Genomic DNA, 144179 nt, shown 5'->3' with positions numbered 1-144179 from the left:
GAAAGTTACCGTGATCAGCTCTCGGGGACCACATTACAACTACGACACCTGACGATGGGCTTATAACAGTCTGAAAGCGGTCGTGTGAAAATAAAGTAATTTACAAGTGAAGCGGTATATTTCAACCTCTGGATTAATGAGAAACCTTTCTTGGTAGGCGTGTGCTATTGTGCCATGTGGTTTACCACGGGCCAACAGGTGAGGATTTGCATTTTCAACATACCCGACCGTGTAAAGGTAGCCTCATCAGTAAGTAAAAGATTTGCAAGGTAGGTTTCATTGGCTGCAGTCTACTGTAGGTACCAACGAACATACTTGAGACGTTGAAGATAATCGTGAGGGGTCATTGTCTGCACTGTCTGTAAGTGATATGGATGCATTCCGTCTTCATGTAAAGTCCTCAAAAAAACTGATGGTTCACACCCAACCACGTCCTATAGCTCTCGAGCTTATCGAGGGATAAGCCTCTACTCTGTTTTGTGTTCTTTCTTCCACTGCAGGAGTTCTGAGGTATCTCCCAAAGCCAGTTTCACGCTCAGAAGCCTAAAACGACCCGTACGTGCGTAATTCCCGATAAAGACGCTCGAACGTTCGGAGATCCGGCTGATTGCTATCCGGGGATCTCTCCCTGCACATCGTTTGAGCAGCTGATCCATTTCCTTGTGCAGTCCCGTACATGAAATGCACGTCGGCCAGCTCCGCATTGAACGATGTATGCTGCTCGAGAACCATGCGGGAAAAGATGAATCCTCCTAGTGAAGAGCTTTTATACGCCGCAGTCATCGACGCTCTCTACCGGCTCAAAGCAACACGCACACATTCCTATGCATCTGCTTATTTCGGTTCCCCTCTACCTGCCGTTACATTTTTGACGTATAGTTAGGACCATTTTTTGTACATCTCATTTAGCCAAGAGAACCAACTCTTTATTTACATTCATTATAGAATAAAACAGTCTCCAACTTGTTTTTACGCCCATCTGCAAGAGTCCTGTGGTGCAGGGAAATTAGCACCATCAGACTTTCGTTTTTCTTGAACACACAACGTATAACTGTCAAATTCAAACCAAATATGATAATCTAACTTCTCTGAACTCTGAAGGCATCGTTTCTACTGGAATTTCCTTTTCGTTTTGTTACGCTGCTTCTTAATGGAGCAGGAGCAATTTCCATCGTACTGTGTACCGGTGTTTTGCTCATTGGGGAGAGCGAGTTTTATCATGACAAGTAAGGAAATCACCAGCTACAAGTATGCCGCTTCTATGATCTAATTCTTCACTGCTTACTGAGACGCTAGACGACGCTATCTCCCTGATCAAAGAGCTTCGTCTTCAAGCTATCCAGTAGCAATTGATTAAAGTTTTCGATTATTTGTGCTGACTTCAGATGATCATTTGTGTCTTACAAGTAGTATTCTATCCCTGTTCCATGTAAAGAATGACAATTTGTTACGTAATTATTCTGTTTATGAAACTAAACTTATAATCATCTGAAAGTATTTTGGCAATGAGCAACGCACTTAACTTTAAATAACTATTCAGTTGCAACTTTAAAGTATTTCTGAACTTTCAAGAGTGTGTATAACTGTGCAGAATTGATAACGTATAGGTTAACTTGCTACTTGAACACGCCACTCAAATCAGTGACGAACTATTAGAAGGACGACTTGTTTGTTAAGGGGTCTGAACGACCTCTGTCATGCATTGCACGTGTAGAAATACAAAATTCGTAAAATAAAATAAGGAATGTCTTACAACAAATAACATTTTCCAAAAAATGCAGTTGTTTTCCAGCTATTACACGGAACATCAACAAAAAAGGAAATGATTTAAGACAATTTAATGAGAAAATTAAAGGCTGCAGGGTCACATGATGTACATCGTTAAGTATCTGAGAGTGTTCGTGTAGAGCTATTTAAAGTGGAACCACCACATAAAACGAATCACAGGAAATGCAGATGGCAGACATTCATTGGAAGCAGCCTCAGAAGTGTAGAAGCAGAACTGTAGTTCACCTATTAAGGACGTAGCTTACAAAACCCTCGTTCGTCCAAAAATTTTGTTATTTCTTCTCAGTTCGTGATCCGCACCAAAGAGAACTGATGGAGGAAATAGAGAAAGTCCAAAGAAAAGCAGCACGTTTGTTTGCAGGTTCATTTAACAAGCATGAAATCGTCACCAAGATGATCAGCCGAAACTTACCCGTAACCTATAAAAATCGAAATGTTTTATTCGGATTACTCTGTTCCACCACACCGAAAGTAATTACTATTCCAGGTAGCCTTTATTTTAGATGGTTACGACCTAGTAGGTTACGACCTAGTAGGTTGCTTGATGTTTGTACACGACGCTCCGCAGCTTCTTATTTCTTATTGGTTTCTCAGTTCTCCCTCGGCGTTTCACTTAACGGCGTAAGTTAGCAGAAAAAGGAACATACGCGTTCGTAGTACAACTGAGTTGTTATATATTACGAGATGCAGCAGCTGAAGTATGGTGACGCGCCTTACATCGCAAGGCTAGCGGCCCTACGTTGGGAACGCTGTCATAGCGGTGACGTCACTATGTCCGCTTGACCGCCTATCGCTTCTGGGACTACCTCACCCTCGAAGTGTCGTGGTGCCCGACTGTGTCGGCAGCCTGTCACATTCGGGCGACACTGCATTCCACTGAGATCAGGTTTTTCTAAACTGCCGAAGAATTCTGGCGTAGTGTGGGACATTGGTTTCGCAAACTGTCTCAGTCCTTGCAGCTATGTTTCAAAACCCGAGGGCCATTTAGAAAGTAACGTTAAGCCTTTGTCAAGAACAAGTAAAATTTCAGCTGGATAAGGGAATCGACCTTCTTGTAGGAATTATCTAGGTATTTAGCAGCAACGAAGTTGGGGGAAAGTTGATTCGATGGGCACCATACCTGAAAGTCGCGAACCTTTAGTGATGCCTAGTTTAGGTATCTGAATTGTCACAAGAAAACCATTGGGTTTCTTCCTAATGCTCTAACCCTAATGATCAGCATTTTCGGAACTTATTTTCTGTCTTTAGTAACTTGACCTGGCGGACGCTTAAAGGCAAGAAGAAAATTAAACTTAATGTCGCATATGGAGAGATACTTCAGCCACCTACGTATCGCTCACGTAGGTACCGTGAAGACCAAATTAGGCGCATTCCAGAACGTACGGAGGCATTCAAGCAATAGAATGCCAGGTAAGCGGCAAGGTGTCTCTAGACAACGGTTCGGCCGTTAAGTCTCGTTTCATTCTGACGCCATCTTCGAGTTGGCCAATTTCTCTGCTGTTTCTGTAAATAAACTTCTCACGGTAGCAGCGACTCCTATGTCTGTGCGCGCCTGCCAGTAAATTTTACTGTGTGATCGACATTTATCTGGGACGAGCTCGACCACGTCCGAAGCTCCCTCTCCCGACCAGTAAGAAAAACCTCGAAGACGGAACAGTATCCGCTACAGTGACAGGGATGCACATTTTCTGGTCACATGTGTATACAATTGTCTAATGGACAAATTCTGAAAGAGGGAATAATAAAAGCTTTTCAAGTCAAACGTGAGAAGTTAAAATGGTGTTTTCGAATTTGAACTGCTACCCGAATCTTTAACCCATCGAGACGTGTCCGCCTTTAACTTTGCTATCCGTGCACACCTCAGTTTGTGTTTCTCTCCACACCTATCGAATCTCAGATACGATGGCGGCAACGTATGACATACTGAAACTACGTAGGTCCGTGAACCAAACAGGGTAGCGTAATTGGCTGCAGGCTTCCTGCGCAAACCATGGGACCCCTATTTCAGTCTCGGTCCGGTGCACAGTTGTAAACTTACACAATTGGTTTATACCATCCCATTCGAGCCAACAGCAGGAGGTCCCATAACAGCTATGAAAATTTTACTAAAAAAAAAAAAAAGAAAAAGCGATCTAAGTTCATTACACTTTGAACGGTCGGCAAATCGCGTTGACGCAGTAAAAAGAAATATCTTGCGAAAGTAAGAAGTGGATTTTTTCTTCTCATACAGGCCTTTCAAAGCGTTAGGGTCAAATCTGTATGGATTTCGGAGGACACCGAGTTTATTCCTTTGAGATAAACTAACCGTCAACAATAAATATTTAGTTCTTTTTTGTTGGCGAACGACTTACACCTTACAACAACAACAACAACAACAACAACGTATGTTCACTGAATTTGTGCAAAGCGATGACCGACATTCTCAATAAATGCGTTGTAAAAGCTCATAAAATTTTGACACGCTCAATTTACACTATTGCCCGGGGCACAATGAGAAGCAATCAGGGCACTACCAGCGAGCGTGTCTTCAGTTCTGCAAGTCACCTGTTGCGAACATTCTCTCTGTGCATTAGTTGAGATTTCCAGGGCACTACATTCTGACCACCCAACTTTAAATGGATGCCTGTCGCTGTAACGGATACTGCTCCGTCTTCGACAAGCAGTCGTGTACTGTAAACAGTGATAAAACTGCACCACCAACACGTCACAGACAAGTGAATTTTTTCGATGTAGTGGCACGAACATCTGTGAGGAAGGCCGTTGTTTGTTGAGAAACACAAAGAACTTTGACGATGCGTCTGAGGCACGTGTTTCCATTACACACAACCTAAAATAATTTCCACTCACTGGTTCCTTCCATCAAAATACTTTGTAATCACTTATCGCGTATATATCCCTAGACTGCACGGTGAACGCCATTTGGCAATAAACCATAGATTGACGTATGTAAAACTATGGTTAATGATAGCACTGATTTGGTGTGTCTGTAAGTGAACGATTACCTATTGACATTTTCCGTTTGTTGGAGTATGGCAACCCTACCCTCGTATTTTCTCACTGCACTGGTTTCCTTAAAAAGTCATGGAATGGAGCAATCAATAACTTGGGTCCTAAAGATTTGGAACACATTGTTAAAAAGGATGGATATACCAAATGTCGTGCATACTGCTTTAACTTTTACTGTAAGTAACATACCTCAAGCACAGGTACGTACGGGTTTGATTCATTAACAGGATGCTGGATGTAGTTAGCGTTTCGAATCGTTCAGTCATCTTGATTTACGTTCCCAATGTGATCTACACATAAATGATGCCACAGCTGTTACCTCAGTAAATATTAATCACTTGAAATAAATACTATGCAATAGAGTAACACCAAGTCTGTATCAGCCTCTACTTTTCTAAACTCGTAATTACTTGTCAACGTGTAACATGCTGAGACACGCAGGATTGCGGATGATCGCAGAGCTCTTCGTTCCATTTGTAATATATGAGAGTAAAGGTTCTAAAATGGTTCAAATGGCTCTGAGCACTATGGGACTGAACTGCTGTGGTCATCAGTCCCCTAGAATTTAGAACTACTTAAACCTAACTAACCTAAGGACATCACACACACCCTGCCCGAGGCAGGATTCGAACCTGCGACCGTAGCAGCAGCGCGGCTCCGGACTTGAGCGCCAAGAACCGCACGCCCACCGCGGCTTGAGAGTAAAGGAAAAGCAGTTGAGGACAGATACTGTGTATCGAGACGAAAATCGTGTCTAGTGCGTGTTTGGTTCCCCATATGGTATCTGTTCTGTTGTCTGAGGCGTTGCCACAAAGACATTGAGTCAGGCCGTCGGGGGAGGGGAGGTCGGTTGCGTTACTGTTTACAATAAAATGACCCGCGTGCGCCAGAAAGGCCCGGAATGACCAGTGCTCGCTGTAAACAGACTGGAGCTATTTCGGGGCCGACTTCGGCGTCGCTCTCACGTCGCCTCCTGACAACGGAAATAACACGCGCCACGTTTACCGCGAGTTCCGAACTGGAATACGCTTCCCGTCTGAAAGTAGCTTCTGTGCCGAGTGTTCCGTGCTGCCGAGAGGCTTGCGTAGGAGCAATGAAATCATGGGTCCCGTTATCCTACTTCACGCGGACTTTTTTTTAGGATTTGCTACTTTTAACTGAACGGTACTGTCTTCTCCTGCGCCGTGCTGCGTGCCACAACTTTCTACTCTACTATTTAAAGTTGAACGCTAGACCACCCCCATGCTTCCCTGTTGAAACATACAACCAGTGCCTCATGTCATTGAATGAGCTTCGCAGGGGATGCTTCTCTTTGGTATTCTCTTCGAGTGCCCGTTGTACTGATAGGTATTAACAAATTAAAATCGCATATATTCAACTTGGAAAAAACATGTTTCCTCCAGTCAACGCGACAATTTTGCTGCGTGTTTTGCCACCTCTTCGTGTAAACGAAGAGAGCTTTCCTTAAGCTTGCTTTGGGAGTGGTGGTTTGTTGTAACATTCACTTTTGGGACGGGTTTTCATCGAACCCTCCACGATAGCCTCACATGTACAAGCCTCTTCATCTTTGCGTAACTATTGGAAACTTCATCCGTTTGAACCTGTTTACTCTTTAACGTAAGCCCTGGTCTTTGTCTACAGTTTTGACCCCCTTCACCACACTTGCCTGACGATTCGTTGATGCCTTCGTTTACTCAAGTTATGCTCGAAATTTATTTTATCCTAAAGCTTTAGTATCTCTTCATCAGTTACTCTTTTTACCTTTCTAATTAACAACATTCTTCGGTAGCATCACACTACAAAAGCCCTAACGGTCTAACCTTTTCTTCTCAAATACTTTGAGTGCATGCTTCGCTTCCGTACAATGCGACAATCCATGTTGACATATTCCTCTTTTCCAAACATGCTTGCTTGCTTGCTATTGTATTTTATACCCTGTACGTCGACCATCTTCACTTATTTTGCACTCCAAATTGCAAAACTTAATATTTTAATAACTCATTTCCTAATATAATTCCCGCAGCTCCGTCTGATATAGACATTCCATTCCGTCGTTTTACTTTTGTTGACGGTAATATTCTATCCGCTACTTAATACGTGTATTCCGATCAATTACTCTTCGAAGTCCTTTGCCGTCGGACAACTGCAATGCCAGCGGAAAATTTCGAAAACCTCATTTACTTCTCCTGAATTTTAATTCCGTTACCCAATTTGTTTCCTATACTGCTTACTCAGAGTACGAATTGCAAAACATTCGTGATATGCTACAAATCTCTGCACACCATTCTCAACCACTGCTTCCCTTTCGTGTCATGAATCACACAATAACTGTAGTCTGGTTTGTGAATAAGTTGTAAATACCATTCACCGGAATTTTAAATAGGGCGAGACATCTTTGTAATTATGAACATATGTCATTTTATTATGTTTCTGGGATACTGTCCGATTACAAAACGTATTTAACCGAGTCACCGCTTGCTAATTCCGACGAGTGTTCGCTTTTAGACAAATTAACTTAATCTAACTGCTTTGCATAGGTCAGTTTTATGAGGAAACCAACCCCTATGAAGATGCAAAGTAGTATTTCTTTCTGTCTACAAGCAACTCGCCTAGTTGAAGTCCGTAAGTGGAAACTTCGGTGCAGAGAGCAAAGAGAAATTCCTCGCAACAATTTCAGTATCAACACATCCAACTGGAGAATTAAACTCACCATGAAGTTCTCACATCCGGCACAAGCAACCCGCATACGGGCCAAATTACTCCACAGTGTGTGTTGACTCAAAATTTCAGTTCGTTTCATAGATTCGCATGGAGAAAAACTTCACGAAATGTTTACAGAGTGATTAAAGACACAGTCACTGGAAATTTTTCGTTCTCTAGGTAAAATGGTGGGTTCACAATCAGCCCATTTTTTTCTCTATGTCACGACCTTCAGAATGATCGTTGCAAGCGACAATAAAAGAAAAATATAAATTCAAACTGTAAGAAAGGTGTCACATAATGAGATTTTCACTCTGCAGCGGAGTGTACGCCGATATGAAACTTCCTGGCAGATTAAAACTGTGTGCCGGACCGACACTCGAACTCGGGACCTTGGCCTTTCGCAGGCAAGTGCTCTACCGCCTGAGCTACTCAAGCACGATTCACAACCCCACCTCACAGCTTCAGTTCTGCCTGTACCTCTTCTCTTACCTTCCAAACCTCACAGAAGCTCTCATTCTGAAAACATCCCCCAGGCTGTGGTTAAGTCATGTCTCCGCAATATCCTTCCTTTCAGGAGTGCTAGTTCTGCAATGTTCGCAGGAGAGCTTCTGTAAAGTTGTCTGTGTTGATTGTGACTTCAACCGTTTCACTACTGCTGTAAGTAAATGGCCATACTTTAACTACCAGCCTCAATTTCCGAATTACAATATCAATAGCGAAGCCTTTCCAGTAAGTAAGGCCAAGAATTTACTCTTCTGTCAGCAGGGATTACAGCGAAACTGGATGTTAATGCGTCAAATGGAGGATTTTGAACGAGTTCATAACGGACGCATATAATAATTCACAATCAGAAAGAAGTGAGCAAGCATTGGTGAATTAGCAAATTGAAGAAATTGCAGAGGGGCAAAGATGGAAGAGACGATCAAAAACTTTCCGTTTGGGCGGTGCTTCAACGTAGCGGGACTCCGATGGGGTGTATGAGCTCCGACATGTAGTCAATCTACAGGGTTATTACAAATGATTGAAGCGATTTCACAGCTCTACAATAACTTTATTATTTGAGATATTTTCACAATGCTTTGCACACACATACAAAAACTCAAAGTTTTTTTAGACATTCACGAATGTTCGATATGTGCCCCTTTAGTGATTCGGCAGACATCAAGCGATAATCAAGTTCCTCCCACACTCGGCGCAGCATGTCCCCATCAATGAGTTCGAAAGCATCGTTGATGCGAGCTCGCAGTTCTGGCACGTTTCTTGGTAGAGGAGGTTTAAACACTGAATCTTTCACATAACCCCACAGAAAGAAATCGCATGGGGTTAAGTCGGGAGAGCGTGGAGGCCATGACGTGAATTGCTGATCATGATCTCCACCACGACCGATCCATCGGTTTTCCAATCTCCTGTTTAAGAAATGCTGAACATCATGATGGAAGTGCGGTGGAGCACCATCCTGTTGAAAGATGAAGTCGGCGCTGTCGGTCTCCAGTTGTGGCATGAGCCAATTTTCCAGCATGTCCAGATACACGTGTGCTGTAACGTTTTTTTCGCAGAAGAAAAAGGGGCTGTAAACTTTAAACCGTGAGATTGCACAAAACACGTTAACTTTTGGTGAACTGCGAATTTGCTGCACAAATGCGTGAAGATTCTCTACCGCCCAGATTCGCACATTGTGTCTGTTCACTTCACCATTAAGAAAAAATGTTGCTTCATCACTGAAAACAAGTTTCGCACTGAACGCATCCTCTTCCATGAGCTGTTGCAACCGCGCCGAAAATTCAAAGCGTTTGACTTTATCATCGGGTGTCAGGGCTTGTAGCAATTGTAAACGGTAAGGCTTCTACTTTAGCCTTTTCCGTAAGGTTTTCCAAACCGTCGGCTGTGGTACGTTTAGCTCCCTGCTTGCTTTATTCGTCGACTTCCGCGGGCTACGCGTTCAACCGTTTCTTCCCTCACTGCAGGCCGACCCGTTGATTTCCCCTTACAGAGGCATCCAGAAGCTTCAAACTGCGCATAAAATCGCCGAATGGAGTTAGCAGTTGGTGGATCTTTGTTGGACTTCGTCCTGAAGTGTCGTTGCACTGTTATGACTGACTGATGTGAGTGCATTTCAAGCACGACATACGCTTTCTCGGCTCCTGTCGCCATTTTGCCTCACTGCGCTCTCGAGCGCTCTGGCGGCAGAAACCTGAAGTGCGGCTTCAGCCGAACAAAACTTTATGAGTTTTTTTACGTATCTGTAGTGTGTCGTGTCCGTCAATGAATGGAGCTACAGTGAATTTATGAAATCGCTTCTGTCATTTGTAATAGCCCTGTATTAGTGGAGCAGTCTTGTCTGCCCTAAGTGCGTGCGATGAATGTGGAAATAAACTGTGGTGACGTTATTACCAAATGCGTTCTACAGGACCAACGTGGTGTTATTCTTTTCTTGTCTACCGAAGGACAAGTACCGGTAGACATGTACTGGATAATGAAGGATGTACGAGGCAGCAGGTCTATCGAAATATGTAAATCCAACTACGGCCAGGTGTGCTGCTGTGTCGTAACTCGCGTCTCCATATCGCAAATGTCGTAACGCCAAAGGCAAGCCCACTCAAGTGGGAGAGACGCTAGAATCCACCCTGCAGCCCTGGTCTCTCACCATGCGATCACCACGACTCTTGTCCCTTAAAAAATATCTTGAATGGTCGACGATCCTTGTGCAGCAGGCAGTTACGGACTACTACATGCAGCAGGACACTGTGTTCCCCAAGCAGCAGTTTTCAACCTGGTGAGTCGGTTAGTGTGATCGCCTCAGTGCTCAGGGCGATTTTGCCTGATCAGCATACCAATTCTGGACTTACGGCCTTTGAACGGAAAAACTTTGATCGCCCCTAACATAACAGAGAAGGATAAGTTACACGACCTACACTTCGATAAGTAATTGGGAAAGTGGATGAAGCCTTTCATGTGGCACATCGGATAGCCGAAGACTGATACCAAAGATACCGACGCTCTACAGTTACGTATGGGCCTGATTCATTACCAGCAAGCTGTAAGTTACTGTTTGGAATTACGTTCAACCATCTGTGTGTGTTGCCAATGGGATCATTCCGCAAATGAGGCCTCAGCTAATTCCTCTACGTATATTAATCCATTGGAACAAGTTCTCTACAAAGCAGTAACACCACGTGCATATCGAACGGTTAAAGAAGATAGTAAAGGATACAACTTCCAGTGGATGACACAGTGATTGTAAACGGCACGAAGTCGGTTTCAGAAAATCACAAGGAATGGTTTAATCTGGATAGTGAGACCTGTGCTCCAACAACTGAACATCGTCGCTCGTTTTTATCTAAGCTACTGCAGTGGAATGGAGGGAGGTATTTGCCATGTAGTTTTGGAGGAACCAAATCGGAATTTATGTGGGAACTGATTTTGGGGAAGGAATAAAAAAAAAAAAAAAAAAAAAAAAAAAAAAAAAAAAAAAAAAAAAAAAGCTGTACCGGGCCAAGCTTTACTATGTGACAGTCTGCTTAAATGGAAAAGTAAGAAACTACACTTTCTAATATGTGTGGGAATTGGACATGCATCCTCTAATCTCCTGCACTCCCGTATGTCTGTCCATCCCCCCCCCCCCCCCCCTCTCTCTCTCTCTCTCTCTCTCTCTCTCTCTCTCTCTCTCTCTCTCTCTCTCTCTCTCTCGTCGATCTCCTTCCCCAGTTTTCTGTGTCCATTTCCATTTGCGATGTATATAAAACTGTTCAAAGATGTCGAGATGTCGCTAAACGCGCCCAAAGATGTAAACAACCATGCATCAGCAGCGTCTATTACACGGAGGAGGTCGACAGCCGATCAGTTCCAGTCACTCCTCCGGTAAGGAGATACTCGGGGTAGTTCAGCCACGCCTAGACGGTGAATACCGCGGTTCGATCGCGTCCGCATTGTTACTTGTGCCAGGAAGGGCTCTCAACAAGGGAAGTGTCCAGGCGTCTCGAAGTGAACCAAAGCGATGTTGTTCGGACATGGAGGAGATACAGAGACAGGAAATGTCTACGACATGCCTCGCTTAGGCCGCCGAAGGGCTACTTCTGCAGTGGATGACCGCTTCCTACGGATTATGGCTAGGAGAAACCTTGACAGCAACACCACCATGTTGAATAATGCTTTTCGTGCAGCCACACGCCGACGTGTTACGACTCAAACTGTGCGCAATAGGCTGCATGATGTGCAACTTCAATCCCATGGCCAGGTCCATTTTTGCAACCACGACACCATGCAGCGCGGTACAGATGGTCCCAATAAAATGCCGAATGGACCGCTCAGGATTGGCATCACGTTCTCTTCACTAGTAAGTGTCGTATATGCGTTCAACCAGACAACCGTCGGAGACGTGTTTGGAGGTAACCCGGTCAGGCTGAACGCCTTAGACACAAAGTCCACTGAGTGGAGCAAGGAGGAAGTTCCCTGCTGTTTTGGGGAGCCATTATGTGGGGCCGACGTACGGGGCTGCTGGTGGTCGTAGAAGGTTCCATAACGGCTGTACGATACGTGAACGCCATCCTCCGACCGCTAGTGCAACCATATCGGCAGCACATTGGCGAGGCATTCCTCTTCATGTGCGACAATTCGCGCCCCATCGTGCACATCTTGTGAATGACTTCCTTCAGGATAACGACATCGCTCGAGTAGAGTGGCCATCGTGTTCTGCAGACATGAACCCTATCGAACATGCCTGAAAAGGGCTGTTTATGGACGACATGACCTACCAACCACTCTGAGGGATCTACGCCGAATCGCCGTTGAGGAGTCGGACAATCTGGACCGACAGTGCCTTGCTGAACTTGCGCATAGTATGCCATGATGAATACAGGCATACATCGATGCAAGAGGACATGCTACTGGGTATTAAAGGTACCGGTGTGTACAGCAATCTGGACCACCACCTCTGAAGGTCTCACTGCATGGTGGTACAACATGCAATGTGTGGTTTTCATGGGCAGTAAAAAGGGCGGAAATGATGTTTATGTTGATGCCTATTCCAGTTATCTCTACAGCTTCCGGGGCTGTCGGAACCGAGGTGATGCAAAACTTGTGTGTATATATATATGATAGATTTTTTAAAGAATTAGGTACCTAAAAACACGCCCGTATTAGAATTCAACGTTGTGTCACAATTTTCAAAGTAGTCATTTAGGAACTTCCTGAGACGCACGATTTTGTACAAACGAACTTTTTATTTATTTAGATGAAATGTGAGCCTTCAGAGTAGCATAGTTGGGCTTACAAGAGTTGCGCTTCGTTTGGGGGAAATGAATGGAGATATGGCTGGCCGCTGACTAAGCGGCTCGGGCGGAAAACAGGCGTCGCAGGACGCGATGCTATTTGAGACGTCACAGCTGGCCACGTCCGGCCTGTTCGCGCCTTGTAGCACACGGACCACGTGCCGGTCTCATTTCTACCGAGGCACCTGATCACGCTTTGCCGTGCCTGACGCCGTGTAAATGATTCATTACGTCCAGCTGCTCCTTTTCTTACTTACAACCGCAGTACTGAAGGAAGTTGTGATTGCCTTTTATGACATATCGATTAAATCCGTTATGTTACAGGATGTAATAGAAATACGTTTATAAATTTTACAGGTTAATTTCACACCTAAAAAAACGAAACAGTACTTGTAAATATGTGATCGAGATGTCATTTTTTCAGATATTAATGTAACGTGTTTGAAGCTATCAAGCTCATTCAAATTCTTTAACAGCAATTCTCTAAAATTACCAAAAATTCACTTGCTTCTGTATACGGATGCACTCGTGACATCAGCAGCTGTCGTACCCTTTCCTTTACCACCAGACAAATGCCGAGTAGGTTTCGCAGGCTGCCATGAGGTTTTGATGTATCATCAATGCCGCTTTAGGAATTTGTGCTGCGTATCCCAGTTTTCTATGTAACCCCGCAGCCCACAAATGTTAACTATTACAAGTCGGAGGAACGTGCCAAACAGTCATCTTTTTAGACAACACCTGACTCTGCGCGCAGTATCATGATGTAAGTACAGTATCCGCGAGGAAACTACCAGGAAAACTAACCTTGACAGATTGCATTCGATACTGTCATACAGGGCTGGTCAAAAACGTGGAAACACTACAAACAACACATTACCATGCGTAATACGGTTCAGGAAACCCGCTGGCATTCTAGGCAACTGCCAGCCGTCTCTGATTGGATAAATACAGGTCCTGTATGCTTTTCAAGGTAATCTTATACCATTCTTCCTGCAAAACAGTGGCAACTTCAGATAATTATGATGGTGGTGAATAATGATCACAGACCATTCTCTCCAAAGTAGACCACAAAGGTTCAGTAATAGTGACAGCTGAAGACTGTCGTATCCAGGGGAGATGCGATAACTCGCCCTCGTGATCGCAAAAAAAAAAAAAAAAGCGCGAATTGTGTGAACAGGGACCCCTGTCGTACTGGAGCACTGCGCGCCATTTGGGAACAAACAGCGAGCCACGGGATGGACCTGATCAGCCAAAATTATTACATTATCTTGGCAGTAGTGCGACCGTGAAGAGTAACCGTAGAGCCCGGGGAATACCACGATACGGTTGCTCCAACCATAACCTAAAGCCGCCATGTTTCTCTCTTGAACGCGAACTCTGGCAGAAGTTGGGAACAACAGCGTGAAACAAGACTCATACGGCCACACGACAGCCTTCCATTGTTCCACAGTCCAGGTTTTATGGCTTCGGCACCACTATTCCCTGTTACGGGCATTCCCACGGCTGGTGAGTGGTTTTGGAATTACAGCTTGCTTGCCGCGCGATTCCGTGCTTGTGGAATTCCTCTCGCGATGTTTTCGTGCTGACAAAGTTCGCGGCTGCCATATTCAGTTCTGTAGTAACTTTTGCAGCTGTCGTTATTTTCGTCATAATCGTCATTAATGACCGTCCTTCACGATCGGTCAACAGAGTTTCGTCCCCGTTGTGACTTAGCGGACGATGTTTTTCCGCTTTTCCTGTATGCTGTGTAGATTATCGGTAACTGCCTCTTTAAACACCAGGCGCTTCTACCTTGGTTACGAAATGTTACAGTTTACCCCGTTCAAATGAACTCAAGCTCAGACATAATGCACAACTACACCGAATGCCTTTCTAACCATGATTGATGCTTGCAACTTATTGACGACATTGCGCTTGTACCGTTTGTGGTCGAATACAACAACGCAACCTGCAAGCTTCACTACCTGCGTTTATGTTCAAAAATTCATTTCTCTCGTTGTTTCTATATTGTTTCCGACCGCTGCACCTCGATACAACGGGTATTCGGCTCTCGTCCTAGTCAGCACGTTCTCCAGAGCTCACAGTAACTGCAAACATCTGGCCATGCATTGCGCAGAGATTTGTTTGTCACAACTCGCCAGTCAGTAAACTGGTTAAGTCTGGAAGACAGTTGAAGCAGCAGAGGAATGACCTACCAATGTATATCAACCAATGTCAGTTCGAACTCTACGCCTATCGGTGTACTCAATTCCTTACCCTGTACGCCTCGAAATCACCTAGAAATTTAATAGTGTTCCTCATACTAAACCGTATACTCACAGTAAACGAGGTTTCATTACTTGCCATCCTCCTTAATGCGACACCCTCGTAGCACACACTCGTTTCAACGAGGGACAGAAGGTGAAGGTATATATCGTAAACCGTGAACACTTAGACCGATTTTCAGTTTCAAAAGTGATGACAACTTGGACTTCTGTGATATTTGTGGTAATGAACACAGGGACTTGTATCAAAGGATTATATACCAATTAGTATATACATTTTGTAATACGTAATGGAAAAAAATTGTAGATGATCAAAGTTATGATGGACTTGGGGATACACACATACTTACACTTCCATCACAGCTCTCAATCACCATTCCACTTGTGATCATTATCCCAAAGCCACAATGAAATCTTGACAATCCAGGAATAAATACAGTGATCTAAAGTTCTCGTAAATGCTTCATTCAGCCTCATAAAAGAAAAAAAAAAACTCAGTACGGTTCGTTAGTCACAGTGTGATCCATCATCAAGATTATAAATAAAATAACAGATACAAGGATGGATTGCCACACGTGTCCGTATTTGAGCATAGTATCCTTAATTTCAACCTATATGATTGTTTCCATTACATCCAGTGCAGTTAGAACTAAGGCCACCTGTTCTTTATCGAGCCAATAACTGCTGTGTGTGGCCAGACAACCTTCACTCCTTGTTTCCAGATGTATTTGACATTGTGTGTCATACCGAAATAATCAGCTCTTAGTTTGAGCAATATGTGATTGGCATTTGTTTTTTATAGTTTTAAGAACATTGACTATTGCACACAAACGTTTGTCTGTATAGCGAAGGTTAATGTTTGTATTCTTTAGTCCCACGCTGTCATTGGAGTCAAAACTGTTTAATGAAATGTGGTTCTGTGAAAGTTGAGCTGACACTGACCCGTGGCCATAGTAACCGCGAAACAGAGGAATCAAGCACATTATCTTAGAAATCGTAATACAGTGGCACATACATAGATGTGAGCAAAAAATTTATTAGTAATCTGTTTCGAGAATTAATCGAGCAACGTACATGATATACTCGAAAATACCGAGGGCTTTCCGGGTAAATGATACGGGTGGATTTTGCACATCAAGATTTTAACAACTTTTTCGTATACAATTAAGTCTTAACAGATTCGCCAACTGTTGCGCAAGAAAGTCTGCACTACACGGCACCATCTAGCGTACACTGCTGGAACTTTACCACCAAACAGTATATACTAAACATCCAGCAGAGAGCTGTGAAACTTTTGGGGTAAGAGTGGTCAAAGTAACCACGGCTGTCAAAGTATACCCGGGTTACGGTACAATCAAGAATGCCAATAAGGTTACTCAGTGACTTAATAGCTGAATTTCGTAACAGATGAAATAAAAATACGTGTAACAAAGTCGTACAAGATACCGCTGTTATGAACCACATTTATTGTGCTAATAACAGACAGCTCTAAATTCTACCGACCACGGATTGTACTGCTTTACCTCATGACATGTGATCCGTCACTGCCACATGGATGTGACATAATAGCTTACACTTTCTTTATTGTTATAGTTTCGATGCAAATGATCGGAAATCAGGGCGCATTTCGATGTCGAGACAAAGAAGCATTTGATAGGCAAAGTGCGTCACATAATAACCAATACGAACTTCTGTTCGTGCAGAAGGAGATCAGTCACGTTTTAGTGCAACCCCAACACACTGAGTACACAAAAAGTGTGCCACCACGTGCTTAACATGAGACTACTGTAGACTGTCTCAAAACACATTTCCCCCCATTAAGACATCATCTAGAGAAGTCACTGAACTGGAACATTCGGTAAGGCATTTGGTAGACATCTTTCTTCTGAACGGAAATAGACAACCTGCGATCGAATGCCATTAGCTCTTTCCACCTCCTGCTACGGGGAATGCGGCTAACCACACTCGGAATGAGGTGTGGGCGTAAAATATTGTATAGCGAGCGACCTCATGAAGTTAAATACAAGTGCTTGCGATGGTTGTGCATTTATCGTTAGACTGGTACAAAAAGCATCGTTTATGTAGCAGGGCTAAATTGTTAGTCACAGAGATGATATTCACTAGTGTTCTTGCATCCCAATAAGGCAGGTATGAACGAAATAAATTAGAAACACTTTCGTAGGAAATGACACTGTAGACATGCATGAACGAAACATATATGGCATCATTGCAAACAGTAAACTGGCTATTAAAATCGTCGAACTATATGTTTTTAAGTACGTAGGTAGGAATATTACAGCTATATAACACCGTTTACGACAACTTGAGAACACTATTTCCATCACGTTGCGTCACATATTTGGTACGAAGTGAACCATTCATATTTCTGTTGAGTGCAATGAAATATGTTAAAACTTTTGTATTAAAGCTGTATCAGACAGCTTACACCTACTTTGATTGAAGTAGTAGACCATCTGATGAACAATTGTTCCTTATTCGACAGCAGACTGAGGAAGACTGACTGAAGTTGCTGAAAGTGGCTGCTGCTCATTATCTAGCTTGACCGGATCTTGCAACACTATCTAGTATTTCTACTGTACGAACAAACTATGATACGCGTAGCTTCCGCGTATGAAAGTTACGGGAAGTTTCGATGATTCTCAACAAAATTTGGCATCTTCCTGATCTAGGTTCATTTCCACCTCCTGATTACTCTTGTCTTGAGAGACTGCGGAGGAAAGTTTAAATAGTCGAAGGCCACATATAGCCTTACGTACAGTCAGAACCATATGCTGCGAAGGACTAATATAAATATATGATGAAACAATTCTGACGCGAACTGTAAGAACTACTGGGCAAAAAGTGTGTGTGTTAATGCTTTGGTACTCTGATATTCCCGATTTGTTAGCAACTGCTTCGTGACGTTTCGTTAGATGATGCCTGATATATCGATCTAAGTTACACTAAGGCGATTCCTCACATGATACTGAAATGAATCGAGTTCAAGGTAGTGGTACAACATATTGAACACTTTGTAACTTCCTAATTACTGCCCAGTTAACGATATGCGGCATATTCGACATCAAGTAAGAAAACCTAGGACTGACGATTAAGTAAAATACGTTTAAAGAAGTGGAACTATGGTGTGCACAAGAGCAAAGGAGACACACACTTCCGAGCACAGCCGTCACCCGAGAGCTAACTTTGTAACGATCCGTTACCTCGTCGCCTCTCTCCAGTAACGGAACCGGCGAAAATATTCCCGAGGCTTGGCAGCTCCCCGCACTGGAAATACCCACCCTTTTGTACTGGGCTGCTTTTGTGAAATGACAGCTTGCCTCAGAACACGGCGAGACTTAAGTGCCCATACACGGCTAACAGGCAGAGGGGGAACAAAGGATGAATATGTGCACCCTTTTATCCGTCTCTGTTGATGTGGTTTATAACACGGTTTTCACTTAATCGTTTCCTGAAAGATATGATTAATAGCAAGAATCAGCCTCTCCAGGATCGAACTAGCACTGGTTTTCTATCTGAATAAAGTGAAGGTGGTGATGATCGAGAGAAATTTTTATTATTTCGGGACCAATCGGGACAAAAATAACGGTGAAACCCGAGATGCGAAACAAGTTCGCGCAGGGCAACATCGTGATTCATTTATTACTAGCTTTTACTTACCGGTACTTCTTTCTCGATAAGAAAATTTCCTTCTTACTGATTTCCCTTGGCCTCCGTTTACATGAGTGGCTGTATGTCTAGGGCCAGTAATTTCCTTCTTTCGTTACTTTGTATGCTCGATAATGTCCGCGGCTCTCGACATATACTTTATAAACACGAAGTGACGTAATTACGAAATGTTTAGTTGTGTGAGAAAGCATTGCTCTTTTTCAGTTGTTATTGACTAACGAGAAGAAGCAATTCCACTTTTTATTAGGTCGAGGTTTATTATTCCTAACGCTCTAGTCCTTTCATGTTCTCTTTGATGAAGTGCTAATGTAAATTACACTGCTAGAAGTAGTGGAACCCCACACAAGTTGTTCATAGAAACGATTTTATTGCAGCATTAGTAGTTTCTGGCCTGAGCCTATCGTCAGACTGTAGAGCTGACTTCTTGTTAAGTTTTATACTTGCGTCTTCATGAGAAACTCTCCTTTACATGTAGGAGAGGTTTGATTTTCTTTTCCGATCCATACTGGGAGTTGAGCTAAAGTAATTCCTTCAAGTGTAAAATTTGTCAAGAAATCGACGCTGCCCCTTGACGATGGGCTCAGGCCCGAAACTAGCAACGGTACAATAAAATCATTTCTAAAACAGACTGTGGCTGGTTGCATTATTTCGTACAGTGTAATTCACGAAAACTGCGATATTTTCTCAAACCAGAATGAATAAAGTGCTAATGCCTGGGAGCGTCATCTGTCAAACCAAAGTTCCGTTGCGTACCAGGAAATTTCATATCAGTCCTGAGAATAAAATACTTTGGCCATCTGAATGACTTCTACAAGGCACACAGCAGGTCTAAGTGTTTTAAGGGTTCGAGCTCTCAATTAGTGGGAGCAGAAGTGTGCTTGCTGACCCCTCTGTAGCGCACCTTTTGAACTGCGCCACCGTGCTCTCGAGTGTCGCGGCTGGGACACGGAGAACAATTACCAGTTACTCTTCATTTCCCCAGGAGTGCTGGAGCTCTTTGTAGCGATATATTAGGGCCGTGCCGCCGGGCCCGCACCTGCTGCACCCTGCCGCCAAAGCACCACTTTGCGGGGTTTCCCAGTGGCAACGAAATGAGGGGAAGAGGGCGCCGTGAGGCTCTGGGGACATCGCCGGAGCTGTGTGTGTGTGTGTCGTCTGAACAGAGAAAGCCAGTGACAGCTGAACAGGAGGGTATTCGCGTCACATACTCAGGCTAATTGTGTTGCAATACACATTAATGAGAAACCGCTGGGATCTTGCGAAACTTTCGCACTTTTCTAGTTTTACCTAATGGCAGCATGTAAGTGTGGTCATCGAGGTAAGGATAGTTGGGGGAATGAAGAGAAAACATCTTTAAAAATGAACCGAATGGCGTGAGATGATAATCATGAATTTATGAGGCGTCCTTGTATTTGTATTTCCATGCGTTACTGCTTGAAATTTTAACTTTCGACCCTAGCTGTTACTGAAGAGAAGCGTAATGGCAAATACGAATATAAAATACAAGTAAGTAAATAAATGCGAAACGTTTAGAACATACTGGTATATTACTAAGACCACTGTAACCTTTAACTGTATATTGAAATTTTAATTGCACTTACTCCTTTATGTAAGAACGTTAGGCCGTACTAGCAACAAGTAAATAACAATTCAAGGCGACAATGACAAATATATTTGGCGTTTCGGAAAGCACATTCGTTTACAAAAGTCAACTTTTCCGGTGTGCAGAGAGATCCGAGTACCGTACTGATCAGCGATTTCTAAGATATTGCTGTATACAAGCTATCCAGTTAATAAATACTTCAAAACAAAACTATATGAAAAATGAATCTTATTCACAGTCAATTAGTTACCTTCGCAAAACAGGTATGAAGCTGAGCATCCATGATGCCTTTTTGGCCATGATAGTTAACAGTATTACGTTACAATTTTCCACAAACTTAAAGTTTTCTCGCAAAATCTGTATGCAGTGTCAGAAGCCGGTTGAAAAAGCTTTCTAATGATACCTTATTTATCCCTGTACAGCTAGCATGTGCTTCAGAGAAAGGTCTGTTGACTTGGGAAATAATATCTATGATTGAAACAGAAGCTACTGCTGTGTTGAAATGAGGGCGTCACTATCACTTCCAGTAATCACGTGATGCATGTTATTGAAAGTCTTAATTTTGATTAAAACTTTGCGCTAGACACCCACCCCCCACCCACGCGCCACCTTGGTCCGAGAGACTGGTTTATAGTGGAGCTCTGGGTCTAGGTTACGCCGGAAGGTGGCAATTTGGTCGGCGACTTATCTTGTTAAGGGAGCCCCAGCATCCTGTAATGTAGTAAATATTCTTTTCGTCGTCGTCCACCTTCATTTTGACGAACGGTTGTCTGCAGCTATCCACGACTGTCTATCCTCTGCAAACCTCATGATTACTGAAACCCATCTTCATTTGAAACCGAGTGGTGTATTCATTCCTCTCTTCCTCCTCTTTTCCCCTCCCCCCCCCCCCCCCCCACACACACACACCTTACACCCTAAATATTGTCGATTCCTTGATGCCTCAGATTGTGTCCTATCAACAGACACCTTTTACTCAATTTGTACCATAGACTTGAGACTGGAAACCATAAGCGCCCAAATAACAGAAACGAAGATTTGAAGAGCATACGTGTTCGTGAAACGGTTTTATAGATAAACTACAGCTCTCATAGTTCGGGATTACTTTTCAATCGAATCAGCATCCTACACTTCCTATAAAAAAAGTAATTTACCTACTATGTTATAAAATATTGATATGATTGTATTTATTTTTAATGTTAATACACAAAATTCTCATACACCGTGGGATGGTTAAAATTGTTTCTAGAAATATCTGGAACACTACAACTCGCATGAAAAAATGTTGCAATGAAGTTGTTCGTCTCGAAGCCAATAACTCTGAACTTCATCCCGCTGCTCCATTCCCAGGAGGTGGCAGAGGGGTCAACTTTCAGATCTTTAGTAGGAACCACAGATTTTTATTGCGGATTCAGAATCTCCGGAAAAAATACGTAATTTTTGTATGGAACAATTTTATCGTTGCGTGATGGATGCCCGAGGGCGTATGTATCGCGAACGACGGACAAGGAAACGGCGGTGCGAAGCGCTCCCGTTTCACTTCGGTGCGAACGATCCAACCCGAAACCTCGTCCTATGCACGCAACGATGTTGAAGAGTGCAGAGATGGTTGATATGGTTTCGTACTTTGTGTGAAATAAGCATGTAGGATAAGCTCGTCGACGATATGCTCACCTGTTCCCTGAGAGGAATGTTCCTTCAGCAATGGCATTTCGCAGTACTACCCAACTACGTACTGCAACTAGGAGTGTTCAACCCACACGAAGAATCCGATCGCGGCCTGCGACGAACGAAAATGCCTCACTGTACGTTTTAGCTGTAACTGGTGCATATCGTTACATTCGTTTCCGGGAAACTGCAAGACATGCAGGAATTTCGCGACGAAATGTTCAAAGCATACTGTACGAACACACATACCACGCATATCATCTGTCTTTGCTTTAAGCCGTACATGGAGGCAACTTTCAAAGCCGCTTGAACTTTTACAATTGGATGCATCGAGAACGTGTAGCCAAGGAAGCTTTTCATTCACAGGTACTTTTCTCTGATTAAGCAATGTTTACGAATCGTGGCCAAGCGAATCGGCATAATAAGCGTTACTGGGCAGTGGACAATCCCCGCTGCTGGTTCCACCGGAGTGTCAATGTTTGGCGCGGTGTTTCAGGCACCTGGATAATTGGCCCATACTTCTTAAACGGTGTATTGGATTGTAAATGGTGAAACTTTAATCAGGTGCGGCGAATTATCAATGCCGAGAGTAGTATAAACTGCCTGCTAGATTTGGACGTTCCGTGCTACGAACGCATCTCTCTGGATTAAGTAACCAAAGATGTATATTTGAGGACTACGTGAAGTGATTACAAAGACAGAACGTGTTTTATGTTGGAGAGATTTTGCTATTATTGTGCGACGCTACCTAGCTCCATTGTGAATGTTTAGGTAGTCGATGGCACAATAAACAAATTCAAGAAAATAATGCGCATTCAAGGTGTGTATTTAGCAATTTATAAAAGATCTGACAAACATTCTTCAGGTATCACGTGACGTAGATCGATCGCAGGTGCATTGTGGAATGATAGTGCGAGCATGCATCTCTTCACGGTCAGTATTCTTCGAGAGAAACTCTCAGAAGCAATAAACCTTTCGTTGATAAAGTTAGACCCATCAATCCATACGCATCATACAACATAGCACCTACTTGTGCCGAACGATCTTCGTAGCGAAATATACATTTTAGAGATTTCAGCCATCTGCAGGAACGTACGATGTTTATGCAGGATGGCGCTCCACCCCATATTGCTAGACGCGTGAAAGATTTCTTGCGCGCGTCGTTTGGTGGTGATCGTGTGCTCAGCCGCCACTTTCGTCATGCTTGGCCTCCCAGGTCCCCAGACCTCAGTCCGTGCGATTATTGGCTTTGGGGTTACCTGAAGTCGCAAGTGTATCGTGATCGACCGACATCTCCGGGGATGCTGAAAGACAACATCCGACGCCACTGCCTCACCATAACTCCAGACATGCTTTACAGTGCTGTTCACAACATTATTCCTCGACTACAGCTATTGTTGACGAATGATGGTGGACATATTGAGAATTTCCTGTAAAGAAAATCATCTTTGTCTTCGTTGTGCTAATTATTGCTATTCTGATCAGATGCACCGCTATCTGCCGGACATTTTTTGAACTTTTGTATTTTTTTGGTTCTAATAAAACCCCATGTCATTCCAAGCATGTGTGTCAATTTGTACCTCTCTATTATTTCGTGATTTATTCAGTTTTCAAATTTATACTGACTTTTTGATCACCCGGTATATCTAGCTCTCCTGTGGTATTTAAAACCAGAGACTTATATTCTTTAGCTTTTAAAAGACTGAAGCTAAAACCTAAATAAAACCACTGGAAATCTTAATTAAAAATACCAAAAATAGCTAAGAAGCAGAGAGTTTTCTTAAACTAAATTTCTTAAATAAATTAATTAAAACATAATTAAACGATAATGTGAACGCTCAACTGATTTGCGACTTTATAGATGATAAATTGCCAGTACTACAGTCCCACTTCAAAGAATGGGTACATGGTTTCAACACAACGGCTGTACAGCGCGTTATCCATGGGTATCTCGTGAAGTTCTTAATTGATACTACCCCGGTCGGTGGAATGGACGATAAGGTCGTCAGGAGTGGGCCGCGCATTCGTCCGATTTGACGCCTCCCAATTTTTTCTGTGGCGAACGCAAAAGAGAAATACTCGTACATGGAGGTAGAAACAACCCGTGCAAATATGTGACAGCGAATTATTACTGAATGTGGAAACATGAGCGAAGTGAGACGTAGGACTGTCTTTCAGAAACAGGGTTGCAACATGTACGGCAGCAAACAGGCACATTTCAAACATTTGCTTCAGTGAAACCTGGAGATTTGTGAGAAGCAATGGGATTCACCTAAAACAAACACCCTGATGGTGAGAGGCGAGAGGACTCAATAAGAAAGCATCCCGAAGGGAACAAAATACCACGTCTCATTCCTGGGTAACGATAAATGTAATTGTTAATGCCTTGATAAACAAACCAATGACGTGTTTCAGCCGCTTACCACTTCAGTGCCATCTGTGTGAGTTATTACACCAATAATGTGACACCACGATCACGTTGGTTTGCTATAAAATACCGGCGTCGCATTGCAGAATGTACTCTTAAGAATACCGCCCTTTTACCTCCTGACATCCTAATCTGTTTTATAGTTTCCCGAGATATTATCATGTTTCATCGGATTGTAACCCATTTTGATTTGTATTTATGACAGCGCCATTTGTCACGCAACGATAAAATTGTTCCATAAGCTGCGTATTTTTCCCCCAGAGAATCCGAATCCGCAATGAAAATAGGGGTTCCTATTGAGGATTTCAAAGTTGACCCCCTCCCACCCCCTGTGGGTGAGACAGGGGTCAGGTGTAGTGTCCTACGGTTTCCCCTTCGAGACAGTCAAGCGTTATTACAACCCTTTTGTAATCCTGTGTGTAGTTTCGCATGTATTTCCCAAAAACATTTTAACCGCCCTACTCTGTAGAGACTTGTGACAAGTGTCTTGACCGTTGTTACGTTCGTAATTAATGAGGAACGAGAATCAGAATATAAGGGATACTAAATTTACCACATACAAATTAATGACGTATTGTAACACCTCACGGTCCTCGTTATATTCGTTAAGTACATTCTGAGGTTTGAGGTTCGGATTAAACTACAGATACGCCTCCGAATGTGAAGTATTTCTACCACCTACAAGAGGTATACACTAGACTATGTTGCCAACCCTAGATAACAGTTCGACACCGCAGAGCCATAAAATTATGTTTTTTGTTGGTTTAGACCATTTGGAAATAAGTATCCGACAGATCGGTGGGACACCTCTTCGTCGATGTTCATATGTTTAGTGTGGGGTTACAGATACAGATAAAGCTGTTTCACCATGAGATCGGCAGATGTGAAGAGTACACATACATGCTGCATGCAGTCTCTTGCCTTAGGCCCTTATTGTCCTCCGCACCTCATTTCTTGCTGCTTAATTCAGTTACCTACCATTGCACTGATTATTCGATCTCTGCATCTAAGCTTCGCAGTATTCTTCTGAAGTACTACATTTCAAAAGCTTCTATTCTATTCTATTCTTGTCTGAATTGACTAACACTTAAGTTTCACTACCGTATAAAAATCTCCAGAATACATTTTCTAACAGTTAAATTTATATTAGATGTTATCGAACTACTATTCTTCAGAAATACTTTCTTGTTATTGTCAGTATGGACTATATATCTCCGTAATGAATTCTTTTCAGTCTAAACAACAAAGCTTATCTATTTTTAGTGTGATTTTCTAATCTTAGTCCCTTGGCTTCGCCCGAGCCCCTTGACGTTTGATGTAACTACTCGTACAATGTTGTCAGTAGACCTCTAAGTTTATGTTTCTTCTTAGTTTTCTTTACTGATAGCTGTTCGGACAAACTACCATTTGCGATAGGCTGTAACCCTCGCCGACTCTTCTCCACCACTGCCACCTGTTCGGTCGGCGTTTATTAGTTTCCCTATTATTCTATACGTAATTCAATGTCAGTGTTTTGCAACCATGACATTAAACTGATACTTCGGCTCTATTCTCAGCGATCAGCGCCTGGTTTCTTTGGAACAAACTGTTTCTTTCTTTTCTAAGCCTTGTGGTATTCCCCCCCCCCCCCCCCCCCCTCTTACATATTTCACGTCAGGTGCACTAGTTTTGTCATGGCTGGCTCTCTTGAGGATGTCTGTACTTCTGCGTGAATGACGTGTATTCCAAGGGCTCTCTTTCGACTTATGGCATTTCTGTGCTCCGTCAAACTCTTCGCGTAATATCGTATCTCCCACGTCAAGTTGTTTTACTCCGTGTTCTCTTTCTATACCACTGACTTAAGTTCATTTCCCTGTAGAACCATATATTCCTTCCACCTTCTAGCTTTCCTTTCTTTGTTTGGTACATATGAGCTGCTGCTATTCATACACCTGTTCAACTAACTTGTGGGAATGCAATCTAGTGTCGTCGACAACGGCAGACATTTCGACGGAGGCTTCCCAGTCATTTTCAAGGCGAAACTGCAGCAGGGAAGCGCTGTGCAAGGAAATCTTTTAAGTAGGCTGTTTCTGTTTTCTTATTGGTAACGCCACGTAGCGCTCTGTATGAAAATCACTGGCTGTGCTGTGTGCAGTCTGTGGCTAGTCTGCATTGTTGTCTGCCATTGTAGTGTTGGGCAGCTGGATGTTAACAGCGCGTAGCGTTGCGCAGTTGGAGGTGAGCCGCCAGCAGTGGTGGATGTGGGGAGTGAGATGGCGGAGTTTTGAAATTTGTAAGACTGGATGTGATGAACTGCTATATATATTATGACTATTAAGGTAAATACAGCATTTGTTCTCTATCAAAATCTTTCATTTGCTAACTATGCCTATCAGTAGTTAGTGCCTTCAGTAGTTAGAATCTTATTTAGCTGGCAGTAGTGGCGCTCGCTATATTGCAGTAGTTCGAGTAACGAAGATTTTTGTGAGGTAAGTGATTTGTGAAAGGTATAGGTTAATGTTAGTCAGGGCCATTCTTTTGTAGGGATTATTGAAAGTCAGATTGCGCTGCGCTAAAAATATTGTGTGACAGTTTAAGCACAGTCACGTATAATTTTTAAAAAACGACGTTTCAGTCTACAAAATTCCGGAAAGATATGTCTTATTTATCCACGCACGCGCAGTAAACACTAGCTCCAGGACACCAACCATATATGACCGACGCCTTATGTTAACGCTACCTCCCCTGTTGTTTAGGAATTTTCACTATCGCTAACTCTGTCGCTCTGTTTTTCTTTTCTTTTCTTTTATTTTTAACAAGAAACTGTAGAATTCCACACAGAATTTAAGCAAAAACCTATTTACAAGGATACTTGCTAATTTAAGGGGAGTTACAACGGAATTGGTAGCTCTACACTACTCCGCACCAGGTTGAGGAAGTTGAAACAAAGTTTAGACGCAAACTTTCTGATGGTAAAACCATAAGAGGCAGGCTCACAGACAAAGTGATTGATGAACTACAGCAGTATTATGGAATGGGCATTAGAAATAATACTGAGGATTTGTTGAAAATGAAGCAGGCAGTATGGGCTACCCTCTTCCACAGAGACTCAACTGATGAAAAACCAGTACACCACCTTTGCCCTCCTGGACCTGATTCATGGTGCAATTACCGCAATGCCCAGTACTCAAACAGATCATACAGCCATAAACAATCATCATAGCAGCAGCCATGGGTATCATAAAACCTATTTAGAGGGACCTGGCAAATCCTGAATTACTGAAGTTTCTGCATGGCAGACTCAAAATCCCAATGAGTCGTTCAATAATTATCTGGACTCACGAAAAAACGTTTTTGTTGGAACCAAGACACTGAAGTGGTTGTGGTGGCGATGGGGGGGGGGGGGGGGCGGGGGGGGGAGGGAGGGAGGGAGGGAGATCCGTGATGCTGTTATTGCCTTTACTGATGGCAACATTGGTAGAGTGAAAGTGCTACCGCATATGGGAATTAATCCTGGAACAAACTCCATCAGAGAACTTTAACAGATGAACAAGGGTCACATTGATAAAGCAGAGTATGCGGGACAGTTGGCTACTAAGAAGACCAGAAAGAAGAAAAGAAAAAAGTTGGAAAAAAGATCAAGAGGAGATATAAAGTGTGGTGCACGGTGCTTCTGAGTGACTAAAAATAAAAATGAAGCATATATTAAGTGAATTACAATCTTTTGAAACTTTAGAAGCCATTCCTGAAAATTTACATTATTTGCTATATTTTTCCCTAAATCTCAGAAACCACTTCGAGTACAGTATTCAAATTTTCAGAGAGTAATAACGTACACATCCTGAGTCTACTGAACTAAAAGAAGAACAATGTTATGTATAATTAAAATTATTTAGGATAACGTACAAAAAGTACGCAAAATTTTAACCGTGTAATTAAAAAAGTTTTATTTCCGAAAGCAGTAGCTGAAATGCAATTATTTTAGTTCAGTGTACTCAGAACTTTAATGTCCTGTAAAAGTTTCATGTCAATGGCTACAGTGGCTCCTGAAACACAGGGAAGCCAAGTCACTAAATTTAACATTGCGAGATAGGACGTTCCAGCTCCCGTTAATTTCAACTTCCTTCTCAACAACAGTATCCCAATTGCTGTTAGCACGAGGCTAATCCGAAAAGTAAGGTTATAAGAATTTTCTGACTTACAAAAAATGAATTTTAATAAAATTTACACGCATTGTAGCATAGGTCTATTTTACACATAATCACCATTTACCTCAATACATCGTGTCATCCATGGGACGAGTTTTTTGATTCGTCTGTCAGACTTCTCCCGCTGCTTGTTCAGCTAATGGTTCACTCCGATTTTCAACTCGCCACCGTCGGAAGAGTGTTTTCCATGAAGGTGTCCTTCAATTTAGTGAACAGATGATAGTAACTAGGTGCGATATCGGGACTGTGAGAGGGGTGGCTTAAAACATCCCATCCAAACGAAAACAACTCTCGTGTTGCATGAGCAATGTGCGAACACGCTCTTTCACGAAGGGGAGAGACCCGTTGTCGGCATCCCGCGACGTTTGTTTTGTATGGCTCTGCGAAGTTTCTTCACCGTCTCAATGTCTTGCAGCATTTACTGTTTCACTTCCTAAAAAAAAAAAAAAAACCACCAGAGCCCTTTTCTGTCCCTCAACTCTGACACTATGATTTTCCTCGCTGTTTGCTGCGTTTTGAATTTTTTGGCTGAAGGAGTATGGCGCTACTCCATTGATTGTCTTTTGCTCTCTGGCGTAAGGTGATGAGCGCAAGTTTCATTTCCTGTCACTATAGAGTCGAGGAAAACCTCACCTTCAGTCTCAAAACTGCCAAAAATTCGCGAGCGGCACTTACCGTTGATTTTGTTTGCTTCGGTAAGCATCTTTGGCACCGATCGCGCGCACAGCTGGCGGCAATTTAGTTGATCAGTTACGATTTCATTAACAGTAGTTCATGAAGTGTTTGGACAAACTGATCGCTCTTCGACAATTGACGACCCGTGTGCAGAGACGATATTTTCGCCAATTTTCTGCACCAGATCGTCAGTCAGAACGCACGGGCTTCCGCTTCTGTCTTCATCGTGAATTTCCGTCCTTCCAGAATTGAAATTCCGTACCCATTTCGTCCCGTGCTGCCTTGACATTACATTCTCTCCGTAAACAATTTCACGAAGAATCGCGGCGGCGCTAGCATTTAGGTGTCTAATTACAGCGCGCACTTTGCACTTGGCGGGAGCCGGAATGAGGAAGCTCATTTCTAACAGTCACCACTACACTAATCGACGAACTACTGATTGCTGGGATGCTCGCTCCTTCCGCTGGTTTTCCCGCTACACGGCACTGGTGCCAACTTCTCCCACGGACATTCCATGCTAAAGCTACATGCCTTGTAACCTTAGTTTGCGGATAACCCTTGTCCATCGCACAATTTCTGTTATATTCCATTGTGTGAAAGGTGCCAAGAGGAAGTTCTGCAACAGCCGATTTGCTCGGCTGTTGTAGGCGTGTATGACGCTTACGTTCTGTACACCCGTCCTCCACAGTCCTAATAGTCTGACCAATACATGACATGCCACAACTGCAAGGAATACGATAGACACCCGCCTTACGCAAAGCAAGGCTATCCTTAACGGAACCTAAATGCTACTAGTGTTAGATGGAGGTCTGAAAACACATGTCACTTAACATTTCCGCAAAATATGGCCGATCTTACTAGGGATGCTCTCTGGGCAAGGCAGAAAGGCGGTAGAAATCACTCGGCTGTGTTCCCGTACGTCATCTGAACATTCCATACGCCGGGAGAAAGCCAAGCAGCTGCATCTTTTCTGAAGTCCTCTTTCTTGAAGGCGGTATCCACGTTTCCCCTAATAAAATTTGCTTTTAAGTCCTTACATTTGTCCTCTAGCCATTCCTGCTTAGCCATTTTGTATATGATGTCAATTTCGTTATTTCGGCGTCTGTATTCCGTTTCCTCTGCCTTTTAAGACTTCCATACTTTCTGCATTATAGGATGTTGCACTTCTTCACCAAGATATACTTGCCTTTATATCTCATTTCGATAACAGCTGCTAAGTGCTTGAAGACGAAATCATAAAAGCTTCGACGTCTACCGCAAGTAAATACAAAATGCAGCTGAGTGAAAAATTAGTATCAAAATAACCAGTGTATTCCGAAACAAAATAATATCACGGAGTTCTGACTATTCGTGGGCATGGAGCTTTCTGGAGAGCCACGTACTCGCTGCATTGTAGAAGCAAGCTTGCTGGCGCAGTGGCTTAGACAGCGAGTCGTATTCGACAGGGAAGTGGTTCAGATACATGTCCAATCAAACGGATTTACATATTCCGTTATGACCCTAAATCGAGCAAGGTGGATTGCCGCGGTTAGTATCTCGAACGGTCCTGTAACAGGCGTTCAAAACGAAAGGCTGATGTGTGTGACATTTGTAGCACGTGCTATGCTCGCGTATTATGACATTTCTCGAGACTGAAAATCATCTCTGTGGGAACCAACGTGAATTCCGCAAACAACGATCATGTGAAACTCACCTCGGTGTGTTGGTCTACGAGACAGCGGTAGATACAGGCGCCCAGGCAGATACCGTGTTTCTAGACTCCGGAAAAAGCATTCGATGCAGTTCCTCGTGACCGCCTAACGGATACACTAAGAGCGTATGGAATATGAGATTAACTGTGTGACTGAAGTTTCTAGCATATAGAACGCAGGATGTCGTCCAGGACGGAGAGAGGCCTTCAGGTGTGGAAGTAACTTCCGGAGGGCCCCCGGGGGGAGTGTTGTAGGACCATTACTTTTCACAACGTATGAAAGTGGCGTAGCAGATAACGTCAGAAGCTCCACGAAGCTTTTTTCGGATGATTATTACGTATACAGTGAAGTCGCAACGCAAGAAAATTGCAGCTAAATTCAGGAAAATCTGCAGCGGATAGGCGCTTGGTGCAGGGAGTGGCAATTTACCATCAACAAATACAAATGTAATGTATTGCGTATACATAGACAGTAGCACCCACTAATGTACGATTAGATCATTGGAAGCAGTTACTTTCATAAAATATCCGGAAGTATACATAAGGAGCGGTTTAAAGTGGAACGATCATATGAAACCAATCGCAGGAAAGTGATTCCAGAAAGATTCAAAGAATTCTCAGGAAGTGTAGTCCACCAACAAAGAAAGTAGCTTACAAAAAATTCTTTCGACCAATACTTTGGTATTGTTCATCTGTGTGGGATCCGTGCCAGACAGGATTGGTGAGAAAACACAAAATCCTAAGAAGAGCAGCACGTTTCGTTACAGGTTCATTTAGTAAGTGTGAAAGCATCACGGAGATTCTCAGGTAACTCCGACCCACACATCGCTTCCCCCTCCATGTATCTCGCGAAGATACCATGAAGATGAGAGAGATTCGAGCCTACACGGAGGCTTCCCAGTAATGGTTCTCCACGCGAACGATACACGACTGGAACAGGAAAACGGGGAAGTGACACTGGTAGAACGAAGTACCCTTTGCCATTCACCGTAAGGTGGCTTACGGAGATGTAGCTGTAGAAGGAGTGTGGCCGGTTACACTTCCAGGCAGAGCCTACGCTTTATTTTTAATTAAATCGTCGCTGACGGGTAATTAAATGCTAGCTTGCCTACCTTTTGTTTTGTAGGGACATGCAGATATACAGATCCGGACAAATATGAACGTTATTTTATACACTTGTGCACTCCAGAAAACTTAAACTGTAGTTGCCTTGGCTGGACGACTAGTGATTCGCTGCTGAAAGCGGTCATGTTATACTATGAAATAATGTGATAACATAACACATTTAACTATCATACATGCAGTTTTTCACATATGTACTGTTCAAATAAATGGGATCCCTATCACGAGTAACCTATTACATTTTCGAGTCTAGATCAGCACGAATGGCCGAATTACCACAGTTCTAACGAAAATGTAAAAAATTTGGACTGCCGGGCACTCAAGACGTACTTGGCGAAAACTTGCTATGGAAATTCCGAGAACTGGTTTTCAGTGCAGAGTCGGCGGATATTTTGCAACGCTCTGCTCATCTTTGAGTACGGAAGTGCGGTAGGTGACGAGAGTAACTAGTCGCATAGTTTATCCAACTTAGCGATCCTTCACATGCTCGGCCCGTGGATGAAACGGAAAGTATTCCAAATAAAGCGCCTGATATCGAAGAAGCTGAATGGTAAAACAAACACTTGTCTTGATCGCCAAAATAAAATTCTCACCTCATGATGCGTTTCGGAACACAAAATGAATATAGAATATCTTGTCGCTTCCTACTCCATTCCGTAACAACATCTCGATTGCAGTTGCAAGTGTCGAGATGCTTCGTATTGATTTTAGTACATCCTATGGTATTTTCCCGAAACGCTTCATGAGATGATAAAAATTATTTTGGCTATTGAGACAAGCATGGCACCGTTTAGTGCCAAAATGGTCATAGATTTCCTTAGAGTCTTTTTGTCCAAAGCGGTAAAGGGAAGAAGCGGGACTGCTGTCATTACGAAAGAACTGTTTGTGATACCGTTTTCGTGCGTGTCTTTTCTTTCAATTTCGGTGTCCTAAGGCTTCCTCTCACGGGACGTGAAAACGTTCGTGGACGAGGAGCGGGTGACGTCACAGCGTGAAATTATAGATTTGAGTATAGTAACAAAGCATGAAAGGAAAAACGTTCTACGTCATATTTTTGTTTCGTGGAGAGGAACGTGGCAGGTTTCAAGTCAGAAGTGGAACTTAGGAGACGCCATATTGTATGGAGTTAAACCACGCATTTGGTGGTTTTTCTTTAATCGTGGAGTACGTCGTGTCAGTCAAGCTTTTTCGAAGCATCAGCACACTGCGGATCAGTGGAAAACGTGTCGTTTTAGGTGCGTTCTGTTACAAAATGACAGGAAACTACCTACCGGTAGTTAAAGGCTCTCCATTTTGATGCTTATTGTATTACATAACTACCATGGGATAGCACGATGAGGATCACAAACTTTTGATACAATTTGTTGTAATTAGTCACAGCCTTTAGACATTGCATACCAGATATCTGAGGCGCTGCTGTCACGTTACAGTCGTAGCGTCGTGTTTGGAGTCTAACTGCAATGTGAAATGTACGAGAGCTTTGCGTATAGCTGCTTCCAAATTTTCTTCAGCTTTTGCTTTCTCAAAGATTCTGGGACTCATTAATTTGATAGAAGTATTGTCTACAGTAGTTGGCGTTATTTATAATAACGTATCTGCTGCAATTCTTATCGCGTAGGCCAATGTCTGGACTGTTTCTCTGGTGGTCTGAAACCGTAACGTGACTGCCGGCGTATGTCACAACGAAAACAAATTATACCCTAAGTTCTTGCTATTATGAAACTGCGTGTAGAAACTTGTCTCATTTTTATGAACTGCCTCATGTTCGTATCTTGCTGGTTAATATCTTTTTTCCATGATGAACAGCTTCCGAAAAAAAGAGATCTGGTCTCCACCTGAATGAAATTACGAAATGAATATCCATGTTGAAACCCATATCTTTAAGTACACTGCTTCAGAGTGATGGTACTCAATGTAACATCGAGAATATGTATATTATGCATGATAAAACTGGCGTCAGGCACTATAACTAGGTTCGGTTTAAAACCGAAAGTGTGAGAAGATTCGGTTGAGTTAGGGAATAAGTTTTACTGGTATCTATCGGAGGTCGTGCATCATACGTATTGTTCCTCTACCGCCACTTCGCTGTTTAAGTCATCGACCAATCGGAATCTTCTTCGGTATGTTCTCCACTCTTCTTCGACTATCACTAACAGAGTTGATGTAGCTGTTTTACCAGCGTCCATTTTCGTAAACGAACTGTGTGATTAGCGCGCCAGATGCAGCCAGGAACTGCCGCTGGAGAACACTGTGGTCCCAAACCACGATGAGGAGAACGTCATTTTACGTGAGATGGAGCGGATCGTTTCAGAGCGTGCAGCAACCACGACGGATGCCTCTCACCGCGAAGCACGCTAAACACGTCCCATGTGAGGGTGGCTTTATGCTGTCACGGTTTTCAGTCTTTTCCTACAACACAGTGGAAGCACGCTGCTATCTCACGGTATATGAAACGCAATGCCTTCAGTTTGAAACTGAAGAACTGCACGGGACTCCTACCAGATCGGACTAACCGGAGACATGGAGCGTGTACAGAGAAAGCTGCTGAGAGCGGTCAGACCATTTTTTGACTGGCGAAAGATTATAACGAATGAAAAATCTCTATGAAAAGACCCACTAAGATATTTTTCGTAGGCGTTGCAGTAGCTATTGTCGGCGACGCTGAGACGGTGAGTACTGCATCTATTTTAGAGGGAACCCTAATAACAATCCCTCTACTTTTTTGTACATTTTTACGTTGCCAAAGTCTGGTCTGGTGCGTGGTTGGAAATCTAAACGTTGTGGGATCAAATCACGGCCCGACTACGAATGTTTTCAGTCTGCCTTTAACAAAGTTTCCACCTCTCGATAATGTGGAGATTCTTCATAAAAGACGTTTGGGTCTGATTCCACGTTTACCTGTAGTCAAGGAGGATTACTGGGAGAAGTTAAGGACATCCAAGTCGTCCAAGTGGCTACCAGTCCATTGAGCCACACAACGAAGTTCCCTACTGGTGTATCAGCAAACGCAGGTTTTAAAGACTACATTACTTTTAACGTTTTAATTCTACAACAGTGTAATTCCGTTAGGTTTTATTGAAAGAAATAATAGAACAACAACTACCACCACTTAATTGGGGAGGGGGGTGTAGGCTCTTGGTAATTTGAGAGTAGGGTAGGGTATGTGCAAGGCACAGCGCCGTCCTTTTTATCACCTCACACCAAAGTTTATTATGCCTTTGTCTGATGCTCTTCACTGACTAAACAAACCCGAGCAGAGCCGCATAGAACTTTTTAGAATCTTCTCCACATCTTCCACTGACACCGACTTAGGAGGTGGAATGCTCAAAATATGAAAAATCAGTTTTTTGCCTAAAATATCTGAGGGGTCTGCTTTACTGTAAGATCCTGTCCAAATTCGACACAAACTCCATCATCGACTTACGAAGCGAGTTGTGCAAGGGTCTCAAAAGTCACAGCGGGGAAAAAAAGTAGTCTACACGTAATTTCAACGACTAACAGGCATTACGGAAATTATGAACGTGTTCGAACTCTAGACGTGTTCGAACTCGAGACGGGACCAACCTGCTACAACTTCTGCACAAAAGCGAACGAGAAACTGATCGAGCCAGTAGAGGAGTGGATAACAGAAGCTGCCGAAGAGGCCCGCAGGTCCACCATGGCCACGAAGAAGACAGAAGACCTTTCGGATAGGGAAGGATGGCTGTACAGTACTGGGGTTGATGAACTTAACTGCAAAGCATATAACCCAAAACTTTAAAGGCGTCTTTCTCGGAAACCAAATCATTCAAATTTGCGGGAAACGTGGCTAGATAACGGCACATACGATTTTAATCCCCCCCCATGAACCATGGACCTTGCCGTTGGTGGGGAGGCTTGCGTGCCTCAACGATACAGATAGCCGTACCGTAGGTGCAACCACAACGGAGGGGTATCTGTTGAGAGGCCAGACAAACATGTGGTTCCTGAAGAGGGGCAGCAGCCTTTTCAGTAGTTACAGGGGCAACAGTCTGGATGAATAACTGATCTGGCCTTGCAACACTAACAAAAACGGCCTTGCTGTGCTGGTACTGCGAACGGCTGAAAGCAAGGGGAAACTACAGCCGTAATTTTTCCCGAGGGCATGCAGCTTTACTGTATAGTTAAATGATGATGGCGTCTTCTTGGGTAAAATATTCCGGAGGTAAAATAGTCCCCCATTTGGATCTCTGGGCGGGGACTACTCAAGAGGACGTTGTTATCAGGAGAAAAAACTGGCGTTCTACGGATCGGAGCGTGAAATGTCAGATCCCTTGATCGGGCAGGTAGGTCAGAAAATTTAAAAAGGGAAATGGATAGGTTAAAATTAGATATAGTGGGAATTAGTGAAGTTCGGTGGCAGGAAGAACAAGACTTTTGGTCAGGTGAATACAGGGTTATAAATACAAATTCAAATAGAGGTAATGCAGGAGTAGGTTTAATAATGAATAAAAAAAATTGGAGTGCGGGTAAGCTACTACCAACAGAATAGTGAACGCATTATTGTTGTCAAGATAGACACGAAGCCCACGTCTACTACAGTAGTACAAGTTTATATGCCAACTAGCTCTGCAGATCAAGAAATTGAAGAAATGTATGATGAAATAAAAGAAATTATTCAGATAGTGAAGGGAGACGAAAATTTAATAGTCATGGGTGACGAATTCGGTAGTAGGAAAAGGGAAAGAAGGAACCGTAGTAGGTGAATATGGATTGGGGCTAAGAAATTAAAGAGGAAGTCGCCTGGTAGAATTTTGTGCAAAGCATAATTTAATCACAGCTAACACTTGGTTCAAGAATCATGAAAGAAGGTTGTGTACATGGAAGAACCCTGGAGATACTAAAAGGTATCAGATAGATTACATAATGGTAAGACAGAGATTTAGGAACCACGTTTTAAATTGTAGGACATTTCCAGGGGCAGATGTGGACTCTGACCACAATCTATTGGTTATGAATGGTAGATTAAAACTGAAGAAACTGCAAAAGGTGGGAATTTAAGGAGATGGGACCTGGTTAAACTGAAAGAACCAGAGGTTGTACAGAGTTTCAGGGAGAGCGTAAGGGAACAAATGGCAGGAATGGGGGAAAGAAATACAGTAGAAGAAGAATGGGTAACTTTGAGGGATGAAGTAGTGAAGGCAGCAGAGGATAAAGTAGGTAAAAAGACGAGGGCTAGTAGAAATCCTTGGGTAACAAGAAATACTGAATTTAATTGATGAAAGGAGAAAATATGAAAATGCAGTAAATGAAGCAGGCAAAAAGGAATACAAACGACTCAAAAATGAGATCAACAGCGAATGCAAAATGGCTAAGCAGGGCTCGCTAGAGGACAAATGTAAGGATATAGAAGCATGTATCGCTAGGGGTAAGATAGATACTGCCTACAGGAAAATTAAAGAGACCTTTGGAGAAAAAGAGAACCACTTGTATGAATATCAAGAGCTCAGATGGAAACCCAGTTCTAAGCAAAGAAGGGAAAGCAGAAAGGTGGAAGGAGTATATAGAGGGTCTATACAAGGGCGATGTACTTGAGGACAATATTATGGAGGATGTAGATTAAAATGAAATGGGAGATACGATACTGCGTGAAGAGTTTGACAGAGCACTGAAAGACCTGAGTCGAAACAAGGCCCCCGGAGTAGACAACATTCCATTAGAACTACTGACAGCCTTGGGAGAGCCAGTCCTGACAAAACTCTACCATCTGGTGAGCAAGATGTATGAAACAGGCGAAATACCCTCAAACTTCAAGAAGAATATAATAATTCCAATCCCAAAGAAAGCAGGTGTTGACAGATGTGAAAATTACTGAACTATCAGTTTAATAAGTCACGGCTGGAAAATACTAACGCGAATTCTTTACAGACAAATGGAAAAATCAGTAGAAGCCGACCTCGGGGAAGATCAGTTTGAATTCCGTAGAAATATTGGAACACGTGAGGCAATACTGACCCTACGACTTATCTTAGAAGCTAGATTGAGGAAGGGCAAACCTACGATTCTAGGATTTGTAGGGAAAGCTTTTGACAATGTTGACTGGAATATTCTTTCAAATTCTGAAGGTGGCAGGGGTAAAATATAGGGAGCGAAAGGCTATTAACAATTTGTGTAGAAACCAAATGGCAGTTATAAGAGTCGAGGGGCATGAAAGGGAAGCAGTGGTTGGGAAGGGAGTGAGACAGGGTTGTAGCCTCTCCCCGATGTTATTCAATCAGTATATTGAGCAAGCAATAAAGGAAACAAACCAAAATTCGGAGCAGGTATTAAAATCCATGGAGAAGAAATAAAAACTTTGAGGTTCGCCGATGACATTGTAATTCTGTCAGAGACAGCAAAGGACTTTGAAGAGCAGTTGAATGGAATGGATAGTGTCTTGAAAGGAGGATATAAGATGAACATCAACAAAAGCAAAACGAGGATAATGGAATGTAGTTGAATTAAGTCAGGTGATGCTGAGGGAATTAGATTAGGAAATGAGACACTTAAAGTAGTAAAGGAGTTTTGCTATTTGGGGAGCAAAATAACTGATGATGGCCGAAGTAGAGAGGATATAAAATGTAGACTGGCAATGGGAAGGTAAGCGTTTCTGAAGATGAGAAATTTGTTAACCTCGAGTATTGATTTAAGTGTTAGGAATTCGTTCCTGAAAGTATTTGTACGGAGTGTAGTCATGTATGGAAGTGAAACATGGGCGATAAACAGATTAGACAAGAAGAGAATAGAAGCTTTCGAAATTTGGTGCTACAGAAGGATGCTGATGATTAGATGGGTAGATCAGGTAACTAATGAGGAGGTATTGAATAGAATTGAGGAGGAGTTTGTGGCACAACTTGACAAGAAGAAGGGATCGGTTGGTAGACATGTTCTGAGGGATCAAGGATGACCAATTTAGTATTGGAGCGCAGCGTGGAGGGTAAAAATCGTAGAGGGAGACCAAGAGATGAATACACCAAGCAGATTCAGAAGGATGTAGGTTGCAGTAGGTACTGGATGATGCACAGGATAGAGTAGCATGGAGAGCTGCACCAAACCAGTCTCAGGACTGAAGACCACAACAACAACGATTTTAATCGCAATTTGATGCTGGCGTTCGAAACTGAATTCTCTATCAGTTTAACAGCCGCTTTGCGATATCTTCAGAAGAGTATTTTCGGTGTAAGCTTCTGTCTCGATTTTGTAGATGAAGACGATCATGTTTGTTTCAACACATTTTGTTCGAACCTAACATTTCTCGATTATCCTGTTCATGCCGATAGAAAATACATTTAAAATTACGCATACAAAATTGTTTTGTCGCAGTCCAACTGGTGGTTTTCGGGAACACCCGTCGATGACCAATGTTCCTGCTGCGAGAGTTGTTATTCCACGTTACCTGAAGCGTCCGATGTGGGCACAAAAATTATTTCTGCACGACAGAAGTGCAAGGAATAAAATTCTATCGTATTTAGCATAAGTTTTTATTATACTTAAAAAGACTTCACTACAATCAGTTGTGGTTCATGCGTTCAAATAGGGTTAGCCTTAGGGCACGACACAGGTCATCGTAAGAAGTGGCTTTCAGACCTTCGTCTTAGCAATCAAATTTAGACATTTCCATGCTTTCTGTAAATCGATCAAGGCCAGAAATTGGAATTGTTTTGAAAGAGGGCGTAAGCTTGTTTCCGTAGCCTTGTCCAACCCGAGATTGCTCTGTTATAACCTCTTCGTCGACGGTATGTTAAAACTTTGGCTTCTTTTTCATCATTGAAGTACTAACATTGTTTGAACAAGAGATATCTCTGTACTGTTGACGCTATTTATTGAAACTGTTAAGGAACAATTTTATTTGAACAAAATTGCATGTAGACGGTTTTTGATGTTAATACTGATTGTTGACGTTTTCGGTTCTACATCAGTACTTCGCAAGCCACGTGACGGCGTGTTGCGGAGGGTACTTCTGGTACCAGTCGCTGATCCCCTCTGCTGTTGCATTCGCAAATTGCGAAGGGAAGAACGATTGTTGGTAATCCTCTTTACTAGTTGTGATTTCTCGAATTTTCTTGTTTCCATTTCGCGAGACGTGTGTGGTATGAAGTAATATGCTACGAGATTCTTCCCGGAAAGTGCTCTCTAAAGTTTGGTAGTAAACTTCACGACGCACCACGCCTCTCTCGTAGCGTCTGCCAGTGGAGTTGTTGAGCATATCGCTGACGCTATCGTGCCGACTAAACGATCGCATGGCTCGTTGTTGGATCTTCTCTCTCCTCTATGATTGAGCCCCGTGGTGTCAGGCGTCTTGTCACGATTCGTTGTCTGGACAATCTCTTTTCGATAAATATCATCGGCTAGCAACAGAAATATTGTAGGATCCATATACATAAATTCGCAGTTAGTCCAGGTGGACGGGGAACATTGTATAAGCAGAACATTACTCATCTCACTGTGGATCTATGCGAAACAGATAGAAAATCAACAGTTCTGGCAATAAAATTCTAGCACGCGTCTGAGAAGACTGGGGAAAAGTCTAGCGGTGGGCTTCCGGCTGAAGTAACAATTTACGGTATCTCTGAACACAGATAGTCAACCGATTTGCTGCGAACCGACCTTGTTCACGTGCAGTCTTGTTCTTTAATAATATCTAATCAAAACATAGATGAAAATAATAAAAATTACTGTAACTACGTATCTGGTGCCCAGAGACTGGACAGCAACGGGAAGCCTTCGATGTACTCTAACGAGCTACTAATGTTTTGAAATTTCATTCATTCTAAACTTAATTTTTTTTTCGAAATGGCAGCTCTGTTGGTGAAACAATGAGAGAACGATGCCGTGGTTAATAGCAAATTGTTTTGTAGCTTATATGCGCGGTCTATTTGGAGCCATATACGAGGCGATCATCAGGACCCGGAAAAACGATTATTCAAAGTAGTGGCATCCCTGAGCTGATTGAACGACTCTCATGAATATGGAGTGCGAGGAGGTAAACTATTCCCTATGGCTCATCTTCGAAATCTGCCGAGAGCCAAGAAGAACTACGCTTCACGTGCCTCTGCATTTCAGACGCTGCACCACCTAACCTAACCTAACCTAACCGCAGTGCACGTGACGTATCGGTCATAGCTTGTGTTACAGCAGAAGTGGAGAGGATTGATTGCAGCACATTTCTTTTCGCACGTTCAGAACTGTACATTAAGTTCGATAAATCAAGCCCAACATTAGACGTATCAGACTTCTTTGCAGTGTTATGAGGGAGACGGATGATCGCTTTGGACAGGGCGCTGCTATCTTGAGATGCCTACACGCGCATGTTGCATTCCATCAAGTGGTCAGGGGATACATTCTATTTGTAATCGCGATGTTTCCTAGTAGGTCATGACGATTGTATGGTGATATAGTATCATCTCTGGATGAAAGAAATAACCATATGTGCATATCCAAAACCGATTCTTATTTTGATAATTTATCAAACAACATCGTTTAATTAAACTTATTTCGTCCGTAATACTCCCTCCACAGGGCCTGGTAGGCATTCAGGTTCACCCCGACCGCCGTGCCTTACCCTGGCAATGGCGCCATTGGTTGCAGTAAGGAGAGGCTTAACAAGTTGTGTGACATGAGCCAGCATTACTTGATCAAGTAGCTCCTCGCCTGGCTTCACGAGGCTGAGGGTACCCTGTTTCCAGTCCTCCCACCAAGGAAAAAAATAACTGACAGTACCGAGGATCGAACCCAGCTCCTCTGCATGGCAGTCAGCCCCACTGACCACTCAGGTACAGACGCTGTTACTTCATCCAGGTTGGACAGTTTTGTAGAGATTTGTTTATGGTGCGAAGGACCCTTGAAAGCAATAATCAGTGTCAGTTATTTTCTTGTACGACACTTTTCAAGACATTTTAGAGCCATCTTTAACTGGTTCAATGGCTTACATCAGCGTTTCTCAACCTTTCAGTAGTCGCGACCCAAGTTTCAGTCATAATATTGATCGTTCCCCTCCCCCTTTCCTCCTACGATAACTATAACGTATTTTGTAGCATTTTGCGTCAAAATGCTCAAAGTCACAAATGACCAAAAACAAGTAAATTTATTGCTGTTTCGCAACACTGATCCGCTATATAGGCAAAACCAAAATCGATGGTCCACTATTGCCCTTTGTCTCAAAGGTAGCGCGAGAAAATACTCCTGAAGGTCTCTCAACTGCCGAAGAAGTAGTAATTAGACTTCATGCCAAAACGAAATCTAAAGATAATTTAGTAATAAATCGCTCAATGAATTTTGGGCACGGTGGATTGAGTTTTCTGCATTGGAAATAAGGAAATTTTCTCATACTGTTGCTATTTTGAATACCCTACCGCTGGAAAAGTGGTTGTTCTGCGCTGGATAGAGTGTGTGTTTCTAATATTAAAGACTCCTTCGAAAACCTTTGCTCTGCTCACCAGCATTAAGGGAGACGTTAATAACTATAAAACTTGTTTTTAATTTGATAATCACTAAAGGCATTTTGCAGTACTGTTTCAGTGGAAGGGGTAGAGCACCTGCTCAATCTGGGTAGGCTTTTTATTTTCTGAATTCTCAATCATTTCTAGATACGATTGGCTCTGCTTCTACCAGACAACAAATGTAGTAACCCGTATGCAGTTGGAAACCCTGTGCCTTTAGTAAAGACTACATTGTTCGCTATTTGCTAGTTAACGGGAAATTATACCATTTTTGTGTCGTGGCGGCGGTTTCAAAGTTTTTTTTTTGCCGTCTCGAGGAACGTGAATTATATAGAACATTACCGAAATGGAATACCCGATCACTGCACTATCGCTTCCTTGTTGAGCCATTAGGCCTATAATCACCAGGCGCCGGCAAAAATTGCCTGTACATTTTGCTTTTATTAAAAAAATCATATCTTAAGTTTATGGGCATTTTTCTATATATCTTTCGTATTATAAGTTACTGTACTGCTCATCTATATGGTTAAAATAATAAAAACTGGAAATTAAAACAGTAACTTTTATGCTTAAGTGCATACTTCGCCCTGTGTTGGTACTACTGTTACCGCAATTCAAACTGTCGAAATTTCATATGGCAATCCTGCACGCAGTAACTGCAGTAATTCGTTCAGAAAACTCTTGTTTCCTGGAGTAGATTTATGACTACTTCTTTGTAGCCATCATATACTATGTCTTTATTTACATACGTAAACACTGCCACTGCACTTGATAGCTGGCATGGGAGTCACGAGAATATACGGCCACGTGGCACTACCGACAGGGAAGACCACCTCTTTCGATGTGTGTTTCTGGCGCGGGGTGCCGCATGTACAGCCGCAACTATAACAGCAGTTGGGCACCGCAATGACACACAGAACTGGTGTAAATCAGTTACTTCAAGGACAGGGGCGAGCCAGACCTGTGTCGCGCATTCCTCCGAACCCAGCCACCATTTGCGGCGCCAGTTGTGTGAAGTTAGAGCTCGTTGGAGGGCAGTGTGGAGGTCTGCTGTATTTTCTGATTAAAGCTGATATCAGTTACGGTCGTGTGCTGACAAAGAGGGGGCCAGTTTACGGTCTGCAACCAACGTGTCTGCCTATTCAGCACATTGGATATTGGGGTAATGGGCAGGCGTGCGATTTCGTACGACAGCAGGAGCACCCCCGTCGTTGTCTCACGAACCCTGACTGCAAATTTGCGCGTCAAACTGGTGATTCGACCTGCTGAGCTGCCGTCTATGAATAGTATTCTAGGGTTTTTTTTTGTTTTTTTGTTTGTGGTTTTAGGGCGCAAAACTTCTATGGTCATTAGCGCCCAGCCCGTGACATAGAAAACAGGAAAAAAACGAAATTTAAAATCAGCAGCAATGGGAACAAAATCATAAAATTTGAGTAACTAAAGGCAGAAGGAATGCTTAAAAATCCACTATAGAAAGGGGTTGGTTGTCCCCCAAAAAAAAGCTTCAAATGACTGACGTCATTTCACTGTCACTAATAAACTGTAGAACGCGGTCAGCTGAGCGCGTGTCATCTGCTAAAATCGACGATAGATCAGGCGATAGCTGTAGACGGGAGCGTAACGGATTAAAATAGGGGCATTCAATTAAAAGGTGTCTGACCGTCCACAGCTGAGAGCAGTGGGGACAGAGTGGGGGAGGATCACCGCTTAAAAGATGTCGATGACTAAAAAGACAGTGCCCTATCCGGAGTCGAGCTAAAATTACCTCCTCCCGACGACGCGTTCGGGAGGAAGAGGTCCAAGCGCAAGGAAGGGCTTTCACTTCCCGCAATTTATTGTGGGGAAGTGTTGACCAATGCACATGCCATAAATGAGCAGCTTGGCGGCATAAAACGCTCCGTAGATCGGTAAACGGAAGAGACTGAATAGCTGGCCGAGGAAGAGAGACTGCAGCCTTGGCCGCTATATCGGCCGCCTCATTTCCACAGATACCAGCGTGTCCCGGGAGCCAGAGGAACGCCACTGAGACGCCCCCCAGGTGGAGCAAGCGCAGACAGTCCTGAATCCGGTGGACCAGAGGGTGCACAGGGTAAAGAGCTTGGAGACTTAGGAGAGAGCTGAGAGAATCTGAGCAGATTACGTACTGTGTCCGCTGATGGCGGCGGATGTAGTGGACAGCCTGGAGAACAGCGTAAAGCTCCGCAGTATAAACCGAACACTGGTCGGGAAGCCGAAAGTTATTTGGGGTGTCGCCAACAATATAGGCACTCCCTACACCTAACGATGTTTTCGAGCCATCGGTGTAAATAAATGTGGCATCCGTCATTTGTGCACATAGAGCAGCAAATGCCCGACGGTAAACAAGTGTAGGGGTACCATCCTTGGGAAATTGACATAGGTCTCTGAGCAAGTTGATCCGGGGACGGAGCCAAGGCGGTGCTGTACCCCAAGTTGTCAAGAAGGTTTTAGGAAAGCGGAAGGAAAGAGAATGGAGCAGTTGACGGAAGCGGACTCCCGGGGGTAGTAGGGAGGAGGAGCGGCCTGCATACCCGACATCAAAGGAGGCGTCGAAAAAAAGGTCATGCGCTGGATTAGCAGGCATGGAAGACAGATGGCTAGCATAACGACTCAGAAGGACTGCCCGCCGATTGGACAGCGGAGGTTCAGCAGTCTCAGCATAAAGGCTTTCCACAGGGCTGGTGTAAAAAGCTCCAGATACTAAACGTAATCCACGGTGGTGGATAGAGTCGAGACGCCGAAGAATAGACGGCCGAGCAGAGGAGTAGACTATGCTTCCATAATCCAATTTCGAGCGCACTAAGGCGCGATAGAGGCGGAGAAGGACCACTCGGTCCGCTCCCCAAGAGGTACCATTCAGGACACGGAGGGCGTTAAGCGAACGCAGACAGCGAGCCGAAAGATAGGAAACGTGGGAGGACCAGCACAGTTTTCTGTCAAACATAAGACCCAAGAATTTAGCGACGTCGGAAAACGGAAGGTTGACAGGACCTAGATGTAAGGAGGGCGGAAGAAACTCCTTACGTCGCCAAAAATTTACACAAACGGTCTTACTGGGTGAGAAACGGAAGCCGGTTTCGATGCTCCACGAGTGGAGGCGATCGAGACATCCTTGAAGACGTCTTTCAAGAAGGCTGGTCCGTTGAGAGCTGTAGTAGATCGCAAAATCGTCCACAAAGAGGGAGCCCGAGACATCAGGAAGGAGACAATCCATAATTGGATTAATGGCGATGGCAAACAGTACAACACTCAGCACGGAGCCCTGGGGTACCCCGTTTTCTTGGGAGAAAGTACGGGAGAGAGTAGCGTTCACCCGCACCCTAAATGTGCGCTCTGCCATAAATTCGCGAAGAAAAAGGGGCAGCCGGCCTCGAAAGCCCCATGAGAACAGTGTGCGGAGAATGCCTGTCCTCCAACAGGTATCGTATGCTCTCTCCAGATCAAAAAATATTGCTACCGTTTGGCGTTTCCGGAGAAAATTGTTCATGATATAAGTGGAGAGAGCAACAAGATGGTCAACGGCAGAACGATGCTTTCGGAATCCGCATTGGGCTGGTGTTAAAAGACTGCGGGACTCCAGCCACCAAGCTAAACGGTAATTCACCATACGCTCCAAAACCTTACAGACACTACTCGTGAGAGAAATGGGGCGATAGCTAGAGGGGAGATGTTTGTCCTTTCCAGGTTTCGGAACGGGAACGACAATAGCTTCCCGCCATCGCCTGGGAAAGGTACTGTCGGTCCAAATTCGATTATAAAGGCGAAGGAGGTAACGCAGGCTATGGGTTGATAAATGCAGCAACATTTGGACATGGATACCATCCGGTCCTGGGGCGGAGGAGCGAGAAGAAGAGAGTGCATGTTGGAGTTCGCGCATGGAGAAAACAGTATTGTAGCTTTCGCGATTGTGAGAGGAGAAAGCAAGATGTCGCACTTCCGCTGCACGTTTCTTCGGGAGAAACGCTGGCGGGTAATTTGAAGAGCTCGAAATCTCAGCAAAGTGCTGACCCAATGAGTTAGAAATTGCGACGGGATCCACTAAGGTATCATGCGCGACAGTGAGCCCAGAGACCGGGGAGAAACTAGGCGCGCCTGAGAACCGTCGAAGCCGACTCCAAACTTCCGAGGAGGGAGTGAAGGTGTTAAATGAGCTAATAAAGTATTTCCAGCTTGCCTTCTTGCTATCGCGGATGACGCGACGGCATCGCGCACGGAGCTGCTTATATCGGATACAGTTGGCCAAAGTTGGATGGTGACGGAAAATGCGAAGAGCACGTCGCCGCTCACGTATTGCGTCACGGCATGCCTCGTTCCACCAAGGAACTGGAGGGCGCCGGGGCAATTCGGAGGTGCGTGGTATTGAACGTTCCGCAGCTGTGAGAATAACGTCGGTAAAATGTGTGACCTCATCGTCGACGCTGGGAAAGCGACGGTCATCGAATGTCGCTAGAGACGAAAAAAGTGTCCAATCGGCTTGGGCAAACTTCCAGCGACGCGAGCGCATATATGGCAGTTGAGGCTGCAGTCGAAGAACACATGGAAAGTGGTCACTCGAGTGTGTATCATCAAGGGCGAACCATTCGAAGCGCCGAGCTAGCGGAACAGTACCGACCGCAAGGTCCAAATGAGATAAATTTGCCGTGGAGGCAGACAAAAATGTGGGGACCCCAGTGTTGAGGCAGACTAGATCCGCTTGGTGGAAGACGTCTAGCAATAGTGAGCCACGTGGACAAGGATGTGGAGATCCCCAAAGCGGGTGGTGGGCATTGAAGTCCCCAACCAGCAAATAGGGGGGTGGAAGCTGATCAAGAAGATGAAGGAGATCAGCTCGTGCCATTGGTGTAGACGATGGAATGTATACCGTACAAAGAGAGAACGTGTATCCAGAAAGGGAAAGACGGACGGCGACAGCTTGGAAGGAAGTGTTTAAGGGGATTGGGTGATAATGGAGAGTATCATGGAGCAGAATCATGAGTCCTCCATGGGCTGGAGTGCCTTCAACAGAGGGGAGGTCATATCGGACGGACTGAAAATGAGGGAGAACAAAGCGGTCATGGGGACGCAGCTTTGTTTCCTGAAGACAGAAGATGACCGGCGAGTAGGATCGTAAAAGGATCGACAATTCCTCCCGATTAGCGCGAATGCCGCGGATATTCCAGTGGATAATGGACATAGGGTGAACAGAAAATGGAGGAACGTGACCAAGGGTGCTGTCAACTCAACGACTGCTCAGAGCTTGCGACCGACAGCATGGAATGGCATTCAGTCGAAGGCAGAAGATCCTGATCCATAGGTTGGTCAGGAGCAGCTCCTGCCACCAACGATCGGCCAGTTGACCGGCCACCAGCAGTGCGCCTCGGCGACACAGAAGATGGCCGAGGGCGATTTCCGCCAGGTGGTGCTGTAGATGGGACACGCCTTGGCGGAGAAGGAGAGGAACTGTGTTTCTTCGTAGCCTTCTTAGAAGTATGATGTTTAGATGAAGGAGGAACCGATGGTTGTGAAGTTGCGGTACGTGAAAACTCTTCACGAGAATGCTCTTTTTTCGAAGACTTGGCGTCTGACTTTTGGGCTCGAGATTTAACAGAACCCGATGAAGGGTGAGTCATAGAGTGGGCAGGCGAAAGGGGTGAGGTTGAACGGGCGATCTTTGCGCTGGCCGATCTGACGACCGTGGTACTAAAGGTGAAGTCGCAAGTCTGCGTGGCCGCCTCCTTTGTTGGTCGAGGAGAAGCAAGGACAGCGCTGTATTTACCTTTCTGAGGCACGGTGGGCTGTCGACTGGCGAGTAACTTTCGAGCAGCAAAGGTCGACACCTTTTCCTTCACTCTTATTTCCTAGATGAGCTTTTCATCCTTAAAAACGGGGCAATCTCGAGAGGAGGCAGTGTGGTCACCCATACAGTTGATGCAGCGAGGGGATGGAGGTGGACAAGCACCCTCATGGGCATCCTTGCCACAAGTAACACATTTGGCCGGATTGGAACAGGACTGGCTGGTATGATTGAACCGCTGACATCGATAGCAACGCGTAGGGTTTGGGACATAAGGGCGAACGGAAATTATCTCATAGCCTGCTTTGATTTTTGATGGGAGTTGAACTTTGTCAAATGTCAAGAAGACAGTGCGGGTTGGAATGATGTTCGAATCAACCCTTTTCATAACCCGATGAACAGCTGTGACGCCCTGGTCAGACAGGTAATGCTGAATTTCTTCGTCAGACAATCCATCGAGGGAGCGCGTATAAACGACTCCACGCGAGGAATTTAAGGTACGGTGAGGTTCCACCCGGACAGGGAAGGTGTGGAGCAGAGAAGTACGCAGCAATTTTTGAGCCTGGAGGGCACTGTGTGTTTCCAACAACAGGGTGCCGTTCCGTAATCTGGAACAAGACTTTACAGGACCCGCAATTGCGTCGACACCTTTCTGTATAATGAAAGGGTTGACCGTGGAAAAGTCGTGACCTTCGTCAGACCGAGAAACAACAAGGAACTGTGGCAACGATGGAAGAACAGTCTGTGGCTGAGACTCAGTGAACTTACGTTTGTGAGCTGACATAGTGGAAGGTGAGGAAACCATTGCGGAAGAATCCCCCATGATTACCGGCGTCTCCGATGGCGCGCTCCTCCCTTGTGGGGGCCCTCGCCGAGGGCACACCCGCCTTAGGTGATTGTTCACACCTCAGGTCACACCTCCCGACAAACGGACGGAGGGACCAATCGGCACTTTCGGAAGGTATCAGCTCGGGTAATCACCCCTCCCTGGGCCTGGCCGTTACCAGGGGGTACGTACGTGTCCTACCTGTCTACCCGGGGCGGGGAATTACGCGTTACCCCGTCACCGGCTACGCATGGAAGTGCGTGGGTCGGCCTTCAGACACGCACAGGGAGGAAAGAAGAGAAAGGGAAAGGAAAGAAGAGGGGGTCTCAAACGCCGTAGCGGAGAAAAGGGCAAGGAGAAGAGGGAAGGAAAAGAGAAGGACAGAGGAAGGACGAGGACTGGCAAGTGTAAGAGCAAGGAATTTGGAACAGTTTCGAGCGTCCGTCTCCGGACGTAGGCACAAACCATACTCCCAGAGGGGGAGAAAGGAAGGAAAGAGACAGAGGTGAGGGGGGGGGGGGGCGAAGATGGGGGACGGGGAGGGATGCGGAAAGGGAAGGGAAGGTATGCAGCCCGGAAAAGGAAGGAGGGCCACATTAGCTCGGGGTCCCGTGCTCGCTACGCACGTGTCCACAAAAGAGTTGTGGACCCCCTGGGGGGATTCTAGGGGGTATTTTCCAACAGGCTGACACCCACCCCCATGCTGCTGTTGTAGCCCAACATGCTCTACGGAGTGTCGACAGGTTGACTTGGCCTGCTCAGTCACCAGATCTGTTTCCAGTCGACCACATATGGGGGACATCATGGGACAATTTCAGCCTCATCCACGAACATCATTGACACTCCCTCTATTGTCCGACCACATGCAAGAGGCATCCGGCACTTTTGCAACACAATGCATGCACGTTTGGATGCTTGCATTGAACGTTCTGGCGGTTACACCCTTTATTAATCTACCAGCATTTCACATTTGCAATGGGTTATCTCGAGCTGCCATTAACCTGTTATCTTGCATTGTTAATCACATCTATTTTTCCTATAGCGATTGTAACGGAATGTGAATAACAATGTCATGATATAGCCCCTATAGTCCTCTTGTGGGGCAAATGCAGAACAAAAAGCTGGAAGGGAGGATAAAATTGTGGAATTCGAAGGCCGAAAACTTGTCTGGGCCTTCTGAAACTATATAGTGCTAAAACCTAGTGCAACATCCAGCGATAGCCTTAGAACTTCTGTACTCTAGTTAACATGGACACACAGTAAACTGCCAGAGGATACGAAGCGCATTTGGTATTGTCCTAGGCTTGTAAGAGTTGGTTGTACCTACGAGTTTGATGGTTGTTTTCGAAGGTTTTATACATTCACATTCTTATTAGTAATGTAAAATCACTTACTTTGCCTGTAGTAATGTTTTATTTATAGTATAGCAGTATCTACCTTCCGAAAATATTCACTGGATAAAAATCTTACGTTTAAAATTTGGTAAGTCTTGTATTCTTCGTGAGGGATTTATTTCTTTGGGGACAACACGTTCTCGAACTGTATTAATCACTTTTATAAAAAATGGCACTTTTGGAACCTTGCCCCGCTTCAATAAATTTCTGCGGCCTCTCATGGACGTCAGCAGTGCTGCAGTCGTCGCACGTAACATGAATCTAGTAAAACTAAACTTCAGCATTCACTTTTATGACGTCAGATGGGTATTTTTAATACAGAGGACAATATGCTTCGCGAGGATTCGAAATTGGTGTGACAGCCGGGAATAGCGGAAAATTTTTTTACAGAAGAAGCGAAGTTTCTAGAACAGAAAAAAGGACAAGAACAGGCGAAATTCTTATCATCCATGGTATCAGTTTGCGTTGTAGTGAGCTGAAAACAGCAGAGTGCAAATGTTACTTTTATCTGTAACAAACTGCCTGAAAAAAGCTGCATAAATATTAGTTCTTGAGAAGTTATCGAAGTGGAGCAAAGACTGTCAATTTTCTTCAAATGTACAGAAATGTCGATTGATCACTACAGAAATCGATACAATATGAGTGAGTCACAACTAAAATTACTGAACTGATACACATCCTGTCTAGTTTTCGGAATATGAAATGGAGCGATCGCGCAGACTACATGGTGGGCAAAAAGCAAGTGATCGTCTCATTATTGCGGCACTGGGACACAGCAGTCACTTTACAAAGGAGGATGTTTGCGAAACACCTGTACGTCACATGTAAGACTATTGCTAAAATGTGTGGAACCCATAGCGGATAGAATGAAGAGGCGATACTGAACGTGTACCCATAAGGGCATCAGAAATGGCCACATGAGCAGTAAGACAAAACGACGCACCAGTAAGGAATTATCCGAATAGAACGGAAATCTGTATGTGCACGTACAGACAAATCGTTACTGTGGTGTCACCGCCAGACACCACACTTGCTAGGTGGTAGCCTTTTAAATCGGCCGCGGTCCATTAGTACATGTCGGACCCGCGTGTCGCCACTGTCAGTGATAGCAGACCGAGCGCCACCACACGGCAGGTCTCGAGAGACTAGCACTCGCCCCAGTTGTACGGACGACTTTGCTAGCGACTACACGGACGGAGACACTCATTTGCCGAGAATATAGATAGCATAGCCTTCAGCTAAGTCAATGGCTACGACCTAGCAAGGCGCCATTAACAGTATATTGCATGTATCTAAAGAGTCTAACTTGTATCGCCAAGAGCGATGTACACCAATGATGGATTAAAGTTAAGTATTCCAGCAGCTACGTACTTTTCTTTATAGCATTCATTACGTATCCTGTTTCAGACCTCACGCCAGCCTGCGTGAGTTTAAGCGTGTGCCTTTCGGTTACCCGTCACTGTGGACTGGCTGTCTTGTCAGTCCACAACAGTTACTATTTCAGAAAAAAAATTGGACGGTTCATTCAAGAGAAAGCCTCACAAATTGGGCAGGTCAGTTACGTATTGGTCCGCTTCTGCCCTTATGCAAGCAATTATTTGGCTCGGCATTGATTGAGTTGTTGGACAGAACTTGGCATGATACCCATCAGGATGACATCCAACTGGCGCCTTAGGTCGTCAAAATCTAGAAATGGTTATAGATGTCTGACAATGCACCAAACGTCCTCTATTGGGGAGAGATCCGGCGACCTTAGTGACCAGGGTAGCACGTGGCAAGCACGAATGCAAGCAGCAGAAACTCTCGCCGCGTGCGGGAGGGGGGTGTGTGGGCCAGGGGGTTATCTTGCTGAAATGTAAGCCCAGGATGCCTTGCCGTGAAGGACAACAAAAGGGGGGCGAACTACCGCTGTGCTGTAAGCCAACCAAATAGGTCTTGCTATGAAATGGAATGGCAGTTCAGACCATTAATCTTGGCTCTTGGTCGTCGGTCCCTACAGTCATCCTGGAATCTCATGGAGTGGATTAGAATTATCTTCAGTGGTGAGTGCCGCTTCCAACTGAACCCCGATGATCGGCGACGACGTCTTTGGAGACGCGCCGGGCAGCGCCGGGATATCCACTTGATTGTCGGTCGGCATACGGCCAAACAGGAAGTGATGGCATTTCATTTCATAGCAGGACCCCTTTGGTTACCGTCCACGGCACTCTCACAGCACAGCGGTTCGTCGAAGACATTCTACGCCTCGTTTTGTTGACATCTTTGAAAGCCATCATGGGCTTATATTTCAGCAAGATAATGCCCACCTGCACATGGCTAGAGTGTCCACTGCCTGTCCTCGTGTTTGTTTACTTGCCGCGCATTGTCGCGCATCTTTTCGCAGCTGGGAACGTTTCGAGCAGGGCTCTCCAATCAATTAGGGATTTTAACGATCTAACGCGCCAGTTGGACATAATGTATGGCGATATCCCTCAGGACGTCGTCCAACAATTATCAACCAATGCCCAGCCAAATAATTGCTTGTTTAAAGGCCAGAGGTGGGCCAACGTTTAACTGTGAAGCTCTCGCTCTTGAATGAATCAGTCAATTTTTTTTGAAATTGTAATCATTTGTCTGTACATGTACATCACATCTACCAATTTCCGCCCCATTCGGATTATACTTCCGTGGTTACAGGGGACTGTACGGAAATGCTGAAGCATTTGAAGTGCCAGACGCTTGAAGGGAGATTTTAGTTATCCAGTGAATTATTACTTAAAAATCGACTAAGTACTAAGCGAGTAATATTTCAAATGTCATGATCATTCTAGAAATGTATTAGAGCCTGGTACGTGTCACCACCCTCTCCCTCCCCAACGACCGCAAAGGGAAAATTTTGTTAATTACAGCACACACAGACCCATTCAGATGGTCATTCTTGCCGCTCTCCTTAGAAATGAACGGGCAGATACGCAGTTATTTGCTGCAGTGGGGAGTAACGTCTACCATGCACTTCGCAGTTGTCTCCAGAATACGGATGTAGAGAAGCTGTTGCCAACATTTCCCCTTTTGACTATTACAGAATTTACGCTCGCAAAAGCAAAGTAGAAGTAACTTCACAGTCCAATGCTGACATCTGTTGGATTTGCCATTACACTAATCTCGTAAGTCCTGAGAAACGCTGGTCAAAGAAACGAAAAGCCGGGCTCTGCGGCGGAGGAGAAAAAATGGGACTCGTAAAAAAAAGCGCTGCTGTGAAGGAGGCAAGCAGGCCCGGCCCAGCCAGCCGGGGTATTTCACACAAGCCCCTCCCTCCCTCCCTCCCGCCCTCCCGAGGCACTGTTTTGCTGGTCGGGCCGCCCCGGGCGACAGACAAAAACAGGTTCCGAGGGCGGCCGCGACCTTGGCGGGCCAGCGCAGCCACCCTCAGGCCTCCCGTTGCCGCTGCGCGAAATGTCGCAGGCGGGGCGCGCGCGAGGGGCCTACTGCAGACTACCCCCGACGACGTACAGCAGCAGCCGACAAAAGCGATCGATGCATCTCACCAACTCTGAAGCCGGTATGACAACTTAGATGAAAAAAGGCACTAAAGGCTGCAGCAAAAATGACGGTTTGGCGGTTTTTATCTACAAGGCCATTTTAATACTTTGATCGATCAGTACTGGGGTTCGTATGCCGTTTAATCTACCCGGGCAGGCTGCTTTCTGCATCGAGGAGCTGCCACTGCCGCGTTGCTACCTGCCGTTGGTGTGCCGCTACCTCGGGTGTTTTCGCGCTTCTTCGTCTGTTATCACCTGTGTAACTTTCAGCGCATCGGGACACTTGCAACGTGGTATAATCTGACACGTTTCGGAATGTTTTTCTCAAATGAAGTGCTTTTTGCGACGACGTTGCCAGCAACTGGACACTTTTGGCAGCAGCTATGTTTATTACGAGAATAAGAAAATTATTTTTTATTTTGATAGCCTTATGAAACATTTAATGGCGGTACTAACGCATACGTGATTCCTGTTGGGAAAAACAGTTTCAAGAATTTTTTTCTTTGCATTATACATTTCAAAGATTCGTGGCCTGTGCCCAGAAGGCACAACACTGCGAACGAGGAACACAGTTCTAAATTGTTCGTTGGTTCGCGCTTGTGCTGAAACGACCGTTGTATCACCGAAACGACCGTTGTATCACCAAATCGACCGTGTGAACTCGCGAACTGTTCACCATATTCGTTCAAATGGCTCTGAGCGCTATGGGACTTCACCATCTGAGGTCATCAGTCCCCTAGGAACTTAGAACTACTTAAACCTAACTAACCTAAGGACATCACACACATCCATGCCCGAGGCAGGATCTGAACCAGCGACGTTGCGGTCGAGCGGTTCCAGACTGAAGCGCCTAGAACCGCTCGGTTACTCCAGCCGGCTCACCAAATTCGCCTCATCGTGTAACACACTACGTGTGAATGTGAAAGGATGAAATGCAAAATTTGTGGTAAGATCCTATGGTCCGCCCCGGTAGCTGAGTGGTCAGCGTGACAGACCGTCAATCCTAAGGGCCCGGGTTCGATTCCCGGCTGGGTCGGAAATTTTCTCCGCTCAGGGACTGGGTGTTGTGTTGTCCTAATCATCATTTCATCCCCATCGACGCGCAGGTCGCCGAAGTGGCGTCAAATCGAAAGACCTGCACCAGGTGAACGGTCTACCCGACGGGAGGCCGTAGCCACACGACATTTCCATTTCCATGGGACCAAACTGCTGGTATCATCAGTCCCTAAGCTTACACATTACTTAACGCCCACGCACACGAATTCTTAATCCTGGTGTTGCTAATTTACTCCTGTCTGCACTACAATTAACAGACAAAGTTCTTGTAGAACGGCAGTCAGCACTACTTCGGCGTGACTTTCGCTCCTTGGCGTTTCTGTACTAAAGTTATCGCTGTCTTCTTCGCACAGCACTAACACCAGCGATGTTTGTTCCATTCTGCGTAAACTAGGTAGTGCGAACCTTGCAGCTGATACACAACCCTCAACACATTCTGTAGAGGCCGCGGTCCGGGCGCCGTTCATACCGCAGGTAGCGCAGCGGCGAAAGGCAGCCCAGCCCGACTTAAGCACGGAGAGCGCGCACGTCGAGGCAGTGGGCCAGCCCGAGTACACAGTCCGGTGAAGCTGGCGCCCAACTTTCAAGGAACATTATTTTCAGATTTCTTCATAGGTATGCCATAGTTCTAACGTACTATGTACAAAATTTAAATAGCGCTGCAGAATTTCGCGAAGAAAACCATAGTGAGCGGGAAAACTGACGCTGTAAAAAGAAATAATTGCCGGTGTGCGAAAATAAAATTGTGATAACAATTATGAATACCTCCCCAAGAGTTCTGCAGAAAACCTTCGTGGCATTTTTGTGCAGGAAGTAGTTTATGAGATAACTGCAACAATGATGAACCGATTTTCGCTACAGAAAGTATACGAAATCGCACTGGAGTTCTGATGACAGTTCCATCACAGTTCTGGTTAACACCCTGAGAGTTTCATCGTAAAACGAAATATAATTTCTTGTGAAGGTAATCGTTTACAGTTGCAATAACGCGGAACCCACTTGACTAACACAAAGATTTTCGATCTGAAGCTGAGCTTCACTGCCGTAGTTGTGATCGGTTGATGTAGGTACTAGCCCATACACATCGTGTAGATTGTCGCTATGTATCCGACTGCTGACAATCTAACTGTAGTTGCCATTTTTTCGTCTACTTATGTTCTATTACAAGAACTATAATTTGATATTCTTTGCTACAAGTAAGTACTGGCATTAAAAATAGCTCTGTCTGTAACGTGAATTCACGACCTCCTGATACTTTCAGCGTTCGATACATACTGGGGATTTCCCAACGTTTAGCGACACATACGCCTTTTTTTTTGTCACAGGAGTTCAGGGGTGTGTGTGTGTGTGTGTGTGTGTGTGTGTGTGTGTGTGTGTGAGAGAGAGAGAGAGAGAGAGAGAGAGAGAGAGAGAGAGAGAGAGAGAGACACTTGAGTAACATTTTTAAAGGACTTTATGCAATTGAACAACGTGTCACAGCTCACAGGTCAGGAATGTTGCATACCATTAATTTGATTTTTTATCTTTACGTTGTTTTGTCTTCAGTAAATGTCATGGGTTGGAAGTCATATTTCTTCTGAATGTCCTCTCACAGAGAGAGATGCCTATGGAACTGTGTACAAAAGTTCGTAGGTTTAGGAAATGTTCATTGCCTAATCAATGCCAGAAATTAATCATGGGAAAATTTTTCGTGGAATTCATAGTTTGGAGTTCATTATTTCTTTTTATAGCACATCAATCAATAACAGATTTTTGCATTGTCTCTTTAAGTAGTCTCTCATAGAACAGACTACATGATCTTGACTGACGCTACAAAACAAAGACTAACGAAGAAGAAATTGAGTTTGTACTTGAGTCCCACCTGTGGAAAGAATTCGTGACTTAGGAAAAGGAAGAAGCCATGAAAAATGTTATATATGCTAAAGTAAATTACGAAGAGTTGGCGATGATAACATAAGCGTCACATGAACTGTTAGTACCGAGCGGGGAGCGCACTGGACTTTCACTCGGGAGGACGACGGCTCAAACCCACGTCCAGCCGTCCTGGTGTAGGTTTTCCGTGGTTTCCCTCCATCATTTGATGCAAATGCCGGGCTGGCTCCTCCGAAAGGGCACGGCCGCTTTCCTTCTCCATCCTTCCTTAATTCGAAGTTGTGCTCCGTCTCTACAGATCTCGTTGACCACGGAACGTTAAGCACCAATATCCTCTCTCCTCCTTTAGCGTTAATCAAAATAAACTTTTTTCTGATGGGAAAGATAAACTTGGTCTCCAAATACTTGCAAGCCATGTTGGTAATAATGGTACTGAAATGAAAGCTAAGAAACTGCTATATCAAGGCAACCAATAGCGAGACGAAACTAAGAACTGTCAGGTAGCGTCAAACCAACTGGAAGACCTTGTCAACTACTGTACATTCTGTTCTCTAGCTTCGGCTGGATCAACGGACGTACGCGATGTTGCCCAGTAAAGCAAGAGGATCAGAAATACCTGAAAATTAAAACTGTGCTTCCAAAAATTTAAAAGCAGTTTACAGCAAAGTCATCAATGTGTGTACTGACGGAGAGCCGTCCTTGATATATAGAATCAATGGCACTACAACTTTGGTCGAAAACTTTTTAAATCATCTTGTACTAAAATATTACTCTATTATACACCAAGAGTTAGTGTGTGGGAAAAACCTTAAAAATGCAGAATGTTATGCCATCTGTTCTGAAATGTCTGAATAAACCTTCGAGCTACGGCATTAATTACACGAGAATTCTGAGGTTACCCCGAATTGTTGACTTTGGAGTTTGGTGTACGTGTCCTACATAGTGAGACGCATTATTGCTGTTGGAACACGTCCAAGCAAATTCGAAGAAATGAACCCTGCGACATGACAACAAACAATTGTATTTGGCATTTTTGGTTGAAGTTAGGTGCCATCTCAAAGCCGAATTTAAAACTGCACGGCAAGAGCATCAGTTCATTTGAAACTATATTAAAACTAATCATCTCTCAGTTATAAAATGATTTCCATACCTGAACGAATAGTGTGAATGTACTGCGGATAACAGCAATTTGGCCAAATTTACTGAAAAATGTAAATATTGCAAGGGTGATTTGGAAGACTTTTTCATAAGTTTTAAACCCACTTTTATTTAGTGAACAAAATACACGGCACATTACTAATGACGCAGAAATAGATCTGATTAGTTTAAAAATTCATTTGTTAAAAATGAAATCTAACAATCATTTTACATATCGAAATGATTTTGCCAAAATTTCAGGCATTCATTGTGCAGTGAACATTTCCTAGAGTTAAAAAACTATTATAGTAGTTATATATTGGACTATATCTATCTGAGACGACATGACACATGACGACCGTGAATTTTTCCAGTGGCTCCTACCAGTAACAAGACCACAAGGACGAAGTGTACGTAGGAGAGTGCTGGCTCACAGCCTGAAAATGAGAGTACTGCAAGAAGGAAAGGAGGATATCTTTACGAAAGAGTAGGAACAAGCCCTGTTGTCTTCAAAAGGTCCGGAGGACGATAACGACGACGACGACGACGACGACCACCAAAGGACTTGCAAACATCGTCTACGTACCTTCAGTTAGTTGCTATGGACTCCTCCAATCTACTGCCGAACCTGTCAAAAACAGGCCCCCAAAACCTTATTGGTTATGACAGATTTCCCTGCGAATGGTCCCGTTTACGTTCGTCCAGTGTAAATGGTATGTTTACGTACACACTCGTCTACACAAAGGGTGCCCTTCAAAAATATTGTGGGAGTAGTTGTTCCGCCTTTCTGTTACCGCAATCAGTTGCGATTGAGAGCTCGGGTACCGTGAAATTTTCAAGCATTGGTAAATGACACGCTGCAGTCACTGATAAGGGAACCTCCCCATCGCACCCCCCTCAGATTTAGTTATAAGTTGGCACAGTGGATAGGCCTTGAAAAACTGAACACAGATCAATCGAGAAAACAGGAAGAAGTTGTGTGGAACTATGAAAAAATAAGCAAAATATACAAACTGCGTAGTCCATGCGAACATAGGCAACATCAAGGATAGTGTGATCTGAAGAGCGCCGTGGTCCCGTGGTTAGCGTGAGCAGCTGCGGAACGGGAGGTCCTTGGTTCAAGTCTTCCCTCGAGTGAAAAGTTTTTCTTTATTTTCTGTCCGTTCGTTCATTGACGTCTGTTCACTGTAGTAAGTTTAGTGTCTGTGTTTTGCGACCGCACCGCAAAACCGTGCGTTTAGTAGACGAAAGGACGTGCCTCTCCAATGGGAACCGAAAACATTTGATCGCAAGGTCATAGGTGAACCGATTCCTCCACAGGGAAACACGTCTGATATATTCTATACGACACTGGTGAAGGCATGTGCGTCACATGACAGGAATATGTTCTTGTACACTTGGCGAATGGGTAAAAAGGTTCTTCTACCTTGCCCGATTTAGGTTTTCTTGTGGATGTGATAATCACTCCCAAAAAAGTGATGAAAACATAAGAGTGTCACATGAACTGCAACAAATGAATGCAACAGTTTCACAGTAGCACAGTTTTCCCTGTGCTCTGTCAAAACATATGTTTTTAACGTTTTCAAGTTTTTCCGTGTGTAGACCGTCAAATCCTGCATATGTCCAAGCAAATCTGAGCATGGCCTGGAATTTTGGAGAGCGAAGTTAATTGTGTGTGAGTGCCTGAACATTGATAATTGTCTGAAAATAAAAAAAATTGAACTTTTCGCTCGAGGGAAGACTTGAACCAAGGACCTCTCGTTTGGCAGCTGCTCACGCTAACCACGGGACCACGGCGCTCCTGAGATCACACGGTCTTTGATGTTGCCTATCTTCCACATGTACTACTCAGTTTGTATATTTTGCTTATTTTTTCATAGTCCCACGCAACTTCTTCCTGTTTTCTCGATTGATCTGTGTTCAGTTTTTCAAGGCCTATCCGCTGTGCCAACTTCTAACTAAATGTGAGGGGGGTGCGATGGGGAGGTTCCCTTGTGAGTACCATTTCCCTACAAACTACACGCCTCCTAACTCCGCATTAGCAGTTAGTCATCGTGAAATGGGACGTTCATTCATGTCTATGGTTTCTACCTGATCAAGAGCGGAAATTTAAGTACATACCTGAAAATGAGAACCAAGTCTTCAATCACCATTTATTCGGATAGTGTAATTTGTTTTTCGTAATCTTGAACCTTTAGTTTCTGAACCAGACATTCTGTAAGAATTATCGAAATTAACGCAGAGTTGTGACGCAAGGACCACCGCTCTTAACAAATGTTTCCAAGATGCAAGCACGATGCTTAGACAATTACAGCCTTTTGTTACTGAAACGGCGTCACACAGGGAACAATGCGCCGCTATTTTACAGCAAATACGCAGGTTTTAACTAAAAACCGTCAGTTCTTTTGTAGACCTCCAGACATATATCCCTGCTGAAGAATACCAACATCCGTAACAAAAAACAACAGGTGTCAGTGTGTACATCGTCAATACCTCTGACATCTGCATTTATATTAACACAGTAGTTAGTATTGCACGTAACGAAAACGAGGATTAGTTTCTAAGTTTTTTCAGAAAAAAACCAGTAACTCTTTCGTTAAGTGCAGAATATGTCATAACAACCTCCATTGGGTTCAGCGCATTTTTGCGTAGCCTAATACCAGCGTTTTCTGTACCGCGACAAAGAAATTTTCTTCCAGTTGTGTACAACACATATTCACAGCACAGACAACCTAAGCCAAACCACGTACTGGGGTTCGTAAACAGATCCAGCGGTACGTTAGGTGGATTGGGAACTATTTAGAAGTCAGGTCGTGCCATTTTTCGTATCAAAATTGCCAACTTTCCACGCAGACGCATTGTCTTAGTGCATCACGCCTCTGCAAGCCAGTTTTCGGTTTCAAGCCCCCACGAAAATGGCACAATAACTGTTTAATAAGAGACCAGCCACTGGTTTACCCTTTCCAAAACAGTCTTACCTTGGCGAAACCTTATTAGTGTCAAACTTTTGCTACTGACAAAGGGAATTTTGATTTTTCAGTATAGCTACACCTCTGAGAAATACTTCATCGTTTTATTTTTGACTGAGATAGGTCATGGTAAATTCATGATTCTGAAACCACAAAGTGTTTGAAGAAATCTTTCGTAGTTTTGAACTGACCTTCGGAAATTACTAGTCGTCGTCCTTTCTTCATGAAGTTTGTGTTCTTTAGTTTCCGTGGCCGACCTGTCTTCTTCCTTTCGGATTTTAGTTTAAGATTTTCTTGGATACCGTTCATCTTTCTTTCTATTTATTTCCAGAATTTTTGCTATTCAGTTATTTCCTCATTAACAGCATGTACATTAAACTTTCCGCACATCTTCATTCTTTTCTTATTAAATCTCTTCTTTAGTCTCCCCGAGAACCTCATCTCTGCTACTTGTTTTTTGCTGTCATCTTTTAGGTAACCTACGGTCGCTTCCATGTAACAGTAATGGTATCTCACTAGTTTTATGAAATACCATCCGCTCACCCCAACTACCCCCACCACCCCTACCCATGTAGGAGACCAAATATTCAGGATGCGACCCTTGTTCAGTTGATTTGTTGTTAGTTACAATTTTCGACCTAATTAGGTATTTATGAACTTTTTAAGTGGTATTCTATAAATAAATGGTTTAGTCAGTGTGTCGCTATGTGCACTTCATTTTCTTTTATCATTACTTTATCATCTGCCATAATTAAACCATGAAGATTAGTATGTTTAATTCATGGACAATTGTGTGATTTCGAATTTTTAAAGATATTGTCGATATAAATGTGTGTTTGGAAGGGAACATCCCTGCCTCACTCCATGACATTTTCTCTTTTATTATTTTCTTTCTTCTTTTTTCTCTTTACATATTTGTGTTTAAGACAGAGGTTCAATGCCATAAGCATACACACTACATTTGTCACCTCTAAACATACAAATTATACGTTATTTTTCAGAAGTTTTAAACAGACACTGAGAAAATCTGAGCTTTTCACTTTGAAATTATCTATAAACTACATTTGATGCAGATTCTTATGTGTTTTATCAACATCACCGTAACGCAGGCGTTCCATTGGCATTAGTGCAACCGAAGTTGTTTGCGTTCCAAATAAACCATTATTTGTCTAGCTTCGTCTCGTAGCTCCCGCACGTGTCTTTTTTTACACTGAGCGGTTACTTTGTCAGCTCACACCACATCTTCATTTTCTGCGTACGAATAAACGCAGAAAATTTCTCCATCCAAAAACTTAGTAGCCGGCGTCGTCGTCATTTCTCAGCCAGTCATGTACGTCATAAACGCGTTTCCATATCCACCGCGTGAGTTGAGTAGCGCCTAAAACAGCTCGGCCATCCCGGCCGGCAGCCCTAATTAATTCGGTTCTCTCCGATACAGACATTTGAACTGCTGAGGAGTTACTCAAGCGTCAACTTTACATTACAAATTACTCAGGATGTAATTAACATTTTACAGTGTAATAAACGGCATTGATTAAGTTTTTTCTGTTTTCAGTTGTGCTAAAAATAACACGTTTCCATTTTAAAAACCTAAGTACGTGTTGAAAATCTTACTTCCGTACACTTCTCAATGGTTTATACTAACTAATTACGCCAGCCCCTCTCACTTTCGGTCTGCGGAATTTGTTATTCAGTGTTTGTTGCGGTTTGAGAGGTGTTTCCAGTGGTAATGTTAGGTGACGTTCCTCCCCCCCCCCCCCCCCCCCTCTCCATACACACACCACAGGTTGACAATGTTGGTTGGGGGGGGGGGGGGAGGGTAGAGAAGGGGACCGGACAGCGAGGTCATCGGATTAAGGAAGGAAGTCGGCCGTGCCCTTTTCAAAAGAACCATCCCGGCATTTGCCTGAAGCGATTTAGGGAAACCACGGAAAAACCTAAATCAGGATGGCCAGACGCGAGTTGGAATCGTCGTCCTCCCGAAAGCGAGTTCATTGTGCTAACCACTGCGCCACCTCGCTCGGTTTCACTTTGTTAATCGAAGGTTATTGCTGTTGGCAGAGGTATGGGATCACAGCCATTAGATGCTTCAATCGTGGCAAAGCCAACTACCGCCGATGATAATAGCAATTTCTGGGAATGAGTTATTCAGAATCCATGAGGTGATAGATGCTATTTCCTCTCAGACTTATTGTCTGATGGTTTCTGTATCGGGGTTTTCTACCAACGTTCGTTTGACGGTTTCTCAGCTTTTGATAGCACGAGTGGCTGGCATGCTCAATGGTTTCTCTCCACAGCTAATGGCGGACTGGAGTCGAGGTCGCAGCTGGAGATTTGTGTAGATGTACCTCCGAATGAGTGCTCTGTCAGTGACAGGATCACTGAACACAAAGGGTACCGGAAGTTGGAAATTGTCAGTCGTGGAGCATGCGCTGAAAGAGAGAGGCCACACAATAAAATCCATTCTAGAATGAAATTTTCACTCTACAGCGCGGTGTGCGCTAATATGAAACTTCCTGGCAGATTGAAACTGTGTGCCGGACCGAGACTCGAACTCGAGACCTTTGCCTTCGCGGGCAAGTGCTCTACCAACTGAGTTACCCAAGTACGACTCACGCCCCGCCCTCACAGCTTTAATTCCGCCAGTACCTCGTCTTCTACTTTCCAGGAGAGCCTCTGTGAAGTTTGGAAGGTAGGAGACGAGGTACTGGCGGAATTAAAGCTGTGAGGACGGGGCGTGAGTCGTGCTTTGGTAGCTCAGTTGGTAGAGCACTTGCCGGCGAAAGGCAAAGGTCCCGAGTTCGAGTCTCGGTCCGGCACACAGATTTAATCTGCCAGGAAGTTTGAATAAAATCCATTGTTTCTCGCTGTGGAGGAGAGCTACTGCTCCGTCTTGTTGAGGGAAGTCAGAATTTCTTGATCATGGTAACAGCTTCAACTAGAAAGATGAAAGCCTCGAGGTAATCGGATCCTGGATTCTTGCGCTGCAGCAAAGAACTGTTTCAGGTAGCGAGGGGAGAACCATGAGTACAATGATCAGGTGAAAGCATTCAGACGCGAGCGCGCCATGTCGCGAGATCCACTAGTCTGCCACTAGCAGTGAAAGTGAAACTTTGATAATGCCAATCGTGCTGGCGAAACGCCTGGGAAACGGTTATACATCGGACGCAGAACCCGAGACAGATGCCTACAGCTTCAACATGTTTGTATGCGAGGGAAGTTCACGTAGCATGAAGTGGGGCACCTAACACGTCTTATCTGCAAACGATGCATAAACCTACTGTCCTAACGTGAGGATTAATTCGTTCAGCTTCAGTAACCCAAAGGCGAGCGTACTCTCAGCAAGACAATGCATGACCTGTCAGCTCCTGTGGTTTGGGGGATACTTCATGTACATTTTGCTGCGTCGCGTTGTCCTCGGGGTAAACTGCATCTAGGACCGTCATCGAGAGTCATCTATATACACATACAACCCAAGCCACCGTCCGGTGCATGGCGGTGGGTATGTTGTACCACTACCAGTCCATTCCCTTGTTCCATTTGCAAATAGAGCGAGGGAAAAGGCTATCTACGCCTCCGTACGAGCTCTAAATTCTATGTTCGTGGTCTTTATGAGAAATGTATGCTGGCGGCAGCAGGCTCGCTCTGCAGTAGATTTCAGAGTCCAGTTTTGTGAATTTTATCAATAGCATTCCTCGAAAAGACTGTCGCCTTCCCACCAGACATTCCCTTCGATTTCCCGAACCATCTCCGTAATGCTTGTGTGTTCATCGAACGTACCGGTGACATATCTATCAGCCTGCCGTTGAACTGCTTCGATGTCTTCCTTTAATCTGACCTCGCGTTGATCCCCAGCATTCGCAGTACGCGAGGACGGGTCGTACTAGTTTTTTTTTTCAATAAAACGAAGTCCGTGCGTTCATTGGGAGAATTTTGGAGAAGTGTGTCTTATCTATAAAGCAGACCGCATATAGGACGCTTGTGCGACCTATTCTCCAGTACTGCTCGAGTGTTTGGTATCCGTTCCAGGTCGGATGAAAGAAGATATCGAAACACGTGTCGTTGGTTGCTAGGTTTGTTACCGGTAGGTTCAAACAGCACGCGAATGTTACGGAGATGGTTCGGTATCTCAAATGGGAATCCCTGGACACAAGGCGAAATCCTTTTCGAGGAAGAATTACTGAGAAAATTTAGAGAACCGGCATTTGAAGGTGACTGCAGAAATATTGTGTTTCAAACAATATACATTTCGCGTAAGCACCATGACGATGAGGTACGAGAAATTAGGGCTCACAGGGAGGCATATAAATAGCCGCTTTCCCCTCACTCTGTTAGAGTGGAAGAGAGAAAGGAAATGACTGATAGTGGAACAGGGTATCCTCCGTCCCGCCACACACAGTACGGTGGGGCTAGGGATTATGTATTCAGGTCAGTTCGATCCACTCACCTTCCCTATTGCAATCCTTGCATGCTCGATTTAATCGACGTGACTGTCAGGCAGGACACTACTAATGCTGTATTCTAACATTCAAATGGCTCTAAGCACTATGGTACGTAACATCTGAAGCCATCAGTCCCCTAGTCTTAGAACTACTTAAACCTAACTAACGTAAGGACATCACAAAGATCCATGCCCGAGGCAGGATTAGAACCTGCGACCATAGCAGCAGCTAGATTCCGGACTGAAGCGCCTAGAACCGCTCGACCACAGCGGCCAGCTGTTCTAACATTACAGGATTTGTTTTCTCCCACCTATCTGCATTAGATTACGTTTTTCTACATTCAGAGCTAGCAGCCATTCATCACACCACCTATAAATTTTGTTTAGGGCGTATGTTATCCCATTCTTACTTAACGGCGGCACCCCGTAGACTGCTGTAGCCGTAGACTGACGCTAACGCAGCCCGCCGGAATATTTATGTATATAAAAAGTAACAGCGATCCTATCACGCTTCCCTGGAGCGCTACTGACAATTTCCTTTTATCTGCTGAACACATACCGTCTCTAATGACCTCGATGTCGGCGGGACAAACTTTCTCTTCTTTTCTTCCAGTCAAAATGTTCAGAAATTGGTAAGTAGGATTATGCATGCGTAGAGTCACGGAAGTGGGCCGGTAGTGGGAAGAGCACGTGTGAGAAATGTGCAAAAAACGAAGTTCTTTGTTTGAACAATGGTGAATAGAATTTCACGATGGGTGCCTTTTCTTCTACCTCTACGGGATGATTTAGAATTCCGATGCTACCTGCTGCCAAGGGAAAATAATGCACAAAATTTGTTGAGCTTCCTCGAAACAGAGAAGGCAATCTTTGCTCTTAATAGCTGTGTAGATGCTTGCGATAGATCTGTACTTCTAGGCTACCGATAGAATCGCATTGTTAGCCGTAGGAAAAAATTTGTAGCTATTACGCAAATTATTTCATTACTAAACTTGTTCCGGCGTAACCACAAGCGCTGGCACGAAGATGAACACAAGAGCAGACAAGGCTGTGAGACATCGACAGCCAATAGCCCTCTGACAAGGACCGCACCACGACAGGAGCGGAGAGAATAGAAGCGCCGCTCCTGCCAGACTCGACCGGACAGTATTAGCAGCACAGTACTAGGAGAGCACTACAATAGCAGTGACATGTGACCATGTCAGTTGCTTGCATGGACCTTGTGTACAGTAAAGGACTGATTGCATGTCGCCCATCGCTTGCGACACCGTTGTAAATTCAAAGTTAAGTATTGTCAATCTTCTTATTTGTAATAAGCACTATTGATGTGATTTGCTTGAATAATTCTATAGCATTCCGAGAACTTCGTTACTTATTGAATGATGTCTAAAAGGGGTTCACACCCGTTTGTTACGTATGAGGTCGATTTACAGAAAGGGTGCAATCTGGATAAGAAAAACGTCATCTTGTGCCACTCATCTTTACAAGCATACCTGCCATGTCCGTGCTTGTTACTGAAACGAGCCACCTGATGAAGACAAGCAATATTGGAAAATGCTACTCAGTTCTGCAAGACAAATTGTAATTCAGAACTTTTCTTAAATCATGTAAATTATATAGCAGCACTACCGTGTCCAGATTAATTTACAGCGTTGTAAAGGATTTACTTCGAACAAAGACCCAAATATACAACTGCCTAGTCCGCTGGTCTCAACAACTGCCAGTAACACTGTTGTTCCACGTTATCTTCGCTGGCACAGAACTGTGTTCTAAAGATAACAGAATAACACAATCCTCCGCTGCTACAAGCCTACGCGGCCCGCATGTAGTGATAACACTACCTCTAGGCGACAGAAATATATGGGACTAGTCGAATTAGAACTCAGCACACCAATAGAGCAGCTCATATCCGACACCTACACAGATGAGCCAAAACTGTAGTGACAACCAGTTACTTACGAGCGTGCTGCTCCGCTTTTGGAACCCAACGCTGCAGCGATACTGCATGCCACAGATTCGACAAATCCTTTCCGGAGGTATGTGCCCTCAGATGCCTAAGCACGTATTACGCAATTTCCAGAGATTACGAGATGGTGGTTTGTGGGTACGATAGCGAATTTGGCGGACAAAAAGTTATCCCCAGTTCACTATCATGCTCCACAACCCACTGTAGCACCGTTCTGGCCTTGTTACACGAACGCTTTGCCTGTGTGGAGATGCCATTGACGCCGGGGAAGGCATCAAACATGAAGGGATGCACTCGGTACGTAATAATGTTCACATTGTCCGCAGCTCTGATGGTAACTGACTACTACCATAGGTACCAAGCAAGCCCTTGTCAACGTCCCCCTGGTATAATACTGTCCTTAACAACCTGCGTCGGTACAGCGGTGCATGTTTCGAGCAGCCGTTCCAGTGTATGACGCCGTATTTGGACGCGACCATTTACTTGGTGTAACAAACTTTCTGCCCGACCCCTCGAAACATTTACATTGATCCTCGGTTGGTTTCTAGGACCCCATGCCCACTGCAATCGTAGCCGATTTTGAGTCAACATAGGAACGAACACGTAGGGGGTCTGCCTCCCTCAGAGCTCTATGTTCAAGAATGTGCGTTTAACGACATGCTTCAAAACACACTTGCTTGCACCTGACATTGTACTTTACCGCAAATCGCCGTCTGTTCCGCTTTACACAGCGGGCGACACTAACTTCCACGTCCTGTGACGGGACGTGAATGTCCAGCGCTTTGTCCGCTACTCATCGCGAGTTCAACGTTCTTCCGTCACTCTCCGAAGGTGACGACGACAGCAGCAGGTGAACAGCCGACCACCTTAGACGTTTCCGACATACTAGTTCCCAGACAATCTGCCCTTTGTCAAAGTCACTTATGCCAGTGAATACTCTCATTTCCGGCTATAAAAATGGTTCAAATGGCTCCGAGCACTATGGGAGATCTGAGGTCATCAGTCCCCTAAAACTTAGAACTACTTAAACCTAACTAACCTAAGGACATCACACACATCCATGCCCGAGGCAGGATTCGTACCTGCGACCGCAGCGGTCGCGCGGTTCCGGACTGAAGCACCTAGAACCTCTCGTCTACCGCAGCCGGCTTTTCGGCTAGAAAGATACCCCATTTGCCTCTGCTCCCCTAATACAGAAACGACTTTAAAACTTTTGAATGATGTAGAAATTTGAGATAACTTGCAAAATCGGTATATCGATCGTAGGCAATGAAAACCTCTTAACTCCATTTTGTTAGATTTTTTCAAGTGAAGCAACATCGGTTTGTTAAAAAATAAAATTATGCAGAAAGTTGCTGCGTGTGTGACCGTATGGTAGAAGTCTAGTTATTCAGAGATTACGAGAAACAACGCACTTTCAAATCTCTCTGGTTATGGAGTTAATGGTTACTGGAATTACGAGCTTTTCACAGACGTAGATACGAGGTTTTCGTTGCCTACTATCGTTGTGTGTCATTTTGTAGCAAACAACCTGAAGTTTGATTCACGTAGTGCATCAGTAACCCATTCTGCCACTAGTGAAGTGTGAAATTAACGTAACTACTGTCACCAGGGCGGAGCGTGCTCGTTCTGTGTTTTGGTATCACGGGACGAACTCTGCGGCAACTATTCGGCCTAAATTTCGCGCCGAACACGCTAAAGAACCTCCACAAACGGGCCTACAATTTACTCTTGGCACAAGAACTTTGCTGAGACAGGTTGTTCACTGCGAAATGATAAATCACTAGGTTGTCCGTGGGCTGCTGAGTATGTTGAACATGTTAGGGAGAGCTTTGCCCGCAGTCCACAAAAATCATCCGATGTGCGTCACGCGGGACTGGCATTCCACAAAAACCTTTTGGCGATTACTGTGTAGACGTTTACACCTGAAACAATACAAATCCACAATGGTACAGCACATTGGTGATGCAGATAGTGTTGCTCGAGGGGAATTCTATGCAGAAACATTGCATTGAGGACGACGAACATTCCTGAACACCATCTTCAGTGATGATTTAACATTTAAAATCAGTGGTAGGGTGAACACCCGCAAACTCATAATATGGGGTCGCGAAAATCCACCATGCAGCCCTGGAACACTGTGACAGCCCCGAAGTTAGTGTGTTTTGTGCCCTTAGAAAAAAGGAAGTGTACGACTCTTTCTTCCTCACGGAGAAAAGTGTCACTGCTTTGCGTATATGGATATGCTTGGAGAAACATTTTTGTCCCACAGATCGATGAAGATGACCGAGGTGGGATAGTTTACTACCGGCAAATACGGTGCCTCACTTACTTCCTGACAAGTTTCAGTTTTCTTCTATGTTTTTCTTTAAGGCGTGTGACGAGGGCCTCCCGTCGGGTAGACCGCTCGCCGGGTGCAAGTCTTTCGATTTGACGCCACTTCAGCTACTTGCGCGTCGATGGGGATGAAATAATGATGATTAGGACAACACGACACCCAGTCCCTGAGCGGAGAAAATCTACGACCCAGCCGGGAATCGAACCCGGGCCCTTAACATTGACAGTCTGTCGCGCTGACCACTCAGCTACCGGGGGGGGGGGGGGGGGGGGGGGCGGACTGTTCTATGGTACCTTCCTATTTCGGTGGGTTGGCTGTCTTCGAGCCAATCGCATGGCCACCTCGTCGCTTCTCAACACTGGATTTCTTTCTCTGGGTTGTCAATAAAGACTGTGTATATTCCTCCACTACCAAACAAATTTGATCGACCTGAAAAATTGAATCTACGGTGACATTGCAAAAGTCCGATTTGCTGCAGTAAGTTTGGGGAGTAATTGATTGCCGGTGGGATGTTTGACGCATGACAAATAGTAGTCGCATCGAACCAAAATGACACTTATGTGAAACTTGGGGTTGTTTGCTAAAAAATGACATCTGCCGATCCTGTAAGTGATTTCAAATTTCTGCATCATTCAAAAGTTGTAAAGCCTTTTGTCTCGCCCTGTATACCATGCCAATGTCGTCACGTGCCCGCAGAGCAACCAGGCGGCATTCAATCTCATGGTGGGCTGTTGTGATTATAGTTTTATCCCTCAAGGTCGTAACTGTGACACCCGACTGACTCATCATAATGAGAGAAATGCTGCTCAATGGAAGATTCGTCGTGACACTTCAAGGATAAACGAGCCGACGGATGAATCAGAAAATGGTCTGCCTCGGCTTGCTTCGCTGCCGTATAATGTTGACACTAATGACCAATCAGACCATCTTCAAACAAGGTATTTTAGGTGTTTGCATAATGTTGGTATTAATGCAATCGGAGAAAGACGAAGGTAATGAGAAGTAGTAGAAAGGAGAACAGCGAGAAACTTAACATCAGGATTGATGGTCACGAAGTCAATGAAGTTAAGAAATTCTGCTACCTAGGCAGTAAAACAACCAGTGACGGATGGAGCGAGGAGGACATCAAAAGCAGACTCGCTATGGCAAAAAAGGCATTTCTGGCCAAGAGAAGTCTACTAATATCAAATACCGGCCTTAATTTGAGGAAGAAATTTCTGAGGATGTACGTCTGGAGTACAGCATTCTACGGTAGTGAAACATGGACTGTGGGAAAACCGGAACAGAAGAGAATCGAAGCATTTGAGATGTGGTGCTATAGACGAATGTTGAAAATTAGGTGGACTGATAAGGTAAGGAATCAGAAGGTTCTACGCAGAATCAGAGAGGAAAGGAATATGTGGAAAACACTGATAAGGAGAAGGGTCAGGATGATAGGACATCTGCTAAGACATGAGGGAATGACTTCCATGGTACTAGAGGGAGCTGTAGAGGGCAAAAACTGTAAAGGAAGACAGAGATTGGAATACGTCAAGCAAATAATTGAGGACGTTGGTTGCAAGTGCTACTCTGAGATGAAAAGGTTAGCACAGGAAAGGAATTCGTGACGGGCCGCATCAAACCAGTCAGTAGACTGATGACAAAAAAAATGCACGTGAAGATTCGAAACCTTAGAACCAAAATTGGCGGACGCTATGTACAGGAGCAACCACCATTCCTGGTCCAGTAACGAATGTTGCACAGAATGATTGGTTGATAAGCCTTCGTGTTAGTACGACGTATACGTAGCTCAGAACAATAAATACGTTGACTCTTCGAGCAACCTACTGTCTCGAGAAACTGATAAAACTGCTTCGTGGTGCACAACGCCTCTTGCACCATCGGCCAGCCGGCCGGGGTGGCCGAGCGGTTCTAGACGCTACAGTCTGGAACCGCGCGACAGCTACGGTCGCAGGTTCGAATCCTGCCTCGGGCATGGATGTTTGTGATGTCCTTAGGTTAGGTTTAAGTAGTTCTAAGTCTAGGGGAGTGATGACCTCAGATGTTAAGTCCCATAGTGATCAGAGCCATTTGAACCATCTGCCACTGGAACTGGGCGAACATTTCCGTTAGGCCTCGGCGCTTACTGATAGTCCCAGTGACTAAATTCGCTGGCTGCCTTTCGATGCTCTGTTTCCTGCTTCACTCGTACCCTTCAAGGGCCGCAGAGTCAGGAGTACCACTGAAGTGACCGCCGAATGGGGGTTTGTAAGCTACTTTCTCCTTGGCTGATTTGCTCTTTTTGAAGATTTTTCTGATGACTAGCTGGTATCTGACTTTCGTGCGGCTGAATTTTGTTTGGTTGTCTTTAAACCATCCGTACGCATACTCTTAGGCATTTCATGGCCGTAACTGCATCCATTAATTCCTCGACAACAGTGTAATTAAACAACAGCGCGTCCTTCCGTTTATTTATGCGCAGTACGTTGTATTTGTTTATATTGAGGGTGAACTCAACTCCCGCACGAAAGGTCTATCTTCTTTAAGAATTAGTGCACTTCGCTACGTTTCAAACTTCCACATATGACAGCACAATCCGTTAAAAGTCTCAGACGTACCTTCCTGGGTCATTTGTATGTGTTATGGAAAGTTACGATCCTTCAACACTCCCTAGAGTAACAACATACTACAGCCGTAACCACCTGAAACCCAATCCAGGGACGAACAAACATTCATGTTTCACTTTTGTAACTATTACTGGAAGATAGAAATATCCAATGAAACTAAATCTTACTACATCTAAATGACAATACAAGGTACCTAAACATTCGAGGTGATCGGAGGACTGATGAGAGAAATTGTAAAATCTGTTCGAAAATGCTCTTGCTCAAGGTGATAGGAACCATGTAGATAAATTTACACGCGTTGCACTCGACTCGCTGAGCTCCATTTTGCAGTGGTATAGAGTACGTAGTTCTATCTGGGGGAGTATCAAAATGGATCTGGCGCCGAGCGAATCAATCTAACTAGCTGCCTGAGAGAGAACAGCGCAGAAAATATTTCGTTTACTAGGCGTCGTACAACCAATGCGGGAACTTCATTCATGGTGCAGTCATGGGCTCGTCCAAACACGACAGTTCCTTTCCGTCATTCCGTTACGTGACCATCTTACAGCTCCGATTCCAAAAAACCGACTGGCACATGCGCCCTAGTTCACTGTCACTTGGTGGAGGTCACATGATGGCTTGTACCAGTTCCACGGCGCTAAAAAGGAAGACCAGTGTGCTCTTATGATTTGCTTGGTGAGCTTGTGTACGGTTTACCACAATGATACTGATTAATTCGTGACCAAATTGCTCGAGGCTGCCCTCCACATGGATAAATAGTTGTAGCGAGTACCCCGGAGAAATTCTGCTCATTATAACGCTGTATCCCCATGTTCTTACATGAAATGTTGCTGAGTGTTCTCCGTTACTTCTCGCATGAAATGATACCATTCACTCGTCTTAAGTCGCGCTACGTTTAACAGCTGACAGTTTCCAGACCTGCTGCCCGCCGCGGAACGGAGGACAACCATCTGGTGCATGTTTGTGTTGTTTTGCTTCGTGGCGAGTCTGCACAAGTGGGTGCCGTGGACCGCCGCTGGCTTCGTTCCTGCGTCCAACAGCGCCGCTGCAGGGGGGAAGGAGAAGGGGGGGAAGGGGATGTGTGGGGTGGGGTATTGATTCAACCCCCGGTGGCTCCCGCGTCCCGACCCACCGTACGGCGCCGCCACCCCCCGTTGCCAAGCGCGAGGCTACAGCCGAGGGTGTTTTACGGCGCCCCGAGCAGGTAAATTCTTTGGAGCCTCCGCGACTCTTAACACGACGTACTGCGAGTTGGAGATGTTTCGGCAAGGTCGCGGTGCTCTGAGCGTGTTGGTATCAGAAACTGCTAAAGGAGAGCAGACATCGTTGTTTTGCACAGATCTTTGTTCCTCGTCTCGGCTGTATTTTTGAATACTGCAAAACAATTCTTTATGCTGGACGGTGAATATTCAGTGGAACACACAACGAGATCTAGTAACTCGTTATTGCGCTGTCAGTTTCGATTTACAGGACGATCATGAGGCCGCAAAGCATCACGTCAGTGTACAAATTAGCCACCGAGCTGAAGGTTTCGTTTCACACTGCAGTGTCGTAATAGGCGTAATCCCATTGGTGACGGTATGCCGTTGCCTTCCACCGATCTGTGAACTGACTGACACAGGCAGTTTCAGTGGAACCTGCAGTTTAACACTGACTACGAACCACGGTGCAACTCGGCACTTTTCACATCAACAAACACCGCCAGATCTGAAAGTTGTGGAGAGCAAATGATTAAGATCATAGCATTGCCTGAGAATGGAATACACGACTTTTGGACTTTAATCTGGTAAGTTAGCGGTGATCTACCAAGACCATAGCCTAGCATAACACGTATTAAAAATCCATCATTATTTCCACAGCGACCATTCTGTCTACAGCTTAAAACATTTTTCAAATCTGCTTCTGAATTTCTATCTTTGGAATGTAAAATGTACAAAATACAAGCTGAACGTATGCGATGGTTGTCACTAAATACTTTTCTCAAGTTTCTCAACAGAAGTTCAAATCTGCCGTTGTTGTAATGCTCACCATCACGTGCTCTCTATCCAGTTGCTGAGAGAAAATTCAACGACGGAGCAACGCTATCGGAATGAGCAAAAACACATGTGACACTATCATCTTGCTCTTCGACAGTTCTGGCATTCGACGACAGCGGAAATAGGTTTCAGTAGATGGTTTATCAAAATTTAATTGCTCAATGACATCCACCATGTATCTTTCAACCTGTGGCTTTGTTGACATTGCCACGAACTGTGTTGCATGCAGTGTGGCGTAACCAGTGGCGTCGTTGGCTGTCATGCTGCGGGTAGCCGCTTCAAACCCGACCACCAGCACTTATGTCAGTTCTAGAAGGTTTTTGGAATCTTGTTTGAAATGTTTGCATATTCTGGAATGTTCGAAGTTTGTATAAGTAGCAGCACTCTCCATACAGGAGTTCTGTTTTGGCTGTGTGTTGGTGTTCGTGATGAACGTACTTTCAGTGCTAAGTATTGTATTTTGTTGACGACCGTGCTTTCAAATTCTTACCATATGAGAAAATTTAACAGCTCAAAGTAAGCTTTAGAACCAGATTTGCTCTTACATGTTTCAAACTGGTGACGGGATAGTTACTATCGAAATGATGTACGCGAAATTGCCGTTTTGTCGCATAATGCAAATGCAAAATACAGGGCGAAACAAATAGGTGTGGCTAAACATTCAGGAAACATTCCTCTCACTTAGAGGAAGGCAGTATGCTGTATGAACATGAATTCGGAAATGCTTTATTTCTAGACTTGATAAACACAATCATCGGAAAAACACGAGAGCGGAAGATACCTGCGTTGCATAAGTTTACTTACTTGAAATATTCAAAATACCCTCTTGGTTACAGTGTTCAGTGTTTCTAAATGAAATGTTCATAATGTCTTCGGTAGCAGGGATACATGTATCAACCTATCGTCGTACTGGATCCCTGATGCGCTGTTGCATCGCTGGAGAATGGCGTCAACAGATTTTCCGCCAACGTTTGGGCCTGCGTTGTTGGTGACCGTTAGGGCCTCATGTTTTATGACGGAGAACCTTACCATGCTTTCTTACATAATACTTTACCTGTACTGCTACAACATGTGCCTTTATAAGCGCGACAAAACGAACTTCACGCACGATGGAGCTGTTTCTCATTTCAGTGTTAAATATGTTAAATTTATTTACGTTCAGCGTCAAATGCCAGAGACTACACCATTCATTAATCCTCTGCGGGTCATCCTGCAAATCGACAGTCTTTTGGCGTTGCTACTTTCTTATAGATAACCGCATCGTCTGCGAACGATCTTAAGAGGGCTTCCGGCGCTTTCTACCAGATCCTTTACATATATTGTGAACAGTACGGTTCCCCCACACTTACTTGGGGCATTGCGGAAGTTACCTGTACATCTGTCGATTTTGTTCCGTTGAGAACTACGTGTTGAGTTCCGTCTGTAATGACGCCGTTAATTCAGTCGTTGCTCTGTGAGCTCGTATTCTTTTTCCACTAAATGGCAGTCCAGAACGCTGTCAAATGCCTTCTCGAAGTCAAGAAACATGATCGTTGTTGGTGAAAGAGGAGTAAAAGGAAGGAGATATTTTTACGGAAATTTTTTGAGAGTGTCTTCGAAACTGAGGATGAGCGAGTGAAATTCTCGAATTGTACTAGATCTTGCGCATCACAGTTTAACAAAGAAACTCGAGAAAAATCAGTTTTTTGCGAGAATTTATCACTTCCTTAAATTTCATTTTGCTAGTGAATTGAAATCTATCAAGAAACCAATTACGGTACTTACACGTCCTCATTGCCAACACTACGTGCCGAAGTCCTTACAACATGTCTGTCTGCAGCACTGTGAATGCAGATTTTTATTCTCTTTTTACTTTCGTTTTTCTTACAACATACGTAATTTAATGCTGTATTAGATTTGTTTGCCGCGCGGAATTAGCCGAGCGGTCTAAACATTTTTTTAGATTTGTTTCTTTTTGCGGTAATGTTTACATCTGATAGCAAAAATAAGCAGCGTCATATTAGCAATTGAAACACGTGTTCTTTGAACCAAGTTGCCACCTCCTTTCTTCTCGAAATCGCTTTCAACCCGCTGCGGGAGATGCGAGGTGCACACCTGCAGAGGCTTTCGTATGAAAGCACGCCTGTGAGTGAACGCTTTGGCTTCCGTCGGCAGCATCGTATGCGCTTTCACGCACGGATATAGACTTGCCTTCAGTTTCGTGCAACAAGCAGCAGTAGATTGTGGGTGGCTAGGCAATCTGCTGAACTCTTCAAACTATTTGTGCGCGAAAAGGGACATGTAAATATGCACTTGGATGTAAGAAGATACTCAGGGCCCTAATTTGTCAGGTTAAATAAATGAATAAATGCATAAATGGATAAACGAGTGAAGTCCCTTGTTTGTGTCCGTCCTAAGGTATTAGCTTAACCCTACGTCGGGTACTACAGGGAACCACGTTGACAGGCGGTACGCCTGCCGTAGTTGCGTTCCTTCCGCGTGGCGTCAGCCCGCCCGACCCCGGCGCCCAGTCATTAGTCAGCGAGTGTCTGCTGGGGATGAAAGCCGCGTCGCTACCCCCTGGCAGCGCAGCCTCCTCTCCGAGGCGGCGGCCCCAGAGGAAAAGTACCGGCCGGCGGTGCGCGCGTCGCCTCCTGCTGCTGCTAACGTAAGGCGACCGCTCTGCTTGGCGGGCTGCGGACCTCGCAGGCGCCACGGCTCCGCTAACTGCTGAGCGCAGCGGAACGTTCGTGTCAGTGTATGGGGGCAATCTGCATCTATGCGAAACTTGAGCGTTTGCCGACGCATCCAGTTTTCAAGTAACTTACTAGAATGCAATTGGGCTGATGTGCTGGTAAGGGGGAAAGACGATGGTACTTTCGATAGACTCCTTGATTATACTCTCCCGGGTTATGTCGATTATTAGAAAGAATGCTTAGAGTGGCTGATGTTGTAGTGAGTTTTGATGTCTCTCTTCCCCCTCGCATTCCTCTGTCTGATTTGTTACGGTTGATGGAGGTCAAGTTTCGTGTTGAATTAACGAACCTACTTCGAGATGTGTTTACTTCGACTTACTGTTTATTCAGTAACCAGTACTATGAGCGTAAAGGAGGAGTTGCGATGAAAAGCCAGTTGCCTCCTGTTATAGCCAATTAGTTTATTGAAGACTTAGAGAGGACCATGCCTTGGAATAGGAGGCTTTGATTCCTAGGTGGTTTTTCAGATGTGTTCGAGCTCATGGTACTGAGAAGTTTAGCGACTTCTTAGAAAAATGGAATTCACCCCAATATTAGATTCACGGTGGAGGTGCGAAAGAATGGATTGCTTCCCTTCCCTGATGTGTTCGTCAGTAGAAAGGTTGACTGTACGTGTGGACATGACATTTTTGGGAAGCCAGCTGTCACTGATTTTTATCTTCAGGCTGATAGTTGTCACCAACTGGATGCGTACGAAGCTCCTTTCTTTGCAGATGCTGTTTGTCCACGTAGCTCATGCTACAGGCCATAGTCTGTTATAGCATCCCCTCCGCAGTGCGTATTTTTTCGGGGAAAAATAAGTTTTAACAGCTTTGAATTAAAAGTAACACTTCAGGAATTTGTGCGTAAGACTGCCCAATTTTTAAAGCACTAGAAATAGATCACTGACAAAATTCTGTATTTTTGAACGTATGAGAAATATACTCAGCGTAAATATATTTCATTAAGCCACATTTTACGTAGAACAAATAAGCATTAGAGTTTTGTTCACATGTTCTGTTCCACAACAGCAAGCTATACATTATTACGAACTTGCGGCAAAATACGTATTGACAACGGAGGTTATTTGGCTGACTTGTTAACAATGCTCGCCTAGTAATCTTTTAGTGGTACAGCTTCTAATCGAACGATGTAGGCCGAACCACGTGGGAACCCAGAACAGCTGGCAGTCTGGCAGCTATTCCTTTGAATTAGGAACAGTGAAACTCTATACTATACGCCAGTGTTCCCATTCCCTCACGTCAAGTATTGCGGTGTTAGGCTTCCTGATTCAACCGCTACGGATATCAGATATCGGGAAACCTATTCTGTTTGTCGCTTTGTCGCAATGTTTTACTTTGTGGCATGGAACCATACAGTTTTCGTCTAGAAATACTTTTCTGGCCTTAGATCAAAACTATTTAAGTTAGTAATACGACGCATTAATGCGAGCTGCAATAAATTATAATCAATGTCAAGCCAGCCTGCAGAAGAGTGCTTGCTACAGCAGGCAGATGTCACTTCTGCTTGGTGGTACTTCGAGCTATGATAAATATTTACGTGTCACTTTAGTTACTTTGCTGTTCCCACATAGTGTAACAGGAGTAACAACACCGAGATCACTTTGCCAGTTTCAGTATAAGCATGGCCTACGTAGTTAGAGGTCCCTAGAATTTCCCTATGATGTAAACTGAAGTAACTGTGACAGACAGTTTTAGCGTCCTTGAGTAATGCATCTTGGAATAATCTGAGCAACAAAATTCACGTGTACAGCATCAGTTACAAATGAAAAATTAGGAAACGCGACTTTATGTTACATGGAAGTGAAGTAATAATGTCTGGTTTGTGGGGCGCTCAACTGCATGGTCATCAGCGCCCGTACAAAGTCCCAATTTTTTACTCAGTCCGATTTTTTCACAATCCAATCTAGCCATTGTGACGAATGATAATGAGGATGAAATGATGAGTATAACACAAATGCCCAGTCCCCGGGCGGAGAAAATCCCAACCCGGTCAAGAATCGAACCCGGGACCCCGTGACCCAGAGACAGCAACGCTAGACACTAGACCACGAGCTGCTTACAGGAAGTGAAATAATACGTTTAAACGTATGATTTTATGTTTACAGTAATCCTGAAGTTCACCAGTGCTATGGGACGTCCGTATCTTCTTGGTAACTTGGTTCGTAAGGAGCACATAATTTCAGTAGCGTTATGTTTGTTAGCGGATTTAACTCAGTTTTTGCCAGAATGAGCACTGTGACAGGTCGAACACGTGTCGCACTACCGACCAACCGTAAATAGGATGACTGATGGGAGTAACGATGCGGCGCCTAGGTTTACAGCTTTCTCGACTTACAAAGGTATTTCGGAAAGGGTGGATCGTATTCTGAGGAAGCTCCTTTAGCGCCGTTTTAGAGTCTTTAAGGGGCCATCTTGATTAGCAAATGGTGGGTAACCACCGTATCTCAATTAGTAATGCCGATCATACTAAGAACCGTATAAGACCGATGCATATAGAACACGGACATCACACATACCACAGTCGAGCAAACCGGAACTTCCTATTAGTTATGATACCAGTAGTCTGGTATTTCTTATGACAGTGACTCATTATTGATTACGTTGAATCGATACAGATACCACAAGTGTCGAAACAGAACTATCGACTCTGGTATGAGTAACGTCCCTCGTTCAGTTTCCGCGACGCGCGTAAGGAGCCTGCAGTACGGCCCCTCGGAGCTGACAGCTTTCTGGAGGCTTTTTGGTCGTAATCTAATACTCTCCAAGCTCACACGTATGAAACAGCATCCCAACATCCCTAGTGGGTCAGCAGCATGAGTGACGAATTAATTGTGCTGGGTGTAGTGTCCCAAAAGGTTTAATGTGCTGAAGACTGCGCATGTACAGAAACATGAGAATGGTCTCCTCATCTGTTGTCATCGAAGTTAACCCGGTCTCGTCGCAGTAGTGGATTTTGTTGCACGGGTTACTTCATTTCCTCGTACTGGTGATCTCCCGTAAGAGAAACCATATATCTCAAAGTTAAGAGGTGTTTAGGTTTTACAATACTTGACAGAGAGAAACTCTGCAGCAAGTATAAATGAAAACGTAAATATGTGAAATTAATAAAAATGGTTTGAACCGTGAAAATTCAGATTATTCAACGAGAAAAGCAACTTTCTAGAACGTAGATTTGGCGTTTTAAGTTTTATGTGAAAATAATTTGCAGACTCGTCAGTATATTCTCCAGCGAACAACTGTTCTGAAACGTTTGGGCGAGAATTGTCCTACTCTTTCAGTTCTCAGACGTGTGGGGAATTTCGTTTAAGACCTTTGTCAGGAACCTTCAGTATGAATTTTATTCAGTTTATGAATCATTTCTGGCATTGCTAGTTCCTTAATTCTGTTACGGTATTTCGATTTTTCTCAGGAATACGGTCTCTCAAGACCTCAGAGTTAAGGTGCCCGACTGCGCAGCAATTTTTGTGCTAACAAGTAAATGGAAACTACCAGTCGCTGAAAAGTGAGACAAAATGCAGGAACGACAGGCTAGGTGCGCAGCAGTCTACTCACGTGCCATGAGTGGCAGAGTGAGAAAAAAAGGTCACCCTTGGTAGGCCGATACTGCCAGATGAGCCGTCACTGCTGCTACATTTCTACTGCACGGTTATCAACCAAAATCCAGGAAGAATTTCGTTGCTAGTACTCAACAACTGGAGGTAATATCAGAGTTTATCTGTGTCACCATATGGAATAGTAACTGGTGCCGGATATCCCTGCAAAGGAAGATCTAGCCCCAGAAAATCATCTGTACAGACGTCATTCGATCGTCTCAGGGTGAGTGATCCCCGTTGCAAGACCGGCGTGTATGTTACCCCTGGCCTGCAGGAGACAAGTCCTGCGTCTATGGATAAGGGATGGAGTTATCACTTAACCTGTTCTCTGTTACATCGATTTTTTCCATACTGAGTGTTAAAACCACTCAAAATAAGCGGTTTCTGAAAAAAGATTAGAGATTTTTTATTCCTATTATTTCCTATGGTAAACGTACAGACCTAATAAAGACTGAAAATTTTGACTCAGTTTCAAGATACATAGACTCAACACATTAAATTGGCAAATAAAAGAAAATTTCGTTCGTCCACCGTTCGCTGCAAATAACCAGTCATACTCTCTTCTCGACTAATTTTTTTTTGAAACGCTATTCAAAACTTATGTCATCTGGAACCATAGCACTATTTAAATATTACGAACAGTCAGTGATATAGGGTGTGAAAACTAAGATTGAAGAATTCTCTTTTTCGTGCTTATCTATCCGTTTTCAAGGATTACAAGCAGATAAAGGCATTATGTATACAAATGCAGCTACCAGTTACTTTCTATTTTTAATGTATACTATGAATGAATTGTTAAGTTTTTAATTTATTATTGTTACCATAATTTCCTTCCCCTATCATTCTTTCATGGAAACGGCGAAGAAAACTTTTATATATAAAGGAAATTAGGCATTTAGTTAATTGGTACATCACTTCGTAAAAGCATTTCCAGACTAGGGTTGGTGCCATTCTGCAGTACAACGGACGTCCGGCGACAACAGCAAGTACCATACAGACCAGGTGGCGTCAAGTTTGGTACGTTGCACTTTTACCTTAACCTACGAAACACGACAGCACGGACATTACTGTCTGAACAATGCTCTCCCAATTCTCATGCCATGTGTTTGGTGCTCGTTTCTGTCGACGCTTTTAAAGTAGTACTGATCGCTTTTCCTATTTTCTATAGTACGTTATTTACAACGTATTGGTTAAAAACAGTCTTTGTTGCAATTTTAGTTTTTTATTTTCAACGACGCGTTTTGCCGTATTTAGGAATCTTCGGGTTATCTTTTCTAGATGGACGCGAGAGGCACCAAGATCTGCATAACGCGTTGTCGTTCACAGGAGCGAGTAACAGAGTAAGATGGGGGCTCAGGTAGCAAGCGTAATGCGCCACAGCGTCGTGTGGATTGGAAGAAGTATTATTTAAAACGGATGCAATTTTTTCTAATAAAAGTAATTCCTTGTTTTATTTAACAAGGAAAAATTTTAGTGCTGCTGCTGTGATTGATGTTTCGGTTTTTACTCTGTTATTAGTAAAATATAAAGAACTAATGTTAGAACGGAGATCAAATACCGAAAAAATACCGGTTATTCAGAAGTGAAATACCGGTATTGGTTTTAACCTCTGTTTTTCCCATACCTAATGTGTATCCGGGTCAATTTCTCACACGTCCTCTCCTGGAACAACCTTGCACAACGTAGGACTTTATGAAGGCAAGCGGGCCGCTTTCGCCGAGCGCTTCTAGGCGCTTCAGTCCGGAACCACGCTGTTGCTACGGTCCCAGGTTCGAACCCTGCCTCAGGCATGGATGTGTGTGACGTCCTTAGGTTAGTTAGGTTTAAGTAGTTCTAAGTTCTAGGGGACTGATGACCTCCGATGTTAAGTCCCATAGTGCTTAGAGCCATTTGAACCATTTGATGAAGGCAAACAAGGGCATAAGAGTTCTTACGATCTGTAAATGCTGGTCGGACACGGAAATTAAATGAGTGAGCGAACGGGCTCTCAGCAAGCTAAGATCTTCACATGCCGTAGGCGCTATTTCCCTTAGGGCAAGTACACTTCATCGCAGATTTTAGTCAGTAGAGGTATTGCCAGTATGGCCGGCGTGAGGAGTTTTCTGCGAGGGCGAACGCTATGGAGGGAGAAGAGGAATGCGAGGCGGAGCAGAAGGCAGGCACCTGCTGGCGGCGACTCGCCGGCCCTCATCTGCATCACAAGGGCGGACACCCCGACCCGGCCGGACGGACGGAGCCTTTTCACTACAGTGCGCGCCGCCCCGGCCTCCTATCGATCAGCTGGCGGCAAAAAAACCTCACGTTTCGCAAAGCGGTCGACAAATTTGCCAGCGGCAGAGAAACTGCACTCACTGGTACCAGTCTGACTGCGCACAACATCTCTATGTTCAAATCCTCCTTGTGTAACAGGAAACTGTGTTAATTTGCAACTAACCCCTTGAGTGGGAGGTTGCAAAAGGTATGTTATGTGCTCCACATATTGTCTACTACGCAATCACAATATTAAGCCCGTCTCACACGGAGCAAGATTCGCTGTTAAGTTTCCTTGCTGGCTCGCGCGACGGCTACCTTGCGGGCTCCGTCGTCTTTTAGCGGGCTGCCTTGCTAGGAACCTTGTACGATTTCCAGGATAGGTTCGGTGTTATTTTTCCTGTAAGGTTCCCTGCGTGTTATCTGTGTTGGCCAATCATGAGACGTTTCGTTTGTGACGTCAGACGCGGAAAGCTTGGGCGGGAAGCCTTTGTTGATAGTCGCTTTTCTGCTGTTGTGAGGTGCAGTAGGAAGTTCTTATAATTAATAATGGCACCGCAGTGGTCCAAGGAAGCGACTGAAGCACTGATATGTACTTATAGGGAAGAACAGTGCCGGTACGTCGTGAAAAGCGCAAACTATTGTAATAAACACTTGCGTGCAGAAGCACTCGAAAGAGTTGCAAGTGCTGTGTGTCTTGTTCGACCATATACGACGAGCAAGGAGTGCTATAGCAAAATGCACAATTTACGTACTCAATTTAAAGTGGAGTACGCCAAAGTAAAATCATCGAAAAGCAGTGGCGCTGGGATGAATTGCGTGATGCACCACCGTGTCTCTTCTGAATCAGAGGCGAAACCATAGAAAGCAGTTCTTCAAATACCAATACATCTATTCGTATAAAATTTGCAAAGGGTGTACGATCTTCTATCCTATAAAATAAAGTCGTATATAACAGTCATTATTGGTATATTTATAAAGTCAAACAGTAATGAAATGGTGATACTTTTCAAACAAAAGTAGGTGTTATGTGAACTAACCTCAGCTCTTAATGAAGCATGGATAGCACACCTTTTCCAGCGTTTCTCCTCTTAATCCAGTTTTTCGTCCATTATTTCTTTCTTCTTCTCTCATTAGAATGCATTTCTGCATCGTTTAGCACCAAAACAGCTAATAACGCCAGTTTGCCCTGAACATCTGTACCTGAAGCAGCCATCTTCGTTCGATACAACATGCAGCCGATCACAACACTACTGGCTGCCGATCTTGCACCGTGGGAGAGCTTCGGCATGGAAGATAGCCGGCTCCTTTCCCTGCAAGCCGGCAGGCATGCACGCCATCTCGCAAACTTGCGGCGAACCTTGCTCCGTGTGAGACGGGCTTGATCTGCTAACGACGGAACGGAGGCTGGACTGGAGGTATCCGATGATGAGCACAACATGAGGATACGGAGCGAGGTTGAACTGCTTAGTCAACGAGTAACTCCCAGCACTGCTACGGTGCTAATGTTCATGATACAAAGCAGAGCAATGGCAACGATAAACAAAGCAAATATTGCATTATATCCACGACAACAGTTGCCTAAGTTTACATTTCGTCGGGAAGGACCCAAGGAATTTTCAAGGTGAGAAAGAAATTGATAAAATATTAGCGTTTCTGCAAGATGAGTCAGTGGAATTTATGGTGGTGTATAAGCTCGACTGTGCGGACTATGTACATAAGCAGTACAGTAATGACGATACGTGGTTAACAAGTGAAAGTGGTATCGAAACCTGTGTCGAGCCATGAAGTTTAGCATCCTTGTTGGGTATGAAGGAGGAGGAGGAGATTACTGTTTAACGTCCCGTCGACAAAGAGGTCATTAGAGACGGAGCACAAGCTCGGATTAGGGAAGGATGACAAAGGAAATCGGCCGTGCCCTTTCCAAGGAACCATCCCGGCATTTGCCTGAAGCGATTTAGGGAAATCGCGGAAAACCTAAATCAGAATGGCCGGACGCGGGATTGAACCGTCGTCCTCCCGAATGCGAGTCCAGTGTGCTAATTGGGCATGAAGCCACAAATCCCGTCACCGTAGTAAAGGTGAATCTTTGTCCAAGGAGCGGGAACTAAATGTAATTACGTACATGGAAGGTCATCCGCAGCATATTAAAAACAATTTTAAGTAGATTTCGAATAATTCTGCGGCAATATATCATTACAATGTATAAGAAAAACTACGCATATTCAAGAGAGGACAAGGCGCACTAGTGTTTTTGCGTTTCAAGTACGCTCGATACTATTTGCAGGATACACACTGTAGTGACCTAGTACGGTAATGACAAACTGCGCGAGACATGGATTACTGTGGTTTCAAGGGAAGCAGTGGATGATTGGACAACTTCAAAACAGTGCAACAGAATTGGAAGACTTAAGATAACGAAATTTCAATCGGCGAACTGCGTAATCTACTACAAATTTTTGTAGATGAGGTAAACTTATCCCATCGTTCAGTAAGGAAAGTCTTTTCAACTCCGACCAATCGGATTTGAGAAAAAGCATATGTAAGGAACTCTGGAAATAGAGTTGGCAAGAAAGTTTTATCAAGAGCAACTAACATCAATGCCTTAGCCCATCCGTATACAATTACGCTGACTGTTAATCTGGGTGGTAAATTGGCAGGGAAGTTAATTATTGCGTTGCGAGAAGTTGGAGGTGTTCTGCCTCCTACGAGTGTTTCTCGTGTGCGTGATCTTTTAAAGGCGGTAGGGAATTATTTAAGTCACAGGAAGAAAGAAAGAATGGGAAAATGGGCGTGAGATAACTACAACTACGTTTGAAGACTGCTCTTGGCCAGTAGCTGATCAAAATAACTTTTGCTTGATTCCCGGTATATATACAAGTAACATGCTCCTTCAGAGCAAACTATCCCTCCTGAAAAAAAAGGGTCATCACATTGCAGGTCATACCACCAATAACTACTGGGGAAACTCATCCTCTGGACGCTTGTTTACCCGTGCCTATAGAACATTTTGTAGCACCGTCTGCAGGCCTTAGAGCAGTGGTTCCCAGCCTTTCTTTAGACTATTACCCTTGACTGCAATTAGACATTAGCTAATACCCGCGCCATTCCCCCACCTCACACTGTCTGTTGCCACTCCCCTCCCCCACATTTTCACCAACTTTAGCACCTAACTAAACTGTAGAACGAAAACCTGTTCTTGCAACACTTAATTTTAAATTTATGAAAGATGAACGATTTTGGAATTCGTGGTGCATCGCAAGTGCTACTCATGTCCTTCCAAGGCAAGAAAGCTAATTATCTACAGTGAGGGTAGATACTTTTCAGTTCCCCTGCATTACTCCTCTCCATGATCACAAAGGTTGGCACCATCAACATCGAAGGCGGGCTCCTTGGGAGTTACAAACCGTGCAACCGAATGAAGCAATTTCTGGACTACGAGACTGTGGCAACGGTAATGACATTTAGTTTCGTGAATGAAAAAGAATCTTTTAGTTTTTACCCCACAGAAAATTTCATTTTGTCTCTCAGGAGTAATTAGCCCCAGGTTGGCAACCACTGCCTTATAGAATGCCCAGTTGATGAGCTTCACGACAGACTGTTTCGCATTCCGTTGCATGCCTTCGTGTTCTATCACCTCGTTACACCAATGTGATTCTATACGCATCCTTTAGGAGTGGATACCTAGCTGAACGTCCTACACGGTTTGTAACCCTGAAGGAGTTCGCCTTCGATGTTTGTGATCACCGTGGCGCCTCAATGTTCATGGTGCAAGTTGTTCATTTATTTTGAACGTATCTTTAATGTCGACGATGCCCATAGAAGGTTGATCTCTGCATCTCCCGGACACTAGTTTTCCGTCGTCCTGATGCATGCGGTGAATCATTAGCAGCTAATATTTTTCCTGTCGTAATTGTTAACTCAACGACTTCAAATGAGCATTACTAAAGATAGAACTTGCGATCACGCACTCAAAGGATTCCTTGAGTAGTTACGTAGTCCTCAATATCTAAAGGCACCACGAACAGATTACAGAGTAGTGCAATTTGTGGAGGAATAAAATGAGTCTGACAAAGAGGAGTGCCATGATGTTCTCAACCAGGAGACCTAACAACCGTCAAATCATTATCGATGAACGCGATCGCCTCTGTTGTGACACTGTCATATATTTGTGCCTAAATTTGATTAACTTTTGTGGAATCCACGCATCCGATGCCTGTAATCTGGGTCGAATAGTCTGCAGCAGTTATACCAATTCCTCAAAGACAATGGGCTGACCACCCAAGTCAAACTACGCACGTGGAAGACGGTGGTCCTTCCAACTTTATGGCAGTAATAGTTGGGGCATGGCCGCAGATACACACAAGAAAACTGCAGGCTCTCAGAGCTATAACTGATGCATCTAGATTCATCCGAAACCACACAAAGACAAACATGCCTTCGATGTCATCAATCATTTAACAAAGAACCAAATTATACAATACAAATTCAAAAAACTCATCTCAGCAACTAGTCTCAGCTTTAGGCACTGACCCATTCCTGGTCAACTAGAAACATCCACAAACCACTGCCACCCGTCACTTAAGGGTTTAAATGACTCTTCGCACACACGTATACTAACGCACGCCAAAAACAAAACATATGTAATCATCATGTCCCTCCCCACGTTTCAAAACCCAAATTCGGAAGGCATTAAGGAAAAGATGACAGGTCGTTCAAAACTACATGGACGATAGTCCAGACATGATACGCGGTACAGTGCGGTACCAACTCTGCTGTCTTTTGCTGGGGATGGCAGCAGTTAGTAAGGCGCTGAGAGCAGGTAATACGAAGGTACACCAGTAAGTTTGAAAAATACTAAATAATATCATTTTGGGAAAAGAAATCTTTCTTACCATTGTGCTGATTGTGTCCGGTCCATAGCGTGAAATATTAATGCCTGTCCTCCAAAAGTGTTTACCTGAGGCTTCGACCTACCATTCCTGCTTGGAATTGTCGCGCTAACACTAAAAAGACAAAGTGACATCGGTCCAGAAAATAAGTAAAACTGTTCAGCAGTGTTTTTTTGTTTTGGTTTTGAGGCGCAAAACTGCTATGGTCATTAGCGCCCGGTCTGTGACTTAGGAAACGGTAAAAAACGAAAATGGAAAGCACCAGCAATGGGAACGAAACTCAAAAAATTGGAGAAACTAAAAGCAGAAGGAAAGCTTAAAAATCCACTACAGGAAAGGGTTGGTTGTCCCCAAAAAGAGCTTCAAATGACTGACGTCATCTCACTGGCACTAATAACCTCGAGAACGCGATCGGCTGAGCGCGTGTCATCTGCTAAAATGGAAGATATATCAGGCGACAGCTGTAGACGGGCGCGTAACGGAGTAAAATAGGGGCACTCAATTAAAAGGTGTCTTACAGTCCACAGCTGAGAGCAGTGGGGACAGAGTGGTGGAGGATCGCCGCTTAAAAGATGTGGATGGCTAAAAAGACAGTGCCCTATCCGGAGTCTAGTTAAAATTACCTCCTCCCTTCGACGCGTTCGGGAGGAAGAGGTCCAAGCACAGGGAAGAGCTTTCACGTCCCGCAATTTATTATGGGGAAGTGTCGACCAATGTGCGTGCCATAAAAGAACAACACGACGACATAAAACGCTCCGTAGATCAGGGAAGGGAATCGATCGAATAGCTGGCCGAAGAAGAGAGACTGCAGCCTTGGCCGCTATATCGGCCGCCTCATTTCCACAGATACCAACGTGTCCTGGGAGCCAGAGGAACGCCACCGAGACGCCCCCCAAATGGAGCAAGCGCAGGCAGTCCTGAATCCGGTGGACCAGAGGGTGGACAGGGTAGAGAGCTTGGAGACTGAGGAGAGAGCTGAGAGAATCTGAACAGAGAACATACTGTATCCGCTGATGGCGGCGGATGTATTGGACAGCCTGGAGAACAGCATAAAGCTCCGCAGTATAAACCGAACACTGGTCGGGAAGCCGAAATCGATTCGGGGCGTCGCCAACAATATAGGCACTCCTTACACCAAACGATGTTTTCGAGCCATCAGTGTAAATAAATGTGGCTTCCTTCATTTGTGCACATGGAGCAGCAATTGCCCGACGATAAACAAGTGAAGGGGTACCATCCTTGGGAAATTGACGAAGGTCACGGAGCAGGCAGATCCGGGGACGGAGCCAAGGCAGTGCTGTACCCCAAGTTGTCAAGGTGGTCTTAGGAAAGCGGAACGAAAGAGAATGGAGCAGTTGACGTAAGCGGACTCCCGGTGGTAGTATGGAGGAAGGGCGGCCTGCATACCCTACATCCGAGGAGGCGTCGAAAAAAATGTCATGGGCCGGATTAGCAGGCATGGAAGATAGATGGCTAGCATAACGACTCAGAAGGACAGCTCGCCGATTGGACAGCGGAGGTTCAGCAGTCTCAGCATAAAGGCTTTCCACAGGGCTGGTGTAAAAAGCTCCAGACGCTAAACGTAATCCACGGTGGTGGATAGAGTCGAGACGACGAAGAATAGACGGCCGAGCAGAGGAGCAGGAGTAAACTATGCTTCCGTAGTCCAATTTCGAGCTCACTAAGGCGCGATAGAGGCGGAAAAGAACCACTCTGTCCGCTCCACAGGAGGTACCATTCAGGACGCGGAGGGTGTTGAGGGATCGCAGACACCGAGCCGAAAGATAGGAAACGTGGGACGACCAGCACAGTTTTCTGCCGAACATAAGACCCAAGAATTTAGCGACGTCCGAAAACCGAAGGTTGACAGGTCCTGGATGTAAGGAGGGTGGAAGAAACTCCGTACGACGCCAAAAACGGTCTTACTGGGAGAAAAGCGGAAGCCGGTTTCGATGCTCCAAGAGTGGAGGCAATCGAGACTTCCTTGAAGACGTCTTTCAAGAAGGCTGGTCCGTTGAGAGCTGTAGTAGATCGCAAAATCGTCCACAAAGAGGGAGCCTGAGACATTAGGATGGAGACAATCCATAATCGGATTTCTGGCAATGGCAAACAGTACAACACTCAGCACGGAGCCCTGGGGTACCCCGTTTTCTTGGGAGAAAGTACGGGAGAGAGTGGTGTTTACCCGCACTCTAAATGTGCGCTCTGCCATAAATTCATGAAGAAAAAGAGGCAACCGACCTCGAAAGCCCCAAGAGAACAGTGTGCGGAGGATGCCTGTCCTCCAACAGGTATCGTATGTTCTCTCCAGATCAAAAAATATTGCTACTGTTTGGCGTTTCCGGAGAAAATTGACCATCTTGTTGCTCTCTCCACTTATATCATGAACAACTGCAGAACGATGCTTTCGGAAACCGCATTGGGCAGGTGTTAGAAGACTGCGGGACTCCAGCCACCAAACTAAACGGCAATTCACCATACGCTCCAAAACTTAACATACACTACTCGCGAGAGAAATGGGGCGATAGCTAGAGGGGAGATGTTTGTCCTTTCCAGGTTTCGGAACAGGAACGACGATAGCTTCCCGCCATCGTCTGGGAAAAGGACTGTCGGTCCAAATTCGATTATAAAGGCGAAGGAGGTAACGCAGACTATGGGTTGATAAATGCAGCAACATTTGGATGTGGATACCATCCGGTCCTGGGGCGGAGGAGCGAGAAGGAGAGAGTGCATGTTGGAGTTCCCGCATGGAGAAAACAGTATTGTAGCTTTCGCGATTTTGAGAGGAGAAAGCAAGAGGTTGCACTTCCGCTGCACGTTTCTTCGGGAGAAACGCTGGCGGGTAATTTGAAGAGCTCGAAATCTCAGCAAAGTGTTGACCCAATGAGTTAGAAATTGCGACGGGGTCCACTAATGTATCATGCGCGACAGTGAGCCCAGAGACCGGGGAGAAACTAGGCGCACCTGATAATCGTCGAATCCGACTCCAAACTTCCGAGGAGGGAGTGAAGGTGTTAAATGAGCTAGTAAAGAATTTCCAGCTTGCCTTTTTGCTATCGCGGATGACGTGACGGCATCGTGCACGGAACTGCTTATAGCGGATACAGTTGGCCAAAGTAGGATGGTGACGGAAAATGCGAAGAGCACGTCGCCGCTCACGGATTGCGTCACGGCATGCCTCGTTCCACCAAGGAACTGGGGGGCGCCGGGGCAATTCGGAGGTGCGTGGTATTGAACGTTCCGCAGCTGTAAGAATAACGTCGGTAATATGTGTGACCTCATCGTTGACGCTGGGAAAGTGACGGTCATCGAAAGTCGCTAGAGACGAAAAAAGTGTCCAATCGGCTTGGGCAAACTTCCATCGTCGCGGGCGCATGTAGGGCAGTTGAGGCTGCAGTCTAAGGACACATGGAAAGTGGTCACTCGAGTGTGTATCATCAAGGGCGAACCATTCGAAGCGCCGAGCTAGCGGAACAGTACCGACCGAAAGGTCCAAATGAGAGAAATTTGTCGTGGAGGCAGACAAAAATGTAGGTTCCCCAGTGGTGAGGCAAACTAGATCCGCTTGGTGGAAGACGTCTAGCAATAGTGAGCCACGCGGAAAAGGATGTGGAGATCACCAAAGCGGGTGGTGGGCACTGAAGTCCCCAACCAGCAAATAGGGGTGTGGAAGCTGACCAAGAAGATGGAGATCAGCTCGTGCCATTGGTGTGGACGATGGAATGTATACAGTACAAAGAGAAAAGGTATATCCAGAAAGGGAAAGACGGACAGCGACAGCTTGGAAGGAAGTGTTTAAGGGGATTGGGTGATAATGGAGAGTATCATGGAGAAGAATCTTGAGTCCTCCATGGGCTGGAGTGCCTTCAACAGAGGGGAGATCAAATCGGAAGGACTGAAAATGAGGGAGAACAAAGCGGTCATGGGGACGCAGCATTTTTCCTTAAGACAGAAGATGACCGGCGAGTAGGATCGTAAGAGGATCGACAATTCATCCCGGTTGGCTAGAATGCCGCGGATATTCCAGTTGATAATGGACATAGGGTGAACAGAAAATGGAGGAATGTGACCAAGGCTGCCGTCAACTCAACGACTGCTCAGAGCTTGCGACCGACAGCATGGAATGGCATTCAGCCGAAGGCAGAAGATCCTGCCACCAGCGATCGGCCGGTTGATCGGCCGCCAGCAGTGCGCCTCAGCGACACAGAAGACGGCCGAGGGCGATTTCCGCCAGGTGGTGCTGTAGATGAAACACGCCTTGGCGGAGAAGGAGATTAACTGGGTTTCTTATTAGCCTTCTTGGAAACGATGTTTAGATGGAGGAGGAACCGATGGTTGTGAAGTTGGGGTACGTAAAAAATCTTCACGAGTATGCTCTTTTTTCGAAGTCTTGGTGTCTGACTTTTGGGCTCGAGATTTAGCAGAACCCGATGAAGGGTGAGCCATAGAGTGGGCAGGCGAAAGTGGGGAGGTTGAACGCGCGATCTTTGCGCTGGGCGATCTGACGACCGTGGCACTAAAGGTGAGGTCACAAGTCTGCGTGGCCGCCTCCTTTGTTGGCCGAGGAGAGGCAAGGACAGTGCTGTATTTTCCAGTCTGAGGCACGGTGGGCTGTCGACTGGCGAATAATTTTCGAGCAGCAAAGGTGGACACCTTTTCCTTCACTCTGATTTCCTGAATGAGCTCTTCGTCTTTAAAAATGGGGCACTCTCGAGAGGAAGAAGCGTGGTCACCCATACAGTTGATGCAAAGAGGGGATGGAGGTGGACAAGCACCCTCATGGGCATCCTTGCCAAACGTAACACATTTGGCCGGATTGGAACAGGACTGGCTTGTGTGATTGAACTGCTGACACCGATAGCAACGCGTAGGGTTCGGGATGTAAGGGGGAACGGAAATTATCTCATAGCCTGCTTTGATTTTCGATGGGAGTAGAACTTTGTCAAATGTCAAGAAGATAGTACGGGTTGGAATGATGTTCGTGTCAACCCTTTACATGACTATGAACAGCCGTTACGCCCTGGTCAGACAGATAGTGTTGAATTTCCTCATTGGACAATCCGTCGAGGGAGCGTGTATAAACGACCCCACGTGACGAATTTAAAGTACAGTGCAGTTCCACCCGGTCAGGGAAGGTGTGTAGCAGTGAAGTATGCAGCAATTTTTGTGCCTGGAGGGCACTGACTGTTTCTAACAACAAGGTGCCATTCCGTAATCTGGAACAAGACTTTACAGGACCTGTAATTGCGTCGACACCTTTCTGAATAATGAAAGGGTTGACCGTGGAGAAGTCGTGACCTTCGTCAGACCGAGAAACAACAAGGAACTGTGGCAACGATGGAAGCACTGTCTGTGGCTGAGACTCAGTGAACTTACGCTTGTGAGCAGACATAGTGGAAGGTGAGGAAACCATTGCGGAGGAATCCCCCATTATTACCGGCGTCTCCGATGGCGCGCTGCTCCCTTGTGGGGGCCCTCTCTCAGGGCACTGCCGCCTTAGCTGATTGTTCACACCTCAGGTCACACCTCCCGACAAACGGACGGAGGGACCAATCGGCACTTTCGGAAGGTATCAGCTCGGGTAATCACCCCTCCCTGGGCCTGGCCGTTACCAGGGGGTACGCACGTGTCCTACCTGTCTACCCAGGGTGGGGAATTACGCGTTACCCCGTCACCGGCTACGCATGGAAATGCGTGGGTCATCCTTCAGACACGCACAGGGAGGAAAAAAGAGAAAGGGAAAAACAAAGAAAGGGAAAGGAAAGAAGAGAGGTCTCAAACGCCGCAGCGGAGAAAAGGGTACAGAGAAGAGGTAGGAAAAAAGGACAAAGGAAGGATGACGTGCAAGCAGAGAAAGCGAATAATGTGTTACATTTTCGAGCGACCGTCTCTGGACGTAGGCACGAAACATACTCCCAGAGGGGGAGAAAGGGAAGGAAATAGGCGGAGGTGAGGGGGGGGCGAAGATGGAGGAAGGGGGAAGGATGCGGAAAGGGAAGGTATGCAGCCCGGAAAGGAAGGAGGGCCACGCTAGCTCGGGGTCCCGTGCTCGCTACGCACGTATCCACAAAAGAGTTGACCCCCTTGGGGGGTTCAGCAGTGTGGAGGCTACATAACCTGATGGGAACCCGTAAGATTCTGCATAGAATATGCAGAAACGACCTCCCTCCCTCTCCTACTGGCAGTCTGTCGAGGGTACAGATATGCGCATGTCATTCCTGTCTTAGCGTTTGACAGCTCATTCGACGTTAGTCTCACTCCTTGCAGTATTAGTGGTGTCATTTCATAGTTTTTTTCTTAAAAGTAAGTCGTATGTTTACCATGTTTACCCCATGCGCTTCAGAGTTTCAGACATATAATAAGACATACGCATAGAAACTAAAATCCATTTTGACATGGTACAAACGATGCAACGAGGGTTGTGTATCGTCCCATCTACGACGAGACGAAACAAGCAACAACTGGGCAAGAAAGTCTGCCATATCCTTACAGGAACCACCCTTGCATTTGCCATAAGAGATTTAGGAAAATCGTGGAGAACATAAGTTTGGATATCTGGACAGGAATTTGTACCAATATCCTTCCGAATACGGGTCCAGTGTCTTGCCACATCGCAACCTCCTTCGGTCACCCATTTTTATATGTATACAGTTTCCTTTTTTTTCTGATATGTAGTGAGTTAATCTTCAGCTTGCAGTCGAAAATACTTATCAGGACTTTCTCTGATCGTGCAGATACGTGCCTCTAGCATCTTGAACTAGTTACTTCGGCTCGTGTTATTCTGACGGAGGCCATGAATACATTAGACATGATGAGGCTACGATTCAGTACACACTACTACGATCTAGGTGTCATGCTGGAATAACCACTGTCGCATGAGTAGCCAGTGAGAAGTCCAACAGCAGCAATACGCGAAACCGACAAATCACTAAGCGGAATCTCAGCAACGTGGTCTGCTCAAGGACTGTCATATCACGGCGGACCGGTTTCGGTCGCACCTAGCTCATTATCAGACCATGCCTCATTAGGCAGTGAGCAGAGAGAAGGGGCGCAGCACTGTCAAGTGTCTGAAGACACCTCTGGGGACTGCTCAGAGCCATGACACGTACCAGAGGTCCAATCGTCTCTGCTCACCACCTAACTAATGAGGTCTGATGATCATGTAGGTGTGATCGAAACCAGTTACCTCTAACACCTGATTTTTTAATTTTTAATAAATTTTGGGATCAACACTAATTATTATTTCAAATTATCGGTACGTGCAGCAACAGTAACTTTAATATACTTTATCAGGCTATAAGATGAACATCAACAAAAGCAAAACGTGGATAATAGAATGTAGTCGAATTAAGTCGGGTGATGCTGAGGGGAATTAGATTAGGAAATGATACACTTAAAGTAGTAAATGAGTTTTGCTATTTGGGGAGCAAAATAACTGATCATGGTCGAAGTAGAGAGACTGGCAATGGCATGGAAAGCGTTTCTGAAGAGGAGGGATTTGTTAACATCAAGTATAGATTTAAGTGTCAGGAAGTCGTTTCTGAAAATATTTGTATGGAGTGTAGCCATGTATGGAAGTGAAACATGGACGATAAATAGTCTGGACAAGAAGAGAATAGAAGCTTTTGAAATGTGGTGCTACAGAAGAATGCTGAAGATTAAATGGGTAGATCACATAACTAATGACGAGGTATTGAATAGGATTGGGGAGAAGAGAAGTTTGTGGCACAACTTGACTAGAAGAAGGGATTGGTTGGCAGGACATGATCTGAGGCATCAATGGATCACCAATTTACTATTGGAGGGCAGCGTGGAGGGTAAAAATCGTAGAGCGAGACCAAGAGATGAATACACTAAGCAGATTCAAAAGGAAGTAGGTTGCAGTAGGTACCGGGAGATGATGAAGCTCGCACACGATAGAGTAGCATGGAGAGCTGCATCAAACCAGTCTCAGGACTGAAGACAACAACAACAACAACAGCAACAACAACAACATCAGGTTATTATTAGTTCCGAGTGTCCACGTTCATAGTCATGTGAGGTTCGTCATCGTTTACACATACGCCGCACTGATCACAAATGTAGCGTCAGTGCGTTCTTCTCCCCCGTTTAAGCAGTTTGAGGGCAGACGCAAGCGCAAACGCAGTTAAACATAATCTGTAATTTGTCAGATATAGTGTTCGAAGTGTGGAACTGTACGAACACCGGCCGGCAGGGTTCCGAGCAAAGAGCGTGGAGGGCGCGTCCTGTGTGAGCTGTGCTGGGACGAACACTGACAGCGCAGCGCGTCCACGGCAAATATCGCTTATCGGGCGCACTGGCAGCCTGACTGGAAGCGGTGTAGCCTCTTCCTGTGATAAGGCGGCGCGTCCGCGCAGGCCGCGTGTCCGCAAACCAGCTGACTGCGCGTCGCGTCACGCCGAGAACTGGAGCGCTAAGCGCTCCTCCGTAGACCCTAAAGCTGCAGGTGACGAGTTAGGAACGCGACTGCTCTCTGAAGCTGAGCTGTGACCTTTTAAGTTATTTGAACTATCAGTAATGCAAAGCACGAAAGGAACAGATTCCATATCAGACGCCGAGTAGAACAGTCTTGTTGATATTTTGCAATAACTGACCTTACACTCCTCCATTGAGCGTGAAGTGAAAACACCTGTTAAGTTGGTGCGTCGGCGGCAACAGTAAGAAATCGACTGTCTAAAGCAGTGGTCGTCAAACTACGGCCCGAATCAAGTACGTGTGGCCCTCGGTTCTCACTCGTATTTTATTACTAGCTGCCAAACTTGGCATTGCTCGGCTATTCAGTTCGCCAGTTTTCTATTGGAAATGAAAAAGGAAGACTGTGTTTGTAGCGTGCGCAGCTGCTTCGCGTGTCTACAAAGCGATACGTCTCTATGGCAACACATCTTGACAGCTGTATAGGCACCTATTGTTTATGCCTGAAGTTTGCGCTTCACAGCTGAAAAATGTCAAACGTGCTAAGTGTCAGGGATTTGCTGAAGTTGACTCGACAGTAGGTGTTTAGTAACTAAGAACAAATTCATTAGAACTTAATGCATGATGCATTTCTTCACGCACCTCATTGTTTATGACGTCAGATCTCCTTATCCGTTTGTCATACAATTACATAATATGGAAACTGTCTGCAAAATGTGTTGTGGATAGAGTTAGTAACAAACAAGTAATAAATTCAAGTCCAGCATAATGTGACAGTTCTTCACACATCTCTGTGTGTATGACGTATCTCGTGACCTACGATAGGTAAGTGATTATTAGCACCACAGCGACTTTTGCTGTTAGTAACAGCTGTGTGGACCAACTCTGGTTGAAATCGGTGGAGTCGTTTAGCAGACGTGGAACGCACACGCACACACATTTTCATATTAGGTTTAGGTGTGGCCTAGCAACTAACAGCCGAATCCAAAAAGGTCATCTACCGGTAACAGCTTCTTAACAACGTAGTTTTTCTCTTCACTAAGAAACAAAAATACGTTTAGAGGCAATAATATTTTAAGACGTGCTTAATTCTAACTGATGGTGAATTCGGCCGTGAGGTAAGTAATGTTGGCCGGCTTACCTCAGGGGCAGAGGAGAGAGGGAATGTAGCTCGGCCACGGCGTGGTTCGAGAGAGTGTGGCGAGGAATGGTTTATTCTTTGTCTACCAGTGCTGACGACTCAGGGGCGTGCGTGAAACGTACTTAGTAGCTGCTATGGTATAAATTTTGACATGGAAGTAACGAATTCGTGAATGCAAATTACAGGGATTGTCACCTTCGAATGCGTTACTTATTTGTAGGAGGAAACATTTAATGAAGACTGTAGTAATGCAACGCAATGAGTGGAAGTAAACGTATGTGATCGTGCCTCACATTGCATAATGCATTTAAAAGTAAGTACAATTACTCTTATTAATGAACAGACAACATACAGACAACACAACACTTCGTCCGGCAGTAACAAAGCCAAAACTTTGGGATCGATGAGGGTAGCAGCAGTCAGGGATGGAACAGTCAACACGAAGTGATTCGAATGGAGCCGACTTGACATTTGTCTGTTGGGGGGCTCATAACGTACTAATTTACGTAGGTCACCATTGCGCAGGTCATACGACCGGCACGTATGCGCCTGTAGGTGCTGCCCCCAGTTCCTGTTTTGACTGTTTAGCAAAAAAGTTTGACGACCACTGAACTAGAGCTGTTTCTTATACATTATCAGTGCTCCACGCGACAGATGGTAAATGATATAACCGTCTGAATTTATCCGTTTCGTATAGTTGATACCCGACAGCTGCAGTGGGCTGGGCGTGGGAGCTTCGTGCGCCTGCCTCGACCAATAGTGTAACGCGTTTCTCTAGACATCTCTATGGCAACGACTCGTTGTCACAGCTTTATAGAAGGCTATTGTTTTCTCCTACATCCTTTTGCTATTCACAGCTGAAAGATGGCAACAGAACTGCGTTCTGTCAGTGATCTTACGCCATCTCTACTACAGCTTAAGCGTGGGTGGGTGGGGCGCATAAACGACTGTTGAAACGCCTCTAAACAGTTCAGGCTTTCCCAAGTTACTGACGTGACTATTACCTGAAATACTTGTGCTAAGAATAGAAATCTTTATTGGCGAAATGCAAACCATGTCGGTGACACACTGCATTTACTCGTAATCTCTTTGGATTTCAATGGGCGATTCCCAAGCATTCACCCTCTTACTACCCAAGCCGATATACAGGGACAAAAATAAGGAAACAATGAGAGAAATGTATGCTTCAACAGCTTTAACACAAACTCAGATGCTGGCCTAGCCTGCAGGTTCCACGGTTGTATTTGACCACAAACGGCACAAGTGCAACATCCTCAATGCGTTGCACTGCAGCTGTGGTGAGAACAGTTCTCTGTGTACTTGTGTTGGAGCTAGCCGAATTCCAACATGGGCAAATTGATGATGCTCATATGGTAGGTGCTTCCGTAACCAAGGCAGCCGAAGTGTTTAACGTTTCAAGAGGCTCCGGGTTGAAAATTGATACCGCATACAAGGAAAATGGGAAAAACACATCCATTAAGTCACAATGCAGACGAAAGCGTACGCGTGCGTTTCTCGAGTGACCCTTACAGTCAGCCATTGAAGAAGACTGACGAAGCAAACACTGTCAACACTAAAAACAACACTAAGAGAGATCCATAAACTGGAAATTGCTGCGTGAGCTGGAATTCAAGACCCACTTATCAGTAATGCAAATGCCCCTAAGAAAAAAAAGGTGGTAACCATAAAACATCAACTATGGACCAATGGAGGAAAGTAATTTGGTCGGATGAGTTGTTTCACAGCGTTTCGAAATCATTATTGCATTTTAATAAGGTTAATGTTCTGATTTCTTAATTGGAAATTGTAGGATCACTTACTGTTTATTGGAAGTTGCTTACTAGAACGAAAATTATTCATCCCAATTCCCTGGTGTCGCCTACATCAGTTTCAGGCGTTAGAATAAATTCCTGTTATTAATTATTCAGTTATCCTGATACTTGTCTATTATTAACTGTCAACTCTAGCCAGTGCATACACTGTTACTGCAGGATCACAGCCACAGCTTAATACAGGTTATTATTTGCTGCGTGTTACTTGCTAGGCATGAAAGATGTGTACGGCTCAACCCTTCAACTTCGTTGAGTCATTCTTTTTTATCCCTGCTTCTGCTCAGCGACGTAAGTAAGAAGCTGCAGGTTGATGAAATTTGGACTTGTTTTTTTCCTCGACGGGGCACAGCCTAGCTAGAGCCCCTCACACGCTCTGCATTCAAAATTTTGGACAGGCCTATGTAATATGTAGTACCACGGACGAGGGAACGTAGAAGACGCTAGGACGCTAGGACGCTAGGACGCTAACCGTGATTAACTTTTACTCTCGTTCGAAAACAATTAGCGCCCACACCAATAGTGAACGCGTCGGATTTTTCCGCCACAAAATATTGAAATGACCGAAGATTATTTGTTGATGATTATGGGGTTTCATCCGACGGGAAGGATGCCAAAGCGCGGTTATCAACTCGCAACGAAACCACAAGAAAGACCATGAGCCTTTATAAGAGTTCTTTTTTGAGAGCTGAAATCATCTTGATGTATAGCAAAACAGTACTTCTTGAATGAGATTTTCACTCTGCAGCGGAGTGTGCGCCGATATGAAACTTCCTGGCAGATTGAAACTATGTGCCGGACCGAGTTCGAATCTCGGTGCGGCACAGTTTTAATCTGCCACAAATATTCGGAGTGTCTTTATTATCACATCTGAGAAATAATATCTTGACGTACTGTCCTCAAATAAAATAACGGAACGAAGGACAAACAATTAGCAGCAGATGTCCATCACAGGGGTTTAAAGGGGTCGTTACTTGGTTGTAAGCCGGAAAACTAAAATTTTGTCCTGTCGCTATACAAAAATAATCGTTATCCAAGCACTTCGTCGAAATCCTTTCCTGTGGACAACGAAATAATCGTCTTCTAAATCGAAAGCTTCTGACGGAAATATGGAATGCAGAATTCTCGCTGACACATTAAGTAAATGTTCACGTCCAATGGTTAAATCGTGCTTGGAAATTAAATGTACCTTAAATAAGGGATGTGGAAGTTTGTTCCAGTTGTTCTACAGGCCCGGTCTTACACAGTGTCATTTAGCAGACCAGCTGCCTATTCCCAGTACACAAAGAGACATGTACTGGGATGTGGACCACACCAAGAACACTTGAGACAAGTTGTCTAAATCTGTTTTTCTGTTATTACTCTTCTAATAAAGTGCCATAACGAAAAAATCGCAGCACATGGGGCATAGAGAAGTGAATAAGGACGTCTAACAGCACAGTAGATCACGAAATCGCATTAACTGATGATGATGCTTGGTTCGTGGGGCGCCCAACTGCGCGGGCATCAGCACCCGTACAAAGTCCCAATTTTTACACAGTCCAATCGTGCCACTGTCACGGATGACGACACAAACATGCAGTTCCTGGGCTGAGAAAATCCCCAATCGAACCCGGGACCCAGAGGTGGCAACGCCACCCACTAGACCACGAGCTGCGGACATTAAATGAAGAGAAAAGAACACGCAAGAATAATTAGAACAAATTACACTCGTATCACCACATGCTTTTTGGAATGGTATTTTCAGGATATTTGTAAAGGTTTCGCTATATTTTTCCGTGTTTGTTCCTTACCATGTTCATTCCAAAAATATTCCAAAAAACAATTTATCAGACATTTCCACGGAGAATATTGCGTGAATTGTGTCCCATAATCCAGATCATATTTTTCTTCGTTTAGTGGTAGAGGTTCCAATGTGTTACGATAGCGCCCGAACTGCTGATGTGGTTCATGGCAATTTTGTTCCCAAATTGCAGCATGTGTATGTGCCAGGTGATACGAAATTTACGACACACACGCGCATATCGGAGCCACTTGATCGGAGTAGGTGAATCGAGTAGAGCTTAGGGGAAAGACGAAGGAGGCCACTCCACACCACTGCAGCGGCTCGTCTGCGTACGGCTGCGCAGAGGAACCCTCCGTCCAATTTGCAGCCAGCTATCAAGACGACAGTATCATCTTAAATATGGCACCAGTTTATTAAATGTATCGGGCAGAAGCATTTGAAGTAAAAACAGGCGTGAGACAGGGAGATATATCACCAACACTGTTCAATTTGGCCCTCAACACCCCGAGGACAGTAACATGGGAAAGTGCAGGAGTCACCAGTGAGACGTGGACGCTGACAAAGAAACCCGAGAAAAAACTCATCGCTTTTGAAAATAAAGTACTGAGAAAAATGTATGGACCAGTGAAAGGAAATGAACACTGGAGAATCGGAAAGAACAGGTAACTCAGACAATTATACACACTGCCTGGTGTGGTAGCGAGTGTGAAAATTAAGAGACTAAGATGGTAAGGACAGGAGGAGGAAAGGGGAGAACGCAGTAATAAAGGCTGTAGTGGATGGAGAAGCTGGAGGAAAGAGACCACTGCGACGGCCGAGAGTAGGATAGTACCATAGGAGACATGCAGACATTGGGTCTGGGAGATGAAGATCCAGATGACAGGAAAGTGTGGAAGGCAGGACTGAGTGAGGCCAAGGACCGGCTGCGGGTTTTGTGGCCAGTATAAGTATTAGGTAGAACGTAATGTGAGCATCGTCAGTTATTCTTCAAGAAAAGAGTTTTTTTAAATTTGTATCTACTGATAATTTTATATTCGAAGACAGTTGTAAATACTCGAAACATTACTGTGGAAATGGATCGCACAAAGTCAAGTAAATCTTCGTATCTGTATTGTAATAAAGTGAACTAAGGATTGGAAAAGGGCACAGGTCATCCCCGTTTTCAAGAAGGGACGTCGAACAGACGTCTAGAACTATAGACCTATATCTCCAACGTCGATCAGTTGTAGAATTTTGGAACACGTATTATGTTCGAGTATAATGACTTTTGTGAAAACTAGAAACCTACTCCGTAGGAATCAGCATGGGTTTCGAAAAAGACGATCGAATGAAACCCAGCTCGCGCTATTCGTCCACGAGATTCAGTGGGGCCACAGACTCTGGTTTCCAGGTAGATGCCGTGTTTCATAACTTCCGCAAGGCGTTCGATACAGTTCCCCACAGTCATTTAATGAACAAGGTAACAGCATATGGACTACCAGACCAATTGTGTGATTGGATTGAAGAGTTCCTAGATAGCAGAACGCAGCATGCCATTCTCAATGGAGAGAAGTCTTCCAAAGTAAGAGCGATTTCAGGTGTGCCGCAGGGGGGTGTCATAGGACCGTTGCTATTCACAATATACATAAATGACCTTCTCGATAACATCGGAAGTTCACTGAGGCATTTTGCGGATGATGCTGGGGTATATCGAGAGGTTGTAACAATGAAAAACTGTACTGAAATGCAGGAGGATCTGCAGCGAATTGACGCATAGTGCAGGGAATGGCAATTGAATCTCAATGCAGACAAGTGTAATGTGCTGCGAATACCGAGAAAGATAGATCCCGTATCATTTAGCTGGAATATAGCAGGTCATCAACTGGAAGCAGTTAATTCCATAAATTATCTGAGAGTACGCATTAGGAGTGATTTAAAATGGAATGGTCATATAAAGTTGATCGTCGGTAAAGTAGATGCCAGACAGATTCATTGGAAGAATCCCAAGGAAATGCAATCCGAAAACGAAGTAGGTTACAGCACGCTGAAGACTCTGCAGAAGAGACGCTCAGTAGCCCGGTACGAGCTTTTGTTGAAGTTTCGAGAACATACCCTCACCGAGGAGTCAAGCAGTATAGAGACCATGAGGCATACCGACAAGCCTTTCCACGAACAATACGAGACAGGAATAGAAGGGAGAACCGATAGAGGTACTCAAGGTACCCTCCGCCACACACCGTCAGGTGGCTTGAGGAGTATCGATATAGATGTAAAATATTACCTGTTACAGTTGTGCTCAAACTCTTCGCAGAGCAAACCAAAGAACCCACAGTTGTGCCGACGATTACTTTCGTACGACGCTAGGTGGTCAAGTGCCATTAACAACAGCAACAACAACAAGACGAAGACGACGACGACGACGACGACAAATGCAAGTCATACGCCAAATATTGAATGTATGTGAAGGAAAACAGTCATACATCAACAGAAAATTATTCTTTCTGCAACTGACATTTCTGCACTATTTCCCGATGGGAACCAATATAAATTCGTGAAGTAAGTTTATGGTTATTTTCCAACGAAAGTACTAAATGAACTATTATTACTAGTGGCGCCTCGTGGCAAAAAAAACGAATAACTGGGTTAGACTTCTGATATTCGCTGTGTTTGGATTGGAGGAGGTTCAGAGCATCTTATTTGCTACTTTCGTTGGCATCTAAACACTGCCGCGTGACTATTTCTTTCTCTTGGAACAACAACAAAAGACTGAGCGCGGCGCCGTGTAATTTAGACGTTTAGGCCGTCTTATAGGCTGCTTATTAGGGAGAAACGGTGCCGCCCGAAGGCGAGCAAAGGGCCTGTGAGGCGGCAGCTGAGGGGAGGCAGCGAGCGCTCCCACTAATTAGCTATTTACTTAGGCCCCGGGGGCACGCAGGTAGCCACACCCACGCAGGCCCATAAGGCACCCCGGGGGAAGCGGCTGGCGTGTTACGTGACAGCAATCCACGCTATGCTAGAGGCACAGAGCATGTTCAGCTCTCGACCAGGTAGTGGTGAACCAGGGTTAAGGTAACATGAAACCCCGTTTCCACCCCGATTCTTAAAGGAATCGAACGTGTGTGTATTAGAAATTGGTAGTTCGCGAACTAACGGGTGCAAAAGAACGGTTCACTAAGATGAACGAAAGGACCGAGGAACGAATTCCAAGGAACGATCGGTTCATAGTTCACTTCGGCAGTTTTCGCTCCAGCCTCGGTCACGTGCTCTTCTCAGTCTGTCTCCCTCCGCCGCACTCTTCGTTCTTCGCATGACCACCTGTCTCAGTTCCACTGCCGACTGCTCCTAGTTAGTTCAGTATCCAGTTGTTCCGTTTCGTTCACTGTGCTCGCCTATTTTACATGTGTTCCAAACTGTTCTTGCACTTGGTTCTGGCTATTCAGCGACCACGACCGGTAATCAAAAAGTATTTAAAGTTACATAAATTACATAAAAATTACGTTGTATGTAATAGGTAGTCTACGTCTTTTCAGGTAACAAAAGGGCATATCAGCTCACGTCATTACATCGATGAACAGCAGAAGACATACTTATTACAAGGGAAGTTTTTTGTTATTCATATATCTTTTGGTTTCATAGACTTGATTTAGCAGCTAAATTTCAGTAATTTGCTTAATTTTTAGTGTAAGAAAGTTCATATAAAACGATTTTCGTGTATCTTACATATACAGAACATTACATTTAGGAAGGCTCTAATTATTTTTAAGTTTGGTTGTTTCCAATTTGCGTTATCTTCTAGTTTGGTTTCTTTGAAAAAAAAAAAAAAAGTGGGTTGTGCGTCATTTTGGCTCAGTAGGAAAAGCGGTACCTTTCCATTTGAAAAGACAAATTCCCATAAAATCATTTTTACTTATTATCTCAAAAACATTTGTTCAGAAGCAGCTTTCAAACCAAAAACTTTATTACTGCGAACTTATTATTATAATTATTATCATCATCGTCATCTTTCCTTTCTCAGACCTTAGGTCTGGTTAAAAATGGAAAGCGACGCGGACCTTGATCAAGCGTGACTTCCTTTTAACTTTACGGTATATGTTATATTGCATTTAGGAACTTTCGGGTAATTGAACATGTATCAATTACGGATTTCTGTAGTTGTATATATAAGTTTGGATGTAGCTGTATTGCATTCATGTACTGGTGGATATTGTGTGGTATGACTCCCGTAGTTGATGGTATAATTGGTATAATGTCAACTTTATTCTGATGCCACATGTCCTTGGACTTCCTCAGCCAGTTGAATGTATTTTTCAATTTTTTCTCCTGTTTTCTTTTGTATATTTGTTGTATTGGGTATGGATATTTCGATTAGTTGTGTTAATTTCTTCTTTTTATTGGTGAGTATGATGTCAGGTTTGTTATGTGGTGTTGTTTTATCTGTTATAATGGTTCTGTTCCAGTATAATTTGTATTCATCGTTCTCCAGTATATTTTGTGGTGCATACTTGTATGTGGGAATGTGTGTTTTGTAAGTTTATGTTGTATGGCAAGTTGTTGATGTATTATTTTTGCTACATTGTCATGTCTTCTGGGGTATTCTGTATTTGCTAGTATTGTACATCCACTTGTGATGTGATCTACTGTTTCTATTTGTTGTTTGCAAAGTCTGCATTTATCTGTTGTGGTATTGGGATCTTTAATAATATGCTTGCTGTAATATCTGGTGTTTATTGTTTGATCCTGTATTGCAATCATGAATCCTTCCGTCTCACTGTATATATTGCCTTTTCTTAGCCATGTGTTGGATGCGTCTTGATCGATGTGTGGCTGTGTTAGATGATACGGGTGCTTGCCATGTAGTGTTTTCTTTTTCCAATTTACTTTCTTCGTATCTGTTGATGTTATGTGATCTAAAGGGTTGTAGAAGTGGTTATGAAATTTTAGTGGTGTAGCCGATGTATTTATATGAGTGATTTTCTTTGTGTATTTTGCTAGTTTCTGCTCGTTCTAGAAAGAATTTTCTTAAATTGTCTACCTGTCCATAATGTAGGTTTTTTATGTCGATAAATCCCCTTCCTCCTTCCTTTCTGCTTAATGTGAATCTTTCTGTTACTGAATGTATGTGACGTATTCTATATTTGTGGCATTGTGATCATGTAAGTGTATTGAGTGCTTCTAGGTCTGTGTTACTCCATTTCACTACTCCAAATGAGTAGGTCAATATTGGTATAGCATAAGTATTTATAGCTTTTGTCTTGTTTCTTGCTGTCAATTCTGTTTTCAGTATTTTGTTAGTCTTTGTCTATATTGTTCTTTTAGTTCTTCTTTAATATTTGTACTATCTATTCCTATTTTTTGTCTGTATCCTAGATATTTATAGGCATCTGGTTTTTTTCCATCGCTTCTATGGAGTCGCTGTGGTTATCCATTATGTTATCTTGTTTAGTGCGTTTTCCCTTGACTATACTATTTTTCTTGCATTTGTCTGTTCCAAAAGCCATATTTGTATCATTGCTGAATACTTCTGTTATCTTTAGTAATTGGTTGAGTTGTTGATTTGTTGCTGCCAGTAGTTTTAGATCATCCATGTATAGCAAATGTGATTTTGTGTGGGTATGTTCCAGTAATATTGTATCCATAATTTCTATTATTTAGCATGTTGGATAGTGGGTTCAGAGCAAGGCAGAACCAGAAAGGACTTAGTGAGTCTCCTTGGTATATTCCTCGCTTAATCTGTATTGGCTGTGATGTGATATTTGAATTTGTTTGGATATTAAGTGTGGGTTTCCAATTTTTCATTACTATGTTTAGGAACTGTATTAATTAAGGATCTACTTTGTATATTTCCAATATTTGTAGTAACCATGAGTGGGGTACACTATCAAAAGCTTTTTGGTAATACATGTATGCATAGTGTAGCGACCTTTGTTTAGTTTTAGCTTGATGTGTCACCTCTGCATCTATTATCAGTTGCTCTTTACATCCTCGTGCTCCTTTGCAACAGCCTTTTTGTTCTTCATTTATAATTTTGTTCTGTGTTGTATGTGTCATTAATTTCTGTGTAATGACTGAAGTTAATATTTTGTATATTGTTGGTAGGCATGTTATGGGGCGATATTTAGCTGGGTTTGCTGTGTGTGCTTGATCTTTAGGTTTCAGATAAGCTATTCCATGTGTAAGCGTATCAGGGAGTGTGTATGGGTCTGCAACGTAACTGTTAAATAATTTAGTTAGATGTGAATGTGTTGAGGTGAATTTCTTTAGCCAGAAATTTGCTATTTTATCTTTTCTGGGGGCTTTACAATTGTGAGTAGAATTAATTGCTTGGGTGACTTCATGTTGCAAAATTAGCACTTCAGGCATTTGTGGTATCATCTTGTATGTATCTGTTTCTGCTTGTATCCACCGTGCATGCCTGTTATGTTGTACCGGGTTTGACCATATGTTGCTCCAGAAGTGTTCCGTGTCTGTTATGTTTGGTGGATTGTCTAGTTTAATGTGTGTGTTATCTATTGTCTGGTAAAATTTCTTTTGGTTTGTGTTGAATGTTTGGTTTTGTTTCCTTCTATTTTCACTTTTTTTGTATCTTCTAAGTCGTTTGGCCAATGCTTGTAATTTCTGCTTCTTTTCATCTAATTGCTCTATCACTTCTTGTGAGATTTTACCTAACCTTTTACGTTTTTTATTCTGACATTTCATTTCTTGTAAATTGTGTTAGCTGTCCAATGTCTTCTCAGTTTTTCTATTCTGATCTGTAGCCTGTGTTGCCATGCTGGTTTTGTGGGTTTCTTGTGTGTGTTGGTTGGTTCTGATCTCTGCCTAGTGTGTATATTTAGTGTAGTGAGTGCTACTACATAAACCAGTAGTTGTAACTCTTCCATAGTTGTGTTTTCATTTATTTTGTTGTGTATGATTGTGTCGATAGTTGTTATTGTTGTTTCGACTTGTGGGTTATTTGGCGGTCTATGCAAGACTGGTCTAATATCTGTATTTGTGTCTTTGTATTCTGTATATGTCAGCTGAAATTTTTCTTCTATATTTAACATGTGTGTCACTTCGTGTTCTATTTGTGCTTGTTCTGGTGGCTCTTAAGATTTCGTTTTCCTCTGATTGTTTAATTGATGAGTTTTGTTCTTTGTTTGTTTGCTCTGGAATGTTTGAGTCCATTACTGTATTTTCTTCTTCTTCTGATTGCACATTATTTTTTTCCAGTATTTGTTATACTTGTTTGATGTTTTCTAATTCTGACTGGGGTATCCTGTTACTTTTGATTATTACACGGATCTGATCAGCTAGTCGTTCTGTTAAAAATTTTGATTCTGGGTATCTGGTAATAAATGTCGTGTTGGTTCCTAGTTTTGTTGCTTGGTAATAACAGAACATGAGGTGTCGATTAACCTCATCTGACCATCTCATCTCATCCTCTGTCTGTTTTCCTTCTAGGGTGGTTGCAGGAAGCATATCCTGCAAAACACCTCTATTTGGATTTGAATCTTTTTCCAGTTGGCTAGCAGTGTCGTTACCATTGTGGGGGGGGGGGGGGGCATAGGGCTCCCGGGCCTCCACGGGATTATTATATATTGTTTATTATTATTATTATTATTGCTGCATTAACGTTAATAATGAAACATAAAAACCTAATTTTTACTAAGCGTGTGACGCAATTATGAGAAAACCACATTTTATTTTATGCTTCCATAAAGAGTCTACTTCGCCTACGAACTCAGACAACGTGGAGCATATATAGGGTGTAAAAGATTATTGTTTACAACGTAACATAGCTATGTAGTGGAAGTCGAAACGAAGAATTTTCTACAAGACACTTGTGGTCTATTAAGTTGAGAAACAGCCACCAACAGGTTTACAAGACTACATGAGCTATAGCCCATGCGTGTCGCGTGAGATTTTCATGTTCTCTCCTCCAGCTCTCTACACATCGTCATCGATTGTTTCGCAATTGAGCTTGCATTATCTTGTTATTCCTTCACTGCCTCATTATTACATGTTTGTTGTATCTGCTCGTAACGGGCAACACATCGTCCGAAATTGGCGAGCAGTCTGTACTCGGGGCCGGTTTTCCGTGCGCCACCCTATATTATTTCCTTGCTATCAGCCACACAAGGCTACGGTTGCCTAAACGACAGGTTCTGCAGAATCACAGAAATTACTTCTGAAAGTGTGTAAGAATTCTGTAATGAATAAAAACTCTGTACTCCAGGGGGGGGAGACAAGTGCCCCTCTTGGTACCCTCCATACTTCGGTCACCTACACCACTAGTTTTCAGATTTTCATGAGAACCATATACGAAGCACAAATGAACGGTGAACGAGTAAAAATGAACGGTTCCCAAAAAAGAACGATCAGCATTGAACTAGTTCCCAAGGATCAACGAGTTTGCCCATCTCTAGTATGTATACCGTCCAATTACACTAAAGTGACCACTGCCTATGGTCGACGTCAACGTGCGGTACTCACAGACTGCACATGGCAGCGCTAGCAGTAGAGGGCGTATAAACCGTCTCGGGGCGATGTGGAAGAAAGTGCAATGGTTGTCGTAATGCGGAAAGGGGGGCGATGTATCTGACCTCCGAAAGAACATAGTCGTTGATTTTGGGTCCAAGGGTGGAAGCATTTCCGAAATGGCTACGTGTGTAAACTGTTCTCGTCCCGCCATGGATGAGGTTGAGGCATAGAGCCTCCGCATCGCTCCTGTCACTTGTTAGGACGATATCGTTACAGGCATGAGTCATCGACAGACGTCACCAGCTGACATGGACCTGAGTTACAGAGCTGCACGTAGTTGCAGTAGTAGGCGGCAGAGGTCAGCAGTTGACGGACAGTGCTAGCAGTCGTAGTCTAAACAATGTTGTAAAGTCATGTTTGATTAATATTTAATGTATTTGCATAATTATAATTGTTTTATATGTGTAGTAATTAGCAGTGTGAGTGTTATATGATGGGAGAAGAACACAAGTACATGAAAATTGTTTTGATTATTCGCGAAGTACCAGTTAAACTATACAGGGGATTTACTATAATTAAATGTGCAGTCAGTTTATGGTGCTAATAAATCTTGAGTAGAACACAAATTAATCGGTAATTTCCGAAGGAGTAATTTCATATTTGATACTTTTCTAAATTTATTTAGCAATTGACACAGAAATGTTTTACTATGATTGGTCATTGAAGTAAAGCGCGGGATAATACCGCAACTTGATTTGCCGTTTGTGACGTCAGCCAATCAGAAAAATGCAGGCTCGCGCCAATCTATGCTGGGAACAAATGGTTCAAATGGCTCTGAGCACTATGGGACTCAACATCTGTGGTCATCAGTCGCCTAGAACTTAGAACTAAGTAAACCTAACTAACCTAAGGACATCACACACATCCATGTTCGAGGCAGGATTCGAACCTGCGACCGTAGCGGTCACGCGGTTCCAGACTGAAGCGCCTTTAACCGCACGGCCACACCGGCCGGCTATGCTGGGAACAAAGCCTTTGGTGTGATCTAGGGGGGTCGGGGCTGAGGGTTCGAACTAATAGCATCTCATCTCATTGAAAGCAGCTCCGACGAAAGTACTGTAAAATCGCGGAAAAATGCTAATTACGAGTTCGCGAAGTAGTACAAAGTGTATTTAAGTGAACGGTATAGTAAGACTGGAACAGGTATTACGTGTAGAGCAAGGTGCACATTTGAGCGAGCATTTTCATAACTAAACGATCCGGTGAACACTATTGACTTCGGTAACGGGTGTAAATACCATAAACTGACTACGTGTGTGATTGTGGTGTGCGTGTGAACTTTACATTGTGTTGCCACTTAGTACAGACTTGGCAGTATTGTGATCCTTATCGTAAAAATACACCTGAAAATTTACATTGCCAAGTTAAAACATTTATTTCAGTAGCTAGCCACATCCCATTTACCGGACAATTCTATGTATGTTGCGACCTGCATTAGACGGTAGTGGTCTAGTATTTTCCACTACAGCTTTTAGCTAGACAAATTAATGTTGCTGGACACTGGCAGGGCGGTAAAAAAAGTAACGTGCCGCGTCGCAAGGTGTACGGTGTATAGCAAAATGGCGCTATCCGGAACGGGCGCCGACGGAACTGTGGGGCACCACGCCATACAGATAGCAGGGGCTAACGACAGCTGCGGAGGCGTGTGAAGAACCATGGGGCTTCTGTCGGTGTCTCTTCGACGAACGTTGCTGCGTTTGGGCCTCTGAACGAGAGGCCTGGTTGATGCTCTCATGAAGCTAGTTTGAGCAATTGCCAGAGAGCGTCCAGAAAACAGGCTGTAATGCGCATGCACAGCTACGATGACGTAGGCAGCCGGTGTTTGTTCTCCTCATACATTTCTGTTTGGAATTTCGTGCGTGATTGGGCATCACATGGCCGTGTGCAGCCTTGCGGCATGTTGTTGAGGGGACAGAGTCGTACCTGGAGCAACTGTTTTATCATATCCTAGTCAGAGAAGGAAGGCAAATAAGAAAGCAGTTTTTGGCATAATATTCGTTTCAAACCTACACATTACAGCTCGAACTACCCTAATATTTTGCTATGTGGTGACTTTAAACATAGTTTTACTCTTACTCAAATATTGTGGATCATTTGCAACCAGGGTTAGATCTACACAGCACAGCAAAACGCTAGTGAGAAGGAATACAAATTTCTTGCAAAAATAAAAGAGTTCCTTGGGTAGCTTACACCAGAATAAAGGACACTAAATTATTTTATGACTGTTTCAAAGTGTGTAAAAAATTAACAAGGTTGTCTGTGGGACGAAAGAACTGTACAAGTATATTCTACTGTAGTAAAAAATATAAAGGCAGATGGAGAGTTAAAAATGACAAAGGTATGCTCCCAGTCTACAGTTTACCACAGTACGGAATTCCATACATTTAAGATGCAAACAACACAAATTAAGAAATAAAGTCGAGCCTAGAGGAAGTATTAGACATGTGCCTTGTGATCTAAAAACTTTATTTCATGGAAGGCAGATCTGTAAAATTCTGCTAAAGCTTTCAATATATTTGAAAAAAATATTTAATTCAAAACTACCGACCAAATTTGCCTGCTTAGTCAGCTGCAAGTGAATATTTACGCATTTTCGTACGTATATAGCATGAGAAGATCTTACAGTGTCAGCATGAGAAGATCTTACAGTGTCAACATTCGTCTCAAGACCCCAGGCCGGAGATGGAGCGTTATGATCTGCGGAATGGTTTCGTGGCATTCCCAGGGTGATATTCCAGTAGACACGATGGATCAATGCAAGTAGATATCTATCTTTGGAGACCATGTCCACACGTCATGCAGGTTGTCTTTCCTTGGCAGAGTGGCATTTACCAGCAGGATAATGCAATCTGTCTCACAGCTCTTAGTGTATGTGCATGGTTCGAAGAGCATCAGGATGAGTTTACCGTGCTGCCCTGGCCACCAAACTCCTTGGCTTTTTTATCATTATTATTTTTCCGTTTTGGGCAACAGACCATACAGCCAACAGTAGTTACAGAAGTGCCATATTAACGAAATCATAATTTTCACAATAGAACAAGAAAACCTTTACAAAGAAGTTCTTAATGAGAAAGAGAAGCACTAACAAACGAACTCCAAATAGCCACCATTAGTTACAACAGTGCACGTTAACATTACTTTAATTTTAATAATAGACCATTGTCTAGTACAAAATGCAGTACATTATATGAATTTGAAAGAAACTACAAAGTTTCGTACCAGTTCACGCCTTTCTTCGGACTATTACCCTTCACTGCAATTAGACATTAGCTAATACCCGCGCCATTCCCCCTCCTCACACCGTCTGTTGCCACTCCCTCCCCCACATTTTCACCAACTTTAGCACCTAACTAAACTGTAGAACGAAAACCTGTTTTTGGAACACTTCTTTTTAAAATGATGAAAGATGAATGATATTGGAATTCGTGGTGCATCGCAGTTCACACAACTTATAGGTCAAAGCTGGACATCTGTGTCTTTAAAATAGTTCGCTAGCAAATACATATTTCTATATCGAAGTGGTGAAATAACGGAGTTACTCTGGTAGAGAGGTGGTAGCCCCTCACAACCGATTTCTTGAACAAGACCGTCTGTGCGACCAAGTACTTGACTCTCTCGATTTAAAGCCAGCCAATAATGCCTAAGGTCCATCTCGACTGGGCTGTTATCGCCATGACTTCTGGACCAAATGTTGTATAATGTCTTGCCATCAATTATTTTTGTGTGTTTTCCTGGAAATGCTCATCATTTTTATAACACTGTACTAACTTATCTTTCAGTATAGCAAAGAGGTTTATTTTTTTCAAATTACAGTCCTCACTGACACAGGTTGTTTTTGTAGGAAAATGTAACGGAGTGCGAAGGCTTAACTCTGTAGGTGTATTTACAAATCTGTAACATACAAATTTTTACAGAACAAATAGTTAAGTTACATGAAAGATGTATAGAATTGGTGAAACAAGCGTTCATATGTCTCCACTACTGTCGTCAGAGTCAATCACCCACCTTATTACTCTCCACAGGCAATGTTTTGAAAAAGTCTTAGCTGTCAATCGTCAGAGACGAGCAAAGCGCTTAGAGGTATTTAATACTCTACTGCTTACTTTTGGGTACATCGTTGTAAATCTCAGTGAAAGCTAACTAACGTGGAAGGTTCACGTTGTTCCCACGTGCACCCATAGGCCAAGGTACTGTGAAACTATCACACACTTGCAGATGTGGTGAAGTTAGTTTGTTTTGGAGAAAAGGCAATGACTGTATTCCAATCAGGTACTTCAATGATTAATTTTGTTTATGTCAAATTAAGGAGAAATCTATCTCACTGCGAAAAAAGAATTGCCTCTCATGGGAAAGATATGCGTTAGTCTGCTGAACTTTTCAGGCTATCCACTAGCACAGAGAATTTACATCACGAGAATTTACATCACGAGAATTTACATCACGAGAATTTACATCACGAGAATTTACATCACGAGAATTTACATCACGAGAATTTACATCACGAGAATTTACATCACGAGAATTTACATCACGAGAATTTACATCACGAGAATTTACATCACGAGAATTTACATCACGAGAATTTACATCACGAGAATTTACATCACGAGAATTTACATCACGAGAATTTACATCACGAGAATTTACATCACGAGAATTTACATCACGAGAATTTACATCACGAGAATTTACATCACGAGAATTTACATCACGAGAATTTACATCACGAGAATTTACATCACGAGAATTTACATCACGAGAATTTACATCACGAGAATTTACATCACGAGAATTTACATCACGAGAATTTACATCACGAGAATTTACATCACGAGAATTTACATCACGAGAAAATGTCCGTTCTTAGCAGCGTTCGTTCCACTCTGAAGTCAAAGCTAAACCTCTCTCCAGATGTTGCCTGCTTTTCAAGTGATGAAACAAAGAGGTCACTTCATTATGGTGGTTGGAGGAACATTTTCGCCGATGCACTTCATCACAGCTTCTTGTTCTTCATTAAATTTCATCCCTTTCTTGAAGTTTCTGCTTTTGAGGCCACTGAACACCACCCTCTTAATTCATTACAAAACCAGACAATCATCACTTCCTAAAGAGTAGACTGAAATAATCCAACAAGTACAACGAAGCCGACAAAGAACATTGAGGTTGCATTGTCGCCTGTTTTCACACAAAAATATCCCTTGTTAAATGACAAAGGCTGTTTGTGTAGGGCCATCACATTTTTGAACTGCAATAACTCAGGCCAAGAGCCGTTTCTGCCATAACAGATTTGAAAAACATTAGTCTCGGATAGGACCCCACGACTGCGAGGGAACCGCGGAAACAAAACGAACAGACGAGGGTTTTTTATGAATTTTTCAGTTTCAGCATAGCTTTCTTAGACAACCTGCATACATCAGTGTAGATCGCGAAGTCTTTCAGCGTACAAAAAGTCGAAAACGAAAGTTTCGTAATTTTCTGTTTGCGCGTCTCCTTAAATCTGTTATCTAGGCACTACTGAAGGCTCTTTCTCCCTCTATTGGTGAAGTGCACAGTTCGCTATGAAAATCTCCCGCGCCGCCTGTAGTACGCGGCTTGTAATTAACGTCCGGCTAGTGACGTCACACATGGAGTGAGGTGGAGTACTGACCCACACAGGCAGCCCTGCGGCTGGCGAGTTGCGACGGTCACGTGACGTCACGTCGCGTCGCCACGTTCTGTTGTGCGCTCGCCGGCTCGGCTGATCCCGTTTTTACGCGGCTCGCCCATAAACTCTCTCTTCCCTCCTCACCCCATCACATCCCTGGCCCAGCCGTCACGTCCCGCCCACCCTTCCAGAAGGCTCCCCAATAAATGCGTGGGCGCATGCGCACGGCACAGCTCAGCACGCGGCATCGCGGCCGATTCCAGTGCGTCCGCAGCGCAGAGCTATGCCTACGTCACTACTCCAGGTCAACGCTGGCCTGTCCTCCAGCGACGAACCGTGCCGTTCTGGAAGCTTCCGTGCCGTCGCGGACATAACCTACGCGTTCTTCCAGCGATGCGCGGCGTGCGCGAAGCAAATTACGTGAAGCGTTGCTCCGAATTACGGTTGCGAAAAACAGACCGGTTTAAACGGATGCCGGTCTGTTAGTTCTGAACAACACGTATTTTTCTGTATTTATTTGATCTCAATTTTAACAGGCTTCTTATTTTATACTAATAACCAGGTAAAAATACCGAAAAATTTAAATAAATCTTTTTAAACGACTAATTTTTATTCGTAAAATTCCCATTGCTTTGAAATATTGCATTATTATAGAAAACGAGAAAACATCCAGTGGTATTTCAATAACAAAGCCGATGAACATACACATAGCGTAATAATTGTTACGGCATTGGTGAAACAATACTGTAGCCCACCTATTACGGCGTGGCGTGGCTTACTATGCACATGCAGTGTGGAAGACTTGTGTCCATTCTCGTCTATATGGTAGTTTCTCGCAGTAGTCGTCGAGCGGCAGTTGCATTACAGAATGACGTCCTCCCTGGTTTTCCAGTATTTTAGGAAGTGCGGTATCAGTGAAGCACAAGGCCCCATTTGCTTTAAAAGATTAACAACGGGAGGAGTCACAACGAACTTGCGACGTCATTTAAAGGGAAAACCATTCGTTCGTAGTTTACAGTGAAAATAGAAAGTAGCTGTTCCGTTGCCTGTATCTCTATCACATGCATTTATCTGCTTGTAGCTCTTGAAAACGGACAAATTAACGTAAAAAATAGTTCTATCTCAGTTTTCGCCTTTTGGCGTTGATCTTTCGTAATCCCCTAGTAGTGGAATGATCCTCGAGTTTATTAAGACTTTCGAGAACAGTGTTTCAGCTTAAAAAAATTGAATAGGAGGATACTGATGATTTTTGTAGAAGTCTACTACTTACCAATTTTCGAGAAAAGCGGCGAACAGTGGACGGAATTTTCACATTTCATTCAATATTTTGATTCTCTGTATCTTGAAACTGAGGAAGTCAAAACTTTTCAGCCTGTTAGATTTCTAAATGTATCACAGAAAATACTAGGAATAGAAATAGAAATTCCGTTATTTCAGAAACTTTATTTGAGCGATTTTGACACAGGTTAAATTGGCTTTGAAAAAAGAGAAACGACGTAACCTAAATCAAGACCGTTTCAGCGATAACCGCCATCCGTCCTCGGAATAAGAGATTTCATAAAAAGCTTCACAAATGCTAATTTTAATTTTTTTTAGTCTTGTTGGTACACATGTTCCTGATGTATTTATGCATTTTGAACTGTTCCGAATGTCTTGTTTATTGTTGACAGTCGGCAAGGTTACACGTGTTTTCGAGTTCTCGTCGAATTTTTCCATTTCAAAAAAGGTGGTTCAAAGAATTTGAATTACATTTTGCTTGAACAATGAAGTACCGCACCGAATTCAAAATGTTGACTGAACCTTTTGGCGAACGTACCATGTTTAAGAGAAGACCTGACGAGTGGTGTAAACGTTTCAAGGACTGAGAAGACGCTAAAGACGACAACCGCCCTGCTCACCCTAGCACATTACTGGCGACAGTGGGAAAGAATTAACGAAAACTGTTCTGGAAAATTGCCGAATCACCATCAGAGAGGTCGCACAGGCATACGAGTGTGACGTCGAAACAAAGGCCCAATCGTCTTAATGGAAGCTACGTGAAGAGTCAACAACAAAAATATTCGACAAGTTCGATCATATGGGTTCTTCTCACTTTTTTCTTCGATTACCTTGGGATAGAGCAACATGTCTTTCATCCTTATGGTAGTACGCTCACTAACGGATATTACCGGGAAGCCACGCGCCGTTTGCGCCAAGAAATCCGAAGAAAACGACCAGAACTGTGGCAAAACGACTCGTGGAAATTGCATCACGAAAATGCTCCCGCTCACACCTCAATGCTCTTTCTTTAAGGATGTTACCTCAGCCACTGTATTCGCCGGACATGGTCAGTGCGACTTCTTTCTATTTCCGAGGCTGATAAACTATGACAGGACTTCGTTTTCTACCACTGGTGAGATAAAAACAGAATCAAAGAAGGTAAACGCCATAACAAAAGGTGGGTTCCTGAAGTGCTTCCAAGACTGGATAAAGCTCTGTTACAAGTGTATTATATCTTGCGGGAGGGATTACTTTCAAAGAGAAGAAATTGTTTAATAAATAAAAAAATTCCTTTACTTTTTCATCACACCTCATACTGAAGAGGACCGGGTTATAAGAACACTCAACTTCTAGATTTCTACAACTCTTAACACCGTTCCTCACAAGCAGCTTCTGATCAGAAGTTAGTCTCGGTCCGGCACGCAGTTTTAATCTGCCAGGAAGTTTCATATCAGCGCACACTCAACTGATAAGTAAATATCTCATTCTGGAAGCTTCTAATCAATTGCGTGTCTACGTAGTATCGTGACAGAAATCACGGGTCCTGTTAGAAAGATTGCAGTTCCTAGTAACTGAAACGGAAACTGAGAATAAACCAGAAATGACATCTGGTGTCCCGCTAGAAAGCGTCAGACTTTCTGCTGTTTCTAATCTATCTCGTTGCGGCAACATTATCTAACGAAATTTCCATTACCAACTTTCTACTCCGAATGCGAAAATATGTTGACGCCCACCTACGTAAGAAAGGGCCATCATAAGAGAAACTGGATCTTGCACGAAAAAATTTGTGTATTTCTACCACGTGCTATTCGACAGCGGAACGATAGGGAAATAGTCTATGTGGTTCAATGAAGTCTTTGCCAAGCACGAAAGTGTGAACTGCAGAGTACTCATGGACATGTACCCTGTCCGGAAAGTCTAAATAAGGGTCTCCCCTTTAGTATTTAAAAACCCTTGCACCTGTAACCATATTCTACGTGATCGGGTTGCTTAACACGCATCATTCTAGTTTGTGAGGAAGGGGAAAGTACTGCTTCGGTGACATGTTAATCTACTCTGTTTTCATGACATTGAAAATATTTGTGTACTTGATGCAAGTTTTCTCTCAAGAGACTTTGTATCTGAAAGGCGTATAGGTTTTTTATAAGGGGGCACTCAAAAAACATTTCACACTATACAGAAACAAGAACGTAAATATACTGACGAAAACAATCGCAACACCAAGAAACAGTTGTGTGATCGAAACAAAAGCTGGCGTGTTTCTACATCTGGAAAATTATGTCTATTTAAATTTCATACTAGTCGCGTAAGAGTGACGCTGGAGGATGGAGATGAGGTTTGCTATAAATACACAGTCGTGAGCATTTGTTACCTTTGAGATTCAACTGTGAGTAGTTGACGTAAGTAGGCTGTTTAGGTTTTTATGTTGGTAACGCCACCTAGCGTTCTGTATGAAAATCACTGACGGTGCTATGTGCAGTCTGTGGCTGGTTGGCATTTTTTAAATATTCTCTATTGTAGTGTTGGTCAGTTGGACGTGAACAACGCGTAGCGTTACGCAGTTGGAGGTGAGCCGCCAGCAGTGGTGGATGTGGGGAGAGAGATGGCAGAATTTTGAGAGCGGACGATCTGGACGTGAGTCCATCAGAAAGAGTAAATTTGTAAGACTGGATGCCATGAGCTAATATATTCATATGACGTTGGAACATTAAGATCCAGTAAGTAACACTTTTATGATCTACTTCCAAAAAAACGAGGGAGCACAAAAAGACATTTCCCTTCACAGGAATTGCATACATAATTTTTGTCAATGACTGGATAACTTGTTTCGTAGAGTAAGTCAAGGTAATGCATCACTAATGTCAAGATGTGACAGTTATTAGACATTTCCCATCTTTACTGTAATATTTTCCTGCTTGAGCTTTGTCATGTTTAGATATAAGTTATAGCATTTGCTGCTGCTGTTTGCCATGCATAGTGCTACTGAATTTCATTTTGTATTACTCTGTTAAGCCAGTTCTACTACAGATTTATGTTTCTTGTTGCTCCACATTGGCTCATTAGTTGTAATGTTGCATGTGTTTTGCTAATTTAGATATACTGCTGCTTGCTTTGCCAATTTGCATTTTTTGTCATTGCTGTTTGTGTGAAATTCTCTTGTGCTGCTGCATTGCCTTGTCCCTTAGTGTATATATATATATATATATATATATATATAAGTTGGCTTAAGAGGGGGTAGACTATATAAGAAACTAACTATGAAGAATAGGGAAAGAATGCATTGAGAAGGTATATGAAAAAGATTTGGGCAAAAATGAGTATTGTACAATGAGAAATATTTATTTTAAAAGAGGCTATGAACAAAACAGTGGGGTTTAGGGACAACAGGGTCACAGGATTTTTTTTTTTTTGCTGGAGCAAATGTTGAAATAAAAGGAAACATCTATGGAATGAAGTTTTGGGTTGGACTGCAGTACCAAATGTTACACTGAAAACGACCCCTGTCATTTCCTTTTGTGTTATTCCGCTATGTGTTTGTGTACCCTTGTGTATTTGTTTCTTTCCTGTCTTCATGTGTATCTGATAAGAGTTATGTTTTAGAATTTTTCTAATACTATGTTATTTACTTTATAAAGATGTTTAGACAATTCTGTTCCAATGCTCATGTGTGAAATTAATGTTTCGAAAACTATTTTCATTATTTTATGTATTTACTTATGTCATAATTCCTGTAACACTGATGTATGTTTATTTCTATTCTTTTGTAAAACCCGTATTACTACAAATGTTATCTGTATTGTTATATTCTTTAATGATGTATTTTGTACCTTTGTAATTGTATTCTGATGTAAATTTATAATTGTATAGACACCAGTTCTTCAAATTAAGTTACATTTCACTGCACACGTTTCTGTTGGTCATAGTATATGCACAACAGATGAGAAGTTGGGACTGTTAGTGTTTGCACGTGTGTTAATAATTCAGCAAGGGACTGGATAACAGCATTGCTGGTTCTAAGGACATACCAAACAGTTTGTGAGTGCACAAGTGCTGGTTTATGGACTTGCTATATTGTCTGCAAGACTCTTTAATGGTGACTGTGCACCCACACAGTCCCAACAGATGGCTGCTGGGCATCTCTACAAGGACTATAATGGGTCTGCACCTTTGATGGCCCACCAATACCATTATCTCTACGACTACAGTGGGTTTGCTCTGTTGTGGCCCATTACCTGTGTGCATGTCAAGAGTCAGCACTGTCTTCCCGTTGGAAGGACAATACTACTACAAGACTGCATAGAAATCCACTACTATGTGCATTTTCTTTTACTGCCCAGACAGAGAAACACTGCAATTCTACTGTGATGAACGATCAGGACTGTCTTTATGGACTGTGAGAAAATCTTTGCTTTTGACCAACATTGTATCAATAAGTTTGTGCATTTGATTTCTTTGTTATTGTAATTATGAAAAAATTTTTCAAATCTGTATTCGCCACTGCCCAAAACAATTTGTAAAATTTTTTGTGGGGAGTGTGGGGGCTATGTAAGTAGGCTGTTTACGTTTTTATGTTGGTAACGCCACGTAGCGCTCTGTATGAAAAATCACTGACTGTGCTGTGTGCAGTCTGTGGCTGGTTGGCATTGTTGAAATATTCTGTATTGTAGTGCTGGTCAGTTGGATGTGTACAGCGCGTAGCGTTGCGCAGTTGGAGGTGAGCCGCCAGCAGTGGTGGATGTGGGGGGTGGGGGGGAGAGATGGCAGCATTTTGAGAGCGGACGATCTGGACGTGTGTCCATCACAAAGAATAAATTTGTGATACTGGATATCATGAACTGATATATTCATGACGACGACTTTTGAATAATATTAAGGTAAATACATTGTTCTCTATCAAAATCTTTCATTTGCTAACTATGGTTATCAGTAGTTAGTGCCTTCAGTAGTTTGATTCGTTTATTTAGCTGGCAGTATTGGCGCTCGCTGTATTGCAGTAGTTCGAGTAACGAAGATTTTTGTGACTTAAGTGATTCATGAAAGGTATAGGTTATTGTTAGTCAGAGCCATTCTTTTGTAGAGATTATTTGAAGTCAGATTGCGTTGCGCTAAAAATGTGTGTCAGTTTACAGTTGATCAGAATAAAGAGAGAAATGTCTGAGTACGTTCAGTTCTGCTCAGCTGTTTGAAAATCAAATAACGTAAGAGATTTATCAGCACAGTAATTCATTAATTTTTCTAAGGCGACGTTTCAATGTTAGTAAAGAATAACTTTCACGCGACTAAGACACCATTATCAACACATCACCCGCAGTTTGAATGAAATAGTCTAATAGGGCTATGAGAAGCTGGATGTTCGTTCTGCAATACTGCAGAAACACTTGGCAGTAACTTAGCCACTGTACGTGATTGCTGGCAGCGGTGATCACGATAATGAATGGATGCAGGAAGACTAGGCTCTGGTTGGCCATGTGGCACTAGTGAAAGGGAAGATCATTGTACTACAACTGCAGTAGCCATTTGACCAGCAGCTGTCACCAAAGTAAACAGTTACAAATTCGTTACTTTTACGACAGCTCCGAGCCATGCATGTATTCCTCTGACCCCAAACCACAGCCATTTGCAACTTCAGTGGTGTCAAGTCAGAGCTCATTGGAGGTCAGGGTGGCGGTATGATTTGTTTCCTGATGAAAGCTCACTCTCACTCTGTGCCAGTTATCGCCTTTTTTACCAGGAAGCCAGTTGACTGCCTAAAACCAATCTTCCTGCAGGCTAAACACACTGGACATCCACCTGGAGTTATGGTCTGGGACTGTTTCATATGAAAGCAGGCACACTCATCTCAAGCATCCTGACTGCTAATTTGTATGCGAGTCTGCTGATTCGACCAATTGTGCTGTTATTCACAAACAGGGTTCCAGGAGTAATTTTCCAACAGGATAACGCTCGCCCACACACCGCTGTTTTAACAACATGCTCTATGGAATGTCCCCATGTTGCCTTGGCCTGCTCAATCACCTGACATGTCTCCAATAGAGCACATGTGCAACACCAAAGCACAAGTCCAGCATCATCCATAAACAGTATTAACCATCCCTGTATTGAACAGCCAAGTACAACAGGTATGGAACTTATCCCACAAACTCACTCGGCACTGGTACAACAAAATCCATGCACGTTTGCATTCAACCTTCTGGCGATGCATCAGCATACCAGTATTTCACAATTGCAACGGCTTATCTTTCACTTACATTAACGTGTGTAATCTCCCAACGATAAACAGTTAAATATGTTACTTGTTTTTTCCACCCTGAGACTGGTTTGACGCATCTCTCCATGCTACTCTATCCTGCGCAAGCTGCTCCATCTTGCAGTACGTACTGCAGTCTACATCCTTCTGAACCTGCTAGTGTATTCATCTCTGTCTCCCTCTACGATTTTTACCCTCCACGCTGCCCTCCAATACTAAATTGGTGATCCCTTGATGCCTCAGAACATGTCCTACCAATTGTTCCCTTCTTGTCAAGTTGTGCCACAAACTCCTCCCCAATTCTATTCAATACCTCATTAGTTATGTGGTCTACCCATCTAATCCTTAACCATTCTTCTGTAGCACCACATTTCAAAAGCTTCTGTGGTGTTGTCCAAATTATTTATCGTCCTTGTTTCACTTCCATACAAATACTTTCAGAAGAGACTTCCTGACAAATCAATACTCTATGTTAAATTTTTCTTCGTCAGAAAGGCTTTCCTTACCATTGCCAGTCTACATTTTATATCCTCTCTACTTCCACCATCATCAGTTACTTTGGTCCCCAAATAGCAAAACTCATTTACTACTTTGTCATTTCCTAATCTAATTCCCTCAGTGTCACCCAACTCAATTCGACTACATTCCATTAGCCTTGCTTTGCTTTTGTTGATGTTCATCTTATATCCTCCTTTCAAGACACTGTCCATTCCGTTCAACTGCGCTTCCAGGTCGTTTGATGTCTGTGACAGAATTACAATGTCATCGGTGAACCTCAAAGTTTTAATTTATTCTCCATGGATTTTAATGCCTACTCCGAACTTTTCTTTTGTTTCCTTTACTGCTTGCTCAATATACAGATTGAATAATATAAGCGATAGGCTACAACCCTGTCTCACTCCCTTCCCAACCCCTGCTTCCCTTTCATGCCCCGAGACTCTTACAACTGCCATCTGGTTTCTGTACAAATTGTAAATAGCCGTTCACTACCGGTATTTTACCCCTGCCTCCTTCAGAATTTGAAAGAGTATTCCAGTCAACTTTGTCAGAAACCTTTTCTAAGTCTACAAATGCTAGAAACTTAGGTTTGCCTTTCTTTAATCTAGCTTCTACAATAAGCTGTAGGGTCAGTATTCCCTCCCGTGTTCCAACATTTCTACGGAATCCCAACTGATCTTCCCCGAGGTCGGCTTCTACCAGTTTTTCCATTAGTCTGTAAAGAATTCGCGTTAGTATTTTGCAGCCGTGGCTTATTAAACTACTACTTCGGTAATTTTCACGTCTGTCAACACCTGCTTTCTTTGGGATTGGAACTACAATATTCTTCTTTAAATCTGAGGGTATTTCGCCTGTCTCATACATTTTGCTCACTAGATGGTAGAGATTTGTTAAGACTGGATCTCCCAAGGCTGTCTGTAGTTGTAATGGAATGTTGTCTACTCCGGGGGCCGTGTTTCGACTCAGGTCTTTCAGTGCTGTCAAACTCTTCACGCAGTATCATATCTCCCATTTCATCTTCATCCTCTTCCATTTCCATAACATTGCCCTCAAGTACATCGCCCCTGCATAGTCCCCCTATATACTCCTTCCACGTTTCTGCTTTCCCTTCTTTGCTTAGAACTGAGCTCTTGATATTGATTGATATTCTTTTCTCGAAAGGTCCAACTTTCCTGTAGGCAGTATCTATCTTACCCCTAGTGAGATAAGCCTCTACATCCTTGCATTTATCCCCTAGCCATCCCTGCTTAGCCATTTTGCACTTCCTGTCGATCTCATTTTTGAGACGTTTGTATTCCTTTTTGCCTACTTCATTTACTGCATTTTTATATTTTCTCCTTTCATCAATTAAATTCAATATTTCTTCTGTTACCCAAGAATTTCTACTAGCCCTCGTCTTTTTACCTACTTCATACTCTGCTGCCTTCACTACTTCATCCCTCAGAGCTACCCATTCTTCTTCTACAGTATTTCTTTCCCCCATTCCTGTCAATTGTTCTCTCACGCTCTCCCTGAAACTCTGTACAACCTCTGATTTAGTCAGTTTATATCCATGTCCCATCTCCTTAAATTCCCACCTTTTTGCAGTTTCTTCAGTTTTACTCTACAGTTCATAACCAATAGATTGTGGTCAGAGTCCACATCTGCCCCTGGAAATGTCCTACAATTTAAAACCTGGTTCCTAAATCTGTCTTACCATTATACAATCTACCTGAAACCTGTCAGTATATCCAGGTTTCTTCCATGTATACAACTTTCTTTTATGATTCTTGAACCAAGTGTTAGCTATGATTAAGTTATGCTCTGTGCAGAATTCTACCAGGCTGCTTCCTCTCAATCCTTACCCCATTCCATATTCACCTACTGCTTTTCCTCCTCGTCCTTTTCCTACCATCAAATTCCAGTCACCCACGACAATTAAATTTTCGTCTCCCTTCACTACCTGTATAATTTCTTGTATCTCATCATACGTTTCATCAATTTCGTCATCTGCAGAGCTACTTAGCATATGAATTTGTACTACTGTAATAGGCGTGGGCTTCATGTCTGTCTTGGCCACAATAAGGCGTTCACTATGCTGTTTGTAGTAGCTTACCCACACTCCTATTTTTTATTCATTATTAAACCTACTCCTGCATTACCCCTATTTAATTTTGTATTTATAACCCTGTATTCACCTGACCAGAAGTATTGTTCCTCCTGCCACCGACCTTCGCTAATTACCACTATATCTAACTTCCCTTTTTAAATTTTCTAACCTACCTGCCCAATTAAGGGATGACATTCCACGCTCCGATCCGTACAACGCCAGTTTTCTTTCTCCTGATAACGACGTCCTCTTGTGTAGTCGCCACCCGGAGATTCGAATGGGGGACTATTTTACCTCCGGAATATTTTACCCAAGAAGACATCATTTAATCATACAGTAAAGCTGCATTCCCTCAGGAAATATTACGGCTGTAGTTGCCCCTTGCTTTCGGTCGTTTGCAGTACCAGCACAAGAAGACCATTTTGGTTAGTGTTACAAGGCCAGATCTGTCAATTATCCAGACTGTTGCCCCTGCAACTACTTATAAGGCTGCTGCCCCTCTTCAGGAACCACACATTTGTCTGGCCTCTCAACAGATACCCCTCCGTTGTTAGTTGCACCTATAGTACAGCTATCTGTATCGTTGAGGCACGGAAGCCTCCCCACCAACGGCAAGCTCCATGGTTCCTGGGAGGATATGTTACTTCGACAATGAATTTCATAACTCTACATTAAATATTTTTTGGCCTTCGAGACGAACAGACATTAACCCACCACAAAAACTCAGTTTGGGTATGTCAGTAAGGGTCATGTAATAAGTTAACTTCCAACGTCAACTGCTGTCCCCCATTTCTGCATGTACACAGACTGATACCTAGTGAAGATTTTACAGTTCTACACTCTGCACAAATAGTGCATCAGTGACATCACCTACCAACTCGCAACCTTGTTGGCAGCTGATCTACATGCAAGCAGGTGATGTGTAAAACGACCTTTAGGTTAACTAATGACAGTCAATGGAGAGAGTATTGCTGAAAGTATACAAACTTTCAAATATATGAAAAACTGCAGAACCTGTAAATGAGAGGAATGATAAGGAGATAGCTACCAAATGCATTCAGAAGGGTATGGTGACCAGCCACTGCAATGCAAAAAGGGAAACCATGAACAGCTCAGACCCCACCCCCAGCTGGTTCATCTAAACTTCTGCTGACAGTCTCTTCAATGATAAAATAATGTCTAAGTTCGAAACCAGCTGCCGAAAAGTCAAACACAAACCTGTTTTATAACTTGTTCAGGAGAACATAAGAAGTACATTGGCTTAATTGAACCATAAACCTAAACCAGTTAGTGACTCCACAGTATAATACTGGCCCCTTCCTCCAAACCAGGGCAAACTAGCTGAAGTCCATACTTTTCCACAAAAACTCGCATATGGTCTCCACATATACCACTGGATGTACCTGCAAATCACATCCTTACTTACATTGTTCAAGCAATATGATATAAACATTGAGTTGTGTCAGAAAGAACCGTAGAGCAAAACTCATTAAACATAAAGGTTAGGTGTGTGTGTGTGTGTGTGTGTGTGTGTGTGTGTGTGTGTGTGTGTGTGTGTCTGATTTCATATATGTGCAATGCCATATGTGACATGTGCAGGAAAGAGGCGGCGGGTGGGCAGCCGGAGCAGCAGACCGAGCTGAGCGTAGGCGGCGGGTGGGCAGCCGGAGCAGCAGACCGAGCTGAGCGTAGGCGGCGGGTGGGCAGCCGGAGCAGCAGACCGAGCTGAGCGTAGGCGGCGGGTGGGCAGCCGGAGCAGCAGACCGAGCTGAGCGTAGGCGGCGGGTGGGCAGCCGGAGCAGCAGACCGAGCTGAGCGTAGGCGGCGGGTGGGCAGCCGGAGCAGCAGACCGAGCTGAGCGTAGGCGGCGGGTGGGCAGCCGGAGCAGCAGACCGAGCTGAGCGTAGGCGGCGGGTGGGCAGCCGGAGCAGCAGACCGAGCTGAGCGTAGGCGGCGGGTGGGCAGCCGGAGCAGCAGACCGAGCTGAGCGTAGGCGGCGGGTGGGCAGCCGGAGCAGCAGACCGAGCTGAGCGTAGGCGGCGGGTGGGCAGCCGGAGCAGCAGACCGAGCTGAGCGTAGGCGGCGGGTGGGCAGCCGGAGCAGCAGACCGAGCTGAGCGTAGGCGGCGGGTGGGCAGCCGGAGCAGCAGACCGAGCTGAGCGTAGGCGGCGGGTGGGCAGCCGGAGCAGCAGACCGAGCTGAGCGTAGGCGGCGGGTGGGCAGCCGGAGCAGCAGACCGAGCTGAGCGTAGGCGGCGGGTGGGCAGCCGGAGCAGCAGACCGAGCTGAGCGTAGGCGGCGGGTGGGCAGCCGGAGCAGCAGACCGAGCTGAGTGTAGGCGGCGGGTGGGCAGCCGGAGCAGCAGACCGAGCTGAGCGTAGGCGGCGGGTGGGCAGCCGGAGCAGCAGACCGAGCTGAGCGTAGGCGGCGGGTGGGCAGCCGGAGGAGGAGGTGGGTGACGTGGATTGCAGTGTGTAAGTGTGACTACCTGCTGCCTATTTACAGGTTTTTGGTAAAAGAATGTGAACTAATGTATCCTACTGAACACCCTTTGCGTATAACATAAATAGACGTAAATCTCAGAACAGAATGAGGGTAAGGATGAACTTTTCCTGTTTTCAAATTTAACTTTGTTGGCAGCTACTTTACATCACTGGGTAAGGGAAAAGACATTTGAATGGCCGTACTATGTTACACTTTTCGTATTGAAGAGAATGTGGAATAATGAATGCAAATTTTTGGCTTCTGATGTTGGTTATGTATATTGTCGTACTTTTCCTCACTTTTTGGTTCACTTGTTTCACGACTTGATCTGTCTGGATGCTGGGCCTGCCTATCCACGTATCACCCATTGCACAGCTATTTTTAAAAATCCTCATCATAACTACCTTCCTTCCTGTCATAACTGTAGATTCAGAAACTGACAGTTCCTGAAGAAAGTAAGTTCTGTAGATATTTTTACACAAAAAAAGACAGTTACAGCATCGCTCCACAACTGCTGGGAGCTACTATTTGTGGAGCCAGTGTTTCATTCTTACTCACAGTCAAACTACTACTGAATCCAAGGATACCTGTGGCTGCGTGCGTAATGCAGACAGTGCTGCATTTTGCAGATTTATGTTTGTGTGCAATGTATGTGATCCATTTTTTGAAATGCATCCCTCAGATTTTCTTTGTCTTTAACATCCATACGGATGGAAGATTGACAACTAGTATCACAGAAAAAAATAAGTTTCGCCTCCAAAATTGCAGTAAAGTGCTAACGAAAAAAATATTTTATATATGGTATGGATGATTTTTAAAAAGCAATTAATTTTAATTTTGTCGGAATATCCGAATTAAATACCACGTTTTCACGACATTTAGATCGTCAACCGCATGTTGAAGAGTCTGATGACACATTGGTGTCGTCACTTGCACAACTGAAATTTGTTGTGCGTACTTACGATCGCTGAGTTTCGATTATATTAATAAGAACCTTGGCAATGGGTTGAAATTACACGTGAACAGATTTGTTTGGTTTTTATCATATTTTAGTTATATTTGTAACTTTACTATTCTGTACATAATTCGTTTCCATTGTTAATCTCAAATTTTGAATCTGTATGAACGATTACCAAGTATTTCACTCCTATTAACAAGCCAAACCAATTGTTTCAAACCTGAAAATGTAATGAACGTATGACGTTGATTTCGTTAAATAACAATAGAAAGGACACAATATTGTTTCATGTCACATGTGTATTAAATACTGTACTCATCACCCCTCGGTTCCACAACTGGCAACACCTGAAACTCGTTGCATATACGTACGTGATAGCGCAGCTCATCACTGATATAGTTACAGAAATACAGCTCCAGTAGTCATTCTCGTATCTAGAAACTGTTCGGAAGGCACGGCTATGGAGTCAACGCTAACTTAAAAGTTCTCAGAACGTGCCAGAATGCTTCGTGACCGACAGGTGCCTGACGCACAGAGCCCATTCTTTAATAATGATATTTAACAGTATTTCCGCAGCTGTCTACGTACACACGTAGATAGATGACAAGTTTTGCCCTCTATAGGGCGATATGGTGTCGCGGGGCGAATTTTTGAAGTAGTACTGAGTGGCTGGGTAATCTTTTTTAAAAAGTGTGTTAAAGAAAGATATTAAATATGCGCATCACGTCTAAGGGAATTTGGGGCGTTTTGAGTGATGAACTGTGTTTCAGGGGTGTAACAGGGTTGAAAGGTGGGGGGGAGAGGGTGTTTGTAGGTGTACAGTGAATGTACGATGGAAAGTAGCGAGGTGGGTTGCCGTATGGCGTCCATGCACTTCCCTCCTTCGTAAGTCTCCAGATTAAAGATTGAGAGGGTTATTTCAAACTCTGTCTATCCCTCTGTGTCACAAGAAGCAACTGAAGGGTGTTTCATGACCTTATACCGAACCTCTACAGCGCACCATCTGAATCAAGTGTAGACATGCCCAAGGGGGAAGAGGGAGACATTTTCCACACGATGCGTTAATGCAGCTATGAGTTAGTAATGAGACTAACGCAAAAAAAAAAAAAAAAAAAAAAAAAAAAAAATAATATGGACAGACTCTAAACGAATCTCTACACACTGTTCTGCACTGTTAGAGGGGAAATTGTTAGTCATCCTGTACATCAGCTGTAGTGTTCCTCCGAGAAAACGTCCCCGCCAACAGCGCTGCTGGCTTTTCAGTTTACAGGCGACTGTATACCTACCCCTCCCCCCCCCCCCCCCTCCTGTTTAATGTTCAGTTCTCCTATGCGACTACGCAAAATAACTTAGCTGAGTTCGCGGCCAGTCTACTTGCCTTTAGCTCCTAAAATCGCAGTGTGCATGGTAAATTCTCATAGAATAACCAAAGGGCAGAAACGCGAAAAATACTACATCTCAGCAGTCAATTACAAAGTGGAAAGTCGAGGGCAGACGTACAGAGCAAAGCGTTCGACGATACATACGAAGAGCTGAGTCTCGATGAACTCTCATAGTATTTCAAATTTGATACGCCTACTATAGCACACACGAAAGTAACACAAAAATCTTATTTCATAATTGTTTCTCAGAAGGCCTAATTGCACAAATTAAACACGACTAAAATGAATTCAACCATTTATATGAAAGTTCCTCTGGACTAAGATTTCCTTTACTTTCGTATCCAATTATTCTAGATAACTACGACTCCCATGCAACATTTCATCAAAAATGGTTCAAATGGCTCTGAGCACTATGGGACTCAACTGCTGAGGTCATTAGTCCCCTAGAACTAGTTAAAACTAACCAACCTAAGGACATCACAAACATCCATGCCCGAGGCAGGATTCGAACCTGCGACCGTAGCGGTCTTGCGGTTCCAGACTGCAGCGCCTTTAACCGCACGGCCACTTCGGCCGGCAACATTTCATCCATCAGCAAGTCCGTGTAAAGGAAAGTAGACTAAATTTTCAATGAACGGACCGGACCCTGCTCGGTACTCAGATCTGTCGACGTAGCCACGCGACCCATCACGATTTCTGCACTCGCACCACCATCGACGCTGCGAAGATGTTTACCTCGTAACACAGCAATGGTCCATGGCGGAGAATCGATTTCTGTTCCTGCTGGGGAAGAGGCCAGCATTTTGCTGGCAATGGCTGCGGCTCTTGCTTACTGAATATGGAGCGCATTTTCTCGGTCAGTACCAGAATTTTCTATTTTTCTATCTTAGTTCCGTGCTGCAAATACTGTATATAGTACAGCATACAGTGTGGTTTGACAGATACGAAACAGCCAGTCTTCTGGTGCACTTCCAGATGCTCCCCTGCTTTATTTCTATTAAAACAAGTGTGACGGACTCATCTGTCATCCTCGTATGCTTAGGAAGATTGCACGATGAAGGTAAGACATTATCGGAGGACCTACCTGGAACATATTTTCCTCGTGCATATATTTAAGCCTCTGAAATTGGTAACTAAGCTGTGATTTATTTGTGGCAATATCTTAGTGTTCTCACGGAGAACTTACAGAAATTGCGGAAATTTTAAAATGACATGACTAACTGAAGTCATCCCTCTTTTACTGTTGGGATTAAATTTAAGCACTGAACAATGCAGTGATAACGGTACTTTTGTCGTTGCTAGATCTCCCTTTAAGAATTTTTGTAAGTTTCCCCGTGAAAGGAAAGTAACTGGTAGCAGACTCGAAGGTAAACTTTTGAAGGTTACTCGTCGAGATCCAATAGCTATCGTTCTTTTCCTTCTGCCTCTAAGAAGATTCCAGTGTTTACTGTAGGAAAACCTGTTTCCGAGATTAGCAGTAACAACAAGTGTTGTGACTGGAAGAGAAGCTGCGTCTTGTGGAGGTGATGCAACCAGTAGAGGGCGCGCTCAAGGGCGTTTGGGTTTGACGAGAACGAGGTGTTAGAAGCGGAAGATGCTAAGATAAATTTTTTCGCCTTTGCAAGTATTTAACATTCGACTCAAATTGCCGTGCAGTCTATGGTAGAATTTAGGCATCTGCTGCTTCATAGTTGATCAATAATTGCCAAAAACGTGTCGTGGACCATTTATAGCTATTATACTTTCTTTCAGTAGAAGTGATTTTAGAAGGAAACAGGACTTCCTGTAGCCAGAATTGTTCTAAACTGGTGGATGAAAGACGCTCTTGTGTATATTATACAGAACCGTTAACTTCAAATCAAAGCAGCGTCTGATTGACGAAATCCACAAAAGAAAGAAATATAACCCACTCACTGGGATCAATGGTCAACCAGCAACCCCAAGGAGATTTGATGCGGTTGGGAAGCAGTCGTGTACAGACATACGTTCAGAATGAGTTGGGAAACAGGGATCAGATTTTCCGTGATTTACGTTGACCATACGAGAGGCGATGGGATACTTCCTCTGAATCATCACACTACTTCTCAAGCAGCGTTACAGCCCTTCATCAGCGACTCCTCGCGCATTCCGAAGGATGACTTCATTTCGGTGTTTCAAGTTTTTCTCGATTTCTCTAAATCGTTCCAGGCAAACTCTGAAATGGTTCCTTTGAACCGACCGATATCCTGCCCCATCCTTGAATCATTTCGTGCTTGTTCTCCATCTATAATGACATCTATGTAGACAGGATGTCTCCCTTCCTTCCTTCCAGATGGATCGGGCGTTTAATAAATTTTCGGGAGTGTAACCATGGTCATTAATTCCTGATCTAAAATTTAAGAACCACCTAAGGATTTTCGTAAATTCGCCGGTGCTAGTTCGGTAGATGCAGCTCCTTAACATCTGACTACAGGACGTTTGTTACTAGCAAAGCGCATCTGGAATGAATGTTTATGTCTTTAGCGGAGAGAGTGCTGTTTTGAGTCATCTTTGCTGATTGAAACTTCGTAACTAGGACTGGAATTTTGAACGTCGGCCTTCCAGGCCCAGTAAGAGCTGTACTATCATGGCAGTACTCATCCACTCCACAGCGAAGTGTATACTTCTCCAAAGGGTCCAGTAGAGATATTACACAAGACAAAGGCAGAAAATTTCGTATCCCGAAATGTGTCGCTCAATAAATAGACAAATCTTGCTCCTTTGACGCTGACTGGCCACTAAGTAATCAAGACGCTGGCAGAGATGGAGGATGTCTTCCGTTAACAATTTTTCGGCGTGCGGTAGAGATGGCTGGCTACTTATGAAAGTATTTGCAGTACTCCATGTAGGAGTAGTCTGCATCTCGAATGTGAACAGGTGAGGCGCCTGATGCCTGACAGTTTGCTGCTAGTCAAGTGGCAGAGCAGTGCCCGGTAAACAAGCGCTCGAGGCAGGGCAGAGCAACGCCGACGGAGCTGGGCGGGTCCCTTCCGCTTCCCTCTGGCGGAGCCCTATCGATCCGGACGTCGAGACCTGCCCTGCGCGCTGCGGCCGCCGCTTGCGGTAGGTCAGGGCTGCCTGGCCCGGCACAACGCGTACGCCGCGGCGCTCCGCCCACGCACGAGCAACGCACGCGCGGCCAGCCACTGCGCGCTTACCTGTTCCATCCACCTTGGTGGTCAGTCTTTGCGTTCTCTCTCCTCGGAGCCGGGCGCTAGAGGCTTCGGCGTCCCATCCCTGAGAGCGGTTGGGCGTGCGGTGCGGCAACGCCAGGCGCTGTACTACCGTTCGGTTACACACTCCCCCATCGGGCGTCAGCACGCAACTGCCGCGCCGCCTGGCGCATGGCGCAATCCCGTCAGCCTTCCCCCACCCCAACCGCGCGGGCCCCCACCCAGAGCGCATCCGCCAATCACCGGCCTGCCATTCCCTCCCTTGCCCTGCCAGCGCCTACGCCTCGCCGCATTTTCTTGTGCTCTCTCCTGGTCCGCGACCTTCCTTCATCCACCCCTCCTTCGCTACCGGCGAGGGCTGTTTATATCGACGACCGACAACCGAGTGACGTACGTTTTATGCGATTTGGCAACGGCTGTGGAAAGATACGTCGGTGTCCTGTAAACTCCACCCGGTGAATTTGGGCCCAGAAATGGTCGAGAAAGGGTCCACTAATGACCTGTGCAAACTCCGCGACTTGTCCAGCAGGTAGGAGAGCCGAGGGTTCGCTCCGGATCCGCCCTCAAGGCCATTTACACGAGCGACTTTCTCGTCAAAATCGACTACTCAAAGTGTGTGCGCCTGTCGTGCCTGCGTGTAATATGCAACGTCAGTTGACTATAAATTGAGCCGAGTAGTGAGTTCTAAATTTCCGAATGTGCTGCTTACTGCGCATGCGCAGAAACAAGTGACTTCGCGGTGTCTGCGAAAACCTTAAGTTAATCTATTTTGGCCGACGTCACGCTTTTTATAGAAATGGATCTTGTACCGTCGTGTCTCAACCTTTGCTGTACTGTTTGCTTTGCTTTCGTGGCACTTTGAGACGTTACACAAGGTCCTGATTTTTTCGTACTCGAGTTCTCTTACAAGATAGACGAAATAACTGAAACCAAAAAGATACTTACGTATTACAGAGAAAAGTGTTTTAATGAAAATTATTTCAACTGTGAAAAGGTCAGTTATTTGACGAGAAAAGTAATTTTCGATGTTATTTGGCACTTGGCAAGAAAATAAGGTGTAAAGGTTAAAACAAAAAGATGCTATTTACTGCGGTCTGGATGTCGTTTGATGTGTTTGCACTTTGTGAGCTAATATTTCCTGGAGCAAGCAAATGTATACCGGTGTATTCTAAAATATCTGGGTGACACTTTTCCGATTCTTTCAGTTCTCAGGAGTGTGAAGAATATCACCCGACATTTGACAAGAACTTCCACTATGAATACCGCCGTGAACGTTGTTACTTGTTCCAGTATTTTACTTCTACATTTTTTTCGCAAAAACTACAGTCGCAAACTCACTTTCACCGTTAACATGCCAAACGGCACAGCTGACAGCCCTCCCAACGCTATCTGTTTTGGCGGTGACGTGTTAACGAAAATGACCACTCTAAACAGACGAGACAGTACAGGAATAATACGCCAGGGGCGCTGCAGTAAACTCACTTGTGTGGAGTAGTCAACTGGCAAGGGGAGGCCACGACCTTGGGATCACGGATTTACTTCAAACTTCATACACCTTTAGTAGGCCATCAAAACAACATGACGTGCGGGTAGTAACGTGCGCTACTCTGGCAATTCCGAGAAAACCGCCGCTCATTTCTGAAACTTCAATACTTTCTCTTTCTTCGATTTATTCTCAATTCATATTTTACATTCGTTGGACTATTCATTCCATCCAACAGATCCTGTAATTCATTTCCTCTGAGGACAACAGTATTATCAGCAGATCTTGTCTTGTTATTCTTTTTTTCACCTTCAATATAAATTTCACTTCTCTCTCGAATCTTTATTTCCGTCATCGCTTCTTCGATGTATGGATTGAACAGTAGGAGCGAAAGACTTCACCCTTGCCTTACACCCTTTTTAATCGATGCGCTTCGTTCTTTGTGTTATACTCATTGTTACCTCTTCGTTTTTGACATTGTGTATTACCCTCTTACTGAAAGCTCACCCATGTTTTCTGAGAATTTCGAACATTTTTCGCCATTTGACATCGTCGAACGCTTTTTTCAGGTCGACAAATCCTATGATCGAGTATTTTCTTTTGTATTTCTTGCTTTCATTATCAACTGCGACGTCAGATTTGCCCCTCTGGTGCCTTTACATTTACTAAAGCCAAAATGATCATCTAATACATCTTCAATTTTCTTTTCCATTATTCTGTATATTAGTCTTGTCAGCAGCTTGGATGCATGAGCTGTTCAGCTGATCGTGCTGTAATTCTCGTAACTGTCTGCTCTTGTAATCTTGGGAACTGCATGGATAATATTTTTTTCCGGAAGTGTAGTGGTACATCGTCAGTCCCTCGCATCCTAGACATCAACATGAAATCATTTTGTTGCCATTCGCCCCAACGATTTTAGACATTCTAATGGAGTGCCATCTGTCCCTACTGCCTTACTTTATTTCAAGTCGTCTAAAGCTCGTTTAAATTCTGATTCTAGTACTGGATCCCCGATCTCTTCCCTGTCGACTCCTGTTTCTTCTTCTACCACGTTATCTGATAAGTCCTCCACCTCAGAGTCTTTCAATGTACTCTTTCCACTTATCCGCTCTCTTCTGCTTTTGACAGTGAAATTTCCATTGCAATCTTAATGTTACCGCCCTTGCTTTTACTTTCACAGAATGCTGTTTTGACTTTTCTGTACTCTGAGTCAGTCCTTCCAACGACCATTTCTTTTTCGATTATTTCAAATTTTTCATGTAGCCATTTCGCCTTAGCTTCCATGCACTTCCTGTTTACTTCTGGAGGATGGACAGAGCGTTGTGGTGGGACCAACATGTCTGATTTAACTAGCGAAGATGAGGAAGCCATGTCAACAAGGCATCATAGGCCAAAACCCAAGAAAACGATGAGCGTGTTCCATCGTGAGGAGCTGGCCGTCAAGGTACACATCTGGGTGGGTATGCACTGTATGGCGGCGACAAACGCATAAAGCAGGTCTTAGCAGCAGACAATCGAAAGCCATCAGTAAAAGCCCAAGATGGTGCTCTGCAATTGCTCCTTGCAGTCTGCATTCAGCAACGCCCATCTTGGAGGAATAAAAAAATGCACAGGTCATCAGCATACGAAGAGGGAATGTGTAGGTCCCACAGCTGCCACCAGACCATTGATAGTGATTAAAAAAGTGAGGGATATTAAAAAAAACAGGAATACCACACACACCTGCGTATGCGAAGTTCTATGGGAGATGCCAATCTGTACCTGAAAAGTGCGATATGTAAGGAAGTTCTGGATAAAAATCGAGAGCGGGCCACAGAGGCCCAAACTCATGTAAGATGGCAAGGACATCATGATGGCATGTTGCATCATAAGCTTTATGCATAAAAAAAGAAAACTTCAACCCAGTGTTGACGCAGGGCAACAGACATTCAGCTAGCAGACTCCAGGTGGACTAAATTATCTGCAGTATAGCGGCCTCGGCGAGAAACAACCAGGGTGAAGCCAAATGGCAGGATTCAACGAGCCAGTACAGCCTTCGACTTGTACATTCAAGCAACTTGCAGAGTGCATTGGTTAATCGGATCAGACAATAGCTGTCCATATGAAGAAGTGCTTTACCGATTTCAGAACTTTGATAACGACTCTTTCTCAGCACGGAAAGGGAATTCCCGCTCATTCCAGAGACAGTTGAAATGGGCAAGTATATGACACTGGTTAGCCACCAATTAGTGTTGAAGCATTTGGTTGTGCATCCGATCCAGTCTAGAAGCCATCTTGGGACAAAGAGCAAGTGCGCTGGGAAATTCCCCACAAACTAGAAGGGGCGTTATAAGGCTCCAGCCGACAGGGAAAGAAAGATAAAGGGAGTCATTCCAGACAGTGATTGAGAAGAATGAACGTATTTGTAGTGGATCAACACTGAGGCCTGGGAGAAATGCTCAGCAAAATGTTCAATGTTAGAGTCCAGGCTGGTGGGGCTAACTCCATTCAGGGAAATTTACCAGGGGGCCTGTAGGGTGGCAGCCAAAACTGCGCCTGATCTTTGCCCATACCTGCAAAGAGGGAGTATACAGCCCTAAACCAGCGATGTATCATTCCCAACTATGTTTTAGGCATATAATTAGACAACAGGCCTGGACATTAAGCCATTTAAAAGCCAAGAGATGGTTGAGAGATGGATAATAGTCAGCAATTTTGGGGGTCCACCAAGGGATATACTTCCGTCAGCGAGATCCTGAGGAAGAAGGAATCACTGAAGCAGCTGCCAAAAGGATGGCATCAATCTAACTCTGTATGACATCAGTGCTATCATGTGGTGGAATAGTTGGGATGACAAGGAAAAGACATCCCAATCCACATCAGTAATGGCTGACTTAGAATGGCATCCATATGAAAGATGCTGAAGAAAAGCTCAGACTGTCAAAATATGATCGCTGTTGTTCGAATTGTCATGAACTCCCCATACAATGGAGGGGAGGAATCCAGGGCTACAAATGAAGAGATCAGTGGCTGACAAAGTACCACATGCCATACTGAAAGGTTTGGGAGTTCCAGTGCAGATGAGGCAGAGATCAAGCCCTGTGAAAAAGAAAACTAAAACAATGGGGATTAGGCTGCTGAAACTATACGAGCTAGTCGAAGAGTCTTAAAGGACGTGACAGTACTTTTACTACACTAGGTAAAAGAAAGAGAGAAACCAGGCAGCATCTTGTACAAGGGGAGCTAAAAAATCCCCCCTCCTCTCTGTCTCTCTGTCTCTCTCTCTCTCTCTCTCTCTCTCTCTCTCTCTCTCTCTCTCTCTCTCTCTCTCTCTCTCTCTCTCTCTCTCTCTAAATGCAACAGTTTGGTAGTGGCTGTCAAGGTAGTGAGGTAGGCAAGCTGAGAGTACCACAGATTGGCCAGTAGAGTGCACTCACCATGAACATGTGCCATCGTCAGTACACTACTGCAGCTGCAGGGATATTGCTCCCCCTGATGCAGAAGAAATTCGTGGGCGAGCCTTGTATGGACAATGCGTAGTCGACACAACACAAAGACATCTTTCCGAGAGGCCAGGAAATATGTATGCTACACCTTAGACACTTTAATCTCTCAACTTTTTTGGTCGTAGTAGCCTGCCATGCCAATTCTCAAAGCCTCAAAATATTGCGTCAGAGTTATAAACTAAAGTTTGCGGCCAGTATCCGCAAGTCAAGTTGATCATCTGTAGTTGTATCTTTAGCTAAGCGATAGATTAGTTCATTTCCTGGAATACCTATGTGGCTCAGTGTCCAGATATATGTCACTGTTTTCCCACAACTGGTTTTGCAACCAAAACGTTTTTTTGGGATAGCATAGGGATATGACTAAGGACCTCAGAATCACTGCAGTCCCCTTGCATGTTCGAAAGTGCACCCGACCCTGTTGTTGACTTTCGATCCATCTGTGTAGATGCATACTAAATTAGAATAATCGTGGAGGATTGAACAACCAGGTGTCTTAGAAGGGTAGGATTAGCATCCTTATCAGGCCCACAAAAGAGGTCCACCTGTATCAAAGGACATGGTACTGCCCCCAGGGGACATCAAGTGGGAGCCTGAGGAACACAGACTGACAGGCTGCTGGAGGTCGTTCAGCAGAATATCGAGTCAGATCCCAGGTGGTCTTCCCATTTTTGGGTGATGCATGAACAGTCTGAACTGCTGGTTGTGGAAGAGTGTTGAGTGACATGGATGGGTAGGCATCTGACAGACTGTGTAACTTGCCAGAAGCCACTGCTGTTCAACCCACAGTGGTGTGAAACAAGCTTCTGCCAGGAAGCTGTGGACAGGGCTCATACAGAAGGTCCCCATTGCCAACTGCATTCCAATGTGGTTAACAGTATCCAGCAGGCTCAGTATGGATGGTGCTGCCAACCCATAGGCAACACATCCATAGTCCAAACAGGATGAAATCAGCACATTGTAAAATCTCAGAAGAGCTGTGTGGTCCATGTCCCACAAGGTTGTTGGTTTAAAGGTGTGGGGAAGGGACCAAACTGTTAGGTCATCCATCCCTTGTTTGGAATAAAACAATGCCACAAGTGTGAGAATGAAACAAGTGAGACTGACAACACAAAATTGACAGGAAGTAAAAACCACAAGAACGGAAGGGCAAAAAAGACCTAGATAGACAAAAGGGGAGGAGAAAACCAAAGATACGCAAGAAACAGAAGAGATTAAAACTACAAAACATTACTACTGCTGGCTGACCATGAGAATAAAAAGGAGAAGCCAGCCACTCTGCACTCCACTAGGGTGGAGGACACAGAGGGACAGAGGACATGTGCTGAAACTTAGATCAAATGATAAAACCCACCCTCACGAATAAATTTAAAACTGAATCAGCTGATGAGGCACTGTCAGATAAAATTAGCGCAACGAGTCCGGTAACTGAAGATTTCGTCGCAGGGCAGTCAAAGTGGGACAGTGCACCAGAATATGGGCCACTGTCAACCAGGCGCTGCGTCGACACTCAGGCGGGTCTTCACAGCGCAGGAGGTAGCCGTGGGTCGTCCAAGCATGGCCAGTGTGGAGCCAGTAGAGAACCACAGAGTCCCTGCGAGATGCCCACATGGAGGACTGCCACACATTCGTAGTCTCCTTAACAGCACACAGTTTTTTGTGCATACTGAGACCATGCCATTCAGTCTCCCAAAGCCGAAAATCCTGGTGTAAAAACGAACACATGTCAGTTATTGGAATGCCTATCTCCATAAGAGGTTTCCTCTAGCCTGCTTGGCCAGCCTGTCAATAAGTTCGTTGCCTGGGATTCCGGCGTGTCCTGGGGTCCCCACAAAACACCACTGAACGACCGTACCATCCCTGGGCTTAGAATCCTGGATGGTCGCTACCAGACGATGGCGGGGGTAGCACTGGTCGATAGCTTGTAGGCTGCTCAAGGAGTCAGTACACAGAAGAAACGACTCCCTATTGTATGAAGGGATGTGCTCAAGAGCACTCATGTTTCCGCCAGTTGATAAGCTGGCAAACACAGGTACAGAGCCGTTTAAAGGCTATGAGGTACTCCAGCGAAGTATGCCGCTTATGCCGCTGTGGAGCTCACCGATGCTTCTTAATTGCCTCGGCGACTTCCGGCGACCACTGACGGACTGTCTTTCGCTAGGTGTCCCTAAAAAATGGGGGATCGTTTTCCGCTGCAGAAACGGTCGTTGAAGTTACCTGCTCAACCACCACATCGATGTTACCATGTGGGGGAGATTCAATGGTGACATCAGAGGTGAAGGCTCCCCAGTCTGCCTTGTTTCAATCCCATTTGGGAAAGTGTCCATGGGCCTGACGCTGGGGCAGTGAGAGGAAGATGGTGAAGTGGTCACTACCACACAGATCACCATGTGCTCTCCATTGGATAGATGGGAGATGGCCAGGACTGCAAACCGAGAGAGCAATGGCCAAATATGTGTTATGAGCCACATTGAAATGTATGGGGGCACCTGTATTTAAGAGGCAGAGGTCGAGTTGGGATGGTAAATTTTCGACATCTCTGCCTCAGCCAGTAAGCATGGTGCCACCCCACAAGGGGCTATGAGCATTAAAATCCCCTAAAAGTAGGAAAGGTTTAGAGAATTGATCAATCAGTGCAGCCAATACATTCAGGGACACTGCACAAACTGAAGGAAAACATACTTTGCAGACAGTTATTTCCTGTGTCGTCCTTATCCTGACAGCCACAGCTTCAGGAGAGGTTTGAAGGGCAGAGGTTCACTTCACACTGAGTTCAGGACAGATACAAACTCTACCTGACACTATTATAGTCACTACAGTTCTTTTAATATACCCTATAGCTGTGGAGGGCAGGGGCCCGCATTTCCCGGAAACAGATTTCCTTAAGGGCAATGCAGAATGCAGGTTAAAGCTTAAAAGTTGCCATGGCGCAGCCAGGTGATGGAAAAAACCGCCGCAATTCCATTGGAGTATGACGTTATCATGAGGCTGGGGAGGCATGAAGCATGCAAGGAGGCAGGATGTGCCTCAGGGTCACCAGCTGTCACCAATTGAGTATTTGTAGCCTTTTCTGTGGTGGATGAGACATCAGTGAAATCCAGGTCTGCAGAGAACGCTAAGATCTCCACTGCATCCTCAGATGCAGAATTGATGAGGAGTGGTGGTGTTGGGGCCATCATATGGTACTGTTTCTTAACGGAGTACTACTTAGTTTACATACTCTCTCGCTTATCTTTAGGAGCTTGCTAGTAAGATTTCTCTGAAGTAGCTTCAGGCACAGAGGAAGACCATGAAGCCCTTTATCCAGCAGCTTTTGGCTCCTTGAGCCACTGGCGAGTGCCTGACGTGTGGAGACCTTGGCAGAGGCGGTCCCAATGGACCCTTTCCACACAGGAGGAGTCAGAAGAGGCTGTTACTTCTCCAGCAGGGGGGAGGGCACCATTGTCCCCTGCGTTTGAGGGGCCTTGCTCTTGAAGTAGCTGCTTTGGGAGCAACAGTGGAAAATTTGCACCCTACCACCAAGGGGCAGATGTATTCTGGTGGCCGGGAGGGCCCTTTGTTAATTAGGAACCATTGGCACTTGGGACGACGATGGTGACGTAGCTGCAGCATATGTCGATGTCAATTGGATGGGGAGTAATCTTTCAGATTTACGTTTAGCCTCTGTGTATGTCAACTGGTCCAGGGTCTTGTACTCCATGATTTTCCGCTCTTTTTGGAGTACTGGGCAGTCTGGCTAGCAGGGCGAGTGGTGCTCTAAGCAGTTGATGCAAGTTTGAGGTGGGGCACATTGAGTATCTGGGTGCAGTGGCCGTCCACAGTCTCGACATTCGTGCTGGGAGCGGCAAGACGTGCCCGAACTTCCAGCACTTAAAGAATCGCATAGGGGGAGGGACATATGGTTTAACGTCACAGCGGTAAACCACCACCTTGACCGTTTCAGGCAATGAATCACCTACAAAGGCTAAGATGAAGGCACTGGTAGGAAACTAATTGTCTTTGGGTCCCCTGTAAACGCACCGGATGAATTGGCGCGGAGCTCGTCGTCAGACTGCAAGAGGAGATAACGATGGAAAATGATGCCCTGGACCATGTTGAGGCTTTTATGGGGAGTGACGGAAACAGGAATATCACCCATTCTGTCACAGGTGACTAACACTCGGGATTGGGCTGGGGATGCTGTCTGAATCAAGACTGCGCCGTTTCGCATCCTGGACAGCGCTGTCACTTCTCCAAACTTGTCCTCAAGGTGTTCAACGAAAAACTGAGGCTTTGTACGTAGAAAGGAGTTTCCATCAGTTCTGCTACAGACTAAAAACGAGGCTAATATGGCTCTCCATTCTGTAGCCCTATGTTCCTCCCATGCTGTAGCGAGGGAGGGAAACGATTTAGGGTCATACTCGTCAGCACTGTATTTGATCTTGCCCTTCTTATAGACTGCTGGTACCATATGGGCACCAGCAAGAGACGACAGTCTGCTTCATTGTGGGTCATCCGCCCTCATGCCATCGATCAGGGGCTCTCCCAATGGGCGCCACACAGCCACAGAACAGACCAGCTGGCATGATGGCTGTTGCCTGGAGTCCTGATGCCCCATGAAGACAGGCATCTACTCCTTGGCATACATGGGGAGTTTACAGCTCAGGCGTGAGCAGCGCAATCAGTGTTGTCAGACGGCTACCACCAAATATGTAAATGATGGCCCCATCACAACGGACTGGCTACCATGCTGTATATTGGGTGCAGAGAAATCCAACACTCATGAGGGTGAAAGTCGACAGGATACAACGGAAGAAGATGACAAACCCCAGAAGACGTCCTTATCCAAAGAGCTGAGTCGCTAGAGGAGATGTAAATCCATGACAAGAGACTCAGGAGATCGAATCTAAGGGCACTATGGATAACTCACGCACCATTTAAGGCATCCTTCCCCATATGGCCCACACTTCTGTAGAATTTGGAAAGTGGGAGGTCAAACCATAGAATGGGATCTGAACTCGTAGGGCCGTAAAGTGAGACACACTTTGTAGTCACCTCTTAAAACAGGCAGGAGTACCTCGGGCCTATTGAAAACCCCAGACCTGCAGGGTGTGACTAAGAAAAAGAGCATTCACCTTCTTCATTCAAGCTGCCTTGAGCTAGCAGACATGCAGCAGCCAAGTTAGCTTGTGGTCAATTAAAAAACCTAAGAATTGGAAAGTGGTATCAACTTCAAGGAACTCTTCAGCAGAATACATTTCTGGGTGTGTGTGCACAGCATGGAGTCGACAATAAAGCTATCTTGTGATTCTGCAGGGGAAAATTGATAGCCATGGCTCAGGACCCAGTCATGGACTCTCCAGACAACATCTTGAAGCTGGCACTTAGAAGTGCACAGTGATGCAGAGGCATAATACAGGCAAAGCTCATCCACATATATTTATGGTATCATTGATGGCGACAGCAAACAGCTCAGAACTGATCCCTGAAAGACTCCATTTTCCTGTATGTAGTGGCTGCTGAGAGTCGAATCTATCTAGACCCAAAAAAATCAGATAGGAAATTCTGGGTAAAAATGGGTAAACTGTCCCAAAAAGATGGATGTCGTCAGGTGGTATCACATGCCAGTTGGTTTTGTATGCCTTCTGTAGGTCAAAGAACAGCAGTTAGATGTTGGCAATGTACAAAAGCATCGTGCACTGCACGTTCCAAACGAACCAGGTGACCTGCGGTGGACCAGAAAGCCTGAAAGCTGCTTTGAAATCGTGATATATGGCCTCCAATTGCAAGGCACGAACAAAGACAGCGGTTGACTATTCATTTGAATAGCTTACACAGCCCATTCGTGGCTG

This window comes from Schistocerca serialis, chromosome 6, assembly GCF_023864345.2.
Source record: "Schistocerca serialis cubense isolate TAMUIC-IGC-003099 chromosome 6, iqSchSeri2.2, whole genome shotgun sequence".
In the NCBI taxonomy this organism is placed as follows: Eukaryota; Metazoa; Arthropoda; class Insecta; order Orthoptera; family Acrididae; genus Schistocerca; species Schistocerca serialis.
Note: the sequence above shows the minus strand (reverse complement) of the source record.